The following is a 144,179-nucleotide window of genomic DNA, read 5'->3' as shown; positions in this document are numbered from 1 at the left end:
TTGAGAGCAATGTACAAAGATGTAGCAGAACTAGTTGAGTTCGGTTGCCTACAGAATAAAGTCGCCAGATCCAGTTTAGCGCGTAACAACTCACACAAAAAGTATTTACGAGTAATTTCAGGGAGCTGTATTGGTGAATACATGTTACTGCATTTTATCCATCTCGCAATTTAAACCTTTCTGTATCAGTATTGGAGTATTCGTTGTTGTTACCATATTTCGTTAACTTTCGCGATATTTGCTACCTGTACTGGTATTACTTTTTCGCTTTTTTGTTTTCTGTATTGGTGTCTGGCTTTTAAGTTAGTTTATATTTATAGAGTGATATCTTCGATACCAGTTGAATTTATCTAATGTGATGCTTTACTTTTGCATTTTCGATGCAGACCTCTGCATGCTATTCTTCATTGTATTCTTCCGGTTGTTTTGTTTTGTATACGCCAGTATTTTTGGGGCTCTGTGGCTTTTACTTGAGAATATAACTCCCCAGATTCCCCTTCAGGCCCAATATTTATTATTTAGAATTTTTAACTTTCTGAATTGATTTTTATATTTTGGTTTTATAGGAACTGTTGAATATGACGTCCTAATCGCCATTTTTAATTCAAAGTTGTGTTGCATCTTGAGGCTAGTGATGATGTTATTTATCAAAGTGGACGGGTGTTATCGAAGGCTCTCGTCTTCCCCAATAATTCACCATACTTGAGACACAGTGCCATACCCCCGGCCGCGAGAGTTCGCCCCTGTTTGGTATTAGGAGGGGAGGGGCGCACACAGCGCCGGCTGTCACCTCCACATGAAATCACGCCGGCCACAGCTGTTATTCAGTTTAATAAAGACCTAATGCGTTTTTACGTCGCAGGCTGACAGTTATTGGACGGGTGAAGTAATTGCATCGGTTAAACGCTCGAGCGATGTGATGTGCTGCTGTAACTTTATAACAACACAAGTTTTCGCCCCAGATGTAAGCATTACCGTTATACAGTAGTAGGCAAGCATAAGTTCTCTACATTCTGTAATTTCCTGCAGGCGATCTTACCGAGCGCGTGACTACCACGGCACCCCTGTTGATTAGTTTGATTCTGTTTAGAGCGAAGATAACAGAATATCTTGTAGTAGTGAATCCTGTCGTAGGTGTTCTACAGATGAGCAAGATGAGGCCAGAGCATTGTCGACTTGGACTTCTCTTACCTGGGCTGAGTTACTTACGAGAGTGTATACTGTGGAAAGTCATTTAGACTTCTTATGGGAATTTTGTGGATTGTCATCGGTTGACTTGTGTGGAACTCTTTTAAAAACGACCACCGTTGATTTCCCGTTTTAATTATACTGTACGAAATGTACGAAACCAGTACGATCAGGAAATACACGTAGTTCGTTAGATGTCAGCTGACGATACAACAGAGTATTATTTTGGTCCCTTGCTGGATTAAAGAATATACGTTAGTAGCCACTGCTACAGAAAGTTATTTAAGTACAGTTACTGTTGGCGATTATTTTGATTTTTGCCGTGAGACCCGTTATGGGATTGTTATGAATTTTACAAAATGCAGTAGCTGTATATTCGCCGTTTGGCTTAGGAGGGCAAAATTTTCCTTGTGAGATGCTCGCAGTTTTTTGAGAGGTACCGACAGGGTATCCGACTGTCGCAGAGGAGTGCTCAAAGCCGCAACTGATTTGGAAATTATTGTATAGTTCGAAGTACTTTGACTCTCGACAGCAAGACGCCTCAACAGTCCATTTATTGTGAAGGAAAAAGGAACTTTTTGCTGGAAAAGGAGTTACATATGACAGAGTTAACAAAGTACAACTTACTATGCGTGCAATGTGTTGTTAAGTAACAGTGCAATACTGCTGTTTGCAGGGGACCTTTTCAGATTCTAGTAAAAGTATACAAATAAATGTAGCCATCTTGAAACTAAATCCAACGAAGAAAGGTTCTGAAGCAGCACTGGAGTGTTGTCATAAATCGTATAACAAGTTCTGTCAGCTGCCCTCTAACAACCTTGTGTCGAATTCACCTGAAACATCGCAAAAAGGGTAAAGAATCGTTATATGAATAACTACACCAGCAACAGAGATGTTCAAAAAACTTTCACGAATTAGTAATTACATTCAGAAGATTTATCGATTTTCCCCGTGCCGTGTTCCCCACTTATGTGTGAACCATGACTTTGGTTTGATTTCAGATACTTCACTGCACATTCAAATGGCCATAGTAACACTCTCATAGAATTTAAACTTTCGCTTAAGTTATCTTCAGATTACATTTTTATTTCGTTTCATTATCCTTCAGTTAAAGTAAATCACCCGTTCACAATTTTAAAGAACTTTTAAATCTTCGGAATATGAGATACCTATGTTTGTCCATCCACTGAACAAATGGGGCGTCCAGTACCTTTAAATTCTACGTCTTCGTGTGCTGTGTTATATTAACGTCACCACTTCCCACTTTTGATGTAACAGATCAGAGTCCTCCCGATATGTTAGTATACTCCCATGTAATGTTAGCAAACAGGGGGTATCGGTGAAGTTTTATTCCTACCAGACCTGAATATCATGTGGCCCAGGTATGTTTCTTGTGGGGCTTATTAAATTTCAAGAGTATCGAATTAAGAATAAGCTAAAATGCATCAGCTTATTTGTTGTGGCGGTAATATATTAAGAAAATACGTTAAAATGGTACATACCTAGCAATCTACTGAACGAATTCATAGAATAAATAAATTTAGGAGCTGTGTACCTAACTTTTTCGTAACTATGTGGGAGAGACTTATTGAAATGTACAAGTCACGCTGCTGTTCAAGGTAAAATAAAAGTGTGTGGAGTAGGAGGCGAATTTTGTTTGTATTCAGCTGTAGAAGGTTTTCCTATCGCAATATTCTGAAAAAAGATATTCTGGCGTGGCCGACCTTAAGAACAGTGTAACTAACAACATTCTGAAAGTTATTTAGACAACTGTGACGAATACAATTCACTTTGTGTCGTAAGTCGGGAGTTATTACCTGCCATTTCGATTTTTTGTGTATCCCTTCTATTGTTAACAGCTACCATGAACTAAATTGTCTACGTCTACGTGATTACTCTGTTATTCACAGTATAGTGCCTGGCAGAGGGTTCAACGAATCGCCTTCAAGCTCTCTACCGTTCCACACTCGAACGGCACGCGGGAAAAACGATACTTAAATTTTTCTGTGCGAGCCCTGATTTCTCTTATTTTATCATGATGATCATTTCTCCCTATGTAGATGGGTGGCAACACAATGTTTTCGCAATCGAGGGAGAGAACTACTGATTGAAATTTCATGAGAAGATCTCGTCGCAAAGAAAAACACTTTTGTTTTAATTATTGACACTCCAATTCACGTATCATGTCTGTGGCACTATCTCCCCTATTTCGAGATAGTACAAAACGAGCCGCCATTCTTTGAACTTTTTCGATGCCATCCGTCAGTCCCACCTGATGCGGATCCCACACCGCACAGCAATACTCCAGAATACGGCGGACAAGCGTGGTGTAAGCAGTTTCTTTAGTAAACCTGTTGCTCCTACTAAGTGTTCTGCCAGTGAATCACAGTCTTTGGTTTGCTCTACCCACAGCATTATCTATGTGATCGTTTCAGTTTAGGTTATTTGTAATTGTAATCCCTAAGTATTTAGTTGAATTTACAGCCTTCAGATTTGTGTGACTTATTGTGTAATCGAAATTAAGCGGATTTCTTTTAATACTCATGTGAATAACTTCACTCTTTTCTTTATTCATGGTCAGTTGCAACTCTTCGCACCAGAGATATATCTTATCTAAATCATTTTGCAATTCATTTTGGTCATTTGCTGACTTTACAAGTCGGTAAATGACGTCATCATCTGTCAAAAATCAAAGTGTGTCTTATCATAGAGATAAGAGGATATTCCGTCCTTTACTACTGAATTTACGTGTGTTTACCAAAGTTTTTCGCCTAATCGTGCTAGCACCTTCAGAGGTCTATAATATACAGTATATTTGTAATCAGATTTTATCTATATAATAAAGGAAAACCTAAGCTGCAACTGACGAAAAATGGTGCAAATATTAACATTTTGCGTTTGCGTTATTATTTCACACAAAAGTCCTTAGAGAGGTGTAAAAGTAGTTACTTATCATTGTCATCTAACGAAATATCTTTAAATTACCCAAATATTCTTAAACATTTTCATTACTTTATTTTTGGGACATAACAGCTGAGTCATTTTCTTCAGGTTGAAGTTGCCTGTACAGCCATGAACATTGCAGAATGCTCCAGTCTGTGACAAAATCCTTACGCCTAGGTGATCCAGATGTATAAGCTGCACATATAGCTCATGTCGTACCCCCATAAATGTTCCAAACGACTCTTCTTTGCTTTTGGTGAAGTAAATAAAAAATTATACAAAAACTTGCCTTCTGCAACAGCATTTTCCTCTGTGACATTATTCCTGAAAGTAAAATTTAACGTCATAACAAATCAAGGGGATAGGTGCCACAGTATAAGTAGCAGCGTTCATGAACTCTGAATTCTCAGTCGCCCTTAAGGCTGAGCATTATCGTCGCACAACTCATTCTTTTGTTTACTCGTTCGAGGTTACATCCACATGCTAGACAATTGTTATTTTGCCAGTGCAGTTCAGTGAATTGCAGCATCAGTTTGATTGCACTAAGTGTGCTTTGATTTATGGGTCCCACTTGCAAAGACACTCATCACGCTTCTGTTATGACCAGCTGCTGAGTGTGTTTACATACCTACTACTTCATACCCACAGACACTGATCAGCCAGAATGTTATGGCCACCGACCGACTATCGATATAAACCCGTCCAGGCGATAGCAGCGTCACATGTCGAGGAATGACTGCTAGACAGACAAACTCACGGTGCATCTAGTATCGGTGAGCGTGCCGTCCGCGTGTAGAATGGGGGAGACCCGCGATATGTCTCAATTTGACCGAGGGCTGATTGTGTAGGCCCGGATGCTTCACACGTCCATTTCGGAAACTGTATGACTTGTCGGGGCCACCCCTCATTAAAGATGTTGGAAGTCGTAAGCTGGGCAGACTGGTAAAACAGGACGGGCGACCAAGTATGGCAGAACTAACATTAGAGTTTAATGCTGGACAGAGTGCAATTTACGGGAATTAAGCGACTTGTGAGTGCAGATGTGGTACCAAGTGCCTACAGAGACCTACCAACGCCTCATTGCATTCGTGCCACGACACGTCGCCCTTGATACCAGTGTCAGAGGTGGACATACCGGCTATTAGGTAGATGGTCGTAATGTTCTGGCTGATCAGTCTAGTTTTCTATGTACAAGAAGAAACAGTAGTTAATGACTGAACAATATATGCTGAGGGCGTCAAATGTTGATTACGTTTTAGTTCCTGCGTGTGTAGGGCCATATTACATGTGGCTCATTGAGTTGAATAGCAAATATCGGGATTATAGGAACTACTTTGTTATCCGTAGGAGCAGACATTTTATAGTCACTCTAGTCTTTCGAGTGTTATCATTAGTGTCAATGATTTACCTGTTAAGCTTCATACGCAAATTTTGAAACAGACGTCCTGTGGATTCCAAACTTTTCCATTCCAGTGCCGTTGTCACAACAGTTTTTATTACTATTATTGCTTATATTCATTTTGTAACTCTAATAAAAATAAGAAGTGGGAATTATGCACGTATAACTTCCACTTTCATCGACGGAGAGGTAACGGCAGACAGGACTCGCATTGGAGAGAAAATCGAATGAGTTTTATTCCTAAGGAATCATTATTGCGTTTGCCTTAATCTACTAAGAGAAGCCATCGACCCCTAGACCTTGCTGGTCGAAAGAGAACTGCAACCACTCTCATGCGAGTCCCCTGCATTATCTCAACGTCGCCTGTTGCAAACAAAAGAAATAACGAGACGTGTTATATCATTAATCCAAAGATTTATTGGATTTGTAACTGTCGTTTCAGGTGGTATTGGCCGCGATATCGCAAACGCACATTTTAGCAGCCAGACGGTCTTCTCCAGACGTCGCGTTGGTGGCCACGCATCAACACATTCAGCGTCTGGCATGGCGGCTCTCAAGAGCTGCGCGGTGTGATGTACAGACCTCCTAGGTGGGCGCGGAGGACACCGGAGTGATCGGCCGACAAATATAAATTTCAAAATTATAAACGTCGGCCTATTATGGTGAGTTGATATGACATCTGTAAAGGAAAGTGCTAAATTATCGTAGGACCACATGCTAATAAATGGTCAATTTCTGTATCCATAGAAGGGATGTTTCTATCGCGAAAACTCGTGAACCCTAGAATAATAATTATCGCAAATATGAAAATTACCGACAGTGAATGTTTGCCTATTTACTCCTCCCGGAGTGTGATCTATTGTGGTGAAATGATCTACTAAATTATTGCATCAGATGGTAGATAGTTGTTACAAGGATCAGAATATTTGTGAGTTAGTCGATATCTCACGCAGACGCATGTATTATCCTCACCAGAACTATGTTCATTAAAGAACGGAGGGAATTGTGACTGTTGCTAAATCCATCAATACCAAAATAGTAGAGTTTCTTAAAACAAGTTGTGTAAATGTTCAGTTCAAATTCGGAGAGCTTCATGGATAACTATGTGACAGAAAAATAAACGATCATGCAGCATAAGAACTGGGATTAAAATACCAAGTATAATCGTGGGACGCTGAAGGTGAAACTGCGCTGAGAACTTGATAACTGTTATGGGCGGGAGGGGACATAGGAGAATGTTTTCTGAAAGCCTCTCCCTCATCTGAAAGTGTAGGCAACGGTATTGTATGTACCATTGATTCTTGAGTTTAAGTATATCCTACCAATACTAGAGCTAAAAGATACGTATGCCGCGAAAGGATTTTGTATCTGATCAGAGTTTACAGAGTTTACTGCAGCGCTAGAACCGCACGGCCACCGCGGCCGGCATCGGAAGGGGTGAAGACTGTCTCTTCAAAAGGTGTTACTGCATTTTTATCAGCTTTTTTAAACAGATATGCTGTGCGTTTCTTTTTCTCCGCAAAATAGAGGAAGAAAGGAACATAAGGAAAACGCTGACAAAAAGAGGGCACGCAATGGTAGGACACGTTTCGAGACATAAGGAAACAATTTCCATGGTGCTAATACAACAAATAATTGAGAATATGTGCCGAATATGTTTCTCTGAGATGAAGAGATTGGTACAAGAGAAGAAATCGCGGTGAGCCGCAACAAACCAGTCAGTAGAATGATGGAAAATAGAAAAAGAAGATAACTGGTACGAGCTGAGGACTCCACAAGTATTTTCAATTTCAGTAAAAACTGCTGCATAAATTAAATTACTGAAATCAATACGATGTAAAAGGTTTAATCGTTTAAGTGGGCATGACGGATATATCCAGCCCTTGGCACGTTCGCTTTCAGTTCAACGAATATACCGGACCACAGCAACCTGTCGCTTGTAGCTAATGGTAATGATGAATTCAAAGCTGAGACGTACTATGACGTTATTACTAAAGTTTCATCCTACATCAGTTAAAATAATACATTCTCAAAGTTTTAACGATTTTCAATGTTTTTACTGCCATGGACACAAATTATGGCAGCTCCTGAAGAAAAAATTGCTTTTCGAGTTGTTTTGGATTGCGCTAACGATTTTCATGGAAAGAATTATTGAATTTACCTCTACACCTGGTATATTAGTTCAGATTACGGTGACCAACAGACGAGAAAGCAAGCGGTGTTTTCGACACAATGTAGGAAAACAAAAACGAGTTCCTTTACGTCACTGAATATGAAAAATTGAAGGAGGGTAACTATTTAACAGCGTACGTCAGCTAGCAGATATTAGTAAAACAGAACCGCAAAAGAGATGTCGTGATGGTCAGCACGTTTCGTGACAATGCATTGCGTGAAGTAAACTCAAAATTTTTTTGCATTTGTGGTAAATATATGAGACGCGTGGCTAGAAGTAGATCACAGTTGCAAAACTATCAAGTGGCCAGGAGCAGCCTGAAAAAAGTTATCAGACCATCACAGACGTTAAGTGCGGGGTTGTTTTCCATTTATCTTGTATTAGGTTCAGGATAGGGTCTGGGGTACCTGCAACATGCACACACACTCACAACAGTGTAATTGGGCTAGGGGTTTGCAATGGGATAAAACAGTTCCTCAAACATTATTGCTATATGGGACATACATCTTGAATCTTTTAAGTATATAAGAAGTAGTGACAGCCGCAGTTTATCAGTATTCTATGTTATCAACACATCTGACTGGTAAAAATGCATATCGCCTTTGCTCTGTGGTTATGAAGCCAAATTTTGCAATAATCAGTAAGCATAAAGCTGTATTTAAGACAGCTGAAGTCAATACCCTCTCCTGTGATTTACTGTACTGTAATTGTAACACACCCCACGTCTACCATAATCCATGTGTTTCAGTGCATATAAGAGATGACCTTGACTGATAGTATTTTACTGACAGAAGTCTCTCTGGGTATATTTGGAAGACGAGGAAGAAGTGATCCTGCAAATACTTTGTAGATACTTTTGGCAGTGAGAGTGAATCTAAATCATCGTTGGACACCAAAGAAACCAAGTCGTGTGGTAGGACAAGAAAAGAAATATTCTTCTACAAAATCTTTATTAATTATTGCATAGACAACATTAGAAATGTGAAAATAACTGAACACGAAAGGGCAATACGGGATGTCTGCATTAACTGTAAATTCTGATGGAAAGTGGCCAACAATGGTGTACATGCAGCTAATGATAGAATCGAGGGTGTCTCTACATTAGTGGATATACGAGAGATTTTTTCTAAACTTTCCTTCCCACATGAATTAGCTTAAAGGAAGGTTCGTTATATTGTATCAACATGCTGTGGACTGGACATTTTGCATTTTATTATTCCACAAGTGTTAAGACGAAAGAACCATAAACTGCTGTTGTTTCCAAAAATAATTTTATTTTGCAGGTCTTACTAAAAAGAAGAAAGATAGCAAATAGACTTAATCCTTTCCCTATTAAAGAAACTAATACTTCAAGTCTAGTTAACGAGAAAAGTGAAAATGGAATAGATCGACATAAGAAAAACAAAAGCGAAAAGTTGAAGATTTGGCGGAAACATTTCCCATGAAGGAAAACTATAAACTGCTACTCGAAAAAGCAAGGCTTACAAATTACTTTAATTTTTTGAATCTCTGCATATTAGTCTAATTTATTAGACACAGTTCCTGAGTTTTCGTCAGTCAGTCAGTCGGCAGTTGATGGTTGAAGTGCTGACTCATTATCTGAGTATCCAGTTATGCTGGCAACTGATGTGATATATATAAGGATCATATCAACCTATACCACATCAACAACAACCTGAAGATGGCGCATTGAAGCGCTGAAACTGGTTGTAACAAAATAAAATAAAATCATAAGGACGGCTGTAGGTGGTTTATTTTGTCGCAATAGTAAACGGCCATCTTCCCAGAGACCTCCTGCCAATAGCATGGACATACAAAAACAATATTCCGCATGTCGTTAGCCATGTGTCTACGTCCTGTCCTCGGACTTCCATTATGTATAATGGCGTTCGTTGGACACATTTTACTTTAAACTCGCTTGCCCGGTGTCGGCGGATAAACACGATACTACAGTGGCTATGTTATTCCGAATTACAGTGAAAAATTCCCACGGACATGCATGCATGTCCTAAGGAACAGGCACTTCGACGACTACAGCCGTTATAAAATGCAAGAAATTTATTCCCAGTTGCGGATATGGACAACCATCAGCTGTATAATAGAATGACGACAGTGAAAGCCTCTACCTGACCGGAACTCAAAACCGGATTTCCGGCTTATCGCGAGCGGTCACCTTATCGTTTGACTATCCGAGCAGAACTCATGGCCAGGCCCGAACTACGATAGATCGTGAGCCACACGTCTAAATCCTATACCCGTACGTCCACTATGTACGAGGGTCAGTCAAGAATTAAAGAAACAAAATGGTCTGGGGAAAAACTGTTAGTAGGGCAAGTTTGATACTTTCGTGGCTATGTGTTGGTATCACTAGGATGAGTCCTGATCAGCTGATGTATAAAAATTGTTTTGTTTATAACGTCAAAAATACATCTCAAGATGGCGAGTCCGCTTCAAACGTCCACATAAGTTGAACAACGTGCTCTTATTCGTTTTCCTTCTTGCTGTAGGCGAGAAACAAGAGAATATATTCTGTAGACTGTCTTAAGTTAAGACGAGCGTTGTATAAATTGATAAAATTTTTACAAGTGTGTAGAGCATTTCAAAAATTTTCTCGACTCAGTGACAGACCAACCCGTTCTGGCCGACCTGTTGCAGTTTCCACTCCCTCACTTGAAAGTCGAATTGATGACATTATTCGTGCCGACCGCCCTTGTGACCGGGAAATGATAGTTGATAAGGTTCAAGTTAGTGCTGACACAGTTCATAACATTATCTGTAACAAGCCGAAGTACCGCAAAACATGTGCAAAATGGGTCCCAAAGGAGTAGACGCGGCTACACTAGGAAACTAGGTTGAGAGTGTGCACAGAGCTAATGGAACGTTATGAAAGAAAAGGTGAGCACTTCTTCAGCAAACTTTTAACTTTTGATGAAACTTGAGTTCACTATTATGAGCCACAATCAAAAAGACAAAGCATCGAGTGGAAGCACACCAACTCACGAGTTAAGAAAAAATTCAAAGCCAAGCATCTGCAGGAGAAGTCATGTTGACATTGTTTTGGAATGCTGAAGGTCACGTTTCTTGTGATTATCACGAAGAGCAGCGTAGAATGAACAGCCAATATTACTCCTATTTGCTTTTAAACAAGATGAAGCCAGCCATGAGAGAGAGACGTCGTGGATCTGAGAGGAGAGGTGTGATTCTCCAGCAAGACAACGCAAGTCCTCATATTGCTCATCTAGCCCCTTGAAACCATCGACAAAATGGGCTGGGAAGCACTGCCTTACAGTCCTCATTTAGCACCTAGTGATTCCCATTTGTTTAGTGCACTGAAGGAGCCATTACGTGGGAAGAGGTTGCAGGACAACGAAGACGTGAAAAAGTTTGTCGGAAATTGGTTCAACATCAAGATAAAGAGTTCTTTGCAGCCGGAATAAAAAACCTTGTAGCCCGTTGGAATAAGTGCATAAATGTTCAAGGGTATTATGTTGAAATGTAGGAAAAGTATTGTTTTGTAAAAATAAACGTTTTTTTTTCTCCAGACCAATTTGTCTCTTTTATCATTGAATGACCCTCGAATATTCCCATACAGCCTTGAAAGTCAGCTGCTCGGTGCCGGCGGATAAATGCGATACTGCAGTGCTTGGGTAATCCCCAATTACGATGCAAAGTTCCTTCGAACAAGGACGCATCCATATCCGAAGATACTCGAACTGCAGCGACTACAGCCGTTATACACTACACGAAATACATTTGCAGTATATTCTCGGCAACAAATAGGTTCAATGGCTGTCTGGACGTCAAGATGTACTCACATCAAATACTCGTTTCCTTATTGAAGCATTACAATGTATTACAACCATGTAACCATGATCCCTTAATCGGAACAGCATTACGACCTAATATAGGAATAACGTAACGGACTGCTGGTAATAAGCTCCTGATTCGGCTACATACATAGCTGTAACAGAAATAATCAAAGTAGATCCATGGCACGACTGACAGAAGATATATACTTGCATAGCTCTGAACCCAGGTGATCCCATCGTTTGACAGAACTTTACAAACCACGAAATTGTCAGCGGAATTTGAGGGAAACTTTAACGTCAAAATCTGCACTGAAGCTACATTATATTGTGTGGCAGAGGGTAGTTATGGTATATACACAACTTTCTAATAATCCTACCTGATAATGGTCCGACTGATGAACAATACTCAAGAAATGCCGAACGAGTTTTTTGAAAACCACTTCTCTTGTGGATGAGGTAATTCCCTTCAGATTGTTCCAGGATATCTTAGATACTCCTCTGCTTCTCTGTGACAATTTTTTAATTGGTCTTGCCTCTTTAGTCCATATATGACAGCTATTCTGAGGTATTTTCCGGTTGTTATTGTATCCAATGTTTTATTGCCAAACTCATAACCTATGCACGTGCAGGACATTACATTTATTTACTTGCAGTGTCAACTAGACCAATCGTGAACTACAATGAGATTTTCACTCTGCAGCAGAATGTGCGCTGATATGAAACTTACTGGCAGATTAAAACTGTGTGACCGACCGAGACTCGAACTCGGGACCTTTGCCTTTTGCGGGCAAGTGCTCTACCATCTTTTTTTTTTTGTATGGGTTCATGAAGTATTTATTGTTGATCGGAAGTGATAGTTTAGGTCATCAGATTTAAACCAGAAAAATTTGTCGTTTTGAAGGTTTCAGAGAACGGAAAGGAATTGCTAACGCCGGTGTTAGAAAACGTCTACAGTTAAATGCTACTGCAAAAATTTAGAAGAAGGGAACTACATTAATGAACATGTGCGCTTCATAAACAACCTTCTGACATGTTAGACCTATATGACGAACAAAGCTCAAATTTATATCGTTGACAGTCGGTTTGAATCTTTTCAGGGTCTATTTTACAGTGAAGCACCTTGGAATTTGCAAACCAGAAATCCATGATATTAACATAATTTACTAAGTCGAAATCGGACGAAGATTGATGTTTAAAGGCATTCTTCAGATTTTGCATAAGAAATTTTTACTAGCAGTTTGCAACTCCATTAATTAAAATGGAAAATAAAAGGTTGTAGTCAGCGGCTTCTACCGTGATTGGAACTGCTATGTCTTATAGTACAAGCACTGCAACGCACAAGGGAACCTCTTTTTTTTTTTTTTTTTATTATTATTTTGTAGTGTACCGGTGGGGGCTTGGGGGGCAAAGTGGGCAGGGGTCGAAACCTGAGGCCTGGCCACAGTGTCCCCCTCACCACCACTGAGCCTGTGGTGCTTAGGGAAGTGGGAGACACAGGAAGGAACAGCAGTGGAAGGCATTGTTATTTATTTATTTGCATGTGTTTTTGTAATATTCACTAATATCATGAAATTATGGGAACACAGATGCGAAAGAGAAAAGAAATATAAATTCTGGGTAAAGAAAAAGAAAGGAAAAAGAAAAAGCAAAAAGAAATAAAATCCGCGCAATCTGCGACGCGCTCTCCCATCCGCGGAGGTTAGAAGTAGAATAGATCGTAGGCGGTTGAATCTCAGACACCGCCGGGGGAGGAGGGGTGGGTGCCATCTGTGCCAGGCACCCCCCAACTCAGTGGAGGTCTAACAAAGACCGCTCGAAGATAGTTAGCAAATAATGTTCGGTAACGTGGCGTGTTTTCACGAGCTGCATGGGCTGTTTGTAAATAGGTCCAGAAGTCGTGGCGGGATTTAGGTCCCTCATTAAAGAGATAAGCGACCGCCCACCCTTTGACCCACGTAATAGCATGACATTTGGCGGCGGGAAAATGTCAGTCCTCCGGGTATAGAAACATTCGAGGCTCGACTGTGTCTGGTGGCACCCGGAGATAGCAGGCAATGATTTGCTGCACGAAGCGCCATACATCTTGCGATGAGGCGCATGTCAGACGGTGTTCATCAGTGTCCAGTTGCTGGCAAAGGAGACAAAGAGGGGATTCTGACAAGCCAATGTTGTGCAGGCGCTGCTTCGTGGCAAATTTTCTGTTGACTATGTGATACCACAGTGCCCGGACGTTCGTAGGGAGGAAGGGCTGGTGGACGGTAGTCCACACTATGGGCCACTGGATGGAGGGGTGTTTGGTCTCCATCACATTCCGGGGAACACAGCGCAGCAACAGGCTGTAAAAATCCTTAGTCCTAGGTGGGCGTGTATCTGGGAGACTGGTATGTATGTAACTGTAGTCGACGAAAAAGGTCGAAATATGGGACAAATGAGGCACGATACGGCCGACAGACACAGGTGGAGAGGTGGAAACAGGTAGGAGGACCTCAAGCAAGCTGCGTGTTAGAGATGTACCCTGGCCCATCCACTGTTTTCTCATGGTACTCATGTACAAGGCTGCAGCTCGCATACGGACATTGACGAGCCCGACACCACCATACCGTGAGGGCAGGGTAAGTGTCTCATAACGGACTTTAAACATTGAACCAGCCGTGAGATAATAGCCAAAAGCCGCCTGAAGGTTGCGCCCAATTGCAGTTGGCAGAGGGAGAACTTGCGCGATGTGAACCAATTTTGATGCCACATAAAGATTAATAAACGCAACCCGTTGAAGTGTGTCCTGGCGGCGCAAGAGGTTCTGGCGGACGTCGTTGCGGATGACGTGTAACAGGCGACGGAAATTCGTTGCCGCCGTGCGTGTGACCGTGGGGGTAAAGGTAATGCCCAGGTACCGGAAAGTCCGCACAAGCGGCAGTGGTGCCACTTCACCCTCCTGGAGGCCCGTCCAATGTGCATTGCCGAAGATTTGGGGACATTCATGGCACTGCCAGCGGCAGCCCCATAACGAGTAATCAATTCGAGGACATCCCGAATCTCAGAGCCGGAACGAATGAGGAGGAGGCGGTCATCAGCATATGCCCGACAGCGAAAAGTGTGTTGGCGTAGGGTGAGGCCAGAGAGCTTGGTCGTCAAGCCCCCAATAAGGGGCTCAAGGGCAATAGCATACAGGAGGGTAGAGAGGGGGCACCCCTGCCGTATCGAACGGCAGATAGGTACCGGCCCGGCTATACGTCCATTGACTTGGACACGTGAACTGGCACTGTCGTAAAGACGCCGGATGACGTCGAGAAACGGAGGGGGGATGCCCATTCGGGCTGCCACCGAAAACAGGAAACGATGACGCACCTTATCGAAGGCGCTGTCGAAGTCTATAGCGACGACCGCTGCCCGGAGCCTGCAGGCCACCGCTATCGCAATTAAGTCGCGGCATTCCCCTGTGGCAGTCTGTATGTTAATCTGTCCGCCAGGCGTCGTTTGCTCTGGCGAGAGGATATGAGGGAGTGTAGTTCGGAGCTGCATTGCCAGTAAGCGCGCGAAAATCTTGTAATCGGCATTGAGGAGGGTGAGCGGTCTGTAACTCGTGACCATCGAACCACGGGCTGGTTTGTGGACTGGTATAATGATGCCCTCAGCAAAGGCGGGTGGGATTGCTTGGTCAGATGTTATCAGTTCTTGATACATAGTCGTCCACCGTGGGGCCATGAGGTCCTGAAAGGTACGGTAAATCTCAACCGGTAAGCCGTCAATGCCGGGCGATCTGTTGACTGCACCCTTGGCGATTGCGTTGTTGACTTCGTCTAGCGTGACCGCCACTGTCAAAGCATCCGCCTCCGTGTGGGGGAGGGTGCGCGTGACGTAATTCAAAATGGAGTCGTCTGCTGCAGTTTCAGCGTCGTCATCACTATAAGTACGACGGTAGTGCTCGACGAATGCGCGGACGATGTCATTCTGAGTGGTCACCTGCGTTCCATGACGCGTGGTCAGAGTGCTGATGATCTGCCGACGACGCCTTCGTTTATCGGACACTGTATCATGCATGGATGGAATTTCTAAATCCACGTGATCGTGGCGCCGCGTCCGTATCACGACCTCTTGCAATTTCCGGCGTGCCAGCGCAATTATCTTCGCCTTAGTTCTTTGCCGTTCCAACTGGTTGTCTGGGGTTGGCGGTTGAGCATCCAGATCTCGGAGAATCGCGTAATAGAAGTCAACAGTGGTGCGATGCCAGTCGGACATGTCCTTCCCGTATCTCATCAGTGTCCTCCGGATCGCCGGCTTGGCGCAGTCCAACCACCATGTCAATGTCGAGTGGTAGCGGGGAAGGCGTCGTTCGCAGGCTGTCCACGTTTCAGTGACTTGTTGGCGACACGCCAGGTCATGCAAGTGTGAGGTATTGAGTTTCCATGGCGCACGGCTGCGCCATACTGATTGCGGCGGAAGGAGGACCATACAGATGTAAGCGCAATGGTCAGAAAAGGCCAGCGGCCAGCGTTCGGCGCCCCGTATCGCTGATCTAAGAGTTTGTGAGACATATATCCTGTCTATTCGGCTTGCGGAATGACTTGTAAGAAAGGTATGGCCAGAAAGGTCGCCGTGTTGTACTTCCCAGGTATCGTGAAGCAGGAGGTCTCGCACCACTATACGTAGCTCCTGGCATGTAGTATAGTGGGGAATCTGATCTTTAGGATGCAGAACGCTGTTAAAGTCACCTCCTAGTAGGCAATGGTCATAACGCCCTAAAAACAGGGGAGCGATTTCCTCGGAATAAAACTGGGCTCTTTCATGCCGTCGTTCGGTGCCTGAGGGAGCGTAGACATTAACGATGCGTGTCCCCATGGCAGTGAGTGCCATGCCCCGAGCTGATGGAAGGAAGGCGACATCGGTCACAGAAATCCCGTGGCGGACGTAGATGGCCACCCCGCGGCCCATAGGATCACTCGCGGAGGCGTGGGCGGTATAGCCATTAATATCCGGGAGACTAGCCAAGTGAACTTCCTGCAGAAGGGCGAAATCAATATCCGAAGCCCAGAACATCTCCTGCATAAGGCGGATTTTCACCCTGGAACGGATGTTGTTGGTGTTGATGGTTGCTATCCGGTAGGCCTGGTGTCGTATTGCTGGAGGCTGGTCCACTCCGCCGTCCGCGCAAGGGTGTGGGCGTCGCAGCGGAACGTTATCCCGCTGGGCCGCAGGGGAGTCTGGGGAGAGTATGATTAGTGGTGCGGCCGTGACGGCGCAGGGTCCCGTAACGGCTCCTGCTCCGTGACCTCCTCCTCGTGCCACGCCGTGGAAGTGGAAGCTGGTGTATCGTCCATTTTGTCTGCAGAAGATGTTGTAATTGTGCGTGGTGTAGTGTCGCCTGTGAGACGTTCATGTTTTAGTTCAGCGGCAGCACGGGGCGCAGGCACACTGATAGAAGCCTCCACGCTCATTACGTCTTCGTCAGCAGTAGCGGGTTCTGAGACCTCGTGCTGGTCGACGGGTACGTCCTCCTCGACTTGTAACGTCCCCTCTTGGCCGGAAACGGTGCGACGTCTTCGCTTGCGACGTTTCGGGGAACGTTGTTTCCTTGTGCGACCCTCCGTGTCCGACGACGGAACGGAGTCGCGTCGTTCTGGCAGAAAGGCCGCTGTAGGAACGATGAGCGAGTCGATCTCCATCGTGTTTCCGAGATCAGGGTCAGCGTCTGGTTGCGTCGGCATCTTCGGAGCGGCGTCAATGGCCGGCCGAGGCGGCGGGTCGTCCGAGGCGCTCTCCGTCGGTGTCTGATCGGGCTCGTTGGTGGCGTCGTTTGTGGTGACCGGGCGACGTGGCAAAGTGGTAGGAGAAGCCAGAGCAGCGGCATAGGTCACCGGTAGCACTGTAGGTTGCGACGTGGGTGGTTTTCGGCAGCTGGAAGTTGCGTAATACGCCGTTGTAGGCATTCGGATCTAAGGTGGCCTTCTTTGCCGCACCCGGAACAGGTCCGAGGCTGGCCATCGTATACAATTATGGCACGGCAGCCGCCGATCTGTAAGTAGGATGGGACGTGGCTTCGGAGATCTATGGTGATCTGACGGACCCCGTTTAGGACAGGATACGTCCGAAACTGTGTCCACTTCTCCGCAGTGTGGCCGTGGACTGTGCCGTATGGGCGTAGTGCCGCGACGACTTCCTCAGCTGGAAGTTCGAATGGCAATTCGAAAATGCGTATCGTTCGCATACCTAAGCCTGCGTGGTCGACGGTTACCTCCCCCACATTAGCGTGACAGAAGCGGAGCCCCTGTTTGGTCTCACGTAGTATGCGTTCGCACGCCGTGTCGTTAATGATTTTCACATAGACCGTGGTGCTCACGATGGACAAATGTATGCCGATAATATCGGTCGCCGGGATCTTCACTTCCTCTCGCAGAAAACGCTCCACCTCAAGTGCTTTGGGTCGGGCATAATCGTTGCAGAAAGTAAATCGGAGTGTTGACTTACGATAACGGTTCGCCATGGATCGTACAAGGTAAGCCGGCACTTACGCAACGGCCGTCAGAAAGTAAACAAGGCGAGCTCGCGCGCCGCACGAAGTCAACACGTACGCGTCCGCTCTGTTGACCTGCCGAAGGCAGACTGTCTGAGCTACCGAAGCACGACTCACGCCCGGTACTCACAGCTTTACTTCTGCCAGTACCTCGTCTCCTACCTTCCAAACTTTACAGAACCTCTCCGGCGAACCTTGCAGAACTAACACTCCTGAAAGAAAGGATATTGCGGGGACATCGCTTAGCCACAGCCTGGGGGATGTTTCCAGAATGAAATTTTCACTCTGCAGCGGAGTGTGCGCTGATATGAAACTTCCTGGCAGATTATAACTGTGTGCTCGACCGAGACTCGCACTCGGGACCTTTGCCTTTCGCGGTCAAGTGCTCTACCATCTGAGCTACCGAAGCACGACTCACGCCCAGTACTCACAGCTTTACTTCTGCCAGTACCTCGTCTCCTACCTTCCAAACTTTACAGAAACTCTCCTGCGAACCTTGCAGTTCTGCAGGGTTCGCAGGAGAGCTTCTGTAAAGTTTTTGAAGGTAGGAGACTTTGGAAAGTAGGAGACTTTACACAAGCTCTCCTGCGAACCTTACAGTTCTGCAAGCTTCGCAGGAGAGCTTCTGTAAACTTTTGAAGGTAGGAGACGAGGTACTGGCAGAAGTAAAGCTGTGAGTACCGGGCGTGAGTCGTGCTTTGGTAGCTCAGATGGTAGACCAGTTGCCCGCGAAAGGCAAAGGTCCCGAGTTCGAGTCTCGGTCGAGCACACAGTTTTAATCTGCCAGGAAGTTTCAATCGTGAACTGTTGGCATGTCTTCCCGCGTTTCGATACGGTTGTCTGTTGTTGCAACCTTCCTGTACACAACAGCTTCGTCTGACAACCGCCCCGGACAGCTTACGACGTTATCCTCTACGTCATTTAATACAGAGTATTGCAAACATTAATAGCCCTGTAGAGCTCCCCTGTGCCACATCTATCGATTTCTTCCCTTTAAGTTACAACTCTTATTACTGTTTGCTAGAACGTCCTGAAACCAGTCATTTGATCTGCTACTCGATAAGCTTTTATCAATGGCGTTTCGCGCAGATTTTTCTAGGGGTTCACTGGAAGGTTGTCTACAAAGTTTCAAATGACTAACACACATGATTTAATAACAGTAAAAAAGAACTACTCTACGGAAATACATTTACTTTACAATTGACTTTGTCTCGAATAATCCATTCTCCGCTCATTAAGATCAGAGATTCTGTCAGTGAAGCATTCATTCAATTCATTGAATTCTACAATGCTGTTGACAATGTCCTTCTCGATTGAGAGCTCTGCTACTGCTCTTAGCAGCTGCTGACTCACAGCACGAAGCAGAAAACCTTCAGGTCCGCGTCAGACGATGTCGCCGGTATGGTAACAGTCACTTTCAGGAGTTTCGTTGTCTGACTACAATATTTCTGCAAATCATTTAAGAATAAGGATTCCAGAAATTTCTAAACTCATTCCTCGTGTTTGATATCAGAACTTTTGTTCTCAGTTAATTGCCTTCAAGGATGGGATTTATTTGGCAAGACGCCTGTAGCAATGTTTGCAGTAAGTGACCTGCATACAACACACACTTTTCGGAATTAAATAAATTTGCAGCTACGACATAACTGGTAAATTAAAAGCTTTCAGCAACTTGAGCGACAATGTTATCTCACACATCTTTCGAGAAAGCCGTTACTTAACTCATTTTCCTGTCCACATCTCTGTGCAAGCTGCAGCAGCTCTCTGCATGTGGAAATCATGTCAGATACGTTAGCTCGATAATATTTTTGCAGTCTTCTGCCCCTTGTTGTACACACAGTGGCTCAACTATTCATTTTTGTAATTGGCTGTACAATGCTGCAATGTTGGCACAGTGTGATTGTAAATACAGACAACCAAAATTGAAATGCTGGTGCCTTCTTTTCAGACGTTGCACTGTTGCTGAAATAATTATGGTGGTTTGTCGAGATGGAATCTCAGTTTTCTCCAGGCATTCTACAAGTCACTATTTTCATACACAGCTTGCACAGTCCTTGATTTAAAATTCCACCTTGAGTAGGAAACATGGCAGACTTTCTTACTCAGTATGTCAATTACACACTGTGAAGAATGTAGGAAAAACTAAGAATCTCACTAAAGTCAACGAAATATCTTCTAACGTCCGTATTTGCCTCTCTGCATAGGTTAAAATCAGATCCTGCGTTTCGGCATAAAAGTGAACTACACAAGCATGTTCAAAATATTTATTCAGAAGAGTCTGTGCACCTGAAAGACGACCACTCATGACACCTGTGCAATTGTAGCTCTGAGAAATAACTATACTCTGATTTCTCTAAGCGATTATCCTAAAGTTTTTGAACTCTGTTCGCGAGCTGTCTTGAATGTCAAAGACCTTGCTACAGATATCACGTTAGAGGAAACATATCTGACTATTATGATAAAAAGTGAAATTGTTGAAATCTCACTGTCGTACCTGCGCTACCTGGTTCAGAATCAGTAACAGCAATTTTCTTATTTGCTCTGACAGAGTAAACATCCATCATACAAGAAAGAATAAAATTTTGAATACGTTTACATGTGCCTTTGAAAACAGCAGCCTTCTAAAGATGATCGTTACTTACAGTATCAGGTCCAGCAGTGAAACCTAAATGAAATCTAGAAGACGTTGGGAAATTCCTGGATTTGATGAGTTGCTGCATCCATAATTTCCAAGAAGTGCAAGCTCAGAAACACAATAAACTACAACAGATCACAGAGTGTGTAACGATATTGGCGCATCAGATCATTGCGCCTAGAACCTGTGTATCGGGAGGATGACTGATGCATGCACAGTGACAGATGGTCTGCAAGCGGGTTCATTCGGGTACGTAGTTCCAATTTACATCCACCAGAGAACAGTAGTGCACAGACACATTCAAGAAAGAGGTCAAGAGCACGTTTTTGCGAATTATTCTGTTTATTTCCTGAAGCCCTTTTGTTTATTTATCTCTGTACAGTTTTGTATATGCTTTTAGTAGTGTCAGTGATGCGTGAATGTGGTCTAAAGTAAACATGTAGATCACTGCTCTACTGAAGGACGTTGTACGATGGGGAATTTTTTAACATAATATGTCAAGTAAGTTTATGGTAAAAGGAAAGCTAATTCGAGTGCAAATGAAAATAGTTAATAACTTAAAGTATAAACAAAATATCAGAATGCTAAATATTTATTTCGGGAAAAAGTACATTTCGGAAGCATGTTATTTGTTGATTGGTTGGTCATGAAAAGCGCAGACTAACAAGAGAGATTAATGTTTTTCTATTGGCCTTAAAGAAAACTGACCAATCAGAACAGAGTATTCTTCGTTCCTCATTTCTCTTGGAGATACAGAAAGCTTTCAGCAGTCTAGAGTACTCGTAGCACAACCTTTCAATGATACGGTCGTGTGTAGTAAGAGCTCCGAAGGAAGTTATAATTTGCCGGTTATAGTTGTGCTACACACCTCAAAAGTGCTTTAAGGTGAAGGCAATGTGCTTTTTAGAATGTATGGATTTTTAAGAAATTTACTGTATGAGAAAAGACAGTAATTCCTCGTGGCATATTGAGCAGATTGGTGACTAAATCTTGCGTGCATTAGACACCGAAAACTTAATAGCATGGCGAGCATTTTCATTTAAGAACAATCCGTGCTTAGTGCTTAGTAGATTTCATGAAACACGTTTAGATAAACTTGCTAACGTGAATGAAAGTATTTTACGCATACTGTGTTAAGACTAGCACTGTATTAGAAGTGTACGTGTACAATATCAATGTTAAGAAGATAGCAAAGTTTTTCCAGTACTTCCACATTTCACTCGAAATTAAGACCTTTTCCCGATTCTTGGAATAGTTACGTTGTATGCTGCCCGGTGCGAACTGAAATACCGTAGGATTCCGCTCGGCTTTCATACCGCCGATCTGCTGCATCGAGTTCACTGGTAGCTGCAGATAAAGGACGGAAGGAGCCGCGCCGCCGCAGTGTCTTCCCACTGGCTGCCTACAAGCTCTATCTAGTTGTTGTGTTAAACCGCTTTCCCTAAAATATTGTGATCTGGACAAATCCGTCTGTTTTTCTTTTTGTCTTCTGTGACAAATGTCTGAAATCATCAACGCCTCATAACTAAGTACTTTTCTGTCATAGAGGCAGAAGAATGGATGATTTTAAATTTATAATTCTTATGTCAGATGAATATTTCTGTGAGATCCACTGCTCCGCTTGCCACAAGACGAACCGACGCTTGCTCGTACTTTGTTCACTAAACGAGAGTGCGACAGGGCGAAGTGAAGGAAAACAGCATTAACCTGGGTCTCGTTCTCCTCTGCTCTATCTCTTATTGACGATGATATTGAACTGAATGTCTCTGGATGTCTGTTTGTGCAATCCGTAACGATTTTTGTAGAAAATCTTCCTCGATCTCGAAGAAGGTCGTAATGCGTGATCATAAAACATGTACCACATTTCCAGAACCGAACGGAGTCAGTGATATAGGCCAATAAGTATGTGTGTGTGTTGAAAACGCGGTTGACCTGCCCTTTTTTCCAGCCGCTTAGGGCCTTTCGTTGGGCAACTAACTACGAGAAGTTGCTGTTCAAAGAGGAGCTATGACCAGTACTCCATTCTTCGGCTGCGAATATTCCTGTGTGTGATTTCTGTTCTAAAGGTACTAGAAATTTGCGTACAGTAAACGTATCCCATGGCTCACCACATGTAAGTTCTCATAGCTCTGCGTGGTAGTAAGGAACTGGTGCGATTGAAAGTGGGCGTTAATGTTACATTGGAAAAGTTAATTTGAGCTATTGCTTCTTGGATTATTCACTTGTTCGTAAGTTGGCAACACCAGGGATCGTTTCAAAAACAGCAGCATTTTGCAACAAAAAATGCTCTGAGCACTATGGGACTTAACTTCTGCGGTCATCAGTCCCCTAGAACACACATCCATGCCCGAGGCAGGATTAGAACCTGCGACCATAGCGGTAGCGCTGTTCCAGACTGTAGCTAATAGAACCGCTCGGCCACCCCAGCCGGCAGAATTTTGCACAAAAGCAACAAAATTCAGAGCTTAGCGCTGTGCGGTGAATAGAGGAACGAGTTTATTGGTATAGAGCCTTCCGACAACATACACCCAATGCGAAAACTATGGGAACGGCAAAACTGCATGCGTCTCGGAGGGACATATATTCCTCATCAGATGCCTCCCGTATTACAAGCATGGATATGTCTACCGCCAACAGGATGAAACGGAAAAGTGTATCAACTGCAGAGGATGATGGTTGTTTCAGTAGACAACATTCTGTCGGCACTATACAATCATCGTCAGTCACTGCAGTGCAGAACTGCAGTACTATGGCGTTAATTTAACGAGTAAAATAAGCTGACTTGGGAAAGACAGAATGCAAGTGATGTGACAAAACAGTAATTGTCTCGACCTGAAACTGCGATATCACCTGTCGAGCTTGAACTGTGACATATTGGTGTTGTGGCGGGTGACGTCACACGTGTGCGGAGCGTTGGTTTGTTTTCGTTAGGGACGTTTGTATTGTCACCTTATACTGTGTTTGTAGTCTATATTGGATATATACGTAGTGGCGCAAATTTTGATGGAATGAACATGTTACTGGATCAACCAGTTTAGTTACTTAAGAGAAAGATGAGTTTACGGTGTTCTCCGCTTACGCTCCTAATCAACTAGAGTTTAAACGTTATCTTTGGTTGTCTTGGTAACGTGAGTACACAGTGATTACAACTTATGTGAACTTCGGCACATATTTTTTTCAAAGGTGAGCCAACCTGTAATGTAATGAAATTAATAACTTAGCGAATACTAATAGTAACATTACTGAAATAAGGAACGCTGATAGATCGACAATAAAGAAAAACGAATGTCTTCAGAAGGTTATGGTAAATGAAGACTGATTATTCTAACGTAAAGTGTGATGAACGTGATGTTAGTAATTGAAAGCAATCTACAAAGATATAGCAGAATTAGTTGAGTTGGGTTGGCTACAGAATGAAGTCGCCAGATCCAGTTTAGCGCGTAACAACTCACACAAAAAGTATTTACGATAATTTCAGGGATTTTGCAATTTTCTGTTGAGCTGTATTGGTGAACACATGTTACTGCATTTTGTCTATCTCGCAATTTATACCTTTCTGTATCGGTATTGGAGTATTCGTTGTTGTTACCATATTTCGTTAACTTTCGCTATATTTGCTACCTGTACTGGTATTACTTTTTCGCTTTCTATAATGATATTTCTTTTTGTTTTCTGTATTGGCGTCTGGCTTTTAAGTTAGTTTATATTTATAGAGTGATATCTTCGATACCAGTTAAATTTATCTAATTTGATGCTTTACTTTTGCATTTTCGATGCAGACCTCTGCATGCTATTCTTCATCGTATTCATCCGCTTGTTTTGTTTTGTATACGCCAGTATTTTTGGGGCTCTGAGGCTTTTACTTGAGAATATAACTCCTCAGATTCCCCTTAATGCCCAATATTTATTATTTCGAATTTTTAAGTTTCTGAATTGATTTTTATATTTTGGTTTTATAGAAACTGTTGAATATGACGTCCTAATCGCCATTTTTAAATCAAAGTTGTGTTGCATCTTGAGGCAGTTTAGAGCGAAGATAACAGAATATCTTGTAGTAGTGAATCCCGTCGTAGGTGTTCTACAGATGAGCAGGATGAAGCCAGAGCATTGTCGACTTGGACTACTCTTACATGGGCTGAGTTACTTACGAGAGTGTGTACTGTGGAAAGTCATTTAGACTTCTTGTGGGAATTTTGTGGATTGTCATCGGGAGACGTGTGTGGAACTCTTTTAAAAACGACCACCGTTGATTTCCCGTTTTAATTATACTGTACGAAATGTACGAAACCAGTACGATCAGGAAAAACACGTAGTTCGTTAGATGCCAACTGACGATACATCAGGGTATTATTTTGGTTCCTTCCTGGGTTAAAGAACACATGCTACGAGTCACTGTTACAGAAAGTTATTTAAGTACAATTACTGTTGGCGATTACTTTGATTTTTGCAGTGTTATGTGTTATGTGATTGTTGTGAATTTTACAAAATGCAGTAGCTTGGTTTTCACAGTTTGGTTTAGGAGGCCAAAAGTTTCCTTGTGAGACGCTCACAGTTTCTCTGAGAGATAGCTACAGAGTATCCGACAATCGCAGAGGAGGAGTGCTCCAAGCTGCAACTGATTTGGAAATTATTGTATAGTTCGACATACTCTGACACTCGACAGCAAGGCCAGCCGGGCTGGTCGAGCGGTTCTACGCGCTACAGTTGGAACCGCGCGACCGCTACGGTCGCAGGTTCAAATCCTGCCCCGGGCATGGATGTGTGTGATGTCCTTAGGTTAGATAGGTTTAAGTAGTTCTAAGTTCCAGGGGACTGATGACCTTGCAATTAAGTCCCATAGTGCTCAGAGCCATTTGATCCATTTTTTTCGACATCAAGACGTCTCAACATTCCATTTGTTGTGATGGAAACAGGAACTATTTGCAGGAAAAGTAATTATATATGACCCAGTTAACGAATAAAAGCTTACTACGCGTACATAGTGTTGTTAAGTAAAAATGCAACAGTATTCGTTACATGGGACCTTTTCAGATGCTAGTAAAATAATACAAATAAGTGTAGCCATTCTGAAACTAAGACCGAATTTGAGCTCATAAATCCAACAAAGAAAGGTTCTCAAGCAGCACTGGAGCGTTCTCATATAACGAGTTCTGACAGCTGCCATCTAACAACTTTGTGTCGAATTCACCTGAAACACCGCAAAAAGGGTAAAGTATCGTTATATGAATAACTACACCAGCAACAGAGATGTTCAAAAACTTTCACGAATTAGTAATTACAACCAGGAGATTTATCGATTTGCCTTGTGTTTATCCCCACTGACGAGTGAACCATGACTTTGGTTTTATTTCAGATACTTCACTGCACATTCAAATGGCCGTAGTAACACTCTCATAGAATTTAAACTTTCGCTTAAGTTTTCTTCAGATTTCATTATTATTTCGTTTCATTATCCTTCAGTTAATGTAAATCAACCGATCACAAATTTAGCTAACTTTTACATTTTCGGAATATGAGATACCTATTTTCGTCCATCCATTTAACAAATGGGTCGTCCAGTACCTTTAAATTCTACGGCTTCGTGAGCAGTGTTATATTAACGTCACCAGTTTCCACTTTTGATGTAAAAGATGAGAGTCCTCCGGATAGGTTCGTCTACTCCCATGTAATGTTAGCAAACAGGGGGGATCGGTGAAGTTTTGTTCCTACCGGACCTGAATATCATGTAGCCCACACATATTTCTAGTGGGGCTTATTAAATTTAAATTGTATCGAATGAAGAATAAGCTAAAATGTAACAGCTTATTTGTTGTGGTGGCAATATACACTCCTGGAAATTGAAATAAGAACTCCATGAATTCATTGTCCCAGGAAGGGGAAACTTTATTGGCACATTCCTGGGGCAGATACATCACATGATCACACTGACAGAACCACAGGCACATAGACACAGGCAACAGAGCATGCACAATGTCGGCACTAGTACAGTGTATATCCACCTTTCGCAGCAATGCAGGCTGCTATTCTCCCATGGAGACGATCGTAGAGATGCTGGATGTAGTCCTGTGGAACGGCTTGCCATGCCATTTCCACCTGGCGCCTCAGTTGGACCAGCGTTCGTGCTGGACGTGCAGACCGCGTGAGACGACGCTTCATCCAGTCCCAAACATGCTCAATGGGGGACAGATCCGGAGATCTTGCTGGCCAGGGTAGTTGACTTACACCTTCTAGAGCACGTTGGGTGGCACGGGATACATGCGGACGTGCATTGTCCTGTTGGAACAGCAAGTTCCCTTGCCGGTCTAGGAATGGTAGAACGATGGGTTCGATGACGGTTTGGATGTACCGTGCACTATTCAGTGTCCCCTCGACGATCACCAGTGGTGTACGGCCAGTGTAGGAGATCGCTCCCCACACCATGATGCCGGGTGTTGGCCCTGTGTGCCTCGGTCGCATGCAGTCCTGATTGTGGCGCTCACCTGCACGGCGCCAAACACGCATACGACCATCATTGGCACCAAGGCAGAAGCGACTCTCATCGCTGAAGACGACACGTCTCCATTCGTCCCTCCATTCACGCCTGTCGCGACACCACTGGAGGCGGGCTGCACGATGTTGGGGCGTGAGCGGAAGACGGCCTAACGGTGTGCGGGACCGTAGCCCAGCTTCATGGAGACGGTTGCGAATGGTCCTCGCCGATACCCCAGGAGCAACAGTGTCCCTAATTTGCTGGGAAGTGGCGGTGCGGTCCACTACGGCACTGCGTAGGATCCTACGTTCTTGGCGTGCATCCGTGCGTCGCTGCGGTCCGGTCCCAGGTCGACGGGCACGTGCACCTTCCGCCGACCACTGGCGACAACATCGATGTACTGTGGAGACCTCACGCCCCACGTGTTGAGCAATTCGGCGGTACGTCCACCCGGCCTCCCGCATGCCCACTATACGACCTCGCTCAAAGTCCGTCTACTGCACATACGGTTCACGTCCACGCTGTCGCGGCATGCTACCAGTGTTAAAGACTGCGATGGAGCTCCGTATGCCACGGCAAACTGGCTGACACTGACGGCGGCGGTGCACAAATGCTGCGCAGTTAGCGCCATTCGACGGCCAACACCGAGGTTCCTGGTGTGTCCGCTGTGCCATGCGTGTGATCATTGCTTGTACAGCCCTCTTGCAGTGTCCGGAGCAAGTATGGTGGGTCTGACACACCGGTGTCAATGTGTTCTTTTTTCCATTTCCAGTAGTGTATTTAGAAAATACGTTAAAATGGTACATACCAGCAATCTACTGAACGAAATCACAAGAATAAACAAATTCAGGATGTGTGTACCTAACTTTTTCGTAACTATTTGGAAGAGAGTTATTGAAATGTACAATTCACAGTGCTGTTCAAGGTAGAATAACAGTGTGTGGAGTTGGAGACGATGTATGCTTGTATTTAGCAGTAGAAGGTTTTGCTACCACGTTATTCTGGAGAAAAAGATATTCCGGTCTGGCAGACCTTAAGCATAATGTAACCAAGTACATTCTGAAAGTTATTTAGAAAACTGTGACGAATACAATTCACATTACTATTCCGTTATCGTACTGCATAACACCGAGACATCTTAAAAAGAAAAATTATTTCTTTCACCGTATTTTGCTTCCATATCTGAAAACTATCACGTGCAGTACCAAACTACCTATTAATTTTATTTTATGTCACCTTATCCTAGTCTTTTGTGCTGTAGGTCGTGAGTTGTTACCTGCCATTTCCATTTTTTAAGTATTCCTTCTACTGTTAGCAGCTACTATGAACTACATTGTGCTTTATCATAGAGACTAGAAAATACTCCTTCTTTTACTACTGAATTTACATGTGTGTACCAAACTTTTTCGCCTAAAGGTACTAGGCATTTCAGAAGTCTATAATATACAATATATTTCTAATCAGTTTTTATCTACGCATAATGTAAACTGCAACTGACTAAAAATGGTCCAAATATTAACAATGTTATCATGAAATCATTACTGGGTTTAAGTCACACTTCCTGATTTCGTCATATTTACTATGCAACAAACATTCTCTGTATCACTTTTGCTTCTTTCGTGACTGCGTTATTATTTCACACAAAAGTCCTTAGAAACATGTAAAGTAAGTAACTTATCATTGTAATCTAGCGAAGTACGTTAAACTTCTCCCAATATTATTAAACTATTTCATTATTTTTGAGACAGCATCACTGTGTCATTTTCTTCGGGTTCAAGTTAACTGTACAGCCATGAATATTGGGTAACACTTTAGACTGTGACGAAATCCTAGCGTCAAGGTGATCCAGACTTATGTGCTGCGCATCTGGCTCATGTCGTAGCCCCATAAATCTCCCAAACGACTCTTCTTTAGTTTTGGTGAAATAAATAAAAAATGAAATAAAAACGTGCCTTCTGCAACAGCATTTTCCTCTGCAACATTAGCCCCGAAAGTAAATTTTAACGTCATAACAAATCATAGTGCATAAGGGCCAAAGTATAAATAGCAACGGTGATGAACTCTCTCTGAATTCTCAGTCGATCTTAAGGCACCATTAATTTCTTTGTTTACTCGTTTGAGGTTACATCCACATGCTGATCAATTGTTGTTTGCCAATGCAGTTCAGTGAATTGCAACATCAGTTGGATTACACTAAGCGTGCTTAGATTTATGTGTCCCACGCAAAGACACTCGCTATGCTTCTGTTATAAGCAGCATCTGAGTTTGTTTACATACCTACTACTTCATAAACAGATACACAGATAAACCAGAATGTTATGGCCGCGGATCTACTGTCGATATAAATCCGTTCAGGCGATAGCAGCGACACGTGGCGAGGAATGACTGCTAGTCAGACAAACGCACGGTGCATGTTGTATATCACAAGGGCAAGAGCGTGATGGAATGGAGTGTGCTGAGCGGTTCGATGAACACAGTCCCGATTTCCAGTTGATGTGTTGGCTCTCCTATCTCGACACATCTAAACCCGATCGAAGGCATCTGGGCATGTGGCGTCAGAGCTCATGGCACCCCTCCCCGGAATTTACGGATTTAGGTGACTTGTGTGTGCAGATGTGATGCCAGCTCCGTCCACTGACCTACCAAGGCTTCACTGCAACCCTGCCACGACACGTCCACGTTGATACCCGTGCCAGAGGTGGACATACCGGCTGTTAGGTAGATGGTCATAATGTTGTAGCTGATCAGTGTAGTTTCTACGTTAAAGTATAGACAGTCGTTAATGAGTGAAAAATGTATGCTGAGGGCTTCAAATGTTGATTACCTTTTAGTTCCTGCGTGTGTAGGGCCATATTACTTGTGGCTCACTAGTCACTCTAGTCTTTTGAGTGTTATCATTAATGTCATTGATTTTCCTACTCTTTTTAGAATTATACTTAGTGTCAATGATATTTCTGTTAAACGTAGTTGGCAAATGTTAATGTTGGACAAAACGGTTTCTTCCATTTTCATCGATGGGGAGGTAATGACAGATGCAGCTCGCATCGGGGACAGACTCGAACGAGTTTTATTCCGAAGAACCTTCCATTTGTTTCCATTAATCTACTAAGAGGAACCACCGAAATGTAGATCTTGTTGGTCGGAAGAGAATATGAACCACAGTCAACCCCAATGCGAGTCATCTACATTACCACAACGCTGCCTGTTGCAAATAAAACAAATAACGAGACTTGTTATATCATCAATCCAAAGGTTTATTCGATTGGTAACTGTGGTTTCAGGTGGTATTGGCCGCGGTATCGCGGTCGCACATTTTAGCAGCCAGACGGTCTTCTCCAGACGTCGCGTTGGTGGCCACGCGTCAACACATTCAGCGTCTGGCATGGCGGCTCTCAAGTGCTGCGCGGTGTGATGTACAGACCTCCTAGGTGGGCGCAGAGGACATCGGAGTGATCTGCCGACAAATATAAATTTCAAAATTATAAACGTCGCCCTATTATGGTGAGTTGATATAACATCTGCAAAGGAAAGTGCTAAATTATCGTAGGTCCACATGTTAATAAATGGTCATTTTCTGTATCCATAGAAGGGATGTTTCTAACGCGCCAACTCATGAACCCTATAATACTAATTGTCGCAAATATGAAAATTACCGACAGTGAATGTTTGCCTATTTACTCCTCCCGGAGTGTGATCTATTGTGGTGAAATGATCTACTAAATTATTGCATCAGATGGTAGATAGTTGTTACAAGGAACAGAATATTTGTGAGTTAGTCGATATCTCACGCAGACGCATGTATTATCCTCACCTGAACTATATTCATTAAGGAACGGAGAGAATTGTGACAGTTGCTAAATCCATCCATACCAAAATAGTAGAGTTTCTTAAAACAAGTTGTGTAAATGTTCAGTTCAAATTCGGAGAGCTTCAAGGATAAATGCGGGACAGAAAAATAAACAATCATGCAACATAAGAAATGGGATTAAAATACCAAGTATAATCGTGGGAGGCTGAAGGTGAAACTTCGCTGAGAACTTGATAACTGTTATGGGCGGGAGGGGACATAGGAGAACGTTTTCTGAAAGGCTCTCCCTCATCTGAAAGTGTAGGCAGCAGTATTGTATGTACCATTGATTCTTGAGTTGAAGTATATCCTACCAATACTAGAGCTAAACGATACGTATGTCGCGAAAGGATTTTGTATCTGATCAGAGTTCACAATTGGTATAAAAGAACAGCAGACTATGGGTACCGAGAAAGTTTATGGGTCGACCAAAGAATTTTGTAGCCATGGTGATATCTCTAAACTGACACCTTTCAGATACACTCCTGCAAAATGGAAAAAAAGAACACATTGACACCGGTGTGTCAGACCCACCATACTTGCTCCGGACACTGCGAGAGGGCTGTACAAGCAATGATCACACGCACGGCACAGCGGTCACACCAGCAACCGCGGTGTTGGCCGTCGAATGGCGCTAGCTGCGCAGCATTTGTGCACCGCCGCCGTCAGTGTCAGCCAGTTTGCCATGGCATACGGAGCTCCATCGCAGTCTTTAACACTGGTAGCATGCCGCGACAGCGTGGACGTGAACCGTATGTGCAGTTGACGGACTTTGAGCGAGGGCATATAGTGGGCATGCGGGAGGCCGGGTGGACGTACCGCCGAATTGCTCAACACGTGGGGCGTGAGGTCTCCACGTACATCGATGTTGTCGCCAGTGGTCGGCGGAAGGTGCACGTGCCCGTCGACCTGGGACCGGACCGCAGCGACGCACGGATGCACGCCAAGACCGTAGGATCCTACGCAGTGCCGTAGTGGACCGCACCGCCACTTCCCAGCAAATTAGGGACACTGTTGCTCCTGGGGTATCGGCGAGGACCATTCGCAACCGTCTCCATGAAGCTGGGCTACGGTCCCGCACACCGTTAGGCCGTCTTCCGCTCACGCCCCAACATCGTGCAGCCCGCCTCCAGTGGTGTCGCGACAGGCGTGAATGGAGGGACGAATGGAGACGTGTCGTCTTCAGCGATGAGAGTCGCTTCTGCCTTGGTGCCAGTGATGGTCGTATGCGTGTTTGGCGCCGTGCAGGTGAGCGCCACAATCAGGACTGCATACGACCGAGGCACACAGGGCCAACACCCGGCATCATGGTGTGGGGAGCGATCTCCTACACTGGCCGTACACCACTGGTGATCGTCGAGGGGACACTGAATAGTGCACGGTACATCCAAACCGTCATCGAACCCATCGTTCTACCATTCCTAGACCGGCAAGGGAACTTGCTGTTCCAACAGGACAATGCACGTCCGCATGTATCCCGTGCCACCCAACGTACTCTAGAAGGTGTAAGTCAACTACCCTGGCCAGCAAGATCTCCGGATCTGTCCCCCATTGAGCATGTTTGGGACTGGATGAAGCGTCGTCTCACGCGGTCTGCACGTCCAGCACGAACGCTGGTCCAACTGAGGCGCCAGGTGGAAATGGCATGGCAAGCCGTTCCACAGGACTACATCCAGCATCTCTACGATCGTCTCCATGGGAGAATAGCAGCCTGCATTGCTGCGAAAGGTGGATATACACTGTACTAGTGCCGACATTGTGCATGCTCTGTTGCCTGTGTCTATGTGCCTGTGGTTCCGCCAGTGTGATCATGTGATGTATCTGACCCCAGGAATGTGTCAATAAAGTTTTCCCTTCCTGGGACAATGAATTCATGGTGTTCTTATTTCAATTTCCAGGAGTGTATATTAAAAATCGAAAAACTCTATACTCGAATAATATCTTGAAGATTCCCCTTCTGAAGGGAGCTACCATGTGATCATGAAACGAGAAATACACTTAGAAACCAAAATCTGTTGTCCTTTACAGAGATCGAAGTACCACTCACCGTAACAGCACCACCTTAATCCTCCTCCTGCAGCAGTCTCTGCAGCAACTCCACGAAAAAGGCGTCCAGTGTGAACTGGCGCTCCTGTTGGAATAGATCTTATTACTTTCATGTTATCTAACATGTGAAGTGATTCACAATTTGTGCTAGTTCCTGTCATATACAAGTATAACGAATTGTAACATTTATCACAAATTAGCACGGTTCAGGTATCGAAATTAAGAATATAGTAATTCAATTTAGTATCCAACTAACACAATTCGTTTCACATCTCAGATACAATTAATACTAACAAGTAACTAATATCCTATTATCTTTAACATTTTCTGTGTACGACTGGTTAATGATGTGCTTCTCAGGTTATGCCGTGTTGTTGTTTCTGCTTTACGGTCAACATTTCAACAAGTGACCGAGCCATTTTCTTCAGATCGTGAGACGTTTCCTGACTGATATGAGTCAAGCAGAGAGTACATTACCGCAAAGTTCGCAGCACATGAAGTTAATGGCTGGGACGTCCGTTGAAGTATTGTGCACAAAATGAACACAACAATTCGGCCTAACACCCGGAAGCAGACCAGTATCTAGTACTATCTACGAGTGTAAGTTATCACGTAATGAGAAAACGAAAATTTCATTTTGAAACCAAATGCTACTATTCCTACTACTGTTGTAATTTACACTCACCGAAACAGAAAAGGCTTCTTTCTCTTCCTGCAGCCGCTTCTGCAGTATCTCCTCAAAAAACGAGTCCAGGGTGAACTGACACTCCTGTAAGGAAAAGAACTTATTAGTTTGATTAGTCGTAGAGCGTGCTTGGTAATTCAGAGGTAGCGCTAGTTCTTTACATATACATGTGTTACAAATTCTTACATTTATTTCGAATTTTTGGCCTATAGGCAGTGATAGTGAGTATTCACTGACTTTCTGTAGTATCAGCTAGAAATCTGTTCTTCCGACATTCACTACCATTATCCTACGTATTATGAGTTGAACTGGAATAACAGAGGCCTACAATGTAACTTCTTGAGCCACGGTCTTTTTATTACGAGCTCCTCCTAGTTCTTTGTCTGTAAAGAAAAGTAAATGTGACTGTAACAAGTTTTGCTAACAGTTCCTGTTTCTCTGTTCTCTGACTACACTGTACATTTCCTTCGGTCAGTCTCATATTAATCACGGTCAGCAGGTAACTGGTTGGGCAACCAGATGGTCTGCAATGTCGTCTTCAACCGGTCGATCGCGTTGGCAGCATATTTAGTGCGCCTCTGCCTCTAGAATATTTTTCACCATAATTCTTTTCAAATGGAGAGGGATGTTACCTTTCTCGAGCATCTCATATAGTTCTTCACAATTGTGCAGCCATGTTTAAAATCTTGTCTCATATAGTTATTTGCTCAGTGTTAACAAAGACCACACCCAATTTATCGGAATGATAAATGGTTAGTGTTATATCCTAGCCAGTAATGCCACCCGAACCCGCTGCCAAAAGGTTGGCAGCATCAAAGTCCGGACGCCGTCCGCATAAGCAGCGCCAGCGAGACAGCAAATCGCCGCAAGTCTGCGCGCGCCACCGCTGGCTTCTGGGTTCTTAAGCGCTGGAGTCGCGAGCGCTAGGACAGTTCTGTATTCGCCGCTCAGTTGTATACTCGCCACCGAATTGTGTACTTGCTAGTCAGTCGTGTGTTCATCGCAGCAGAGTTGTTGTTTGTCGTCAGCCGACGCTGACCTAGCCGCTCCGACTCGAACTAGACAGATTTCTGTAGACACGGAGTTCACTACTATGTTTCTGTATCTTCGTTAATAAAGATAAGTACCGACTTTTATTTAATTAGAGTGTTTGGGTTTTCATCTTTCTGTTCACTGTTCCAGCGGACCGGTCGGCCCGCTATTAAAAGTGTGGCGGTGACTTCGTAAGCCGTTTCTACAGCGAATTGCTTGTCGCTACGAACGCCGTCACAAAAGTTAGAATCAACTGTCCATGTCTGGGGTCAGTGTTAAGTTTAATGGGCTTCAATACAATTGTCAGAATTGTTTTAACAGCATTCAGGTTCGATTATCAACATTAGCTTACCCAATGCGACAAGTCTGGATCTATTGTGGTAATATCACGGAGGAGAGGATCTAGGGCCAGTGGGATCCAGCGGAAAGAGCCAGCATAGTGCAGCAAAGGAGCCCTGCAGGGAACACAGCGAGAGACACAGTGTGAGGCTACCCTGCAGGTCAAAGAATATACGACTCTGACATGCTAAAGGCTTTTTCTAAGGGCATCATACTCAAGTTTTAGAATGACGACTATTGTGAACTGTTGAGTGACTAGCACATCCCACTTCACTCCAGTGATCAACAAATCCATCCATCCATCAGTGACATTCATTGCCGCCGGTATTTTGCATCTGATCACGATCCAGAAGAATAGTACGCTAACCACATGCTCCTCCATACAGTGACGTCTATTGTCTGACGATGACGAGGCGTTCGATCGGTACCTTTGGAACTTCAGAGGAATGATTGGACGGAGTTAGGTAGTTAGGTGGTATTTTATATAATCGTCACAATCATCACTCATGCAGAGATGCCTATCTAAGACGTGTTATTTACAATGACGTGTCACATTGGATGTTAATAGCAAAAAAATATTCATTTACAGTAAATCGTGACACTCTGACCACGTTATGTACAATCAGTTAGCTTTCAGACTTTACTGCTTTGCGTGCTATGTCACTGCAATATAACGTGGCTCACCTTTACAGTACCCCGAACAGCGACCAAGTTGATCTCCAGTCGCAGACCCTCGTCTTTCTCGCCTCCCAAACACCGGGAGAAAAACTTCTTCATGCGGCGGAACATTGCTGTAACGATAACAAACAGCACATTAGACATGACCAGACCGTGTCTACGAGTAAGTTTTGCAGCAATGTCTCACAACTCGATCGCAAGAAAAACCTTGAACCGTGACGACATATCTGTAACCTTAGCTTTTGTAAAAATGCAGCTGCTTGCATCAAAAACGACATGTACAGCCTATATAATTGATTGAGCTTATACATTTTTTACTAGTCGAGAATTAGTTACTTTAATTTTGTGTCAGTAATTCGTAGAGCATGAATCAAAACAATAACAGTTATTCGAAGTTTAGCAATCGCGTTTTCATTAAGTGGTACTTTTACTCTAAAGAGAATAAATTTGTTTTGATAGCAACTAGCTGAAGGCTTATCTATTAGACTAAATTTAATTAGCAAGTCATTAAAATACTACAATAGTTTCGGATATACAGCTGCTTCGCCGGCCGGTGTGGCCGTGCGGTTCTAGGCGCTTCAGTCTGGAACCGCGTGACCACTACGATCGCAGGTTCGAATCCTGCCTCGGACATAGATGTGTGTGATGTCCTTAGGTAAGTTAGGTTTAAGTAGTTCTAGGTTCTAGGGGACTGATGACCACCGATGTTAAGTCCCATAGTGCTCAGAGCCATTTGAACCATTTTTTATACAGCTACTTCAGATTTTACAACTTCAGATTTTGTCATCTATTACAGCATGTTATGCGGAATATCTTCCCCTGGGGTAGGAACAAGAATTTGTTTTTTATGTGTCTTGGTGGTGGGATGAAGTTACTAATTAATAAACTACGCTACAATCTGATGGCTGCACCTTCCGCGGTACATGACGAGAATACGATTTTTATGGCTATCCTTATTACCGAGTCAGTATATTCTCTCAGGGCTGCACTGTCCCTTCTTTGTGTCAGTAATCGAGAACCCTACATCTAAATTACACTTCATTGCCATGTGAGCTAAACAGTAACGTGTACGACGTAATAACTATATCTGTGGTTGAAATTTACCCACCGGTTTCTACATGAAGAAAACTTAAAAATAGCTTATAAACAGCTAATAGGTGTAACATTTGACAGTGCTCCAAGATATTAACTGCACTTCCTTAAGTGACAGGAAAAGATAATATTTTTGCTACAAATCCATGTCGACTCAGTATGACACTACACAGCCGGAACCTGTTTACGACTTTTCTTTTTCACCGACGGCAGAAGATAAAAGCATGAACCAAGGATAGGACGTACCATATGTATGTGTAATCGAAAAGGAGAGTGATAGGTGACACCATTCTATTTGTGAAACTAAGCTATAAATTTGAGAATACATGATTCCAGCAGTTGAACATTGGCAAAAACTCAGTGAGGATATCTCTCTCTACAAGTCAAGCATTCTCGCAACTTTCTGAAGTTGCATTACATATAAAAAAAGTACTGGAATGTAAATCGAGGACTGTTTACCTTTTCCAAATCAGTCCCATTACTAGTAACATTTTGCGAAGTCACATCACACAATTTCACAATGCTACAGTATGCTGATACTTCTCCACTACATACATAGTCATCTAAAAGCTTATTCGATGTTATAATTGCAGATGTATACTGAAAATAAATACGTGACAAATCAATGGCTCTTGCCTCTTGGTGAGTAAAGTCTATATACCTCGCTTCTGAAACAGAGCGTTCGCTTCATTCAATGCTTCTAAAGCTCCCCAAGAACTTGTTCTCGAAACACAAAATCCAACACCATAACGCCTGAATCAAAATTATAGAATCTTTTACTCAAGAACTCAAGAAACTAATTCGTTTCGATACTTCAACTACTCCAGAGAATACGGAAGTCATTATTATGCAACGGTCCACCACAGTTATGCTGATTTTTGTTAGCAAACCCTGCGATCAACATTAGGCAGCAACCTCGATAACTGCAGAGAACAACGTTGTACTGGAACGTCGATATCAATGGTTAAACAAGAACTGCAATGAAAATTTTCAGTAATTTGAATCTATGTAAGACGAAATAATCATGTTTTAGCACTGACAAATATGCAGCGGAGTCTTGAATGTTGAAATCGTCCGTACAGTTAATAAACTTCCAAGTGATCTAACAGTTAACAATACTCAGAGATAGTGCTTTAATTTCCTTAAGCAACAGGGAAGTAAGAATCTCATATTATGGTGCCAAGTGAACTCTGTATAACTCTACACTGTTGTAACCAGTTTCCTACGTGATTTCCTCTTCGCAGACGGAAGATAATTCTAGCAGTAGAAATCCTTGGGTAACAGAAGAAATATTGAATTTAATTGATGAAAGGAGCAAATATAAAAATGCAGTAAGTGAAACAGGCAAAAAGGAATACAAACGTCTCTAAAATGAGATCGACAGGAAGTGCAAAATGGCTAAGCAGGGATGGCTAGAGGACAAATGTAAGGATGTAGAGGCCTATCTCACTAGGGGTAAGATAGATACCGCCTACAGGAAAATTAAAGAGACCTTTGGAGATAAGAGAACGACCTGTATGAATATCAAGGGCTCAGATGGAAACCCAGTTCTAAGCAAAGAAGGGAAAGCAGAAAGGTGGAAGGAGTATATAGAGGGTCTATACAAGGGCGATGTACTTGAGGACAATATTATGGAAATGGAAGAGGATGTAGATGAAGATGAAATGGGAGATATGATACTGCGTGAAGAGTTTGACAGAGCACTGAAAGACCTGAGTCGAAACAAGCCCTCCGGAGTAGACAATATTCCATTGGAACTACTGACGGCCGTGGGAGAGCCAGTCCTGACAAAACTCTACCATCTGGTGAGCAAGATGTATGAAACAGGCGAAATTCCCTCAGACTTCAAGAAGAATATAATAATTCCAATCCCAAAGAAAGCAGGTGTTGCAGATGTGAAAATTACCGAACTATCAGCTTAATAAGTCACAGCTGCAAAATACTAACACGAATTCTTTACAGACGAATGGAAAAACTAGTAGAAGCCAACATCGGGGAACATCAGTTTGGATTCTGTAGAAACACTGGAACACGTGAGGCAATACTGACCTTACGACTTATCTTAGAAGAAAGATTAAGGAAAGGCAAACCTACATTTCTAGCATTTGTAGACTTAGAGAAAGCTTTTGACAATGTTGACTGGAATACTCTCTTTCAAATTCTAAAGGTGGCAGGGGTAAAATACAGGGAGCGAAAGGCTATTTACCATTTGTACAGAAACCAGATGGCAGTTATAAGAGTCGAGGGACATGAAAGGGAAGCAGTGGTTGGGAAGGGAGTAAGACAGGGTTGTAGCCTCTCCCCGATGTTGTTCAATCTGTATATTGAGCAAGCAGTAAAGGAAACAAAAGAAAAATTCGGAGTAGGTATTAAAATTCAGGGAGAAGAAATAAAAACTTTGAGGTTCGCCGATGACATTGTAATTCTGTCAGAGACAGCAAAGGACTTGGAAGAGCAGTTGAACAGAATTGATAGTGTCTTGAAAGGAGGGTGTAAGACGAATATCAACAAAAGCCAAACGAGGATAATGGAATGTGGCCGAATTAAGTCGGGTGATGCTGAGGGAATTAGATTAGGAAATGAGGCACTTAAGGTAGTAAAGGAGTTTTGCTATTTGGGGAGCAAAATAACTGATGATGGTCGAAGTAGAGAGGATATAATATGTAGGCTGGCAATGGCAAGGAAAGCGTTTCTGAAGAAGAGAAATTTGTTAACATCCAGTATTGATTTAAGTGTCAGGAAATCATTTCTGAAAGTATTCGTATAGAGTGTAGCCATGTATGGAAGTGAAACATGGACGATAAATAGTTTGGACAAGAAGAGAATAGAAGCTTTCGAAATGTGGTGCTACAGAAGAATGCAGAAGATTAGATGGGTAGATCACATAACTAATGAGGAAGTATTGAATAGGATTGGGGAGAAGAGAAGTTTGTGGCACAACTTGACCAGAAGAATGGATCGGTTGGTAGGACATGTTCTGAGGCATCAAGGGATCACCAATTTAGTATTGGAGGGCAGTGTGGAGTGTAAAAATCGTAGAGGGAGACCAAGAGATGAATACACTAAGCAGATTCAGAAGGATGTAGGTTGCAGTAGGTACTGGGAGATGAAAAAGCTTGCGCAGGATAGAGTAGCATGGAGAGCTGCATCAAACCAGTCTCAGGACTGAAGACCACAACAACAACAACAACCCTGCAACGATCATGGGCAATTTGTAAGTGTAATCGACGAAGCAGAAAGATCGGTTACACTGTTTTCATTGTGAAAGTAAAAGTTAATGTAAATAGAGACCGCTCCGACTGTACCACAACAACCACAGAAAACTTTTACTAACAGTCCGATTATATTATTGGAGAAGGCGATAACAATATAGACTATTACGGTCGAAAACAAAAATAGAAAATATTTTGTAGCGGAGGCGTTGTGCAGCTTTAATGAATGTTAACAACTGTATTGTGTAGTAGACAGCTAGGACGGTACGTTTCATTAGGGACCATCGAATTTGGTCTAAAATCAGACCATCATCGGTCCCGAAAGCCGTCTCAGCTATGCTTTCGCGTATATTGCAATGGCAGTTATCAAACGTAGATAGCTCGACCATTGGTATTATCTGTATAGATATTACATTGGTAAAAATGTCTATGAAGTTAAATGGACATAATGGACATGACAAGTTAATGTCAATGACAGAACACGGTACATCCGGAATTGCTATTCCTATTACGCAAGTTCATAGCTGAGATCATTTTTAGGCTTGATGACAGTCTGATCCTCGACCGAAACATACATTCTCTCATAAAATGTACCGTTATAGCTGTGATTGCATAATGCAGTTCTTTCGAAGAGCATATAAAATGGAAGTAACGTGACTGCTGCAGAAACTGACTGGGCAGAAACAAAAAGTAAAAGTTTATAAAGCTAAGATCAATATAAAGAAAAAATCGAATATGTTACACAAATTCCTCTAGAATAAACTCAACGGAAATATAACGAAAACACAAAATTTGATTCCATAAGTTAAAAAATTGTGACTAACATTACTACTCGTTCCTCTGAGGACTACTTCTGCAATGTACTTAGGTTCACGGCTAACACCACCGTAAACAGTTCTCCCATATTACAAAAATAGCTAAAGAATTGCATGAATCAACATGATAAAAATTATCATTAATCACTCCCAAAAATTTATCTTCTGCTCTTAAGGTACTGGTTAACCTCACCATCGTATATCGTTCGAAATACAGAAAGAAACAGTTAAATATATGTCAGAAAAAAAAGAAACAATAATCGCTAATAGTTTCTCCATTGATAATATAACCTGTGGCCTCAAGTTACCTCCTCCCCCCAATAAACAACACCATCGTATATCACGACATATTTGGAATAAACAGCATATTTTACAAACTTTGTAAATTACAATAGCAACTAACACAAACACAGATAGCATTTAATAACAGACCGCTTACACGCTCTGCAACGTAAAGTCATGACGTCTAGAGGACGTCATCGGTGAAACCACACGCATAGAATCTGAAAGAGCACTTGTCAAAGTTGTCACTGTTGAACTAAGCTGTTAATTTGAGAATACATGATGAAAGCACATGAACTTAAAAAAATTAAGTGTAGAGGTCTAACTCTACAAGTAACCACCTGACGTTTGAAACCCCATAATAAATTTAAACGAAATGCTATTTCACGTTATTACTCCTAAGAACTTCATATTCCGTAATCACACCACACTCCTCTACATGCTTCAATTTTCCAGTACTTCTCCACCAATACACATTCATTTATTAGCTTTTAAGATATTCTCACTCGAGATGATTGTGTATACTCAATAAATATACAAAGTTAAATGAATAGCTCATACTTACTGAGGGTCCGATGCAGCTGGCCTCCGAAGCTGGGCGTTCGCTTTGCTGTGAGCTTCTAAAGCTCCTCAAGAACTTTAAAATGTTTCGCTAGATGTGCTCGAAACACAAAATGCAAGACTGCAATAATTAATTCACAACTGAAGCTCCTTACACTCAATAACTCGCAGAACGAATTCGTATAGATACTTCGAGTACTCCAAAGAATACGGAAGTAATTGCTACACAACGGTCCACATCGGTTTACGTGAGGTGGCATTGTTGTTTACATACGCAATATCCTCCCCTGGTAGCTGAGTGGTCAGCGCGACGAGAGTCATACCTAAAGACCCGAGTTCGATTCACGAATGTGTCGGGAGATTTTTCTCCGCTCAGGGACTGGGTGTTGCGTTGCCCTTATCATCGTTATTTCATCCCCATGGACACGCAAGTCGCCGAAGTGGCTTCAACTGAAAAGACTTGCACCAGTCGAATGGGAGGCCCTAGCCACACGGCGTTTCCATTTTATCAGTTAACCGAAATCCCAGTAAAGCAATAACGTGTAGCAACGTGGATATAAATGTTAGACAACCACTGAAACAAAATATTATATAAGTCAATTGAACATTTCAACTTTACATAAAATAGCATCGAAGCATAACGACGTCGAATGCTGATGCCCTCGATCCCGCATTTAGTCATGTATTGAAATGTTATGTCACGCGTAAAAATTGATTCCTTCAGCGCATGTGACTTTCACCAGATTCGACGTCTGTTTGTGTGATTCCACTCATTGTTTCCTAGTGTAGTGATTTTCTATATTGAAACCTGGTTGTCAAGGGAAGGCCGTAGTCATTTATTATTGGTTGCCTTTAACAGTTACACACATTTATTATTAAAGAAGTAGTTCCAGACTCAACAATAAATTAAAAAATACCACGCTTTATTAATGAAAGCATAAACGACAGTGTAAATAATAGTGTTTTCAGTGCGTTACAATTTAGCAAATCACCATAAAATCCTGATACTGATAACGTTTAAAAAGAAAAAAACAAGGCACTGTGATGATGACTGAAGGCCTTACACTCCAAGAAAGACAGCAAATTAAGAATATTTAAGAACTCGCTGCAATTACAACTTACAGGTATTGAAATATTAAAAGTAAGAGCCCACAAACACAGTAGAAGATATCAGACGCCACGAATGGCAGAAAATAAGGTTTTAAGGCTTACTGCTGAAACAGAAATATCGAATTAATTTTTCAGAGCAAATGACCACAATCATGACTGAAGGCCTTACACGCCAGGAACGGCAATTATATAAAAAATTTAGAAACCTACTGTATAACAGCAAATAAAAACAAAGGTTAATTAAAAGAAACAAGCAATTGACCACGAAACAGGTGAAATAATATGATGGTAATCTTGTAACACAACCCTTACACTGATACAGTCTGGCCTGCAACGGAGGGTGGAAACCTACAAACAGCACCAACGCGAGCACCAGCACGGCTCATATACCCTTCGATTAATCTCCTCATCGCGAAAATGGAAGACTTGCCAATGGGACGGATCACATGCCTCATACGTAATTTTATTGGCCTCGTCCATGTTTCTTACTATTTTGTTAATACAATCAAATTATAAATTGAACGAGTGTCCTTTTTACACAGGGTGGTCCATTGATAGTGACTAGGCCAAATATCTCAAAAAATAAGCATCAAAGGAAAAAAAACTACAAAGAACCAAACTCGTTTAGCTTGATGGGGGAAACCAGAGGGCGCTATGGTTGGCCCGCTAGATGGCGCTGCCATAGGTCAAACGGATATCAACTGCGTTTTTAAAATAGGAACCCCCATTTTTATTACATATTCGTGGAGTACGTAAGGAAATATGAATGTTTTGGTTGGACCACTTTTTCGCTTTGTGATAGATGGCGCTGTAATAGTCACAAACGAATAAATACGTGGTATCACGTAACATTCCGCCAGTGCGGACGGTATTTGCTTCATGATACATTACCCGTGTTAAAATGGACCAGTTCTTTCAAGTTCAACAATGATTTCTGTTAATGTGATAAATGCGAGGTTAGTCTATTGCTTGTATTCCATGTTAAACTGCAGAGCCACCTGTAACAGACTCGCTAAATCAATTACAAGAATGGAGGAAGCAACACTACCAAACTACTACGGTGTTTGAACCAGCTTTCGTATTGATGATTCGAGTTTTACTATTACATTTATACATTACATCGATTATCCTTGTATACTTCAGTAATATTTTTAAATACATTTGAGTGATTAGCTGAGTATACACTCCTTTCCCCTCAGAGCGAAGGTATAAAATTACGCTAAACAAAATTCCCTTCTTTTTAGATTAAATAACACAATGGGATTATGTGTTAGATAATACTCTGGAAAGTATAAATAAAAATTTTATTCCTTATCTTCTTTTTCCTAAAAACATTAAATCTGTCGTACAAGACATACTGTTGTTGTTGCTATGGTTTTCAGTCCGAAGATTAATTTGAAGCTGCGCTCCCCCCCCCCCCCCCTACTCTCACATAGCTGCAAAACTACTGTAAATTGCATCCAGAAAAACCGGTTGTTGTCTCAGGAAGGGTCCTCTCAACCAATCCCAGATATATCCTGGTGTAAAACATGTGGAAACAAAATACATTATCTGTCGCCTAAAGGGACACTATTTTTTTTTCTCAGATGTCGATGTCCGAAATTTCATGTCATAGCTGCCAAAAGGCGGCAGTGTCTGACGACGCAATAAATGCATCAGTTTCTCTTTAAGGGGACCTGGAAGTGCACGGGCTGCATTTTCATAGCTCGCTCTCAGTGCACATTACTCTTCATCTACAATGAATAACATTAACTCAAGCTGTATAAGGATATTTATTAAAATATCTCCTACAGTTTAAGAATTACAGTATTTTGCCTAATAGGTGTTTTTATAATTCATTTCCAATTCAGGTACCATTTTCGGTCCATCATCAGTCTAATAGCATTCAGACTGTGACAGACCGCTGTCAACATTCACAGGAACACATTATGCCTCTCGTTTTGTAGTTTGGAGTGTATCTGGGGAAATAGAAAAACCCTTATTTTACCACATTATTATTTTGTCTAAAAAATACCGCTAAAATTATATACAGAATGGCACACATAGATCATTTCTGCGAAGTATTACGCACAATACAAAGATGCTATACCATTCTTCACTTGCGGGAAAATGGTGAACATGGATGAAACAATTGAGAAGTTATATGTACCTAATTTTCTGAAAACGTAGTTTCGAGAAAATGAGAAAAGAATTTTCACAGTGTTTTTGACGCATCGTAAGCCTCTTTCAGAACATTCCAGCAGCATAATCTTCCTGGCCAGCTGCTTCTTTATCATCTGTAGACTTCTTCAGGGGCCTTTTCCTTACACTGGCTTCCACAGCTTCAACTACTCGCTGACGATCTATGGCATTCAGAGCAGCTATCCTATTATTTGCTGGCTGGATGCCTAATTTGTCCATTACTTTTATCCTGATGGTTACACCATCATTGAAACACATGACAGCATCCATCGCACCCATTTTGAGTACTGTCCATCCAACAAACACTGTTTTTGGCACTCGTTGCCACACGCAGATGTTGAAACTCTCATTAGGGTTTTGCGTGCGGCCATGTAGACATTTGCAGAGTAATTTTGTATCTGGAAGGTCCCTGCATATTGGCTTTATTGTTTCCAGGACTGTGGCAGGCAAGACATGTATATGGTGCTATTCCTTGCCTGTCGCATGAGCGTGGCTGGTTTGCAGACATTTGTTCAAAGAGCGTTTAAGACCAAATCAACAACTGAAAAGTAGATAAAAAAAATTTTGTGAAACGGGATAAAATTCTCTTTCAGATGGTGACAAGAATTGTTTTCAAAAATTTCAGACATTTCAAGTCCATGTCCACTTAACAATTAGACATATCAAGAACACTTTTTAAAAAATTAAAGAAAATACGACGCAACACGAAGGAATAATACCAATGGCGCGGAAATCAGTAGATGTGATATTCATGTACAGACAAATGAAGGAGTCCGATTTCAAAAACTGAATGGTTCATTCACGAGAAAGAGCTACACAAATTGAGCAAGTCTGTAAGAAAATTATCTATGTCTGGCGCTTATGGAAGTAGCTGTTCGGCTGGCATTGATTGATAGACTTGTTGCATGTCGTCCAGAGGGATATAGTGCCAAATTCGGTCCAATTGGTGCTATAGATGAGCAAAATTCAGAGTTGTTTGTAGGGCCCTGCCCATGTTGTTGTTGTTATGGTCTTCAGTCCTGAGACTGGATTGATGCAGCTCTCCATGCTACTCTATCGTGTGCAAGATTCATCGTCTCCCAGTACCTACTGCAGCCTACATCCTTCTGAATCTGCTTAGTGTATTCATCTCTTGGTCTCCCTCTACGATTTTTACCCTCCACGCTGCCCTCCAGTACTAAACTGGTGATCCCTTCATGTCTCAGAACATGTCCTATCAACCGATCCCTTCTTCTAGTCAAGTTGTGCCACAAACTCCTCTTCTCCCCAATTCTATTCAATACCTCCTCATTAGTTATGTGATCTAAACATCTAATCTTCAGCATCCTTCTGTAGCACCACATTTCGGAAGCTTCTATTCTCTTCTTGTCTAAAATATGTTTCACTTCCATACATGGCTACACTCCATACAAATACTTTTAGAAACGACTTCCTGATACTTAAATCTATACTCGATGTTAACAAATTTCTCTTATTCAGAAACGCTTTCCATGCCATTGTCAGTCTACATTTTATATCCTCTCTACTTCGACCATTATCAGTTATTTGGCTCTCCAACTACCAAAACTCCTTTACTACTTTAAGTGTCTCATTTCCTAATCTAATTTCCTCAGCATCACCTGACTTAACTCAACTACATTCCATTATCCTCGTTTTGCTTTTGTTGATGTTCGTCTTACACCCTCCTTTCAAGACACCATCCATTCCGTTCAACTGCTCTTCCAAGTCCTTTGCTGCCTCTGACAGAATTACAATGTCATCGGCGAACATCGAAGTATTTATTTCTTCTCAATGGATTTTAATTCCTACTCCGCATTTTTCTTTTGTTTCCTATACTGCTCGTTCAATATACAGATTGAATAGCATCGGGGGAGAGGCTACAACTCTGTCTCACTCCCTTCCCAACCACTGCTTCCCTTTCATGCCCCTCGACTCTTATAACTGCCATCTGGTTTCTGTACAAATTGTAAATAGCATTTCGCTCCCTGTATTTTACCTCTGCCACCCTCAGAATTTGAAAGAGAGTATTCCAATCAACATTGTCAGAAGCTTTCTCTAAATATACAAACGCTAGAAACGTCGGTATGCCTTTCCTTCATCTTTCTTCTAAGATAAGTTGTAAGTTCAGTATTGCCTCACGTGTTCCAGTATTTCTACGGAATCCAAACTGAACTTCCCCGTCGGTGGCTTCTACCAGTTTTCCATTCCTCTGTGAAGAATTCACGTTAGTATGTTTCAGCTGTGACTTATTAAACTGTTAGTTCGGTAATTTTCACATCTGACAACACCTGCTTTCTTTGGGATTGGAATTATTATATTCTTCTTGAAGTCTGAGGGAATTTCGCCTGTCTCATACATCTTCTTCACCAGATGGTAGAGTTATGTCAGGACTGGCTCTTCCAAGGCTATCAGTAGTTCTAATGGAATGTTGTCTACTCCAGTGGCCTTGTTTCGACTGAGGTCTTTCAGTGCTCTGTCAAACTCTTCACGTAGTATCGTATCTCAAATTTCATCTTCACCTGGATCCTCTTCCATTTCCATAATATTGTCCTCAAGAACATCGGCCCTGTATAGACCCTGTATATACTCCGTCCACCTTTCCGCTTTCCCTTATTTGCTTATAACTGGGTTTCCATCTGAGCTCTTGATATTCATGCAAGTGGTTCCCTTTTCTTCAAAAGTTTCTCTAATTTTCCTGTAGGCAATATCTATCTTACCCCTAGGTAGATAAGCCTCTACATCCTTACATTCGCCCTCTAGCCATCCCTGCTTAGCCATTTCGCACTTCCTGTCGATCTCATTTTTGAGAGGTTTCTATTCCTTTTTGCCTGCTTCATTTACTGCATTTTTATATTTTCTCCTTTCATCGATTAAATTCAGTATCTCTTCTGTTACCCAAGGATTTCTACTAGCCTTCGTCTTTTTACCTACTTGATAGTCTGCTGCCTTCACTATTTCATCGCTCAAAGCTACCCATTCTGCTCCTACTGTATTTCTTTCCCCCATTCCTGTCAATTGTTCCCTTATGCTCTCCCTGAAACTCTGTACAACCTCTGGTTCTTTCAGTTTATCCACATCCCATCTCCTTAAATTCCCACCTTTTTGCAGTTTCTTCAGTTTTAATCTACAGTTCATAACCAATAGATTGTGGTCAGAGTCCACATCTGCCCCTGGAAATGTCATACAATTTAAAACCTGGTTCCTAAATCTCTCTCTTACCATTATGTAATCTATCTGAAACCTTCCAGTATCTTTAGGGTTCTTCCATGTATACAGCCTTCTTTCATCATTCTTGAACCAAGTGTTAGCTATGATTAAGTTATGCTCTGTGCAAAACACTACCAGACGGCTTCCTCTTTCATTTCTTAGCCCTAATGCCTATTCACCTACTACGTTTCCTTCTCTTCCTTTTCCTGCTCTCGAATTCAAGTCACCCATGACTCTTAAATTTTCGTCTCCCTTCACTAATTCAATAATTTCATTTACCTCATCATATATTTTATCACTTTCTTCATCATCTGCAGAGCTAGTTGGCATATAAACTTGTACTACTATAGTAGGCGTGAGCTTCTTGGCCACAATAATGCGTTCACTATGCTGGTTGTAGTTGCTTACCCGCACTCCTATTTTTTTATTCATTATTGATCCTACTCCTGCATTATCCCTGTTTGATTTTGTATTTATAACCCTGTATTGACATGACCAAAAGTTTTGTTCCTCCTGCCACCGAACTTCACTAATTCCCACTATATCTAACATTAACCTATCAATTTCACTTTCTAAATTTTATAACCTACCTGACCGATTAAGGGATCTGACATTCCACACTCCAATCCGTAGAACACCAGTTTTCTTTCTCCCGCCCATAGAGCACCAAATGTTCTCAATAGCGGAGAGATCTGAAGACCATTCTGACCAAGGTAGAGTATGGCAATCACGAAGACAATTAGTATATATCCTTCCAGTGTGTGGGTGGACATTATCTTGCTGAAATGCAAGTCCAAGATGCCTTGCCATGAAGGGCAAAAATATAGCCAACGTACCGCTCTGCTGTAAGGGTGCAGCGGATTACAACGGAAGTGGCCTTGCTGTGAAGTGAAATCCCACCTCAAGATATCATATCTGGTAGTCAGACTGTATGGTGGCCAACAGTCACATTGGTAGCCCACTTTTATCTGGGGCGTCTTGAGATACATCGTGGGTGGTCATCGGGGCTCAGCTAGAAGCCACAATCATCACTGAAGACAATTCTGCTCCAGCCAACGCTCTCTCAGGCCGAATGTACCCAGCACACTGCGAACCATCTTCTGGTTGTACATACGTCGATGGTAGTCGGCTTAAGGGGCGCCATGAAGTCAGACTCTCGTCTCTCTAGGTCACCCGTACTTATAAACTCTGTGTTCAGCAATGGTCCGCTCATTTTGCCAGCATCGTTGAATAGTTGCGTGGTTTCCTATTCATATGTCGATCGATTGGCCAATTACTCCAACCAGCTTCTTTGAACTCAACTACATTTCTTCTTTCAAATACTGTCATCTGCTGACATTGTCCACGGGCCTGTTTGCAAGGCATAGTTACTGTCAAACTGAGTACACGGAATGAAATCCTCAAATACTTTAAGCGCTGGTATCATCATGACCCCTGTTAACTATTCTTGCCAGGTGTGCGGTGACATTGTGCTCCAGCAGTCACACATTCATTCATCGGTCGCCGAAGCTTGCAGTTCTTCATTTTCCGTCGATAACTCTGTGAATAACCATTTGTGACCAATTTGAGTCGTTTTAGTGTCTTAGACTGTATATTAGATGTTAAGAACGAAAGAGAAGCGGAATTCTTATAATAAACGTTTAGAATCAGAAATGTGTGCTAGTTACCGTCTACGACTCTCTGAAAATGGTTATTTTAAAGCATTCAATTAGGCTCGTTTTCAGTCGTATTACAATGATCATGTCATCGTTGTGTACATGAAATACCTTTATGACGACCTGAACTCTGATGAGGACACTTATAATAATGTGTCTGAATTTTAGTGTAGGAACAGCTGCCGTTCTCCGTCAAATAATGAAACCAGATACGTTAGTGGTATTGGACGTTGAAGTTTGGATCAAAGTAGACTTTCTAACTCATATCAACAGTAGTCCATTCGGTGCTGGTTGGACGTTGGGCAGGCCAAACAGCTAAAAACATAAGACATTGTAGATAACATTGGATATCAAAGGAGATATTGGACATATTTGATTAAACAAAAAAATATAAAAATGCAGATAATGAAGTAAGCAAAAGGGAATAAAGACGTCTAAGGAATGAGACGGACAGAAAGTGTAAAATGGATAGGTTGGAATGACTAGAGAACAAATGCAAGCCCATAGAAACATGTGTAACTAGGGGAAAGGTAGATACCGCCTATAAGAATATCAAAGAGAGCTTTGAATATAAGAAAACCAGCTGCATGAAATCGAGAGCTCAAATGGGAAGGCAAGGAAGGGAAACCTGAAAGGTGGAAGGAGTATATAGACATCTAAATGCACATGCATACTCTGCCAATCACATTTAAGTGCCTGGCAGAGGGTTCAACGAACCACATTCACAATTCTCTATAATTCCAATCTCGTATAGCGCACGGAAAGAATAAACACCTATATCTTTCCGTACGAGCTCTGACTTCCCTTATTTTATTGTGGTGGTCGTTCCTCCCGATGTAGGTCTGTGTCAACAAAATATTATTGCATTCAGAGGAGAAAGTTGGTGATTGTAATTTCGTGAGAAGGTTCAGTCGGAACGAAAAACGCTTTTCGTTTAATGATTTCCAGCCTAAACCCTGTATCATTTCTGTGACACTCTCTCCCACATTTTGCGTTAGTACAAAACGTGCTGCCTTCCTTTGAACATTTTCGATGTACTCCGTCAGTCCTATCTGGTAAGGATTCCACACCGTGTAGCAGTATTCTGAAAGAGGACGGACTAGTGTAGTGTAGGCAGTCCCCTTAGTAGGGCTGTGTCTTTCCAATGAAACGCAGTCTTTGGTTAGCCCTCCCCACATTTTCTATGTGTTCTTTCCAATTTAAGATGTTCGTAATTGTAATTCCTAGGCTTTTAGATTATACCGATTTATAGTGTAACCGAAGTTTAACGAGTTCCTTTTAGCATTCATGTGGATGACCTCACACTATTCGTTATTTAGGGTCAACTGCCACTTTTCGTACCATTGAGATGTTTTTTCTTCTAAATCGTTTTGCAGTTTGCTATTGTCTTCTGATGACTTTATTAGTCGATAAACGACAGCGTCATCTGCAAACAACCAAAGACATCTTCTCAGATGGTCTCCCATATCGTTTTGTATAGATAAGGAGCAGCAAAGGGCCTATAATACTAGCATGGGGAACGCCAGAAATCACTTCTGTTTTACTCGATGACTTTCCGTCAGTTACTACGAACTGTGACCTCTCTGACAGGAAATCACAAATCCAGTCACATAACTGACACGATATTCCATAATCACGCAATTTCACTATGAGTCGCTTGTGTCGTACAGTGTCAAAAGCCTTAAGGAAATCCAGAAATACGGAATCGATCTGAAATCCCTTGTCAATAGCTCTCAGCACTTCATGTGAATAAAGAGCTAGTAGTGTTTCACAGGAACGATGTTTCCTAAGCACATGTTGACTGTGTGTCACTAAATCGTTTCCTTCGAAGTAATTCATAATGTTCGAACACAATATAAGTTCTAAAATCCTGCTGCATATCGACGTTAACCTAATGAGCCTGTAATTTAGTGGATCACTCCTACTACCTTTCTTTATTATTGATGTGACCTGTGCAACATTCCGGTCTTTGGGTACGGATCTTTCGTCGAGCTAACCGTTGTATATGATTGTTAAGTATGGAGCTAATAGATCAGCATACTCCGAAAGGAACATAACTGGTATACAGGCTGGGCCGGAAGACTTGCTTTTATTAAGTGATTTAAGTTGCTCCACTACTCCGAGGATATTTACTTCTAAGTTCCTCATGTTGGCAGCTGTTCTCGATTCGAATTCTGGAATATTTACTTCGTATTCTTTTGTGAAGGTATTTCGGAAGGCTGTGTTTAGTAACTCTGTTTGGCAGCACTGTCTTCGACAGTATCTCCATTTGCTATCGCGCAGAGAAGGCATTGATTGTTTCTTGCCGCTAACATACTTCACATCTGACCTGAATCTCTTTGGATTTTCTGCCAGGTTTCGAGACAAAGTTTCGTTGTGGAAACTGTTATTGGCATCTGGCAGGAAGGCGTCAAGTGAATTTTTACCTGCTTTCTTGAATAGGTATATTTTTCGCTTATATTTCGAGAATTTGGGGATTACAATATTCAGTTTCGCTACGACAACCCTGTGTTCAGTAATCCCTGAATCGATTTTGATGCTCGATATTAACTCAGGATTATTTGTTGCTAAGAGGTCAAGTGTGTTTTCACAACTATTCACGTGGTCTCATGAACTAACTGCTCGAAATAATTTTCAGAAAATGAGTTAATACAATTTCGGATGATATTTTATGCGTAACTCTGGAATAAAACTGGTATTTTCCACAAACATATTGAGGGTAAATAGAAGTCATCACCAACTATTATCGTATGAGTCGGGTAAGTGTTTGACATAAAATTCAAGTTTTCTTTGAACCTTTTAGCAACTGTATAATCTGAATTGGGAGGTCGCTAAAAGGATCCAGTTATTATTTTATTCCGGTTGCCAACGATGACCTCTTCCCAAACTAACTCACATGAAGTATCTACTTCAATTTCGCGACAAAATAACATACTTCAGACAGCAACAAACACGCCACCGGAACCGTGTTTAGCCTATTTTTTCGGAACACCACTAGGTTCTTCGCAAAAATTTCGTGGAGCTTGTTTTCCCGAGACCCTCTAACCTAAAAAACCGCCCAGTCCATGCCACATAGCCCCTGCTACCTGTGTGTCCGACTCCTGCTTATAGAGCACACCTGACCTCCTTAGCAGAACCCGAAACCCAACCACCCTTTGGCGCAAGTCGTGGAATCTGCAGCCTACACGGTCGCAGAACCGTCGGAGCCTCTGATTCAGACCCTCCACTCGGCTCTGTACCTGAAGTCCGCAATCGCTTCTGTCGACTATGCTGCAAACGGCCACCTCTGCTTTCATCTTGCAAGCAAGACTGTCAGCCTTTACGACTTCTGTTAGCCGCTCGAAACCAGAGAGACTCTCTTGTGATCCAAAGTGACACACATCATTGGTACCTACGTGAGCAACCACCTGCAGTTGGCTGCACCCTGTGCTCATCATGGCATCTGCGAGGACCCTTTCCACATCTGGAATGACTCCACCCGGTATGCACACGGAGTGCACATTGGTTTTCTTATCCTCTTTGTCAACCAAGTCCCTGAGCGGCCCCATAAGGCGCCTAACGTTCGAGCTAGCAACTACCAATAACCCCACCCTCTGCAATTGCCCGGATCCTGCAGGCTGAGTGGTTTCCTGTGATACAGGACAGGCGGCAGCATCTGGCTCAACGACAGTGTAAGCCACAGACAGTACCTGGAGCCTGTTTGTCAGACAGACTGGGGAGGCCTTACGTGCGGCCGCCTGGGAAGTCTTTCTCCGCCTGCTACGTCCTGGGGCGACCTCCCACTCGACCACAGGTGAGGGGTCAGCCTCAGTGCGAGCTGTAAGTGGGTTAGTCACCGGTGAGGACCGTGCTGGACGTCCGTTGGATCCCCACGGCCGGCCCACAACAGAGCTGGCCATCCACTGCAGCCTCAAGCTGTCTAAACGAAGCCATCACAGCCTTAAGCTGAGAGCGAAGTATCACCAACTCGGCTCGCAGCCCTACGCAACAATCGCAGTCCCTGTCCATACCAAAAACTCTGGAAAAGTAAACGATGCAGATAAACGGACTATCGGCAGGTGCTCCGCAAATCTACTGTAGACCCTGACGAAAATGCACGAACTGTGTCTAGTAATACTCAGATATTCAGAAACCTAACTACCGAAGCACTCAGGTGAAACTAAATAATTTGTCCCTGATGAGGAACTTTTAATACATCACAAAATCGGTTTACTTTGTGACGCAAACGAAAACGCGAGAACTGTGACTATTAGATATTAAAATTTAACGCAGAAGCCCAAACTAAACTATTAATCAGTTACTTCCCCGTTGCTGCGTCTGTCGGATATGGCGAGAAGAATTTGACACAGCACTGGAAGATCGAAGTCGACACACGGACCATGGAGTTGACGACATTCTGTGTGTGCTTCTAACATCCTCCGGAGAGTCAGCCATGACTTAACTACTCCATCTCCTATGCAAGAAGTATGAGACAGAGAAAATAACTTCACACTTCAAGAAACAATTTAATATTTCCAATCCCAAAGGCTGCAGGTGCTGAAAGGTGTGAATGTTACCGTATAATCGGCTTAATAACACACGCTTGCAAAATATTGACACAAATTATTTAGAGAAGAATGGAGAAACTAGTAGATGTCGACCTCGGGAAATATTCAGATTGGTTGCCGCAGAAGTCTAGGCACACGCGAGGTAGTACTAACATTATGACTTACCTTAGAACACATGTTAAGGGAAGGCCAACTTTTGTTTATAGCTCCTGTGTACTTAAAAAATGCTTTTGTCAGTGTTGGCTGTCATATACTCTTTGAAATTCTGAAGGTAATGGATGTAAAGTAGAGGGACCCAGGGCATATTTACAGCTTGCACAGAAACCAAATGAGCGCAGATGGGTATGAAAGGGAACAGTGGCAGAGAAAGGGAGGAGACAGCTTTGTAGCATATCCCTGGTGTTATTCAATCCGTACGTTAAGGAGACTGTGAATGCAATCAAGGAGAAATTTGTTGAAGGACTTACAGTTCAGGCAGAAAAAGTTTGAGGTTTGCTGCTAACAGTGAAATTTTCTCGGAGACGGGAAGGGTCTGGGAAAAGCAATTGAATGGATGGGCAATGTGTTAGAAGTTGGATGTAAGATGAACATCAAGAAAAGCAACACAAGTGTAATGGAATGCAGGAGAATTAATTCAGGGCATGCTGTGGGAAGTAGGAACTGAGTTACTTAAAGTAGTAGATGATTTTTACTATTATGGCTGTGATATAACAGATTATGACCAAAGAAGGAAGGATATGAAATATATACCGGCAATGTTAATAAAAGGGTGTCTGAAGAAGAGAAATTTCTTAATACCGATTGTAGATTTATATGTTGAAAGTCTCTTCTGATAGTTTTTGTCTGGAATGTAGCCATGTACAAAAATGAACCGTGGACATAAACAGTTCACACAAGAAGGGAATAGCGCCTTTGAAATGTGTCACTGTAGCATAACGCTGAAAATTAAATGGGTAGATCACGTAACTAATGAGGAAGTACTGAACATAAATTAGGAGAAAAGAAATATGTGTCATAACTTGACTAAAAGGAGGAAGAACTTGACAGGACATATTCTGAAATGTCGGGTAAAATATAGTGAAGGAAACCAAGAGATGAATACTGTAACCAAGTATGTAAGTTGCAGTGGTTGTTCGAACATGCAGGCGCTTGCCCAAGATAGAGTACCGTGGAAACCCACATCAAACGAGTTTTCGGACTGTAGACTGCAACAGCAACAGTTTTACGTTCATACAGAACACCACAAGCCACCTTATGGTGGGCCGTACCATGCACCATTACCAGATATTTCATGTAATATTCCATTCGCAAACTGAGCTGGGGAAAAAAGACTATCAATGTGCCTCTGTACGAGCCCTAATTTATCTTGTCTTCGCGGTCCGTACGCGTAATGCACATTTGTGGCAGTAGAATCGTTCTCAGTCAGTTGTAAATGTCTGTTCTCTAAATTGTCTCGTATGTGTTTGGTGAAAAGAACGTCGTCTTCCCTTAGGAATTCCCATTGCGTTTACAAAACATCTCTGTAATACTTGCCAGTTGATCGAATCTACCGACAACAAATCTAGCAGCAAGGCTCTGGACTTCTTCGATGATTTCGTTTAATGCGACCAGCTGAGTTTCCCAAACACTCTAGCAATACTCAAGAACTGGTCACTCTTCTGTTCTACTCGCAGTCTCCTTTCTAGAAGAGCTACGCTTTCCTAATACTGTCTCAGTAAACAAAAGCCTTCCCTACTGCAGTCCTTAAATGCTTGTTATATTTCATTTCGCTTTGCAACAATTCGCCTACATATTTAATCCACGTGATTGTGTCAAGTAGGTCAACATAAAGTCCAGTTTAATTTAATTGAATTTATTGCAAAGATTTATAGACCTGTTATCTGGAAACTCTAACAGGTCGTACATATTCGTTAATCATGGTGACATACAACGTTTAAAGTTATGTAGGTAGTAGCAGATCGTGTTGACAGCAATCTTCGGTGATACTAATGTAGAAATAAAGCCGGATATTTGAAAGATAATATAAAGTTTAAATAATCAACATTAAATAAAGTGTATTAACTGAGGATCCAAGTGAATGACTTCCATCTTATATTACAAGATACGTTACTAGCAGCCTCGGAAGAGCTTGAGGTTTTTCGATTGACTCCAACTTTACTTACTTCTAAACCTATTCTTGCTACACTATTCTATATCGCTAACAGTGGTATGCGTGTGTCTCGGCAGTCCTCGATTCTACGCATACCCGTGTGGGTGGACTTTGCATTCTCTTCTTTCCTTGTTACTTTTCTGTTATTGTTTGCATATCGCAGTCTAACTGTCTGCAGTCTCTCTCTACCTGAAAAAAAGAGACTCTCAGAACGACATGACCAGCCGAACCTTCCTCTCCACATTCACAGACTGATGTGTTGCTACGCCCCAGTCGAGGCACATGGTTTAGGTATGGATCGCGACCTGTTAACAGCTGCATCATACCTCGAGTAGGCGCAGCGTCGCACAGTTTGAGCCTGTTCCTAGTGCTTGGTAATACGCTATAAACACGCCTTGCCGTACTGCTAGTGTCCCAGTCAGACTACCAATCATCTAAATTCTGGGCTCTTAAATGTCGTTTATTAATAACGTGTGTTCCGGTTCCAAATGGTTCAAATGGCTCTGTCCACTATGGGACTTAACATCTCAAGTCATCAGTCCCCTTGAACTTAGAAACTACTTAACACTAACCTTTTGTATTATTGTCATTTCCCTCTTCGACGATAATTCTATTATGGCCACTGTATGTTAGGTACTGGAGCACTTGTCAACTATTAATTTTAGCTGCTGACATGCGGTTTGCTAAAGTGACATCTATGTTAGTAACTACACCATCTTATTGTTAGAATGTACTCGGCTGGTCTTCCAGATTTAAAATAATGAGCTGTAGTTCCTATATTGCTTCCATTAGTACATGTCCTCGTTCGTCAGTTTGCCTACTGTACCACAGAAATGATTATGCATCTGTTGTCACAAGGAGTCACGCAACTTGTCTATATAGAGAAACTGCTCTGACTCTACCTGTATAAGGTACGATAGGGTGAGAGTAATGCATGCATACTACAACCCACTTTGTCTGCAGTCCTTCACTTCTATTGTGACCCTGTGCTTGTCCAACAGCGTTGCCACCTTGGGTCACACTGTACATCCATTTGTAACGACCGTGGCAGTCATTCCCTCATTGTGGCCAGTACCTGTTACTATATCTGCACGAAAATGTGGGAGCTCATTCTTTCTACAGTATGGTTCTTGCAATCAAAACATATTAACACTCAGCTGGTCAGTTAGTTTTCGTATTTCAGTCATTGACAATTTACATCGAGCAGCATTTATCTGTACTAAGTTTATCCTTTTACGTGTTTCGATTGCCAACAAAGCCCTTCGGAGAAGGAAGGCCTGGTTCAAAGATAAAGCGTCCAAACCCTTATATAAAATCCACGTATTAATGCTCAGTGTCGAATGGTACTTTTACTCTCTTGAACGCCTGTCGAAGGAGGCCACATAATTATTTAAACTCAATGCATATGTTACTTACTCTCAAAAGAATTCTGGTGTAGGATACGTAATAGTTTTTCCTTTCTGATGCCCACCTCTGAAAATATGTCTTAGAGCAACCTGTAACACACTGGGAGCCTCCAAACTACTTAATAAGACATTCATTTCTAAATTATTATCAGGTTTGTATGTGTGTAATTGAAAATCATTTAAGTAGGACTCGAAATATTAGAAATACTTTTTTGTATTTCATAGGAGTACCTGATTTTCACTGCACTTTAGTGTTTTCGATTGTTGTACTCGTTAGTGTTACTGCTAGAGACTCCTAGTGGAACAACTGCAGAACTGTTTTCTTGTTTTCTGGTGCAGAGCGGTTGCGTGGGTTGTAGGCAGACCAGGACTTTTTGCGCCGGATAGGGTGTGACCCATACAGGCGGAACGCCGTGACATGCCAGAGGTGCGTGAACTTCTGTGTATGACTAACTGCCCATTCTTCAGCAGGAACCGAAACCAGAAACGATAGTGATAGTGCACTTTGAGGTCTGGATTTACTTTGAGGTCTGGATTTTAGTCGACTTTCAATCGCATCCCAATGAGTTATTGGTTATAAGTGTAACATGGCGTTTCCAATCAATTTCTAGGACGCTATATAAAATGCCTAAAAAGACAAGTCATTGTAGAAAGACAGGAGATACTGGATTCATTTGATGAAAGAAGGAAATGTGAAAAAGCAGCAGACGAAGCAGCAAACAGGAAACACATACTGTCTGCTAACCTCTATTTTTCTTTACTCCGCCGTAGTGGGGATCCAAAACACTCGGGCAGTATTCAGGAATTTGAGGCACTACTGTTCTATATAGAGTCCTCTTTGTAGATGAACTACACTTTCCTAAGACTCTCCCAGTAAGCCGAAGTCACTCCTGCTACTGTTCTCATGTGCTTGTTTCACTTCATATCGCTTTACAGCTTTACGCCTAGAAATTAATCCCCTTGACTGTGTATACGAAAATTACAGTATTGTTTTTTTTCCCCTTTCATCTGCATTAAGATATATCTCTTTACATTTAGAGCAAGTTACCCTACATCACACTAAAAGGAAATTCTAAGCCATCGTATACCCATGTACAGTCACAAAACGACGATACAGTCCTCTTACCTCTTATACTAAAAGGTCACCTCAAGCCTTAGCAGATTTCTCCCCACCCTATCCCTTGTTGTCCACAAATCATTGCCTCACAGACGCTGCTTTATGACATGGTTTTTTGTCATCCTTACATAAACAATCATGGTCTCCATATGTTTCCCTACTGTAGACAGTACATCATGCTGTAAAATGTGTTATTCTTCAGCGTTTAAAGCTTAATAATTGCAACAATTGGAGCACACCATAACCAAGGAAAACACCCCAATTCAGTGACACCACATCCTTAGTTCTTCATTTTTGGCGATTTACAGGGTACGTCACTAATTATTGCAACCTAGAATGACTCTGGAAGTATGATGGTAGCTGAGATGACTGTGGGACAAAAGATGTATAGGACAACGGGGGCCATATTATGACGTTGATTTTTTGAAGCTAGACGGGTTCGCGGCAGGGATAAAAAGGTCAACTTTGTTTCTTTACATGGGATGCTATAGTTTCGTACTTATTATCTGATAGTGGCTATCGAGACTAATCCAATGACATGTAACAGCGATGGCCGGCCAATGTGGCATCGCGGTTCTAGGCGCTTCAGTCTGGAACCGCGCGACCGCTTATGTCGCAGGTTCGAATCCTGCCTCGCGCATGGGTGTGTGTGATGTCCTTAGGTTAGTTAGGTTTAAGTAGTTCTATGGTAAGAATGGAGGAGACATAACGAAATGCTTCAGTTAAAAGTGGTGTAACGGAGGTGATGCTGTCTTTCTCCCATACTACTCACTGTCTACATCGTAGAACCCATGACGGAAACGGAAGAAAGTTTCCAAAGTGTGCTCAAAATTCACAGTAAGAAATTACCACTGATACGATTCGCTGGTGCCATTGCTATTGTTGGTTGAAATGAATTACAGGATCTATTGAATGAAATGAATAGTGTTATGAGTACAGAATAAGTACTGAGAGTAAACCGAAGAGAGACGAAAATAATTAGAAGTAGAAGACAAACAGAAGAGCGATAAAACATCACAACTTGGGATCAAGAAGTACACGCAGTTAAGAAACTTTGTTATCTTGGAAGCAAAACGACCCATCAACCCATCTTGGACGAGGCAAGAAGAACATATAAAGCAGAGTAGCACAGGAAAAGGAGGCGTTCCTGGACAAAAGAAATCAACTGGTAACAAACGTATGTCGTAAGTTGAGTACGAAATTAATGAGGATGTACGTTTGTAGCACCGCATGGTACAGAAGTGAATTATTTCCTGTGAGGAAACCGAAAACGAAGAGAATCCAAGTGTTCGCGACGTGTGCGATAGACGAATGTAGGAAAGTAGGTGGACTGAGAAGGAATGACGAATTTCACATCTACATCTACGGGATTACTCTGCTATTCACAATAAAGTGCTTGGCAGAGGGTTCAGTGAACCACCTTCAGGCTGTCTCTACACTGTTCCACTCCCGAGCGGCACTCGGGAAAAACGAGCACTTAAATTTTTCTGTGCGAGCCCTGATTTCTCTTGTTTTATCGTCATGATCATTTGTCCCTATGTAAGTTAGTGCCAACAGGATGTTTTCGCAATCGGTGCAGAAAACTGGTGATTGAAATTTCATGAGGAGATCCCGTCGCAACGATGAACGCCTTTGTTTTAGTGATTTTCATCTCAATTCAAGTATCATGTCTGAGACACTATCTCCCTATTTCGCGATAATACAAAACGAGCTACTCTTCTTTGTACTTTTCCGATGTCATCCGTCAGTCCCACTTGATGCGGATGCCACACCGCACAGCAATACTCCAGAATATCACGGACAAGCGTGATGTAAGCAATCTCTTCAGTACACCTTTTGCACCTTCCACGTGTTCTGCCAATGAATCGCAGTCTTTGGTTTGCTCTACCCACAATATTATCTATGTGATCGTTCCAATTTAGGTTATTTGTAATTGAAGGCCCTAAGTATTTAGTTGAATTTACAACCTTCAGATTCGTGTGACTTACAGCGTAATCGAAATGTAGCTGATTTCTTTCGGTACTCATGTGAATAACTTTACACTTTTCTTTATTCAGGGTCACTTTTCGCACCAGACAGATATCTTTTCTAAATCATTTTGCAAGTCGCATTGATCACCTGATAACTTTACAAGAGGTAAGTGACAGCATCAACTGCAAACAGTCTAAGTAGGCTACTCAAATTGTCTCCTATGCGGTTAATATAGATCAGGAACAATAGAGGGCCTATAACACTTCCTTGTGGGACGCCGGATATTACTTCTGTTTTACTCGATGACTTTCCGTCTATTACTACGAACAGTGACCTTTCTGACAGGAAATTACGAATTCAGGCGCACAACTGAAGCGATACTCCGTAGGCAAGCAGTTTGGTTAGAAGACGCTTGTGAGGAACGGTGTCGAAAGCCTTCTGGAAATCTAAAAGTATCGAACCTATTGACATCCCCTATCGATAGCACTTATTACTTCATGAGTGTAAAGAGCTAGTAGTGTTTCACAGGAAAGATATTTTCTGAATCCGTGCTGACTATGTGTCAATAAATCGTTTTCTTCGAGGTACTTCATAATGTTCGAATACAGTATTTGTTCCAAAACCCTACTCCAAATCGACGTTAGTGATATATGCCTGTAATTCAGCGGATTACTCCTACTTCCCTTTTTGGGTATTGGTGTGACTTGAGGAATTTTCCAGTTTTTAGGTACGGATTTTTCTGTGAGCGAGTGGTTGTATATAATTGCTACATATGGTGCTATTTTATCAGCATACTCTGAGAGGAACCTGACTGGTATACAATCTGGACCGAAGGGCTTGCCTTTATTAAGTGATTTAAGCTGCTTTGTTTCAGCGAGGATATCTACTTCTGTGTTTCTCATCTTGTCAGTTGCTCTTGATTGGAAGTCAGGAAAATTTACTTCATCTTCTTTGGTGAAGGAGTTTCGGAAAACCGTATTTATTAACTCTGCTTTAGTGGCACTATCATCACTGACTTCACCGTTGTTATCGCGCAGTGAAGGTATTGATTGCGTCTTGCCACTGGTGTTCTTTATGTATGACGAGAAACTCTTTGCGTTTTCTGCCAGATGTCGAGACATAGTTTCGTTGTGGAAATTATTAAAAGCATCTCGCATTGAAGTTGGCGCCATATTTCGAACTTCTGTAAAACTTTGCCAATCTTGGGGATTTTGCGTTCTTTTAAATTTGGCATGCTTTTTTCGTTGCTTCTGCAATAACGATCTGATCCATTTTGTGTACCATGGGGGATCAATACCATCACTTTTTATTTTATGTGATATATATCTCTCAATTGCTGTCGACACTATCTCTTTGAAAGCATTCGTCACATTTTCTATACTTACATGATCAGATCGGAAGGGGTGAAGACTGTCTCTTCAAAAGGTGTTAGTGCATTTTTATCAGCTTTTTTAAACAGATGTACTGTGCGTTTCTTTTTCTCCGCAAAATAGAGGAAGAGAGGAACGTAAGGAAAACGCTGACAAAAAGAGGGGACAGAATGGTAGGACACGTTTCGAGACATAAGGAAACAAATTCCATGGTGCTAATACAACAAATAATTGAGAATATGTGCCGAATATGTTTCTCTGAGATGAAGAGATTGGTACAAGAGAAGAAATCGCGGTGAGCCGCCACAAACCAGTCAGTAGAATGATGGAAAATGGAAAAAGATGATAACTGGTACGAGCTTAGGACTCCACGAGTATTTTCAGTTTCAGTAAAAACTGCTGCATAAATTAAATTACTGAAATCAATACGATGTAAAAGGTTTAGTCTTTTAAGTGGGCATGACGGATATATCCGGCCCTTGGCACGTTCGCTCTCAGTTCAACGAATATATCGGACCACAGCAACCTGTCGCTTGTAGCTAATGGGAATGATGAATACAAAGCCGAGACGTACTATGACGTTATTACTAAAGTTTCATCCTACATCAGTTAAAATAATGCATTCTCAAAGTTTTAACGATTTTCAGTGTTTTTACTGCCATGGACACAAATTATGGCAGCTCCTGAAGAAAAAACTGCTTTTCGAGTTGTTTTGGAGTTCGCTAACGACTTTCATGGAAAGAATTATTGAATTTACCTCTACACCTGGTATATTAGTTCACATTACGGTGACCAACAGACGAGAAAGCAAGCGGTGTTTTCGACACAAAGTAGGAAATCAAAAACGAGTTCCTTTACGTCACTGAATATGAAAAATTGAAGGAGGGTAACTATTTGACAGCGTACGTCAGCTAGCAGATATTAGTAAAACAGAACCGCAAAAGAGATGTCGTGATGGTCAGCACGTTTCGTGACAATGCATTGCATGAAGTAAACTCAAAATTTTTTTGCATTTGTGGTAAATATATAAGACGCGTGGCTAGAAGTAGATCACAGTTGCAAAACTATCAAGTGGCCAGGAGCAGCCTGAAAAAAGTTATCAGACCATCACAGACGTTAAGTGCAGGGTTGTTTTCCAGTTATCTTGTATTAGGTTCAGGATAGGGTTTGGGGTACCTGCAACGTGCACACACACTCACAACAGTGTAATTGGGCTAGGGGTTTGCAATGGGATAAAACAGTTCCTCAAACATTATTCCTATATGGGACATACATCTTGAATCTTTTAAGTATATAAGAAGTAGTGACAGCCGCAGTTAATCAGTATTCTATGTTATCAACACATCTGACTGGTAAAAATGCATATCGCCTTTGCTCTGTGGTTATGAAGCCAAATTTTGCAATAATCAGTAAGCATAAAGCTGTATTTAAGATAGCTGAAGTCAATACCCTCTCCTGTGATTTACTGTACTGTAATTGTAACACACCCCACGTCTACCATAATCCATGTGTTTCAGTGCATATAAGAGGTGACCTTGACTGATAGTATTTTACTGACATAAGTCTCTCTGGGTATATTTGGAAGACGAGGAAGAAATGATCCTGCAAATACTTTGTAGATACTTTTGGCAGTGAGAGTGAATCTAAATCATCGTTGGACACCAAAGAAACCAAGTCGTGTGGTAGGACAAGAAAAGAAATATTCTTGTACAAAATCTTTATCAATTATTGCATAGACATACATAAGAAATGTGAAAATAACCGAACACGAAAGGGCAATACGGGATGTCTGCATTAACTGTAAATTCTGATGGAAAGTGGCCAAACACTGGTGTACATGCAGCTAATGATAGAATCGAGGGTGTCTCTACATTAGTGGATATACGAGAGATTTGTTTATAAACTTTCCTTCCCAGATGAATTAGCTGAAAGGAAGGTTCGGTATATTGTATCAACATGCTGTGGTCTGGACATTGTGCATTTTATTATTCCACAAGTATTAAGACAAAAGTACCATAAACTGCTATTGTTTCGAAAAATAATTTTATTTTGCAGGTCTTAATAAAAAGAAGAATGGTAGCAAATAGACTTAAACCTTTCCCTGTTAAAGAAACTAATTCTTCAGGTCTAGTTAACGAGAAAACTGAAAATTGAATAGATCGACATAAGAAAAACAAAAGAGAAAAGTGGAAGATTTGGCGGAAACATTTCCCATGAAGGAAAACTATAAACTGCTACTCGAAAAAGCAAGGCTTACAAATTACTTTAATTTTTTGAATCTCTGCCTATTAGTCTAATTTATTAGATACAGTTCCTGAGTTTTCGTCAGTGAGTCAGTCGGCAGTTGATGGTTGGAGTGCTGACTCATTATCAGAGTATCCGGTTATGCTGGCAACTGATGTGATATATATAAGGATCATATCAACCTATACCACATCAACAACAGCCTGAAGATGGCGCATTGAAGCGCTGAAACTGGTTGTAACAAAATAAAATAAAATCACAAGGACGTCTGTAGGTGCTTTATTTTGTCGCAATAGTAAACGGCCGTCTTCCCAGAGACCTCCTGCCAATAGCATGGACATACAAAAACAATATTCCGCAAGTCGTTAGCCATGTGTCTACATCCTGTCCTCGGACATCCATTATGTATAATGGCGTTCGTTGGACACATTTTACTTTAAACTCGCTTGCCCGGTGTCGGCGGATAAACACGATACTACAGTGGCTATGTTATTCCGAATTACAGTGAAAAATTCCCTCGGACATGCATGCATGTCATAAGGAACAGGCACTTCGACGACTACAGCCGTTATTAAATGCAAGAAATTTATTCACAGTTGCGAATATGGACAACCATCAGCTGTATAATAGAATGACGACAGTGAAAGCCTCTGCCTGACTGGAACTCAAAACCGGATTTCCGGCTTATCGCGAGCGGTCACCTTATCGTTTGACTATCCGAGCAGAACTCATGGCCAGGCCCGAACTACGATAGAACGTGAGCCACATGTCTAAATCCTGTACCCGTACGTCCACTATGTACGAGGGTCAGTCAATAATTAAAGAGACAAAATGGTCTGGGGAAAAACTGTTAGTAGGGCAAGTTTGATACTTTCGTGGCTATGAGTTGGTATCACTAGGATGAGTCCTGATCAGCTGATGTATAAAAATTGTTTTGTTTTTAACGTCAAAAATACATCTCAAGATGGTGAGTCCGCTTCAAACGTCCACATAAGTTGAACAACGTTCTGTTATTCGTTTTCTTTCTTGCTGAAGGCGAGAATCAAGAGAATATATACTACAGACTGTCTTAAGTTTATGATGAGCGTTGTATAAATCGATAAAATTTTTACAACTGTGTAAAGCAGTTCAAAAATTTTTCTCGAGTCAGTGACAGACCAACACCGTTCTGGCCGACCTGTTGCAGTTTCCACTCCCTCACTTGAAAGTCGAATTGATGACATTATTCGTGCCGACCGCCCTTGTGACCGGGAAATGATAGTTGATAAGGTTCAAGTTAGTGCTGACACAGTTCATAACATTATCTGTAACAAGCCGAAGTACCGCAAAACATGTGCAAAATGGGTCCCAAAGGAGTAGACGCGGCTACACTAGGAAACTAGGTTGAGAGTGTGCACAGAGCTAATGGAACGTTATGAAAGAAAAGGTGAGCACTTCTTCAGCAAACTTTTAACTTTTGATGAAACTTGAGTTCACTATTATGAGCCACAATCAAAAAGACAAAGCATCGAGTGGAAGCACACCAACTCACGAGTTAAGAAAAAATTCAAAGCCAAGCATCTGCAGGAGAAGTCATGTTGACATTGTTTTGGAATGCTGAAGGTCACGTTTCTTGTGATTATCACGAAGAGCAGCGTAGAATGAACAGCCAATATTACTCCTATTTGCTTTTAAACAAGATGAAGCCAGCCATGAGAGAGAGACGTCGTGGATCTGAGAGGAGAGGTGTGATTCTCCAGCAAGACAACGCAAGTCCTCATATTGCTCATCTAGCCCGTGAAACCATCGACAAAATGGGCTGGGAAGTACTGCCTTACAGTCCTCATTTAGCACCTAGTGATTCCCATTTGTTTAGTGCACTGAAGGAGGCATTACGTGGGAAGAGGCTGCAGGACAACGAGGACGTGAAAAATTTTGTCGGAAATTGGTTCAAACATCAAGATAAAGAGTTCTTTGCAGCCAAATAGAAAACCTTGTAGCCCGTTGGAATAAGTGCATAAATGTTCAAGGGTATTATGTTGAAATGTAGGAAAAGTATTGTTTTGTAAAAATAACGCTTTTTTTTTCTCCAGACCAATTTGTCTCTTTTATCATTGAATGACCCTCGAATATTCCCATACAGAGGAGGCATTTTCCTTGAAAGTCAGCTGCTCGGTGCCGGCGGATAAATGCGATACTGCAGTGCTTGTGTAATCCCCAATTACGATGGAAAGTTTCTTCGGACAAGGACGCATCCATGTCCGAAGATACTCGAACTGCAGCGACTACAGCCGTTATACAATACACTAAATACATTTGCAGTATATTCACGGCAACAAAAAGGTTCAATGGCTGTCTGGGCGTCAAGATATACTCACATCAAATACTCGTTTCCTTATTGAAGCATTACAATGTATTACAACCATGTAACCATGATTCCTTAATCGGAACAGCATTACGACCTAATATAGGAAGAACGTAATGGACTGCTGGTAATAAGCTCCTGATTCGGCTATATACATAGCTGTAATAGAAATAATCAAAGTAGATCCATGGAACGACAGACAGAAGATAGCTACTTGCATAGCTCTGAGCACAGGTGATCCCATCGTTTGACAGAACTTTACAAACCACGAAATTGTCAGCGGAATTTGAGGGAAACTTTAACGTCTACATCTGCACTTAAGCTACATTATATTGTGTGGCAGAGGGTAGTTATGGTATATATATAACTTTGTAATAATCCTACCTGTTAATGGTCCGACTGATGAACAATACTCAAGAAATGTCGAACGAGTTTTTTAAAAACCACTTCTCTTGTGGATGAGGTAATTCCCTTCAGATTGTTCCAGGATATCTTAGATACTCCTCTGCTTCTCTGTGACAATTTTTGAATTGGTCTTGCCTCTTTAGTCCATATAGGACAGCTATTCTGAGGTGTTTTCCGGTTGTTATTGTATCCAATGTTTTATTGCCAAACTCGTAACCTATGCACGTGCAGGACATTACATTTATTTACTTGCTGTGTCAACTAGACCAATCGTGAACTACAAAGAGATTTTCACTCTGCAGCGGAGTGTGCGCTGATATGAAACTTCCTGGCAGATTATAACTGTGTGCTCGACCGAGACTCGCACTCGGGACCTTTGCCTCTCGCGGTCAAGTGCTCTACCATCTGAGCTACCGAAGCACGACTCACGCCCAGTACTCACAGCTTTACTTCTGCCAGTACCTCGTCTCCTACCTTCCAAACTTTACAGAAACTATCCTGCGAACCTTGCAGTTCTGCAGGGTTCGCAGGAGAGCTTCTGTAAAGTTTTTGAAGGTAGGAGACTTTGGAAGGTAGGAGACTTTACACAAGCTCTCCTGCGAACCTTACAGTTCTGCAAGCTTCGCAGGAGAGCTTCTGTAAACTTTTGAAGGTAGGAGACGAGGTACTGGCAGAAGTAAGGCTGTGAGTACCGGGCGTGAGTCGTGCTTTGGTAGCTCAGATGGTAGACCAGTTGCCCGCGAAAGGCAAAGGTCCCGAGTTCGAGTCTCGGTCGGGCACACAGTTTTAATCTGCCAGGAAGTTTCAATCGTGAACTGTTGGCATGTCTTCCCGCATTTCGATACGGTTGTCTGTTGTTGCAACCTTCCTGTAGACAACAGCTTCGTCTGACAACCGCCCAGGACAGCTTACGACGTTATCCTCTACGTCATTTACATACAGAGTATTGCAAACATTAATAGCCCTGTAGAGCTCCCCTGGACTACATCTATCGATTTTTTCCGTTTAAGTTACAACTCTTATTACTGTTTGCTAGAACGTCCTGAAACCAGCCATTTGATCTGCTACTCGTTAAGCTTTTATCAATTTTTCTAGGGGTTCACTGGAAGGTTGTCTACAAAGTTTCAAATGACTAACACACATGATTTAATAACAGTAAAAAAGAACTACTCTACGGAAATACATTTACTTTACAATTGACTTTGTCTCGAATAATCCATTCTCCGCTCATTAAGATCAGAGATTCTGTCAGTGAAGCATTCATTCAATTCATTGAATTCTACAATGCTGTTGACAATGTCCTTCTCGATTGAGAGCTCTGCTACTGCTCTTAGCAGCTGCTGACTCACAGCACGAAGCAGAAAACCTTCAGGTCCGCGCCAGACGATGTCGCCGGTATGGTAACAGTCACTTTCAGGAGTTTCGTTGTCTGACTACAATATTTCTGCAAATCATTTAAGAATAAGGATTCCAGAAATTTCTAAACTCATTCCTCGTGTTTGATATCAGAACTTTTGTTCTCAGTTAATTGCCTTCAAGGATGGGATTTATTTGGCAAGACGCCTGTAGCAATGTTTGCAGTAAGTGACCTGCATACAACACACACTTTTCGGAATTAAATAAATTTGCAGCTACGACATAACTGGTAAATTAAAAGCTTTCAGCAACTTGAGCGACAATGTTATCTCACACATCTTTCGAGAAAGCCGTTACTTAACTCATTTTCCTGTCCACATCTCTGTGCAAGCTGCAGCAGCTCTCTGCATGTGGAAATCATGTCAGATACGTTAGCTCGATAATATTTTTGCAGTCTTCTACCCCTTGTTGTACACACAGTGGCTCAACTATTCATTTTTGTAATTGGCTGTACAATGCTGCAATGTTGGCACAGTGTGATTGTAAATACAGACAACCAAAATTGAAATGCTGGTGCCTTCTTTTCAGACGTTGCACTGTTGCTGAAATAATTATAGTGGTTTGTCGAGATGGAATCTCAGTTTTCTCCAGGCATTGTACAAGTCACTATTTTCATACACAACTTGTATAGTTCTTGATTTAAAATTCCACCTTGAGTAGGAAACATGGGAGACTTTCTTACTCAGTATGTCAATTACACACTGTGAAGAATGTAGGAAAAACTAAGAATCTCACTAAAGTCAACGAAATATCTTCTAACGTCCCTATTTGGCTCTCTGCATAGGTTAAAATCAGATCCTGCGTTTCGGCATAAAAGTGAACTACATAGGCATGTTTAAAATGTTTATTCAGAAGAGACTGTGCCCCTGAAAGACGACCACTCATGACACCTGTGCAATTGTAGCTCTGAGAAATAACTATACTCTGATTTCTCCAAGCGATTATCCTAAAGTTTTTGAACTCTGTTCGCGAGGTGTCTTGAATGTCAAAGACCTTGCTACAGATATCACGTTAGAGGAAACATATCTGACTATTATGATAAAAAGTGAAATTGTTGAAATCTCACGGTCGTACCTGCGCTAACTGGTACAGAATCAGTGACAGCAATTTTCCTTTTTGCTCTGACATAGTAAAAATCCATCATACAAGAAAGAATAAAATTTTGAATATGTTTACGTGTGCCTTTGAAAACAGCAGCCTTCTAAAGATGATCGTTACTTACAGTATCAGGTCCAGCAGTGAAACCTAAATGAAATCTAGAAGACGTTGGGAAATTCCTGGATTTGATGAGTTGCTGCATCCATAATTTCCAAGAAGTGCCAGCTCAGAAAGACAATAAACTACAACAGATCACAGAGTGTGTAACGATATTGGCGAATCTGATCATTGTGCCTAGAACCTGTGTATCGGCAGAATGACTCATGCATGCACAGTGACAGATGGTCTGGAAGCGGAATCATTCGGGCACGTAGTTCCAATTTACATCCACCAGAGAACAGTAGTGCACAGACACATTCAAGAAACAGGTCAAGAGCACGTTTTTGCGAATTATTCTGTTTATTTCATGAAGCCCTTTTGTTTATTTATCTCTTTACAGTTTTGTATATGCTTTTTGTAGTGTCAGCGATGCGCGAATGTGGTCTAAAATAAACATGTAGATCACTGCACTACTAAAGGACGTTGTATGATGGGGAATTTTTTGACATAATATGTCAAGTAAGTTTATGGTAAAAGGAAAGCTAATTCGAGTGCAAATGAAAATAGTTAATAACTTAAAGTATAAACAAAATATCAGAGAGCTAAATATTTATTTCGGGAAAAAGTACAGTTCGAAAGCATGTTATTTGTTTATTGGTTGGTCACGAAAAGCGCGTACTAACAAGAGAGAATAATGTTTTTCTATTGGCCTTAAAGAAAACTGACCAATCAGAGCAGAGTATTCTTCGTTCCTCATTTCTCTTGGAGATGCAGAAAGCTTTCAGCAGTCTAGAGTACTCGGAGCACAAACTTTCAATGATACGGTCGTGTGTAGTAAGAGCTCCGAAGGAAGTTATAACTTGCCGGTTATCGTTGTGCTACACACCTCAAAAGTGCTTTAAGGTGAAGGCAATGTGCTTTTTAGAATGTACTGATTGTTAAGCAATTTACTGTATGAGAAAAGAGAGTAATTCCCCCTGGCATATTGAGCAGATTGGTGACTAAAAACTTGCGTGCATTAGACACCGAAAACTTAATAACATGGCGAGCATTTTCATTTAAGAACAATCCGTGCTTAGTGCTTAGTAGATTTCATGAAACACGTTAAGATAAAGTTACTGACGTGAATGAAAGTATTTTAGGCATACTGTGTTAAGATTAGCACGGTCTTAGAAGTGTACGTGTACAATATCAATGTTAAGAATAGAGCAAAGTTTTGCCAGTACTTCCACCTTTCACTCGAAATTAAGACCTTTTCTCTTTCTTGATATAGTTACGTAGTATGCTGCCCGGTGCGAATCGAAATACCGTAATATTCTGCTCGGCTTTCACACCGCCGATCTGCTGCAGCGAGTTCACTGGTAGCTGCAGATAAAGAACGGAAGGAGCCGCGCCGCCGCAGTGTCTTCCCACTGGCTGCCTACAAGCTCTATCTAGTTGTTGTGTAAAACCGCTTTCCCTAAAATATTGTGATCTGGACAAATCCGTCTTTTTTTCTTTTTGTGTTCTGTGACAAATGTCTGAAATCATCAACGCATCATAACTAAGTACTTTTCTGTCATAGAGGCAGAAGAATGGATGATTTTAAATTTAAAATTTTTATGTACTGTAGTATTCTGTCAGATGTATATTTCTGTGGGATCCACTGCTCCGCTTGCCACAAGACGAACCGACGCTTGCTCGTACTTTGTTCACTAAACGAGAGTGCGACAGGGCGAAGTGAAGGAAAACAGCATTAAGCTGGGTCTCGTTCTATTCTGCTGTATCTCTTATTGACGATGATATTGAACTGAATGTCTCTGGATGTCTGTTTGTGCAATCCGTAATGATTTTTGTAGAAAATCTTCCTCGATCTCGAAGAAGGTTGTAATGCATGATCATAAAACATGTTCCACATTTCCAGATACGAACGGATTCAGTGATATAGGCCAATAACTATGTGTGTTTGTTGAAAACGCGGTGGACCTGCCCATTTTTCCAGTCGCTTAGGGCCTTTCGTTGGGCAACTAACTACGAGAAGTTGCTGTTCAAAGAGGAGCTATGACCGGTACTCCATTCTTCGACTGCGAATATTCCTGTGTGTGATTTCTGTTCTAAAGGTACTAGAAATTTGCGTACAGTAAACGTATCCCATGGCTCACCACATGTAAGTTCTCATAGCTCTGCGTGGTAGTAAGGAACTGGAGCGATTGAAAGTGGGCGTTAATGTTACACTGGAAAAGTTAATTTGAGCTATTGCTTCTTGGATTATTCACTTGTTAGTATGTTGGCAACACCAGGGATCGTATCAAATACAGCAGCATTTTGCAAAAAAAATGCTCTGAGCACTATGGGACTTAACTTCTGCGGTCATCAGTCCCCTAGAACACACATCCATGCCCGAGGCAGGATTCGAACCTGCGACCATAGCGGTAGCGCGGTTCCAGACTGTAGCTAATAGAACCGCTCGGCCACCCCAGCCGGCAGAATTTTGCACAAAAGCAACACAATTCAGAGCTTAGTGCTGTGCGGTGAATAAAGGAACGAGTTTATTGGTATAGAGCGTTCCGACAACTTACACCCAAAGCGAAAACTATGGGAACGGCAAAACTGCATGCGTCTCGGAGTGACATATATTCCTCATCAGATGCCCCCCGTATTACAAGCATGGAGATGTCTACCGCCAACAGGATGAAACGGAAAAGTGTATCACCTGCAGAGGCTGATGGTTGTTTCAGTAGACAACATTCTGTCGGCACGATACAATCATCGTCAGTCACTGCTGTGCAGAACTGCAGTACTATGGCGTTAATTTAACGAGTAAAATAAACTGACTTGGGAAAGACAGAAAGCAAATGATGTGACAAAACAGTAATTGTCTCGACCTGAAACTACGATATCACCTGTCGGGCTTGAACTGTGACGTATTGGTGTTGTGGCGGGTGACGTCACACGTGTGCGGAGCGTTGGTTTGTTTTCGTTAGGGACGTTTGTATTGTCACCTTATGCTGTGTTTGTAGTCTATATTGGATATATACATAGTGGTGCAAATTTTGATGGAATGAGCATGTTACTGGATCAACCAGTTTAGTTACTTAAGAGAAAGATGAGTTTACGGTGTTCTTAGCTTACGCTCCTAATCAACTAGAGTTTAACCCTTATCTTTGGTTGTCTTGGTAACACGAGTACGAAGTGATTACAACTTATGTGAACTTCAAATGGTTCAAATGGCTCTGAGCACTATGGGACTCAACTGCTGAGGTTATTAGTCCCCTAGAACTTAGAACTAGTTAAACCTAACTAACCTAAGGACATCACAAACATCCATTCCCGAGGCAGGATTCGAACCTGCGACCGTAGCGGTCTTGCGGTTCCAGACTGCAGCGCCTTTAACCGCACGGCCACTTCGGCCGGCTGTGTGAACTTCGGCACATATTTTTTTTCAAAGGTGAGCCAACCTGTAATATAATGAAATTAATAACTTAGCGAATACTAATAGTAATATTACTGAAATAAGGAACGCTGATAGGTCAACAATAAAGAAAAACGAATGTCTTCAGAAGGTTATGGTAAATGAAGACTGGTTATTCTAACGTAAAGTGTGAAGAACGTGATGTTAGTAATTGAAAGCAATGTACAAAGATGTAGCAGAATTAGTTGAGTTTGGTTGCCTACAGATTGAAGGCGCCAGATCCAGTTTAGCACGTAACAACTCACACAAATAGTATTTACGAGTAATTTCAGGGAGCTGTATTGGTGAATACATGTTACTGCATTTTATCCATCTCGCAATTTAAACCTTTCTGTATCAGTATTGGAGTATTCGTTGTTGTTACCATATTTCGTTACTTTCGCGATATTTGCTACCTGTACTGGTATTACTTTTTCGCTTTCTATACTGATATTTGTTTTTGTTTTCTGTATTGGTGTCTGGCTTTTAAGTTAGTTTATATTTATAGAGTGATATCTTCGATACCAGTTGAATTTATCTAATGTGATGCTTTACTTTTGCATTTTCGATGCAGACCTCTGCATGCTATTCTTCATTGTATTCTTCCGGTTGTTTTGTTTTGTATACGCCAGTATTTTTGGGGCTCTGTGGCTTTTACTTGAGAATATAACTCCCCAGATTCCCCTTCAGTCCCAATATTTATTATTTCGAATTTTTAAGTTTCTGAATTGATTTTTATATTTTGGTTTTATAGGAACTGTTGAATATGACGTCCTAATCGCCATTTTTAAATCAAAGTTGTGTTGCATCTTGAGGGTAGTGATGATGTTATTTATCAAAGTGGACAGGTGTTATCGAAGGCTTTCGTCTTCCCCAATAATTCACCATACTTGAGACACAGTGCCGTACCCCCGGCCGCGAGAGTTCGCCCCTGTTTGGTCTTAGGAGGGGAGGGGCGCCCACAGCGCCGGCTGTCACATCCACATGAAATCACGCAGGCCACAGCTGTTATTCAGTTTAATAAAGACGTAATGCGTTTTTACGTCGCAGGCTGACAGTTATTGGACGGGTGAAGTAATTGCATCGGTTAAACGCTCGAGCGATGTGATGTGGTGCTGTAACGACATAACAACACAAGTTTGCACCCCAGATGTAAGCATTCCCGTTATACAGTAGTAGGCAAGCATAAGTTCTCTACATTCTGTAATTTCCTGCAGGCGACATTATCGAGTGCGCTGCTGCCAAGGCACCCATGTTGATTAGTTTGATTCTGTTTAGAGCGAAGATAAATGAATATCTTGTAGTAGTGAATCCTGTGGTAGGTGTTCTACAGATGAGCAGGATGAAGCCAGAGCATTGTCAACTTGGACTACTCTTACATGGGCTGAGTTACTTACGAGAGTGTATACTGTGGAAAGTCATTTAGACTTCTTATGGGAATCTTGTGGATTGTCACCGGGAGACGTGTGTGGAACTCTTTTAAAAACGACCAACATTTATTTCCCGTTTTAATTATGGGACTATTCTACGAAATGTACGAAACTAGTACGATCAGGAAAAACACGTAGTTCGTTAGATGCCAACTGACGATACACCAGGGTATTATTTTGGTCCCGTCCTGGGTTAAAGAACACACGCTACTAGTCACTGTTATAGAAAGTTATTTAAGTACAATTACTGTTGGCGATTACTTTGATTTTTGCAGTGTTATGTGCTATTTGATTGTTGTGAATTTTACAAAATGCAGTAGCTTTGTTTTCACAGTTTGGCTTAGGAGGCCAAAAGTTTCCTTGTGAGACGCTCACGGTTTCTCTGAGAGATAGCTACAGAGTATCCGACAATCGCAGAGGAGGAGTGCTCCAAGCTGCAACTGATTTGGAAATTATTGTATAGTGCGAAATACTTTCACACTCGACAGCAAGGCCGGTCGGGGTGGCCGAGCGGTTCTAGGCGCTACAGTTGGAACCGCGCGACCGCTACGGTCGCAGGTTCAAATCCTGCTTCGGGCATGGATGTGTGTGATGTCCTTAGATTAGATAGGTTTAAGTAGTTCTAAGTTCCAGGGGACTGATGACCTTAGCAGTAAAGTCCCATAGTGCTCAGAGCCATTTGAACCATTTTTTTCGACATCAAGACGTCTCAACATTCCATTTATTGTGATGGAAACAGGAACTATTTGCAGGAAAAGTAATTATATATGACCTAGTTTACGAATAATAACTTACTACGCGTACATAGTGTTGTTAAGTAAAAGTGCAACAGTATTCGTTACATGGGACCATTTCAGATTCTAGTAAAATAATACAAATAAGTGTAGCCATTCTGAAACTAAGACCGTATTTGAGCTCATAAATCCAACAAAGAAAGGTTCTTAAGCAGCACTGGAGCGTTCTCATATAACGAGTTCTGACAGCTGCCATCTAACAACTTTGTGTCGAATTCACCTGAAACACCGCAAAAAGGGTAAAGTATCGTTATATGAATAGCTACACCAGCAACACAGATGTTCAAATACTTTCACTAATTAGTAATTACATTCAGGAGATTTATCGATTTGCCTTGTGTTATTCCCCACTTATGAGTGAACCATAACTTTGGTTTTATTTCAGATACTTCACTGCACATTCAAATGGCCGTAGTAACACTCTCATAGAATTTAAACTTTCGCTTAAGTTTTCTTCAGATTTCATTTTTATTTCGTTTCATTATCCTTCAGTTAATGTAAATCAACCGTTCACAAATTTAGCTAACTCTTACATCTTCGGAATATGAGATACCTATTTTCGTCCATCCATTTAACAAATGGGTCGTCCAGTACCTTTAAATTGTATGGCTTCGTGCGCTGTGTTATATTAACGTCACCAGTTTCCACTTTTGATGTAAAAGATGAGAGTCCTCCCGATAGGTTCGTCTACTCCCATGTAATGTTAGCAAACAGGGGAGATCGGTGAAGTTTTATTCCTAGCGGACCCGAATAAGCTAAATTGCTTTAGCTTATTTGTTGTGGTGGCAATATATTTAGAACATGCGTTAAAATGGTACATACCAACAATCTACTGAGCGAAATCACAAGAATAAACAAATTCAGGAGGTGTGTACCTAACTTTTTCGTAACTATTAGGAAGAGAGTTATTGAAATGTACAAGTCACAGTGCTGTTCAAGGTAGAATAAGAGTGTGTGGAGTTGGAGACGATGTATGCTTGTATTCAGCAGTAGACGGTTTTGCTATCACATTATTCTGGAAAAAAAGAAATTCCGGTCTGGCAGACGTTAAGCACAATGTAACCAAGAACATTCTGAAAGTTATTTAGAAAACTGTGACGAATACAATTCACATTACTATTCCATTATCGTACTGCATAACACCGAGACATCTTAAAAAGAAAAATTATTTGTTTCGCCTTATTTTGTTTCCATATCTGTAAACTATCAAGTGCAGTACCGAACTACCTATTAATTTTATTTTATGTCACCTTATCCTAGTCTTTTGTTCTGTAGGCCGCGAGTTGTTACCTGCCATTTCCATTTTTTATGTATTCCATCTACTGTTAGCAGGTAACATGAACTACATTGTGTTTTATCATAGAGACTAGAAAATACTCCTTGTTTTTATTACTGAATTTACATGTGTGTACCAAACTTTTTCGCCTAAAGGTACTAGGCATTTCAGAAGTCTATAATATACAATATATTTCTAATCAGTTATTATCTACGCATAATGTAAGCTGCAACTGACTAAAAATGGTCCAAATATTAACAATGTTATCATGAAATCATTACTGGGTTTAAGTCACACATCCTGATTTCGTTGTATTTACCATGCAACAAACATTCTCTGTATCACTTTTGCTTCTTTTGTAACTGCGTTATTATTTCACACAGGTCCTTAGAAACATGTAAAGAAAGTAACTTATCATTGTTATCTAACGAAGTACGTTAAAATTCCCCAAATATTATTAAACTATTTCATTATTTTTGAGACAGCAATACTGTGTCATTTTCTTCGGGTAGAAGTTAACTGTACAGCCATGAATATTGGGTAATACTTTAGACTGTGACGAAATCCTAGCGTCAAGGTGATCCAGACTTATGTGCTGCGCATCTGGCTCATGTCGTACCCCTATAAATCTCCCAAACGACTCTTCTTTAGTTTTGGTGAAATAAATAAAAAATGAAATAAAAACGTGCCTTCTGCAACAGCATTTTCCTCAGTAACATTAGCCCCGAAAGTAAATTTCAACGACATAACAAATCATAGTGCATAAGGGCCAAAGTATAAATAGCAGCGGTGATGAACTCTCTCTGAATTTTCAGTCGAACATAAGGCACCATTAATTTCTTTGTTTACTCTTTTGAGGTTACATCCACATGCTAATCAAATGTTGTTTGCCAATGCAGTTCAGTGAATTGCGACATCAGTTTGATTACACTAAGCGTGCTTTGATTTATGTGTCCCACGCAAAGACACTCGCCATGCTTCTGTTATAAGCAGCATCTGAGTTTGTTTACATACCTACTACTTCATAAACAGATACACAGATAAACCAGAATGTTATGGCCGCCGATCTACTGTCGATATAAATCCTTTCTGGCGACATCAGCGACACATGGCGAGGAATGACTGCTAGTCAGACAAACGCACGGTGCATGTTGTATATCACAAGGGCTAGAGCGTGATGGTATGGAGTGTGTTGAGCGGTTCGATGAACACAGTCCCGATTTCCAGTTGATGTGTTGGCTCTCCTATCTCGACACATCTAAACCCAATTGAAGACATCTGGGCATGAGGCGTCAGAGCTCATGGCACCCCTCCCCGGAATTTACGGATTTAGGTGACTTGTGTGTGCAGATGTGATGCCAGCTCCGTCCACTGACCTACCAAGGCTTCACTGCAACCCTGCCACGACACGTCCACGTTGATATCCGTGCCAGCTCCGTCTAAGGGGTTCAAATGTTGATTACCTTTTAGTTCCTGCGTGTGTAGTGCCATATTACTTGTGGCTCACTGTGTTGAATAGTAGATGTCGGGATTATGGAGACTACTTTGTTGTCTTTAGGAGCAGCGATTTTGTAGTCACTCTAGTCTTTTGAGTGTTATCGTTAATGTCATTGATTTTCCTACTCTTTTTAGAATTATACTTAGTGTCAATGATATTTCTGTTAAACGTAGTTGGCAAATGTTAATGTTGCACAAAACAGTTTCTTCCATTTCCATCGACGGAGAGGTAATGACAGATGCAGCTCGCATCGGGGACAGACTCGAACGAGTTTTATTCCGAAGAACCTTCCATTTGTTTCCATTAATCTACTAAGAGGAACCACCGAAATGTAGATCTTGTTGGTCGGAAGAGAATATGAACCACAGTCAACCCCAATGCGAGCCATCTACATTACCACAACGCCGCCTGTTGCAAATAAAACAAATAACGAGACTTGTTATTTCATCAATCCAAAGGTTTATTCGATTGGTAACTGTGGTTTCAGGTGGTATTGGCCGCGGTATCGCGGTCGCACATTTTAGCAGCCAGACGGTCTTCTCCAGACGTCGCGTTGGTGGCCACGCGTCAACACATTCAGCGTCTGGCATGGCGACTCTCAAGATCTGCGCGGTGTGATGTACAGACCTCCAAGGTGGCGCGGAGGACACCGGAGTGATCTGCCGACAAATATAAATTTCAAAATTATAAACGTCGCCCTATTATGGTGAGTTGATATGACATCTGTAAAGGAAAGTGCTAAATTATCGTAGGACCACATGCTAATAAATGGTCAGTTTCTGTATCCATAGAAGGGATGTTTCTATCGCGCCAACTCATGAACCCTAGAATACTAATTATCGCAAATATGAAAATTACCAACAGCGAATATTTGCCTATTTACTCCTCCCGGAGTGTTATCTATTGCGGTGAAATGATCTACTAAATTATTGCATCAGATGGTAGATATCTCACGCAGACGCATGTATTATCCTCACCTGAAATATTTTCATTATGGAACGGAGAGAATTGTGACTGTTGCTAAATCCATCCTTACCAAAATAGTAGAGTTTCTTAAAACAAGTTGTGTAAATGTTCAGTTCAAATTCGGAGAGCTTCAAGGATAAATACGGGACAGAAAAATAAACGATCATGCAGCACAAGAAATGGGATTAAAATACCGAGTATAATCGTGGGAGGCTGAAGGTGAAACTTCGCTGAGAACTTGATAACTGTTATGGGCGGGAGGGGACATAGGAGAACGTTATCTGAAAGGCTCTCCCTCATCTGAAAGTGTAGGCAACGGTATTGTATGTACCATTGATTCTTGAGTTTAAGTATATCCTACCAATACTAGAGCTAAAAGATACGTATGCCGCGAAAGGATTTTGTATCTGATCAGAGTTTACAATCGGTATAAAAGAGCAGCAGACTATAGGTACCGAGAAAGTTTATGGGTCGACCATAGAATTTTGTAGCCATGGTGATATATCTAAACTGACACCATTTCAGTTATATTAAAAATCGTAAAACTCTATACTCGAATAATATCTTGAAGACTCCCCTTCTGAAGGGAGCTACCATGTGATCATGAAATGAGAAATACTCTTAGAAACCAAAATCTGTTGTCCTTTACACAGATCGAAGTACCACTCACCGTAACAGCACCGCCTTAATCCTCCTCCTGCAGCCGTCTCTGCAGCAACTCCACGAAAAAGGCGTCCAGTGTGAACTGACGCTCCTGTTGGAAAAGATCTTATTACTTTCATGTTATCTAACACGTGAAGTGATTCACAATTTGTGCTAGTTCCTGTCATATACAAGTATAACGAATTGTAACATTTACCACAAATTCGCACGGTTCAGTATCGAAATTAAGAATATAGTAATTCAATTTAGTATCCAACTAACACAATTCGTTTCACATCTCAGATACTATTAATATTAACAAGTAACTAATATCCCATTATCTTTAACATTTTCTGTGTACGACTGGTTAATGATGTGCTCCTTAGGTTATGCCGTGTTGTTGTTCCTGCTTTATGGTCAACATTTCAACAAGTGACCGAGCCATTTTCTTCAGATCGTGATACGTTTCCTGACTGATATGAGTCAAGCAGAGAGTACATTACCGCAAAGTTCGCAGCACATGAAGTTGATGGCTGGGACGTCCGTTGAAGTATTGTGCACAAAATGAACACAAAAATTCGGCCTAACACCCGGAAGCAGACCAATAACTAGTACCATCTTCGAGAGTAAGTTATCATGTAATGAGAAAACGAAAAATTCACTTTGAAACCAAATGCTACTATTCCTGATACTGTTCGCATTTATACTAACCGGAGCAGGACGGACTTCTTTCTCTTCCTGCAGCCGCTTCTGCAGAATCTCCTCAAAAAAGGCGTCCAAAGTGAACTGACGCTCCTGTTGGAAAAGAACTTATTAGTTTTATGTCACCCAACATGTGCAGTAATCCAAAATTAATACTAGTTTCTATCATATAAAGTGTTACGAAGTGTTACATTTGTCATAAATTGAGCAGTGTACAGGTATCGGTATTTAATAGCTAGTAACTCAATTTAATAGCCAAGAAACACCAGTCGTGTGATGTCTCAGCAACAATTAGTACTAACAAGTATCTAATATCCCATTATCTTTAACATTTTTCTGGGCACGACTGGTTAATGATGTGCTTCTGAGGTTATGCCGTGTCGTTGTTCCTGCTTTACGGTCAACATTTCAGTAACTGACCGACCCATCTTCCTCAGGTCGTGTGACGTTCCCTGACTGGTTTGAGTCCAAGCAGCGTGAACACATTAGTGTAAAGTTCGCAGCACATGAAGTTGATCGCTGGGACGTCCGTCGAAGTAATGTGCACAAAATGAAAAAAACAATTCGGCCTAATACCCGGAAGCAGACCTGTTTCTAGTATCATATTCGAGAGTAAGTTTTCATGTAGTGATAAAACGAGAAATTCACTTTGAAACCAAATGCTACTATTCCTACAACTTTGTAATTTACACTCACCGAAACAGAAACGACTTCTTTCTCTTCCTGCAGCCGCTTCTGCATTATCTCCTCAAAAAACGAGTCCAGGGTGAACTGACGCTCCTGTAAGGAAAAGAACTTATTAGTTTGATTAGTCATAGAGCATGCTTGGTAATTCAGAGATAGCGCTAGTTCTTTACATTTACATGTGTTACAAATTCAGCAATGTCGTCTTCAACCAGTCGATCGCGTTATCAGCATATTTAGTGCGCCTCTGCCCCAGAATATTTTTCACCATAATTCTTTACAACTGGAGAGGGATGTTACCTTTCTCAAGTCTCTCACATAGTTATTTGCTCAGTGTTAACAAATACCACACCCAATTTACCGGAATGATAAATGGTCAGAATCAACTGTCCATGTCTGAGGTCAGTGTTAAGTTTAATGGGCTTGAATACAATTGTCAGAATTGTTTAAACAGCATTCAGGTTCGATTATCAACATTAGCTTACCTAATGCGACAAGTCCGGATATATTGTGGTAATAACACGGAGGAGAGGATCTAGGGCCAGTGGGATCCAGGGGAAAGGGCCAACATAATGCAGCAAAGGAGTCCTGCAGGGAACACAGCGAGAGACACAGTGTGAGGCTACCCTGCGGGTCAGAGAATATACGACTCTGACATGCTAAAGGCTTTTTCTAAGGGCTTCATACTCATGTTAAACGACCACTATATCTGTGGCGCATGTAGTATTAGAATTCCTATAGTCCATATTTTACGGCGCTTTATCTTTTGATGCGATGGCAGAAGGAAGTTTGGAAGAGGTCTCAAGCTCTTTGTTTTACTTGAAGTCAAGACCACTACGGCAAATTTTAAAAATTTTATGTAGGTCTGGAGATAAGCTCAAGTTTTAGAATGACGACTATTGTGAACTGTTGAGTGACTAGCACATCCCACTTCGCTCCAGTGATCAACAAATCCATCCATCCATCAGTGACATTCATTGCCGCCGGAATTTTGTATCTGATCACGATCCAGAAGAGCAGTATGCTAACCACATGCTCCTCCATACAGTGACGTCTATCGTCAAACGATGACGAGGCGGTCGATCGGTACCTTTGGAACTTCAGAGGAATGATTGGACGGAGTTAGGTAGTTAGGTGGTATTTTATATAATCGTCACAATCATCACTCGTGCAGAGATGCCTATCTAAGACGTGTTATTTACAATGATGTGTCACATGGGATGTTTATAGCAAAATAATATTCATTTACAGTTAATGGTGACAGTCTGTAATATCAACTGACCACGTTACGTACAATCAGTTAGCTCTCAGACTTTACTGCTTTGCGTGCTATGTCACTGCAATATAACGTGGCTCACCTTTACAGTACCCCGAACTGCGACCAAGTAGTTCTCCAGTCGCAGACCCTCGTCTTTCTCCCCTCCCAAACACCGGGAGAAAAACTTCTGCATGCGGCGGAACATTGCTGTAACGATAACAAACAGCACATTAGACATGACCAGACCGTGTCTACGAGTACGTATTGCAGCAATGTCTCACAACTCGATCGCAAGAAAAACCTGTAACCGTGACGACATGTCTGTAACCTTGGCTTTTGTAAAAAAACAGCTGCTTGTATCAAAAACGACATGCACAGTCTATATAATTGATTGAGCTTATACATTTGTTACTAGTCGAGAATTAGTTACTTTAATTTTGTGTCAGTAATTCGTAGAGCATGAATCATAACAATAACAGTTATTCGAAGTTTAGCAATCGCGGGTTCATTACGTGGTACTTTTACTCTGAAGAGAATAAATTTGTTTTGATAGCAACTAGCTGAAGGCTTATCTATTAGACTAAATTTAATTAGCAAGTCATTATAATACTACAATAGTTTCAGATATACTGCTGCTTCGCCGGCCGGAGTGGCCGTGCGGTTCTAGGCGCTTCAGTCTGTAACCGCGTGACCGCTACGATCGCAGGTTCGAATTCTGCCTCGGACATGCATGTGTGTGATGTCCTTAGGTTAGTTAGGTTTAAGTAGTTCTAAGTTCTAGGGGACTGATGACCACCGATGTTAAGTCCCATAGTGCTCGGAGCCATTGAACCATTTTTTATACAGCTACTTCAGATATTACACCTTCAGATTTTGTCATCTATTACAGCATGATATGCGGAATATCTTCCCCTGGGGCAGGAACAAGAATTTGTTTTTTATGTATGTTGGTGGTAGGATGAAGTTACTAAATAATAAACTACGCTACGATCTGATGGCTATACCTTCCGCAGTATATTACGAGAATACGATTTTTACTGCTATCCATATTACCGAGTCAGTATATTCTCTCAGGGCTGCACTGTCCCTTCTTTGGGTCAGTCTTCGAGAACCATACATCTAAATTACACTTCATTGCCATGTGAGCTAAACAGTAACGTGTACGACGTATTAACTATATTTGTGGTTGAAATTTACCCACCGGTTTCTTAATGAAGAAAACTTAAAAATAGCTTATAAACAGCTAATAGGTTTAACATTCGACAGTGCTCCAAGATATTAACGGTACTTCCTTAAGTGACAGGAAAAGATAATATTTTTGCTACAAATCCATGTCGACTCAGTATGACACTACACAACCGGAACCTGTTTACGACTTTTCTTTTTCACCAACGGCAGAAGATAAAAGCATGAACCAACGATAGGACATACCGTATGTATGCGTAATCGAAATGGAGAGTGATAGGTGACACCATTCTATTTGTGAAACTAAGCTATAAATTTGAGAATACATCATTCCAGCAGTTGAACATTGGCAAAAACTCAGTGAGGATATCTCTCTCTACAAGTCAAGCATTTTCGGAACTTTCTGAAGTTGCATTACATATTGAAAAAATGTACTGGAATGGCTCTTGCCTCTTGGTGGGTATAGTCTATATACCTTGCTTCTGAAACAGAGCGTTCGCATCATTCAAAGCTTCTAATGCTCCCCAAGAACTTGTTCTCGAAACACAAAATCGAACACTATAACGCCTGAATCAAAATTATAGAATCTTTTACTCAAGAACTCAAGAAACTAATTCGTTTCGATACTGCAACTACTCCAGAGAATACGGAAGTCATTATTATGCAATGGTCCACCACAATTAAGCTGATTTTTGTTAGCAAACCCTGCGATCAACATTAGGCAGCAACCTCGATAACTGCAGAGAACAACGTTGTACTGGAACGTCGATATCAATGGTTAAACAAGAACTGCAATGAAAATTTTCAGTAATTTGAATCTATGTAAGACGAAATAATCATGTTATAGCACTGACAAATATGCAGCGGAGTCTTGATTATGGAAAACGTCCGTACAGTTAATAAACTCCCAAGTGATTTAACAGTTAACATAACTCAGAGATAGTGCTTTAATTTCCTTAAGCAACAGGGAAGTAAGAATCTCATATTGTGGTGCCAAGTCAACTCTGCATAACTCTACACAGTTGTAACCAGTTTCTAACGTGTTTTCTTCTTCGCAGACGGAAGATAAGTCTAGCAGTATAACCCTGCAGCGATCATAGGCAATATGTAAGTGTAATCGACGAAACAGGAAGGTCGGTTACACTGTTTTCATTGTGAAAGTAAGATTTAATGTAACTAGAGACCGCTCCGAGTCTACCACAACAACCACAGATAAATTTTACTAACAGTCCGATTATATTATTGGAGAAGGCGATAACAAGAGAGACTATTACGGTCGAAAACAAAAATAAATAAAAAATTGTAGCGGAGGCGTTGTGCATCTTTAATGAATGTTAACAACTGTATTGTGCAATAGACAGCTACGACGGTACGTTTCATTAGGGACCATCGAATTTGGTCTAAAATCGGCCCATCATCGGTCCCGAAAACCGTCTCAGCTATGCTTTCGCGTATATTGCAATAGCAGTTATCAAACGTAGATAGCTCGACCATTGGTATTATCTGTATAGACATTACATTGGTAAAAATGTCTATGAAGTTAAATGGACAATAATGGACATGACAAGTTAATGTCAATGACGGAACACTGTACATCCGGAATTGCTATTCCTATTACGCAAGTTCATAGTTGAGATCGTTTTTAGGCTTGATGATGGTCTGATCCTCAGACGAAACATACATTCTCTCATAAAATGTACCGTTATAGCTGTGATTGCATAATCCATTTCTTTCGAAGAGCATATAAAGTGAAAGTAACGTCACTGCTGCAGAAACTGACAGGGCAGAAGCAAAATGTAAAAGTTTATAAAGCTAAGATCAATATAACGAAAAAATCGAATAATATCTTACACAAATTCCTCTAGAATAAACTCAATGGAAATATAACGAAAACACAAAATTTGATTCCAATAATTCGCTTCATCTACACAGATTAAACGAAGGCAAGGATACCAATCACACATCCACAAAATAACAACATAATAGAAAAATAACATGCACAAATTCTTCCAGAATGAACCAAAAGAAAATGTACGCTGCACCTATATAGCCCTAACAAAGACAGCAATACCACACACATCCACATAAAACGACATAATCGATAAATAACACACTGGAACTATTCCATAATAAACCAAAAAATTGTAAACCCCCCCAAAAAAACAAAAAAAAGGAAAGACGCACAAGAAAACTCCATATAACTACGACTTTATCGAAAAATAACACACACAAATTCCTCAAGAATAAACAGAACGAAAATAAATTCAAAAATTTGGTATCACACTACAAACGAACTTTAACAGGTAAAAAGTACCATAGAACAAAACGAATCACACATCAAAAGCGCGAGCCACTGGCAACAACAATAAGAACCCTACAAAACAATCGATTTCATATACGCTCCCCTTCAGCGGCGTCACATTCGAAAAAAAGCAGCCAACTATTAATAAGTTAAAAAATTATGACTAACATTACTGCTCGTTCCTCTCAGGACAACTTCTACTATGTACTTAGGATCACGGCTAACAGCACCGTAGACAATTCTCCCTTTAATACAAAAATAGCTAAAGAATTGCAACAATCAACATGATAAAAATTTTCATTAGTCACTTAACTCACAAAAATTTATCTTCTGCTCTTAAGGTACTGCCTAACCTCACCATCGCATATCGTGCGAAATACAGAAAAAAACAGTTAAATATATGTCAGAAAAAAAAGAAACATTAGTCGCTAATAGTTTCTCCATTGATAATATAACCTGTGGCCTCAAGTTACCCCCTCCCCCCAATAAACAACACCATCGTATATCACGACACATTTGCAATAAAGAGCATATTTAACAAACTTTGTAAATTACAATAGTAACTAACACAAACACAGATAGCATTTAATAACAGACCGCTTACACGCTCTGCAACGTAAAGTCATGACGTCAAGAGGACGTCATGGGTGAAACCACATGGATAGAATCTGAAAGAGCACTTGACAAAGTTGTCACTGTTGAACTAAGCTGTTAATTTGAGACGACGTGATGAAAGCACATAAACTTAAAAAATTAAGTGTAGAGGTCTAACTCTACAAGTAACCACCTGACGTTTGAAACCCCATAAAAAATTAAAACGAAATGCTATTTCACGTTATTACTGTTAAGAACTTCATATTCCGTAATCACACCACACCCCTCCACATGCTTCAATTTTCCAGTACTTCTCCACTAATACACATTCATTTATTAGCTTTTAAGATATTCTCACTCGAGATGACTGTGTATACTCAATAAATATACAAAGGTAAATCAATAGCTCATACCTACTGCGGGTACGATGCAGCTGGCCTCTGAAGCCGGCGTTCGCTTCGCTGAGAGCTTCTAAAGCTCCTAAAGAACTTTAAAATGTTTCGCTAGATGTGCTCGAAACACAAAATACAACACTGCAAGACTTAATTCACAACAGAAGCTTCGTACACTCAATAACTCGCAGAACGAATTCGTATGAATACTTCGAGTACTCTAGAGAATACGGAAGTAATTGCTAGGCAACGGTCCACAATGGTTCAAGTGACATGGCATTGTTGTTAGCATACACCGTGATGAACATTAAGTAGCATCCCGGTAACTACAGAGCACATCACTATATAGAGACGTCGATATCCATGGTTAAATAAGAACAGCATTTAAATTTTAAACAATTTAAATCTATGTAAGACGAAATAACCATGTTTTGGGATCGAAAGATATCCAGAAGTATCTAAATAATGAAACCGCCCGAATAGCCTATAGATTCCCATTGGAGTTCTTATTTAGCAGTTCGAGGTGCGTGAGAAGAGTAATGAGACTGACAATACTCTGAGGGATCTGGCCGCGCCGTGTTGTTCTACTGCTATAAAGAACGGTTTGCAATCTCTTCTAGTTGCTGAGTACGCCGTCACATGGTTTTTGAAAGCGCCATCGGGGAAGTTGTGTTTTTGTTGCGTGTTGTAAAAGTGGAAAAGTGTAATTTAGAGCAATGTTATGGCATCAAGGCCGAGAACACGTTGAAGATGGACCTCTTTCAGGGTATACCTTGAGCTTACAAAATCGACGAAAACGTCGAACGTATGCGTTCTCTTGTGACATCAGACCGGTGTGTAAAAATAAAGGTGATGGATGACATGGTTAAACATTTTCAGCATGCATCAAATTTGCATCGGAGTTTTGCACGTGCGAAAGATTTATGCCAAACGGTGCCATAAAACCTCACAACTGAGCAGGAGGAGAATGGAAGAAACGTGTGCGTTGTCCTCTTGCGAGAATTGCCCATGGCCACGAATGGTTCAGTTGTGTAATCACAGGTTATGAATCCTGAATTTCAAAGTACGATCCTGAGTCCAAGTGGCAGAGTGAGGAGTGGAACACTGTGGAATCTCCTCGACTGAAATGAGCTCGAATCATGAAGTCAAAGGCGGAAGGAAAACTGATTTGCTGTTATGACAGATTTGCTTTTATCCATATAGATTTGTTCATCCAGGACGAACCGTCAAACAGCTGTGTTACAACGATGTCGTGGAAAAGCTCAGGAAAGAGGTGAATCGCCGGCCTGAGTGGCCGTGCGGTTCTAGGCGCTACAGTCTGGAACCGGGCGACCGCAACGGTCGCAGGTTCGAATCCTGCCTCGGTCATGGATGTGTGTGACGTCCTTAGGCTGGTCAGGTTTAATTAGTTCTAAGTTCTAGGCGACTGATGACCTCAGAAGTTAAGTCGCATAGTGCTCAGAGCCATTTTTGAAAGAGGTGAATCGAGTGAGATCAAACATTGCAGATTGGACGGCGCATCATGATAACGCCCCATGCCACATGGCCACTTCCATCACGGATTTTTTTATTTCAAACGGCATTCCTGTTGTTCCACAGACCCCCCCCCCCCCCCCCATTCACAGAAACGTGGTATCTGTGACTTGTTTTTTTTTCCAATTTCGGAAAATGTCTTAAAAGGATTTCATTTTGGGACTCTGGAGAATATTTAAGAGCATATGACCGACATGGGAAATGCCCTACCAGTTGAAGGCTTTCTACGCTTCTACCGACACCGAGGAACAACGACTTCGCCGGCCTATAGCTGCCGATGGGAACTAATTTGCAGGAGACATTATTGTCGTTTGAAAGAAATAAAACCTTGGTATTTTAGAAATCAGTCTCACTGCTTTTCTCACACGCCTCCTACTCCAAGATATTGATTCACATATCTTGCGTAACAGAAGAGAAAAACTCTTTTGTTAAGCTGCCAGCTTCCCTCGATACGATGCAGTGCACTTGCCAGGAGTTCCAAAATAAATTTTTCTTCACACACGGAAAAAAATTCCAGCAACACTAATCTCCAGCATCGCAGGGAGTACGTGTGCGTAATTCACAAGAGAGAAAGATTGCTTACACCGTCATCATTGTTGAACTAAGCATTTAATTTGTAATACATGATGCATGGGCACGGACTTCGCCAAAAACAAAGTACAGAAATCTGCCTCTACAAGTAAACATCCAACCTTTGAAACTGCATAAAAAAGTAAGACAATGTTCTATTTCACACTGCATACCGTTAATAACGGCATGTTCTGAGATGATACCACACTCCAGCACCCGCATCAATTTTCCAGTAATTCTCCGCTATATACTCAGCCATTAACAAGTTTATACGATATTCTAACCGCAAATGATTCTGTATGACAAATAAATAGGTGGCAGTTAAATCAACGGCTCATACCTCTTGCAGCACAACGCAGCTCGCCTCTGAAGCTGGGCGTTCGCTTTTCTGAAAGATTATAAAGCTCCTCAAGAACTTTAAAATGTTGCGCTAGATGTGCTCGAAACACAAAATGCAAGACTGCAATACTTAATTCAGAAATGAAGCTCCTTACACTCAATAACTCGCAGAACGAATTCGTATGGATACTTCGAGTACTCCAAAGAATACGGCAGTAATTGCTACGCAACGGTCCACAACGGTTTACGTGAGATGGCATTGTTGTTTACATACCCGAGATCCTCCCCTGGTAGCTGAGTGGTCAGCGCGACGAAAGTCATAGCTAAAGACCCGAGTTCGATTCACGGCTGTGTCGGGCGATTTTCTCCGCTCAGGGACTGGGTGTTGCGTTGCCCTTATCATCGTTATTTCACCCCCATGGACACGCAAGTCGCCGAAGTGGCGTCAACTCAAAAGACTTGCACCAGCTGAATGGGAGGCCCTAGCCACACGGCATTTCCATTTTATCAGTAAACCGAAATCCCAGTAAAGCAATAACGTGTAGCAACGTGGATATAAATGTTAGACAACCACTGAAACAAAATATTATATAAGTCAATTGTACATTTCAACTTTTCACAAAATAGCATCGAAGCATAACGACGTCGAATGCTGATGCCCTCGATCCCGCATTTAGTCATGTATTGAAATGTTACGTCACGCGTAAAAATTGATTCTTTCAGCGCATGTGACTTTCACCAGATTCGACGTCTGTTTGTGTGATTCCACTCATTGTTTCCTAGTGTAGTGATTTTCTATATTGAAACCTGGTTGTCAAGGGAAGGCCGTAGTCATTTATTATTGGTTGCCTTTAACAGTTACACACATTTATTATTAAAGAAGTAGTTCCAGACTCAACAATAAATTAAAAAATACCACGCTTTATTAATGAAAGCATAAACGACAGTGTAAATAATAGTGTTTTCAGTGCGTTACAATTTAGCAAATCACCATAAAATCCTGATACTGATAACGTTTAAAAAGAAAAAAACAAGGCACTGTGATGATGACTGAAGGCCTTACACTCCAAGAAAGACAGCAAATTAAGAATGTTTAAGAACTCGCTGCAATTACAACTTACAGGTATTGAAATATTAAAAGTAAGAGCCCACAAACACAGTAGAAGATATCAGACGCCACGAATGGCAGAAAATAAGGTTTTAAGGCTTACTGCTGAAACAGAAATATCGAATTAATTTTTCAGAGCAAATGACCACAATCATGACTGAAGGCCTTACACGCCAGGAACGGCAATTATATAAAAAATTTAGAAACGTACTGTAAAACAGCAAATAAAAGCAAAGGTTAATTAAAAGAAACAAGCAATTGACCACGAAACAGGTGAAATAATATGATGGTAATCTTGTAACACAACCCTTACACTGATACAGTCTGGCCTGCAACGGAGGGTGGAAACCTACAAACAGCACCAACGCGAGCACCAGCACGGCTCATATACCCTTCGATTAATCTCCTCATCGCGAAAATGGAAGACTTGCCAATGGGACGGATCACATGCCTCATACGTAATTTTATTGGCCTCGTCCATGTTTCTTACTATTTTGTTAATACAATCAAATTATAAATTGAACGAGTGTCCTTTTTACACAGGGTGGTCCATTGATAGTGACTAGGCCAAATATCTCAAAAAATAAGCATCAAAGGAAAAAAAACTACAAAGAACCAAACTCGTTTAGCTTGATGGGGGAAACCAGAGGGCGCTATGGTTGGCCCGCTAGATGGCGCTGCCATAGGTCAAACGGATATCAACTGCGTTTTTAAAATAGGAACCCCCATTTTTATTACATATTCGTGGAGTACGTAAGGAAATATGAATGTTTTGGTTGGACCACTTTTTCGCTTTGTGATAGATGGCGCTGTAATAGTCACAAACGAATAAATACGTGGTATCACGTAACATTCCGCCAGTGCGGACGGTATTTGCTTCATGATACATTACCCGTGTTAAAATGGACCAGTTCTTTCAAGTTCAACAATGATTTCTGTTAATGTGATAAATGCGAGGTTAGACTATTGCTTGTATTCCATGTTAAACTGCAGAGCCACCTGTAACAGACTCGCTAAATCAATTAAAAGAATGGAGGAAGCAACACTACCAAACTACTACGCTGTTGGAACCAGCTTTCGTATTGATGATTCGAGTTTTACTATTACATTTATACATTACATCGATTATCCTTGTATACTTCAGTAATATTTTTAAATACATTTGAGTGATTAGCTGAGTATACACTCCTTTCCCCTCAGAGCGAAGGAATAAAATTACGCTAAACAAAATTTCCTTCTTTTTAGATTAAATAACACAATGGGATTATGTGTTAGATAATACTCTGGAAAGCATAAATAATAATTTTATTCCTTATCTTCTTTTTCCTAAAACCATTAAATCCGTCGTACAAGACATACTATTGTTGTTGTTATGGTTTTCAGTCCGAAGATTAATTTGATACTGCTCTCCCCCCCTACTCTCACATAGCTGCAAAACTACTGTAAATTGCATCCAGAAAAACCGGTTGTTGTCTCAGGTAGGGTCCTATCAACCAATCCCTGATATATCTTGGTATAAAACATGTGGAAACAAAATACATTATCTGTCGCCTAAAGGGACACTATTTTTTTTTTCTCAGATGTCGATGTCCGAAACTTTATGTCATAGCTGCCAAAAGCCAGCAGTGTCTGACGACGCAATAAATGCATCAGTTTCTCTTTAAGGGGACCTGGACGTGCACGGGCTGCATTTTCATAGCTCGCTCTCAGTGCACATTACTCTTCATCTACAATGAATAACATTAACTCAAGCTGTATAAGGATATTTATTAAAATATCTCCTACAGTTTAAGAATTACAGTATTTTGCCTAATAGGTGTTTTTGTAATACACTTCCCATTCAGGTACCATTTTCTGGTCCATCGTCAGTCTAATAGCATTCAGACTGTGACAGACCGCTGTCAACATTCATAGGAACACATTATGCCTCTCGTTTTGTAGTTTGGAGTATATCTGAGGAAATAGGAAAACCCTTTTACACCACATTATTATTTTGTCTAAAAAATACCGCTAAAGTTGTATACAGAATGACAAACATAGATCATTTCTGCGATGTATTACGCACAATACAAAGATGCTATCCCATTCTTCACTTGAGGGAAATTTGGTGAACATGGATGAAATCATTGAGAAGTTATATGTACCTAATGTTCTGAAAAAGTAGTTTCGAGAAAATGAGAAAAGAATATTCACAGTGTTTTTGACGCACCGTATGCCTCTTTCAGAACATTCCAGCAGCATAATCTTCCTGGCCAGCTGCTTCTTTATCATCTGTAGACTTCTTCAGGGGCCTGTTCCTTACACTGGCTTCCACAGCTTCAACTACTCGCTGACGATCTATGGCAGTCAGAGCAGCTATCCTATTATTTCCTGGCTGGATGCCTAATTTGTCCATTACTTTTATCCTGATGGTTACACCATCATTGAAACACATGACAGCATCCATCGCACCCATTTTGAGTACTGTCCATCCAACAAACACTGTTTTTGGCACACGTTGCGACACGCAGATGATGAAACCCTGATTAGGGTTTTGCGTACGGCCATGTAGACATTTGCTGAGTAATTTTGTATCTGAAAAGTCCCTGCATATTGGCTTTATTGTTTCCATGACTGTGGCAGGCAAGAAATGTATATGGTGCTATTCCTTGCGAGTCGCATGAGCGTGGCTGGTTTGCAGACATTTGCTCAAAGAGCGTTTAAGACCAAATCAACAGCTGAAAAGTAGATAAAAAATACATTTTTTGAAACGGGATAAAATTGTCTTTCAGATGGTGACAAGAATTGTTTTCGAAAATTTCAGACATTTCAAGTCCATGTCCACTTAACAATTAGACATATCAAGTACACTTTTTAAAAAATTAAAGAAAATATGACGCAACAAGAAGGAATTATACCAATGGCGCGGAAATCAGTAGATGTGATGTTCATGTACAGACAAATGAAGGAGTCCCATTTCAAAAACTGAATGGTTTATTCACGAGAAAGAGCTACACAAATTGAGCAAGTCTGTAAGAAAATTATCTATGTCTGGCGCTTATGCAAGTAGCTGTTCGGCTGGCATTGATTGATAGACTTGTTGCATGTCGTCCAGAGAGATATAGTGCCAAATTCGGTCCAATTGGTGCTATAGATGAGCAAAATTCAGAGTTGTTTGTAGGGCCCTGCCCATGTTGTTGTTGTTGTGGTCTTCAGTCCTGAGACTGGTTTGATGCAGCTCTCCATGCTACTCTATCGTGTGCAAGCTTCTTCGTCTCCCAGTACCTACTGCAGCCTACATACTTCTGAATCTGCTTAGTGTATTCATCTCTTGGTCTCCCTCTACGATTTTTACCCTCCACGCTGCCCTCCAGTACTAAATTGGTGATCCCTTCATGCCTCAGAACATGTCCTACCAACCGATCCCTTCTCTTAGTCAAGTTGTGCCACAAACTCTTCTTCTCCCCAATTCTATTCAATACCTCCTCATTAGTTATGTGATCTACCCATCTAATCTTCAGCATTCTTCTGTAGCACCCAATTTTGGAAGCTTCTATTCTCTTCTTGTCTAAAATATGCTTCACTTCCATACATGGCTACACTCCATACAAACACTTTTAGAAACGACTTCCTGACACATAAATCATTACTCGATGTTAACAAATTTCTCTTTTTCAGAAACGCTTTCCATGCCATTGTCAGTCTACATTTTATATCCTCTCCACTTCGACCATCATCAGTTATTTTGCTCTCCAAATAGCAAAACTCCTTTACTACTTTAAGTGTCTCATTTCCTAATCTAATTTCGTCAGCATCATCCGACTTAATTCGACTACATTCCATTATCCTCGTTTTGCTTTTGTTGATGTTCGTCTTACACCCTCCTTTCAAGACACTGTCCATTCCGTTCAACTGCTCTTCCAAGTCCTTTGCTGCCTCTGACAGAATTACAATGTCATCGGCGAACATCGAAGTATTTATTTCTTCTCAATGGATTTTAATTCCTACTCCGCATTTTTCTTTTGTTTCCTATACTGCTCGTTCAATATACAGATTGAATAGCATCGGGGGAGAGGCTACAACTCTGTCTCACTCCCTTCCCAACCACTGCTTCCCTTTCATGTCCCTCGACTCTTATAACTGCCATCTGGTTTCTGTACAAATTGTAAATAGCCTTTCGCTCCCTGTATCTTACCTCTGCCACCCTCAGAATTTGAAAGAGAGTATTCCAATCAACATTGTCAAAAGCTTTCTCTAAATATACAAACGCTAGAAACGTAGATTTGCCTTTCCTTCATCTTTCTTCTAAGATAAGTCGTAAGGTCAGTATTGCCTCACGTGTTCCAGTATTTCTACGGAATCCAAACTGATCTTCCCCCAGGGGGGCTTCTACCAGTTTTCCATTCGTCTGTAAAGAATTCGCGTTAGTATTTTGCAGCTGTGACTTATTAAACTGATAGTTCGGTAACTTTCACATATGTCAACACCTGCTTTCTTTGGGATTGGAATTATTATATTCTTCTAGAAGTGTGAGGGAATTTCGCCTGTCTCATACATCTTCCTCACCAGATGGTAGAGTTTTGTCAGGACTGGCTCTTCCAAGGCCGTCAGTAGTTCTAATCGAATGTTGTCTACTCCAGGAGCCTTGTTTCGACTTAGATCTTTCAGTGCTCTGTCAAACTCTTCACGCAGTATCGTATCTCCCATTTCATCTTCACCTGCATCCTCTTCCATTTCCATTAAAATGTCCCCAAGGACAACGCCCCTGTATATACCCTCTATATACTCCGTCCACCTTTCCGCTTTCCCTTCTTTGCTTATAACTGGGTTTCCATCTGAACTCTTGATATTCATGCAAGTGGTTCCCTTTTCTTCAAAACTTTCTCTAATTTTCCTGTAGGCAGTATCTATCTTACCACTAGGGAGATAAGCCTCTACATCCTTACATTTGCCCTCTAGCCATCCCTGCTTAGCCATTTCGCACTTCCTGTCGATCTCATTTTTGAGAGGTTTCTATTCCTTTTTGCCAGCTACATTTACTGCATTTTTATATTTTCTCCTTTCATCGATTAAATTCAGTATCTCTTCTGTTACCCAAGGATTTCTACTAGCCTTTGTATTTTTACCTACTTGATAGTCTGCTGCCTTCACTATTTCATCGCTCAAAGCTACCCATTCTTCTCCTACTGTATTTCTCTCCCCCATTCCTGTCAATTGTTCCCTCATGCTCTACCTGAAACTCTGTACAACCTCTAGTTCCTTCAGTTTATCCACATCCCATCTCCTTAAATTCCCACCTTTTTGCAGTTTCTTCAGTTTTAATCTACAGTTCATAACCAATAGATTGTGGTCAGAGTCCACATCTGCCTCTGGAAATGTCATACAATTTAAAACCTGGTTCATAAATCTCTCTCTTACATTATATAATCTATCTGAAACCTTCCAGTATCTCCAGGGTTCTTCCATGTATACAGCCCTCTTTCATGATTCTTGAACCAAGTGTTAGCTATGATTAAGTTATGCTCTGTGCATAATTCTACCAGACGGCTTCCTCTTTCATTTCTTAGCCCTAATCCCTATTCACCTACTACGTTTCCTACTCTTCCGTTTCCTGATCTCGAATTCCAGTCGCCCATGACTATTAAATTTTCGTCTCCCTTCACTAATTCAATAATTTCTTTTACCTCATCATATATTTCATCACTTTCTTCATCATCTGCAGAGCTAGTTGGCATATAAACTTGTACTACTGTAGTAGACGTGAGCTTCGAGTCTATCTTGGCCACAATAATGCGTTCACTATGCTGTTTGTAGTAGCTTACCTGCACTCCTATTTTTATTCATTATTGAACCAACTCCTGCATTACCCCTATTTGAATTTGTATTTATAACCCTGTATTCACATGACCAAAAGTCTTGTTCCTCCTGCCACCGAACTTCACTAATTCCCACTATATCTAACTTTAACCTATCCATTTCACTTTCTAAATTTCATAACCTACCTGACCGATTAAGGGATCTGACATTCCACACTCCGATCCGTAGAACGCCAGTTTTCTTTCTCCCGCCCATAGAGCACCAAATGTTCTCAATAGCGGAGAGATCTGAAGACCTTTCTGACCAAGGTAGAGTATGGCAATCACGAAGACAGTTAGTAGGTAACCTTCCAGTGTGCGGGTGGTCATTATCTTGCTGAAATGCAAGTCCAAGATGCCTTGCCATGAAGGGCAAAAAATATCGCCAACGTACCGCTCTGATGTAAAGGTGCAGCGGATTACAACGGAAGCGGCCTTGCTATGAAATGAAATCCCACCCCAAGATATCATATCTGGTTGTCGGACTGTATGGTGGCCAACAGTCACATTGGTAGCCCACTTTTATCTGGGGCGTCTTGAGATACATCGTGGCTGGTCATCGGGGCTCAGCTAGAAGCCAGAATCATCACTGAAGACAATTCTGCTCCAGCCAACGCTCTCCCAGCCCGAATGTACCCAGCACACTGCGAACCATCTTCTGGTTGTACATACGTCGATAGTAGTCGGCTTAAGGGGCGCCATGAAGTCAGACTTTCGTCTCTCTAGGTCACCCGTAATTATAAACTCTGTGTTTGGCGATGGTCCGCTCATTTTTGGAAGCATCGTGGAATAGTTGCGTGGTTTCCTATTCATATGTCGATCGATTGGCCAATTACTCCAACCAGCTTCTTTGAACTCAACTACATTTCTTCTTTCAAATACTGTCATCTGCTGACATTGTCCACGAGCCTGTTTGCAAGGCATAGTTACTGTCAAACTGAGTACACGGAATGAAATCCTCAAATACTTTATGCGCTGGTATCATCATGACCCCTGTTTACTATTCTTGCCAGGTGTGCGGTGACATTGTGCTCCAGCAGTCACACATTCATTCATCGGTCGCCGAAGTTTGCAGTGCTTCATTTTCCGTCGATACCTCTGTGAATAACCATTTGTGACCAATTTGAGTCGTTTTCGTGTCTTAGACTGTATATTAGATGTTAAGAACGAAAGAGAAGCGGAATTCTTATAATAAACGTTTAGAATCAGAAATGTGTGCTAGTTACCGTCTACGACTCACTGATAATGGTTATTTTAAAGCATTCAATTAGGCTCGTTTTCAGTCGTATTACAATGATCATGTCATCGTTGTGTGCATGAAATACGTTTATGACGACCTGAACTCTGATGAGGACACTTATAATAATGTGTCTGAATTTTAGTGTAGGAACAGCTGCCGTTCTCCGTCAAATAATGAAACCAGATACGTTAGTGGTATTGGACGTTGAAGTTTGGATCAAAGTAGACTTTTTAACTCATATCAACAGTAGTCCATTGGGTGCAGGTTGGACGTTGGGCAGGCCAATAGATTTCTGCCATGGTACATAAAACAGCTAAAAACACAAGACATAGTAGAAAACATTGGATATCAAAGGAGATATTGGACATATTTGATTAAACAAAAAAATATAAAAATGCAGAAAATGAAGTAAGCAAAAGGGAATAAAGACGTCTAAGGAATGAGACGGACAGGAAGTGTAAAATGGATAGGTTGGAATGACTAGAGAACAAATGCAAGCCCATAGAAACATGTGTAACTAGGGTAAAGGTAGATACCGCCTATAAGAAAATCAAAGAGAGCTTTGAATATAAGAAAACCAGCTGCATGAAATCGAGAGCTCAGATGGGAAGGCAAGGAAGGGAAACCTGAAAGGTGGGAGGAGTATATAGACATCTACATGTACATGCATACTCTGCCAATCACATTTAAGTTCCTGGCAGAGGGTTCAACGAACCACATTCACAATTCTCTATTATTATAATCTCGTATAGCGCGCGGAAAGAATGAACACCTATATCTTTCCGTACGAGCTCTGATTTCCCTTATTTTATTGTGGTGATCGTTCCTCCCGATGTAGGTCTGTGTCAAAAAAATATTTTTGCATTCGGAGGAGAAAGTTGGTGATTGGAATTTCGTGAGAAGGTTCCGTGGGAACGAAAAACGCTTTTGTTTTAATGATTTCCAGCCTAAACCCTGTATCATTTCTGTGACACTCTCTCCCACATTTTGCGATAATACAAAACGTGCTGCCTTCCTTTGAACATTTTCGATGTACTCCGTCAGTCGTATCTGGTAAGGATCCCACACCGTGTAGCAGTATTCTGAAAGAGGACGGACAAGTGTAGTGTAGGCAGTCTCCTTAATAGGGCTGAGTCTTTCCAATGAAACGCAGTCTTTGGTTAGACTTCCCCACATTTTCTATGTGTTCTTTCCAATTTAAGATGTTCGTAATTGTAATTCCTAGGCTTTTAGATTATACTGATTTATAGTGTAACCGAAGTTTAACGAGTTCCTTTTAGCACTCATGTGGATGACCTCACACTTTTAGTTATTTAGGGTCAACGGCCACTTTTCGTACCATTGAGATATTTTTTCTTCTAAATCGCTTTGCAGTTTGCTTTAGTCTTCTGATGACTTTATTAGTCGATAAACGACAGCGTCATCTGCAAACAACCGAAGACATCTTCTCAGATGGTCTCCCAAATCGTTTGTATAGATAAGGAACAGCAAAGGGCCTATAATACTACCATGGGGAACGCCAGAAATCACTTCTGCTTTACTCGATGACTTTCCGTCAGTTACTACGAACTGTGACCTCTCTGACAGGAAATCACAAATCCAGTCACATAACTGACACGATATTCCATAAGGACGCAATTTCACTACGAGTCGCTTGTGTGGTACAGCGTCAAAAGCCTTGAGGAAATCCAGAAATACGGAATCGATCTGAAATCCCTTGTCAATAGCACTCAGCAACATGCGAATAAAGAGCTAGTAGTGTTTCACAGGAACGATGTTTCCTAAGCACATGTTCACTGTGTGTTACTAAATCGTTTCCTTCGAAGTAATTCATAATGTTCGAACACAATATATGTTCTAAAATCCTGCTGCATATCGACGTTAACCTAATGAGCCTGTAATTTAGTGGATTACTCCTATTACCTTTCTTGATTATTGATGTGACCTGTGCAACTTTCCGGTCTTTGGGTACGGATCTTTCGTCGGTCTAACGGTTGTATATGATTGTTGGGTATGGAGCTAATAGATCAGCATACTCCGAAAGGAACATAACTGGTATACAGGCTGGGTCAGAAGACTTGCTTTTATTAAGTGATTTAAGTTGCTCCCCTACTCCGAGGATATTTACTTCTACGTTACTCATGTTGGCAGCTGTTCTCGACTCGAATTCTGGAATATTTACTTCGTATTCTTTTGTGAAGGTATTTCGGAAGGCTGTGTTTAGTAACTCTGTTTGGCAGCACTGTCTTCGATAGTATCTCCATTTGCTATCGCGCAGAGAAGGCGTTGATTGTTTCTTGCCGCTAACATACTTCACATCTGACCAGAATCTCTTTGGATTTTCTGCCAGGTTTCGAGACAAAGTTTCGTTGTGGAAACTGTTATTGGCATCTCGCATTGAAGTCCACGCTAAATTTCGAGCTTCTGTAAAAGATCACCAATCTTGGAGATTTTGCGCCTTTTTAAATTTGCCATGTTTCTTTCGTTGTTTCTGCAATAGTGTTCTAACCCGTTTTGGGTACCAAGGAGGATCAGCTCCATCGTTTGTTAACTTATTTGGTATAAACCTCTCAATTGCTGCCGATGCTATTTTTTGAATTTAAGCCAGATCTGGTCTACACTTATATTATTAATTTGGAATGAGTGGAGATTGTCTCTCAGGAAGGCGTCAAGTGAATTTTTACCTGCTTTCTTGAATAGGTATATTTTTCGCTTATTTTTCGAGAATTTGGGGATTACAATATTCAGTTTCGCTACGACAACCCTGTGTTCAGTAATCCCTGAATCGGTTTTGATGCTCGTTATTAACACAGGATTATTTGTTGCTAAGAGGTCAAGTGTGTTTTCACAACTATTCACGTGGTCTCATGAACTAACTGCTCGAAATAATTTTCAGAAAATGAGTTTAGGACAATTTCGGATGATATTTTATGCGTAACTCTGGATTAAAACTCGTATTTTCCACAAACATATTGAGGGTAAGTTAAAGTCATCACCAACTATTATCGTATGAGTCGGGTAAGTGTTTGAAATCAAATTCAAGTTTTCTTTGAACCTTTCAGCAACTGTATAATCTGAATTGGGAGGTCGCTAAAAGGATCCAGGTATTATTTTATTCCGGTTGCCAACGATGACCTCTTCCCAAACTAGCTCACAGGAAGTATCTACTTCAATTTCGCGACAAAATAAAATACTTCTGACAGCAACAAAAACGCCACCGGAACCGTGTTCAGCCTATTTTTTCGGAACACCACTAGGTTCCTCGCAAAAATTTCGCGGAGCTTATATCCGGCCTTAGCCAGCTTTCAGTGCCTATAACGATTTGAGCACCAGTGCTATCTATTAGCGCTTGGAGCTCTGTTACTTCCCCAACACAGCCACAACAATTTACAACTGTTATACCAATGGTTCCTGCATCTATGTTCTTCCTGTGTTCAGCGTGCACCCTTTGTGCCTGATGACCTTCTTGTTTTCCCGAGACCCTCTAACCTAAAAAACCGCCCAGTCCATGCCACATAGCCCTTGCTACCTGTGTGGCTGCCTCCTGCTTATAGAGCACACCTGACCTCTTTAGCAGAACCCGAAACCCAACCACCCTTTGGCGCAAGTCGTGGAATCTGCAGCCTACACGGTCGCAGAACCGTCGGAGCCTCTGATTCAGACCCTCCACTCGGTTCTGTACCAGAAGTCCGCAATCGGTTCTGTCGACTATGCTGCAAACGGTCACCTCTGTTTTCATCTTGCAAGCAAGACTGTCAGCCTTCACCACTTCTGTTAGCCGCTCGAAACCAGAGGGACTCTCTTGTGATCCAAAGTGACACACATCATTGGTACCGACGTGAGCAACCACCTGCAGTTGGCTGCAGCCTGTGCTCATCATGGCATCTGTGAGGACCCTTTCCACATCTGGAATGACTCCACCCGGTATGCACACGGAGTGCACATTGGTTTTCTTATCCTCCTTGTCAGCCAAGTCCCTGAGCGGCACCATAAGGCGCCTAACGTTCGAGCTAACAACTACCAATAATCCCACCCTCTGCGATTGCCCGGATCTTGCAGGCTGAGTGGTTTCCTCTGATACAGGACAGGCGACAGCATCTGGCTCAACGACAGTGTAAGCCACAGACAGCACCTGGAGCCCGTTTATCAGACAGACTGGGGAGGCCTTACGTGCGGCCGCCTGGGAAGTCTTTCTCCGCCTGCTACGTCCTGGGGCGACCTCCCACTCGACCACAGGTGAGGGGTCAGCCTCAGTGCGAGCAGTAAGTGGGTTGGTCACTGGTGGCGACCGTGATGGACGCCCGTTGGATCCCCACGGCCGGCCCACAACAGAGGTGGCCATCCACTGCAGCCTCAAGCTGTGTAACCGAGGCCATCACAGCCTTAAGCTGAGTTCGAAGTATCACCAACTCGGCTCGCAGCCCCACTCAACAATCGCAGTCCCTGTCCATACCAAAATCCGTGGAATAGTAAACGATGCAGATAATCGGACTATCGGCAGGTGCTCCGCAAATCTACTGTAGACCCTGACTAAAACGCACGAACTGTGTCTAGTAATACTCACATATTCAGAAACCTAACTACCGAAGCACTCAGGTGATATTAAATAATTTGTCCCTGATTAGGAACTTTTAATACGTCACAAAATCGGTTTACTTTGTGACGCAAACGAAAACGCGAGAACTGTTACTATTGCATATTAAAATTTAACGCAGAAGCCCAAACTAAACTATTAATCAGTTACTTCCCTGTTGCTGCGTCTGTCGGATATGGCGAGAAGAATTTGACACAGCACTGGAAGATCTAAGTCGACACACGGACCATGGAGTTGACGACATTCCGTGTGTGCTTCTAACATCCTCCGGAGAGTCAGCCATGACTTAACTACTCCATCTCCTATGCAAGAAGTATGAGACAGAGAAAATAACTTCACACTTCAAGAACAATTTAATAATTCCAATCCCAAAGGCTGCAGATGCTGAAAGTTGTGAATGTTACCGTATAATCGGCTTAATAACACACGCTTGCAAAATATTGACACAAATTATTTAGAGAAGAATGGAGAAACTAGTAGATGTCGACCTCGGGAAATATTCAGATTGGTTTCCGCAGAAGTCTAGGAACACGCGAGGTAATACTTACGCTATGACTTACCTTAGAATACAGGTTAAGGGAAGGCCAACTTTTGTTTATAGCTCCTGTATACTTAAAAAATGCTTTTGTCAGTGTTGGCTGTCATATACTCTTTGAAATTCTGAAGGTAATGGAGATAAAGTAGAGGGACCCAGGGCTTATTAACAGCTTGCACAGAAACCAAATGGCAGCAGATGGGTATGAAAGGGAAACAGTGGCAGAGAAAGGGAGGAGACAGCGTTGTAGCATATCCCTGGTGTTATTCAATCCGTACGTTAAGGAGACTGTGAATGAAATCAAGGAGAAATTTGTTGAAGGACTTACAGTTCATGGAGAAAAAGTTCGAGGTTTGCTACTAACAGTGAAATTTTCTCGGAGACGGGAAAGGTCTTGGAAAAGCAATTGAATGGATGGGCAATGTGTTAGAAGTTGGATGTAAGATGAACATCAAGAAAAGCAACACAAGTGTAATGGAATGCAGGAGAATTAATTCAGGGCATGCTGAGGGAAGTAGGAACTGAGTTACTTAAAGTAGTAGATGACTTTTACTATTATGGCAGTGATATAACAGATTATGACCAAAGAAGGAAGGATATGAAATATATACCGGCAATGTTAATAAAAGGGTGTCTGAAGAAGAGAAATTTGTTAATACCGATTGTAGATTTAAATGCTGAAAGTCTCTTCTGATAGTTTTTGTCTGGAATGTAGCCATGTACGAAAATGAACCGTGGACATAAACAGTTCACACAAGAAGGGAATAGCGCCTTTGAAATGTGTCACTGTAGCATAACGCTGAAAATTAAATGGGTAGGTCACGTAACTAATGAGGAAGTACTGAACATAAATTGGGAGAAAAGAAATATGTGTCATAACTTGACTAAAAGGAGGAAGAGCTTGTCAGGACATATTCTGAAACGTCGAGTAAAAATTAGTGAAGGAAAACAACAGATGAATACGGTAACCAAGTATGTAAGTTGCAGTGTTTGTTCGAAGATGCAGACGCTTGCTCAAGATAGTGTACCGTGGAAAAACACATCAAACGAGTTTTCGGAATGTAGACCGCAACAGCAACAATTTTGCCTATGCATTTTCGTTCATACAGAACACCACAAGCCACCTTATGGTGGGCCATACCATGCACCATTACCAGATATTTCATGTAATATTCCATTCGCAAACCGAGCTGGGGAAAAAAAGACTATCAATGTGCCTCTGTACGAGCCCTAATTTATTTTGTCTTCGCGGTCCGTACGCGTAATGCACATTTGTGGCAGTAGAATCGTTCTCAGTCAGTTGTAAATGTCTGTTCTCTAAATTGTCTCGTAAGTGTTTGATGAAAAGAACGTCGTCTTCCCTTAGGAATTCCCATTTCGTTTACAAAACTTCTCTGTAACACTTGCCAGTTGATCGAATCTACCGACAACAACTCTAGCAGCAAGGCTCTGGACTTCTTCGATGATTTCGTTTAATGCGACCAGCTGAGTTTCCCAAACACTCGAGCAATACTCAAGAACTGGTCACTCTTCTGTTCTACTCGGAGTCTCCTTTCTAGAAGAGCTACGCTTTCCTAATACTGTCTCAGTTAACAAAAGCCTTCCCTACTGCAGTCCTTAAATGCTTGTTATATTTCATTTCGCTTTGCAACAATTCGCCTACATATTTAATCCACGTGATTGTGTCAAGTAGGTCAACATAAATTCCAGTTTAATTTAATTGAATTTATTGCAAAGATTTTTAGACCTGTTATCTGGAAACTCTAACAGGTCGTACATATTCGTTAATCATGGTGACATACAACGTTTTAAGCTACGTAGGTACTGGCAAATCAAGTTGACAGCAATCTTCGGCGATACTAATGTAGAAATAAAGCCAGATATTTGAAAGATAATAATAAGTTTAAATAATCAACATTAAATAAAGGCTATTAACTAAGGATCCAAGTGAATGACTTCCATCTCATATTACAAGATACGTTACTAGCAGCCTCGGAAGAGCTTGAGGTTTTTCGATTAACTCCAACTTTACTTACTTCTAAACCTATTCTTGCTACACTATTCTATATCGCTAACAGTGGTATGTGTGTGTCTCGGCAGTCCTCGATTGTACGCATACCCGTGTGGGTGGCCTTTGCATTCTTTCTCTTCTTTCCTTGTTACTTTTCTGTTATTGTTTGCATATCGCAGTCTAACTGTCTGCAGTCTCTCTCTACCTGAAAAAAAGAGACTCTCAGAACGACATGACCAGCCGAACCTTCCTCTCCACATTCACAGACTGATGTGTTGCTACGTCCCAGTCGAAGCACATGGTTTAGGCATGGATCGCGACCTGTTAACAGCTGCATCATCCCTCGAGTAGGCGCAGCGTCGCACAGTTTGAGCCTGTTCCTAGTGCTTGCTAATACGCTATAAACACGCCTTGCCGTACTGCTAGTGTCCCAGTCAGACTACCAATCATCTAAAGTCTGGGCTCTTAAATGTCGTTTATTAATAACGTGTGTTCCGGTTACAAATGGTTCAAATGGCTCTGTGCACCATGGGACTTAACATCTCAAATCATCAGTCCCCTAGAACTTAGAAACTACTTAAATCTAACTAACCTAAGGACATCACACACATCCATGCCCGATGCAGCATTCGAACCTGCGACCGTAACGGTCGCGTGTTTCCACACTGAAGCGCCTAGAACCGCTCGGCCACTATGTGTTCCTGTGATTTCATACACATGATCATATTTCTCACGGTCTGTCCAAAAGATTGCTGACCTGTAACGTAGTACGATATCCATCCGGCATATCCCGAGGATTACCAGTAAACCTTCGACCGGTACGAAAGCCCCCTGTGATCCTCAGAATACGCTCCGCTGAATCCGTCTCATATTGTTTTGTAGCTGCCTAATCTAAGACGAGGTGCCCAGCCGCTGGCAGCGAAGTTGACTATGGCGTTGAAGATAGCTTCGTAGTATCATCGCACCACACGCAACGGTAATTTATCGTCAGCACTGCCGGCACGGACAATCTTGTGTATAATTATGGCCACTTTCTGAGTAACAGATTTTACGTGTTCTACAATGTTTCTTTTCTCGTTTAGAAGAGTGCCTAAATATTTATAAACAGTACTGCCTTAAACAGATATTCCTTCAAATGTCAGGGAACGATTTCTGGCAAGAGAAAGCCTTCCTTTCTCAAACATGTATGTGGTTTTATAAACACCTACACTTAGTTTGTTGCTCTTGCAACAATGCTGCATCCGAATAAGCACATGTTTCATCTTTTCCTCCAGTCTTCCCCTGGAGGATAGAAACAACTACTAGAATGTCATCTGGTTATGCAACAACAGCTACAATAACATATAACCTGTATAGTAGATGTAATATGGGTTCAGTACCAAGATCCCAGAACAGTGGACCACTTATGGAGCCTTGAGGACAGCCTTGGTAACCTTTTTGATTACCTTTCTCTGCTCCGCAGCCATGGACGGTACAGTAATTTAAAAAGCCCTTGTACACACATTTTCGGACCCTGAGAGCTATAAGGCACACGAACGTCGCAGGCCACCAAAGACTGTCGAATTCTCCTGCAGTGTCAGTCATTGGCGTGACTGCAAACTTCTCTGTCGAATTTTCTACACTCTGAAGAAATCTATTAATCGCTTCATCTATAGACTTTTCTGAAGCCATATTGATACTGGTTGAGACGCAAGAGCTCTCTGCGCGCCTGCAACCGTTCACAGAGCAGACGTTGCTGAACTTTGGCCGAGACGTTTAATAAGCAAACAGGTCCATAGCTTTTCGGTGATGCCGCTTTTTTATCATTCCTTTTTCGTTCATTACTGGTTTAGCTGGTTTCCATATTTCCCGGATCCTACCTATTCGTAAAGCCTCGTATAGGAATGCTGTTAAATCTAGCACTATCTGTGGACCTACCATCGGCACGGCTTCAGAGTGTACGCCATCCAGACCAGGTGCGTTTGCAGTTTTGAGCTTCTTAATTGCGACAGCAATTTCTTCTTGGCCAGACCGTATCACCAACATCTGATTGTCATATTCGTTATTTACCGCATTTATAAATTGTGCGTGTATCTCAGCGTCTGTGTTATCGTCAGGAGGCAGGGCAGTTAGCAGATATTCTGGTGACTCTCTCCGTCCAGTCGTCATTGAGCTATCCACCTTACGAATTGCGGACATGATAGTAGTTCCCTTAACCTATTCAGTCAACAATTTATTCAGTCTTTGGCAGATGTCAAATTGCAGGTGTATTCCTTCAGTTTCCTGAAGCAAAGTTTTGAAGCGCGTCTTAATAGCCCTGTATTCATGGAGGCTATTACTACACTCCGATTGCCCTAGAGTATGTTCGTTCTTCTTCTCGATCGTACCCTTCACCTCGGAGTGGAAAGTTCAAGGTTCTAAGGGTCTGATTGTTTACCTTTTTCCTAGGAATATAAATGTCCTGTGCTCTTTGCAAGAGTTCAGTTAGTAATTGAGCACCCGATTCTACATGAACCGGAAGCGATTCCATTCTAAATACTCCGAGGTAGACAACTAAGCCATCTCAATCAGATTTAGTGATGCCTAATTCAATTCTGCTCTCCTCAGCTTGTCTTCTGTATTATTGTCATTTCCCTCTTCGACGATAATTGTATTATGGCCACTGTATGTTAGGTACTGGAGCACTTGTCAACTATTAATTTTAGCTGCGGACATGCGATTTGCTAAAGTGACATCTATGTTAGTAACTACACCAGCTTATTGTTCGAATGTACTCGGCTGGTCTTCCAGATTTAAAACAATGAGCTGTAGTTCCTGTATTGCTTCCTTTAGTACATCGAGCAGCATTTATCTGTACTATGTGTGTTTCGATTGCCAACAAAGCCCTTCGGAGAAGGAAGGACTGGTTCAAAGATAAAGCGTCCAAACCCTTATATAAAATCCACGTATTAATGCTCAGTGTCGAATGGTACTTTTACTCTCTTAAACGCCCGTCGAAGGGGGCCACATAATTATTTAAACTCAAAGCATATGTTATTTACTCTCAAAAGAAATCTGTGTAGTGCATCTGGTGTAGGATATGTAATAGATTTTCCTTTCTGATGCCCACCTCTGAAAATATGTCTTAGAGCAACCTGTAACACACTGGGAGCCTCCAAACTACTTAATAAGACATTCACTTCTAAATTATTATCAGCTTTGTATGTGTGTAATTGAAAATCATTTCAGCAGAACTCGAAATATTAGAAATACTTTTTGTATTTCATAGGAGTACCTGATTTTCACTGCACTTTACTGTTTTCGATTGTTGTACTCGTTAGTGTTACTGCTAGAGACGCCTAGTGGAACAACTGCAGAACTGTTTTCTTGTTTTCTGGTACAGAGCGGTTGCGTGGGTTGTAGGCAGACCAGAACTTTTTCTGGCGGATAGGGTGTGGCCCATACAGGCGGAACGCCGTGGCATGCCAGAGGTGCGTGAACTTCTGTGTATGACTAACTGCCCATTCTTCAGCAGGAACCGAAACCACAAACGATAGCGATGGTGCACTTTGAGGTATGGACTTATTTTGAGGTCTGGATTTAAGTCGACTTTCAATCGCATCACAATGAGTTATTGGTTATAAGTGGAACATGGCGCTGGCCAATCAATTTCTAGGACGTTATATAAAATGCCTAAAAAGACACGTCATTGTAGAAAGACAGGAGATACTGGACTCATTTGATGAAAGAAGGAAATGTGAAAATGCAGCAGTCGAAGCAGCAAACAGGAAACACATACTGTCTGCTAACCTCTATTTTTCTTTACTCCGACGTAGTGGGGATCCAAAACACTCGGGCAGTATTCAGGAATTTCTCGCACTACTGTTCTATATACAGTCCTCTTTGTAGATGAACTACACTTGCCTAAAACTCTCCCAGTAAGCCGAAGCCACTCCTGCTACTGTTCTCATGTGCTCGTTTCACTTCATATCGCTTTACAACTTTACGCCTAGAAATTAATCCCCTTGACTGAGTATACGAAAATTACAGTATTGTTTTTTTTTCCCTTTCATCTGCATTAAGATATATCTCATTACATTTAGAGCAAGTTACCCTACATCACACTAAAAGGAAATTCTAAGCCATCGTATACCCATGTACAGTCACAAAACGACGATACAGTCCTCTTACCTTTTATACTAAAAGGTCACTTCAAGCCTTAGCAGACTTCTCCACACTCTATCTGTTGTTGTCCACAAATCATTGCCTCACAGACGCTGCTTTATGACATGGTGTTTTGTCATCCTTACATAAGCAATCATGGTCTCCATATGTTTCCCTACTGTAGACAGTACATTATGCTGTAAAATGTGTTATTCTTCAGCGTTTAAAGCTTAATAATTGCAACAATTGGAGCACACCATAACCAAGGAAAACACCCCAATTCCGTGACACCACATCCTTAGTTCTTAATTTTTGGCGATATACAGGGTGAGTCACTAATTATTGCCACCTAGAAGAACTCCGAAAGTATGATGGTAGCTGAGTTGACTGTGGGACAAAAGATGTATAGGACAACGGGGGCCATAATATGACGTTGATTTTTTGATGCTAGATGGGGTCACGTCAGAGATAAGAAGGTCAACTTTGTTTCTTTACATGGGATGCCATAGTTTGGTACTTATTATCTGATAGTGGCTATCGAGACGAATCCAATGACGTGTAACAGCGATGACCGGCCGTTGTGGCCTCGCGGTTCTAGGCACATCAGTCTGGAACCGCGCGACCACTTATGTCGCAGGTTCGAATCCTCCCTCGCGCATAGGTGTGTGTGATGTCCTTAGGTTAGTTAGGTTTAAGTAGTTCTAAGGTAAGAATGGAGGAGACATAACGAAATGCTTCAATTAAAAGTGGTGTAAGGGAGGTGATGCTGTCTTTCGCCCATACTACTCACTGTCTACATCGTAGAACCCATGACGAAAACGGAAGAAAGTTTCCAAAGTGTGCTCAAAATTCACAGTAAGAAATTACCACTGATACGATTCGCTGGTGCCATTGCTATCGTTGGTTGAAATGAATTACAGGATCTATTGAATGAAATGAATAGTGTTATGAGTACAGAATAGGTACTGAGAGTAAACCGAAGAGAGACGAAAATAATTAGAAGTAGGAGACAAACAGAAGAGCGATAAAACATCACAACTTGGGATCAAGAAGTACACGCAGTTAAGGAACTTTGTTATCTTGGAAGCAAAACGACCCATCAACCCATCTTGGACGAGGCAGGAAGGACATATAAAGCAGAGTAGCACAGGAAAAGGAGGCGTCCCCGGACAAAAGAAATCAACTGGTAACAAACGTATGTCGTAAGTTGAGTACGAAATTAATGAGGATGTACGTTTGTAGCACCACATGGTACAGAAGTGAATTGTTTCCTGTGAGGAAACCGAAAACGAAGAGAATCCAAGTGTTCGCGACGTGTGCGATAGAAGAATGTTGGCAAGTAGGTGGACAGATAAGGAATGAGGAAATTCACATCTACATCTACATCTACGGCATTACTCTGCTATTCACAATAAAGTGCTTGGCAGAGGGTTCAGTGAACCACCTTCAGGCTGTCTCTACACCGTTCCACTCCCGAGCGGCACTCGGGAAAAAGAGCACTTAAATTTTTCTGTGCGAGCCCTGATTTCTCTTGCTTTATCGTCTTGATCATTTGTCCCTATGTAAGTTAGTGCCAACAGAATGTTTTCGCAATCGGTGCAGAAAACTGGTGATTGAAATTTCATGAGGAGATCCCGTCGCAACGATGAACGCCATTGTTTTAGTGATTTTCATCTCAATTCACGTATCATGTCTGAGACACTATCTCCCTATTTCGCGATAATACAAAACGAGCTGCCCTTCTTCGTGCTTTTCCGATGACATCCGTCAGTCCCACTTGATGCGGATGCGACACCGCATAGCAATACTCCAGAATATGGCGGACAAGCGTGATGTATGCAATCTCTTCAGTACACCTTTTGCACCTTCCACGTGTTCTGCCAATGAATCGCAGTCTTTGGTTTGCTCTACCCACAATATTATCTATGTGATCGTTCCGATTTAGGTTATTTGTAACTGCAGGCCCTAAGTATTTAGTTGAATTTACAACCTTCAGATTCGTGTGACTTACAGCGTAATCGAAAATTAGCTGATTTCTTTCAGTACTCATGTGAATAACTTCACACTTTTCTTTATTCAGGGTCACTTTTCGCACCATACAGATATCTTATCTAAATCATTTGGCAAGTCGCTTTGATCATCTGATAACTTTACAAGAGGTAAATGACAGCATCAACTGCAAACAGTCTAAGTAGGCTACTCAAATTGTCTCCTATGCGATTAATATAGATCAGGAACAATAGAGGGCCTATAACACTTCCTTGTGGGACGCCGGATATTACTTCTGTTTTACTCGATGACTTTCCGTCTATTACTACGAACAGTGACCTTTCTGACAGGAAATTACGAATTCAGGCGCACAACTGAGGCGATACTCCGTAGGCAAGTAGTTAGGTTAGAAGACGCTTGTGAGGAACGGTGTCGAAAGCCTTCTGGAAATCTAAAAGTATGGAACCAATTGACATCCCCTATCGATAGCACTTATTACTTCATGAGTGTAAATAGGTAGTAGTGTTTCACAAGAACGATATTTTCTGAATACGTGCTATGTGTCAATAAATCTTTTTCATCGACGTACTTCATAATGTTCGAATACAGTATATGTTCCAAAACCCTACTCCAAATCGACGTTAGTGATATATGCCTGTAATTCAGCGGATTACTCCTACTTCCCTTTTTGGGTATTAGTGTGACTTGAGGAATTCTACAGTCTTTAGGTACGGATCTTCCTGTGAGCGAGTGGTTGTATATAATAGCTACATATGGTGCTATTTTATCAGCATACTCTGAGAGGAACCTGACTGGCATACAATCTGGACCGAAGGGCTTGCCTTTATTAAGTGATTTAAGCTGCTTTGTTTCACCGAGGATATCTACTTCTATGTTTCTCATCTTGTCAGTTGCTCTTGATTGGAAGTCAGGAAAATTTACTTCGTCTTCTTTGGTGAAGGAGTTTCGGAAAACCGTGTTTATTAACTCTGCTGTAGTGGCACTATCATCAGTGACTTGACCGTTGTTATCACGCAGTGAAGGTATTGATTGCGTCTTGCCACTGGTGTTCTTTATGTATGACCAGAAACTCTTTGCGTTTTCTGCCAGATGTCGAGACATAGTTTCGTTGTGGAAATTATTAAAAGCATCTCGCATTGAAGTTGGCGCCATATTTCGAACTTCTGTAAAACTTTGCCAATCTTGGGGATTTTGCGTTCTTTTAAATTTGGCATGCTTTTTTCGTTGCTTCTGCAATAACGATCTGATCCATTTTGTGTACCATGGGGGATCAATACCATCACTTTTTATTTTATGTGATATATATCTCTCAATTGCTGTCGATACTATCTCTTTGAAAGCATTCGTCACATTTTCTATACTTACATGATCAGATCGGAAGGGGTGAAGACTGTCTCTTCAAAAGGTGTTAGTGCATTTTTATCAGCTTTTTTAAACTGATATACTGTGCGTTTCTTTTTCTCCGCAAAATAGAGGACGAAAGGAACGTAAGGAAAACGCTGACAATAAGAGGGGACAGAATGGTAGGACACGTTTCGAGACATAAGGAAACAAATTCCATGGTGCTAATACAACAAATAATTGAGAATATGTGCCGAATATGTTTCTCTGAGATGAAGAGATTGGTACAAGAGAAGAAATCGCGGTGAGCCGCCACAAACCAGTCAGTAGAATGATGGAACATGGAAAAAGAAGATAACTGGTACGAGCTTAGGACTCCACGAGTATTTTCAGTTTCAGTAAAAACTGCTGCATAAATTAAATTACTGAAATCAATACGATGTAAAAGGTTTAATCATTTAAGTGGGCATGACGGATATATCCGGCCCTTGGCACGTTCGCTCTCAGTTCAACGAATATATCGGACCACAGCAACCTGTCGCTTGTAGCTAATGGGAATGATGAATACAAAGCCGAGACGTACTATGACGTTATTACTAAAGTTTCATCCTACATCAGTTAAAATAATGCATTCTCAAAGTTTTAACGATTTTCAGTGTTTTTACTGCCATGGACACAAATTATGGCAGCTCCTGAAGAAAAAACTGCTTTTCGAGTTGCTTTGGAGTTCGCTAACGATTTTCATGGAAAGAATTATTGAAATTACCTCTACACCTGGTATATTAGTTCACATTACGGTGACCAACAGACGAGAAAGCAAGCGGTGTTTTCGACACAATGTAGGAAATCAAAAACGCGTTCCTTTACGTCACTGAATATGAAAAATTGAAGGAGGGTAACTATTTGACAGCGTACGTCAGCTAGCAGATATTAGTAAAACAGAACCGCAAAAGAGATGTCGTGATGGTCAGCACGTTTCGTGACAATGCATTGCATGAAGTAAACTCAAAATTTTTTTGCATTTGTGGTAAATATATGAGACGCGTGGCTAGAAGTAGATCACAGTTGCAAAACTATCAAGTGGCCAGGAGCAGCCTGAAAAAAGTTATCAGACCATCACAGACGTTAAGTGCAGGGTTGTTTTCCAGTTATCTTGTATTAGGTTCAGGATAGGGTTTGGGGTACCTGCAACGTGCACACACACTCACAACAGTGTAATTGGGCTAGGGGTTTGCAATGGGATAAAACAGTTCCTCAAACATTATTCCTATATGGGACATACATCTTGAATCTTTTAAGTATATAAGAAGTAGTGACAGCCGCAGTTAATCAGTATTCTATGTTATCAACACATCTGACTGGTAAAAATGCATATCGCCTTTGCTCTGTGGTTATGAAGCCAAATTTTGCAATAATCAGTAAGCATAAAGCTGTATTTAAGATAGCTGAAGTCAATACCCTCTCCTGTGATTTACTGTACTGTAATTGTAACACACCCCACGTCTACCATAATCCACGTGTTTCAGTGCATATAAGAGGTGACCTTGACTGATAGTATTTTACTGACATAAGTCTCTCTGGGTATATTTGGAAGACGAGGAAGAAATGATCCTGCAAATACTTTGTAGATACTTTTGGCAGTGAGAGTGAATCTAAATCATCGTTGGACACCAAAGAAACCAAGTCGTGTGGTAGGACAAGAAAAGAAATATTCTTGTACAAAATCTTTATCAATTATTGCATAGACATACATAAGAAATGTGAAAATAACCGAACACGAAAGGGCAATACGGGATGTCTGCATTAACTGTAAATTCTGATGGAAAGTGGCCAAAAACTGGTGTACATGCAGCTAATGATAGAATCGAGGGTGTCTCTACATTAGTGGATATACGAGAGATTTGTTTATAAACTTTCCTTCCCAGATGAATTAGCTGAAAGGAAGGTTCGGTATATTGTATCAACATGCTGTGGTCTGGACATTGTGCATTTTATTATTCCACAAGTATTAAGACAAAAGTACCATAAACTGCTATTGTTTCGAAAAATAATTTTATTTTGCAGGTCTTAATAAAAGGAAGAATGGTAGCAAATAGACTTAAACCTTTCCCTGTTAAAGAAACTAATTCTTCAGGTCTAGTTAACGAGAAAACTGAAAATTGAATAGATCGACATAAGAAAAACAAAAGCGAAAAGTGGAAGATTTGGCGGAAACATTTCCCATGAAGGAAAACTATAAACTGCTACTCGAAAAAGCAAGGCTTACAAATTACTTTAATTTTTTGAATCTCTGCCTATTAGTCTAATTTATTAGATACAGTTCCTGAGTTTTCGTCAGTGAGTCAGTCGGCAGTTGATGGTTGGAGTGCTGACTCATTATCTGAGTATCCGGTTATGCTGGCAACTGATGTGATATATATAAGGATCATATCAACCTATACCACATCAACAACAGCCTGAAGATGGCGCATTGAAGCGCTGAAACTGGTTGTAACAAAATAAAATAAAATCACAAGGACGTCTGTAGGTGTTTTATTTTGTCGCAATAGTAAACGGCCGTCTTCCCAGAGACCTCCTGCCAATAGCATGGACATACAAAAACAATATTCCGCAAGTCGTTAGCCATGTGTCTACATCCTGTCCTCGGACATCCATTATGTATAATGGCGTTCGTTGGACACATTTTACTTTAAACTCGCTTGCCCGGTGTCGGCGGATAAACACGATACTACAGTGGCTATGTTATTCCGAATTACAGTGAAAAATTCCCTCGGACATGCATGCATGTCATAAGGAACAGGCACTTCGACGACTACAGCCGTTATTAAATGCAAGAAATTTATTCACAGTTGCGAATATGGACAACCATCAGCTGTATAATAGATTGACGACAGTGAAAGCCTCTGCCTGACCGGAACTCAAAACCGGATTTCCGGCTTATCGCGAGCGGTCACCTTATCGTTTGACTATCCGAGCAGAACTCATGGCCAGGCCCGAACTACGATAGAACGTGAGCCACATGTCTAAATCCTGTACCCGTACGTCCACTATGTACGAGGGTCAGTCAATAATTAAAGAGACAAAATGGTCTGGGGAAAAACTGTTAGTAGGGCAAGTTTGATACTTTCGTGGCTATGAGTTGGTATCACTAGGATGAGTCCTGATCAGCTGATGTATAAAAATTGTTTTGTTTTTAACGTCAAAAATACATCTCAAGATGGTGAGTCCGCTTCAAACGTCCACATAAGTTGAACAACGTTCTGTTATTCGTTTTCTTTCTTGCTGAAGGCGAGAATCAAGAGAATATATACTACAGACTGTCTTAAGTTTATGATGAGCGTTGTATAAATCGATAAAATTTTTACAACTGTGTAAAGCAGTTCAAAAATTTTTCTCGAGTCAGTAACAGACCAACACCGTTCTGGCCGACCTGTTGCAGTTTCCACTCCCTCACTTGAAAGTCGAATTGATGACATTATTCGTGCCGACCGCCCTTGTGACCGGGAAATGATAGTTGATAAGGTTCAAGTTAGTGCTGACACAGTTCATAACATTATCTGTAACAAGCCGAAGTACCGCAAAACATGTGCAAAATGGGTCCCAAAGGAGTAGACGCGGCTACACTAGGAAACTAGGTTGAGAGTGTGCACAGAGCTAATGGAACGTTATGAAAGAAAAGGTGAGCACTTCTTCAGCAAACTTTTAACTTTTGATGAAACTTGAGTTCACTATTATGAGCCACAATCAAAAAGACAAAGCATCGAGTGGAAGCACACCAACTCACGAGTTAAGAAAAAATTCAAAGCCAAGCATCTGCAGGAGAAGTCATGTTGACATTGTATTGGAATGCTGAAGGTCACGTTTCTTGTGATTATCACGAAGAGCAGCGTAGAATGAACAGCCAATATTACTCCTATTTGCTTTTAAACAAGATGAAGCCAGCCATGAGAGAGAGACGTCGTGGATCTGAGAGGAGAGGTGTGATTCTCCAGCAAGACAACGCAAGTCCTCATATTGCTCATCTAGCCCGTGAAACCATCGACAAAATGTGCTGGGAAGTACTGCCTTACAGTCCTCATTTAGCACCTAGTGATTCCCATTTGTTTAGTGCACTGAAGGAGGCATTACGTGGGAAGAGGCTGCAGGACAACGAGGACGTGAAAAATTTTGTCGGAAATTGGTTCAAACATCAAGATAAAGAGTTCTTTGCAGCCAAATAGAAAACCTTGTAGCCCGTTGGAATAAGTGCATAAATGTTCAAGGGTATTATGTTGAAATGTAGGAAAAGTATTGTTTTGTAAAAATAACGCTTTTTTTTTTCTCCAGACCAATTTGTCTCTTTTATCATTGAATGACCCTCGAATATTCCCATACAGAGGAGGCATTTTCCTTGAAAGTCAGCTGCTCGGTGCCGGCGGATAAATGCGATACTGCAGTGCTTGTGTAATCCCCAATTACGATGCAAAGTTTCTTCGGACAAGGACGCATCCATGTCCGAAGATACTCGAACTGCAGCGACTACAGCCGTTATACAATACACGAAATACATTTGCAGTATATTCTCGGCAACAAAAAGGTTCAATGGCTGTCTGGACGTCAAGATATACTCACATCAAATACTCGTTTCCTTATTGAAGCATTACAATGTATTACAACCATGTAACCATGATTCCTTAATCGGAACAGCATTACGACCTAATATAGGAAGAACGTAATGGACTGCTGGTAATAAGCTCCTGATTCGGCTATATACATAGCTGTAATAGAAATAATCAAAGTAGATCCATGGAACGACAGACAGAAGATAGCTACTTGCATAGCTCTGAGCACAGGTGATCCCATCGTTTGACAGAACTTTACAAACCACGAAATTGTCAGCGGAATTTGAGGGAAACTTTAACGTCTACATCTGCACTTAAGCTACATTATATTGTGTGGCAGAGGGTAGTTATGGTATATATATAACTTTCTAATAATCCTACCTGTTAATGGTCCGACTGATGAACAATACTCAAGAAATGTCGAACGAGTTTTTTAAAAACCACTTCTCTTGTGGATGAGGTAATTCCCTTCAGATTGTTCCAGGATATCTTAGATACTCCTCTGCTTCTCTGTGACAATTTTTGAATTGGTCTTGCCTCTTTAGTCCATATATGACAGCTATTCTGAGGTGTTTTCCGGTTGTTATTGTATCCAATGTTTTATTGACAAACTCGTAACCTATGCACGTGCAGGACATTACATTTATTTACTTGCTGTGTCAACTAGACCAATCGTGAACTACAATGAGATTTTCACTCTGCAGCGGAGTGTGCGCTGAAATGAAACTTCCTGGCAGATTATGACTGTGTGTCCGACCGAGACTCGAACTCGGGACCTTTGCCTTTCACGGGCAAGTGCTCTACCATCTGAGCTACCGAAGCACGACTCACGCCCGGTACTCACAGCTTTACTTCTGCCAGTACCTCGTCTCCTACCTTCCAAACTTTACAGAAGCTCTCCTGCGAACCTTGCGGGCACACAGTTTTAATCTGCCAGGAAGTTTCAATCGTGAACTGTTGGCATGTCTTCCCGCGTTTCGATACGGTTGTCTGTTGTTGCAACCTTCCTGTAGACAAGAGCTTCGTCTGACAACCACCCCGGACAGCTTACGACGTTACCCTCTACATCATTTACATACAGAGTATTGCAAACATTAATAGCCCTGTAGAGCTCCCCTGGACTACATCTATCGATTTTTTCCCTTTAAGTTACAACTCTTATTACTGTTTGCTAGAACGTCCTGAAACCAGCCATTTGATCTGGTACTCGTTAAGCTTTTATCAATGGCGTTTCGCGCAGATTTTTCTAAGGGTTCACTGGAAGGTTGTCTACAAAGTTTCAAATGACTAACACACATGATTTAATAATAGTAAAAAAGAACTACTCTACGGAAATACATTTACTTTACGATTGACTTTGTCTCGAGTAATCCATTCTCCGCTCATTAAGATCAGAGATTCTGTCAGTGGAGCACTCATTCAATTCATTCAATTCTACAATGCTGCTGACAATGTCCTTCTCGATTGAGAGCGCTGCTACTGCTCTTAGCAGCTGCTGACTCACAGCACGAAGCAGAAAACCTTCAGGTCCGCGTCAGACGATGTCGCCGGTATGGTAACAGTCACTTTCAGGAGTTTCGTTGTCTGACCACAATATTTCTGCAAATAATTTAAGAATAGGGATTGCAGAAATTTCTAAACTCGTTCCTCGTGTTTGATATCAGAACTTTTGTTCTTAGTTAATTGCCTTCAAGGATGGGATTTATTTTGCAAGACGCATGTAGCAATGTTTGCAGAAAGTGACCTGCATACAACACACTCGTTTCGGAATTAAATAAATTTGCAGCTACGACATATCTGATAAATTAAAAGCTTTCAGCAACTTGAGCGACATTGTTATCTCACACATCTTTCGAAAAAGCCGGTGTTTAATTCATTTTCCTGTCCACATCTCTGTGCAAGCTGCAGCAGCTCTCTGCATGTGGAAATCAGATACGTTAGCTCGATTATATTTTTGCAGTCTTCTACCCCTTGTTGTACACACAGTGGCTCAACTATTCATTTTTGTAATTGGCTGTACAATGCTGCAATGTTGGCACAGTGTGATTGTAAATACAGACAACCAAAATTGAAATGCTGGTGCCTTCTTTTCAGACGTTGCACTGTTGCTGAAATAATTATAGTGGTTTGTCGAAATGGAATCTCAGTTTTCTCCAGGCATTGTACAAGTCACTATTTTCATACACAACTTGTATAGTTCTTGATTTAAAATTCCACCTTGAGTAGGAAACATGGGAGACTTTCTTACTCAGTATGTCAATTACACACTGTGAAGAATGTAGGAAAAACTAAGAATCTCACTAAAGTCAACGAAATATCTTCTAACGTCCCTATTTGGCTCTCTGCATAGGTTAAAATCAGATCCTGCGTTTCGGCATAAAAGTGATCTACATAGGCATGTTCAAAATGTTTATTCAGAAGAGTCTGCGCACCTGAAAGACGACCACTCATGACACCTGTGCAATTGTAGCTCTGAGAAATAACTATACTCTCATTTCTCTAAGCGATTATCCTAAAGTTTTTGAACTCTGTTCGCGAGGTGTCTTGAATGTCAAAGACCTTGCTACAGATATCACGTTAGAGGAAACATATCTGCTGCAGTGAGTTCACTGGTAGCTGCAGATAAAGGACGGAAGGAGCCGCGCCGCCGCAGTGTCTTCCCACTGGCTGCATACAAGCTCTATCTAGTTGTTGTGTAAAACCGCTTTCCCTAAAATATTGTGATCTGGATAAATCCGTCTTTTTTTCTTTTTGTCTTCTGTGACAAATGTCTGACATCATCAACGCCTCATAACTAAGACTTTTCTGTCATAGAGGCAGAAGAATGGATGATTTAAAATTTAAAATTTTTATGTACTGTGGTAATCTGTCAGATGAATATTTCTGTGAGATCCACTGCTCCGCTTGCCACAAGGCGAACCGACGCTTGCTCGTACTTTGTTCACTAAACGAGAGTGCGACAGGGCGAAGTGAAGGAAAACAGCATTAACCTGGGTCTCGTTCTCTTCTGCTCTATCTCTTACTGACGATGATATTGAACTGAATGTCTGTTTGTGCAATCCGTAATGATTTTTGTAGAAAATCTTCCTCGATCTCGAAGAAGGTCGTAATGCGTGATCATAAAACATGTTCCACATTTCCAGAACCGAACGGAGTCAGTGATATAGGCCAATAACTATGTGTGTTTGTTGAAAACGCGGTTGACCTGCCCTTTTTTCCAGCCACTTAGGGCCTTTCGTTGGCAAACCAACTACGAGGAGTTGCTGTTCAAAGAGGAGCTATGACCAGTACTCCATTCTTCGGCTGCGTATATTCCTGTGTGTGATTTCTGTTCTAAAGGTACTAGAAATTTGCGTACAGTAAACGTATCCCATGGCTCACCACATGTAAGTTCTCATACCTCTGCGTGGTAGTAAGGAACTGGTGCGATTGAAAGTGGGCAATAATGTTAGACTGGAAAAGTTAATTTGAGCTATTGCTTCTAGGATTATTCACTTGTTAGTAAGTTGGCAACACCAGGGATCGTTTCAAAAACAGCAGCATTTTGCAAAAAAAAAGAGGCTCTGAGCACTGTGGGACTTAACTTCTGAGGTCATCAGTCACCTAGAACACAAATCCAAGCCCGAGGCAGGATTCGAACTTGCGACCATAGCGGTAGCGCGGTTCCAGACTGTAGCTAATAGAACCGCTCGGCTGTGACGTATAGGTGTTGTGGCGGGTGACGTCACACGTGTGCGGAGCGTTGGTTTGTTTTCGTTAGGGACGTTTGTATTATCACCTTATGCTGTGTTTGTAGTCTATGTTAGATATATACATAGTGGTGCAAATTTTAATGGAATGAGCATGTTACTGGATCAACCAGTTTAGTTACTTAAGAGAAAGATGAGTTTACGGTGTTGTCCACTTACGCTCCTAATCAACTAGAGTTTAAACGTTATCTTTGGTTGTCTTGGTAACATGAGTACACAGTGATTACAACTTATGTGAACTTCGGCACATATTTTTTTCAAAGGTGAGCCAACCTGTAATGCAATGAAATTAATAACTTAGCGAATACTAATAGTAATATTACTGAAATGGGGAACGCTGATAGATCGACAATAAAGAAAAACGAATGTCTTCAGAAGATTATGGTAAATGAAGACTGGTTATTCTAACGTAAAGTGTGAAGAACGTGATGTTAGTAATTGAAAGCAATGTACAAAGATGTAGCAGAGTTAGTTGAGTTGGGTTGCCTTCAGAATGAAGTCGCCAGATCCAGTTTAGCGCGTAACAACTCACACAAAAAGTATTTACGAGTAATTTCAGGGATTTTGCAATTTTCTGTTGAGCTGTATTGGTGAACACATGTTACTGCATTTTGTCCATCTCGCAACTTAAACCTTTCTGTATCGGTATTGGAGTATTCGTTGTTGTTACCATACTTCGTTAACTTTCGCGATATTTGCTACCTGTACTGGTATTACTTTTTCGCTTTCTATACTGATATTTCTTTTTGTTGTCTGTATTGGTGTCTGGCTTTTAAGTTAGTTTATATTTATAGAGTGATATCTTCGATACCTGTTGAATTTATCTAATTTGATGCTTTACTTTTGCATTTTCGATGCAGACCTCTGCTTGCTATTCTTCATCGTATTCTTCCGGTTGTTCTGTTTTGTATACTTCAGTATCCTCATAATGCTCAATGTTTATTATTCAGAATTTTAATGTTTCTGAATTTGATTTTTATACTTTGGTTTTATGGTATCTGGTGATTATGACGTATTGATAGTCAAAGTTGTGTTGCATCTTGTGGCTAGTGATGATGTTATCTATCAAAGTGGACGGGTGTTATCGAAGGCTCTCGTCTTCCCCAATAATTCACCATACTTGAGACACAGTGCCGTACCCCCGGCCGCGAGAGTTCGCCCCTGTTTGGTATTAGGAGGGGAGGGGCGCACACAGCGCCGGCTGTCACCTCCACATGAAATCACGCCGGCCACAGCTGTTATTCAGTTTAATAAATACGTAATGCGTTTTTACGTCGCAGGTTGACAGTTATTGGACGGGTGAAGTAATTGCATCGGTTAAACGCTCGAGCGATGTGATGTGGTGCTGTAACTTTATAACAACACAAGTTTTCGCCCCAGATGTAAGCATTACCGTTATACAGTAGTAGGCAAGCATAAGTTCTCTACATTCTGTAATTTCCTGCAGGCGATATTACCGAGCGCGGGACTACCACGGCACTCATGTTGATTAGTTTGATTCTGTTTAGAGCGAAGATAACAGAATATCTTGTAGTAGTGAATCCTGTCGTAGGTGTTCTACAGATGAGCAAGATGAGGCCAGAGCATTGTCGACTTGGACTTCTCTTACCTGGGCTGAGTTACTTACGAGAGTGTATACTGTGGAAAGTCATTTAGACTTCTTATGGGAATTTTGTGGATTGTCGTCGGTTGACTTGTGTGGAACTCTTTTAAAAACGACCACCGTTGATTTCCCGTTTTAATTATACTGTACGAAACCAGTACGATCAGGAAATACACGTAGTTCGTTAGATGTCAGCTGACGATACAACAGAGTATTATTTGGGTCCCTTGCTGGATTAAAGAATATACGTTAGTAGCCACTGCTACAGAAAGTTATTTAAGTATGGTTACTGTTGGCGATTATTTTGATTTTTGCCGTGAGACCCGTTATGGGATTGCTATGAATTTTACAAAATGCAGTAGCTGTATATTCGCCGTTTGGCTTAGGAGGGCAAAATTTTCCTTGTGAGATGCTCGCAGTTTTTTGAGAGGTACCGACAGGGTATCCGACTGTCGCAGAGGAGTGCTCAAAGCCGCAACTGATTTGGAAATTATTGTATAGTTCGAAGTACTTTGACTCTCGACAGCAAGACGCCTCAACAGTCCATTTATTGTGAAGGAAAAAGGAACTTTTTGCTGGAAAAGGAGTTACATATGACAGAGTTAACAAAGTACAACTTACTATGCGTGCAATGTGTTGTTAAGTAACAGTGCAATACTGCTGTTTGCAGGGGACCTTTTCAGATTCTAGTAAAAGTATACAAATAAATGTAGCCATCTTGAAACTAAATCCAACGAAGAAAGGTTCTGAAGCAGCACTGGAGTGTTGTCATAAATCATATAACAAGTTCTGTCAGCTGCCCTCTAACAACCTTGTGTCGAATTCACCTGAAACATCGCAAAAAGGGTAAAGAATCGTTATATGAATAACTACACCAGCAACAGAGATGTTCAAAAAACTTTCACGGATTAGTAATTACATTCAGAAGATTTATCGATTTTCCCCGTGCCGTGTTCCCCACTTATGTGTGAACCATGACTTTGGTTTGATTTCAGATACTTCACTGCACATTCAAATGGCCATAGTAACACTCTCATAGAATTTAAACTTTCGCTTAAGTTATCTTCAGATTTCATTTTTATTTCGTTTCATTATCCTTCAGTTAAAGTAAATCAACCGTTCACAATTTTAAAGAACTTTTAAATCTTCGGAATATGAGATACCTATGTTAGTCCATCCATTGAACAAATGGGGCGTCCAGTACCTTTAAATTCTACATCTTCGTGTGATGTGTTATATTAACGTCACCACCTCCCACTTTTGGTGTAACAGATCAGAGTCCTCCCAATAGGTTAGTATACTCCCATGTAATGTTAGCAAACAGGGGGTATCGGTGAAGTTTTATTCCTACCAGACCTGAATATCATGCGGCCCAGGTATGTTTCTTGTGGGGCTTATTAAATTTCAAGAGTATCGAATGAAGAATAAGCTAAAATGCATCAGCTTATTTGTTGTGGCGGTAATATATTAAGAAAATACGTTAAAATGGTACATACCTAGCAATCTACTGAACGAATTCATAGAATAAATAATTTAGGAGCGGTGTACCTAACTTTTTCGTAACTATGTGGGAGAGACTTATTGAAATGTACAAGTCACGCTGCTGTTCAAGGTAAAATAAAAGTGTGTGGAGTAGGAGGCGAATTTTGTTTGTATTCAGCTGTAGAAGGTGTTCCTATCGCAATATTCTGAAAAAAGATATTCTGGCGTGGCCGACCTTAAGAACAGTGTAACTAACAACATTCTGAAAGTTATTTAGACAACTGTGACGAATACAATTCACTTTGTGTCGTAAGTCGGGAGTTATTACCTGCCATTTCGATTTTTTGTGTATCCCTTCTATTGTTAACAGCTACCATGAACTAAATTGTCTACGTCTACGTGATTACTCTGTTATTCACAGTATAGTGCCTGGCAGAGGGTTCAACGAATCGCCTTCAAGCTCTCTACCGTCCACACTCGAACGGCACGCGGGAAAAACGATACTTAAATTTTTCTGTGCGAGCCCTGATTTCTCTTATTTTATCATGATGATCATTATTCCTATGTAGATGGGTGGCAACACAATGTTTTCGCAATCGAGGGAAAGAACTAGTGATTGAAATTTCATGAGGAGATCTCGTCGCAAAGAAAAACGCTTTTGTTTTAATTATTGACACTCCAATTCACGTATCATGTCTGTGGCACTATCTCCCCTATTTCGAGATAGTACAAAACGAGCCCCCATTCTTTGAACTTTTTCGATGCCATCCGTCAGTCCCACCTGATGCGGATCCCACATCGCACAGCAATACTCCAGAATACGGCGGACAAGCGTGGTGTAAGCAGTTTCTTTAGTAAACCTGTTGCTCCTACCAAGTGTTCTGCCAGTGAATCACAGTCTTTGGTTTGCTCTACCCACAGCATTATCTATGTGATCGTTTCAGTTTAGGTTATTTGTAATTGTAATCCCTAAGTATTTAGTTGAATTTACAGCCTTCAGATTTGTGTGACTTATCGTGTAATCGAAATTAAGCGGATTTCTTTTAATACTCATGTGAATAACTTCACTCTTTTCTTTATTCATGGTCAGTTGCAACTTTTCGCACCAGAGAGATATCTTATCTAAATCATTTTGCAATTCATTTTGGTCATTTGCTGACTTTACAAGTCGGTAAATGACGTCATCATCTGTCAAAAATCAAAGTGTGTCTTATCATGGAGATAAGAGGATATTCCGTCCTTTACTACTGAATTTACGTGTGTTTACCAAACTTTTTCGCCTAATCGTGCTAGCACCTTCAGAGGTCTATAATATACAGTATATTTGTAATCAGATTTTATCTATAGAATAAAGGAAAACCTAAGCTGCAACTGACGAAAAATGGTGCAAATATTAACATTTTGCGTTTGCGTTATTATTTCACACAAAAGTCCTTAGAGAGGTGTAAAAGTAGTTACTTATCATTGTTATCTAACGAAATATCTTTAAATTACCCAAAAATTCTTAATCATTTTTATTACTTTATTTTTGGGACATAACAGCTGAGTCATTTTCTTCAGGTTGAAGTTGCCTGTACAGCCATGAACATTGCAGAATGCTCCAGTCTGTGACAAAATCCTTACGTCTAGGTGATCCAGATGTATAAGCTGTACATATAGCTCATGTCGTACCCCCATAAATGTTCCAAACGACTCTTCTTTGCTTTTGGTGAAGTAAATAAAAAATTATACAAAAACTTGCCTTCTGCAACAGCATTTTCCTCTGTGACATTATTCCTGAAAGTAAAATTTAACGTCATAACAAATCAAGGGGATGGGTGCCACAGTATAAGTAGCAGCGTTCATGAACTCTGAATTCTCAGTCGCCCTTAAGGCTGAGCATTATCGTGGCACAACTCATTCTTTTGTTTACTCGTTTGAGGTTACATCCACATGCTAGACAATTGTTATTTTGCCAGTGCAGTTCAGTGAATTGCAGCATCAGTTTGATTGCACTAAGTGTGCTTTGATTTATGGGTCCCACTTGCAAAGACACTCATCATGCTTCTGTTATGACCAGCTGCTGAGTGTGTTTACATACCTACTACTTCATACCCACAGACACTGATCAGCCAGAATGTTATGGCCACCGACCGACTATCGATATAAACCCGTCCAGGCGATAGCAGCGTCACATGTCGAGGAATGACTGCTAGACAGACAAACTCACGGTGCATCTAGTATCGGTGAGCGTGCCGTCCGCGTGTAGAATGGGGGAGACCCGCGATATGTCTCAATTTGACCGAGGGCTGATTGTGTAGGCCCGGATGCTTCGCACGTCCATTTCGGAAACTGTATGACTTGTCGGGGCCACCCCTCATTACAGATGCTGGAGGTCGTAAGCGGGGCAGACTGGTAAAACAGGATGGGCGACCAAGTATGGCAGAACTAACATTAGAGTTTAATGCTGGACAGAGTGCAATTTACGGGAATTTACGGGAATTAAGCGACTTGTGAGTGCAGATGTGGTTTTCTATGTACAAGAAGAAACAGTAGTTAATGACTGAACAATGTATGCTGAGGGCGTCAAATGTTGATTACGTTTTAGTTCCTGCGTGTGTAGGGCCATATTACATGTGGCTCATTGAGTTGAATAGCAAATATCGGGATTATAGGAACTACTTTGTTATCCTTAGGAGCAGACATTTTATAGTCACTCTAGTCTTTCGAGTGTTATCATTAGTGTCAATGATTTATCTGTTAAGCTTCATATGCAAATTTTGAAAGAGACGTCCTGTGGATTCCAAACTTTTCCATTCCAGTGCCATTGTCACAACAGTTTTTATTACTATTATTGCTTATATTCATTTTGTGACTCTAATAAAAATAATAAGTAGGAATTATGCACGTATAACTTCCACTTTCATCGACGGAGAGGTAACGGCAGACAGGACTCGCATTGGAGAGAAAATCGAATGAGTTTTATTCCTAAGGAACCATTATTGCGTTTGCCTTAATCTACTAAGAGAAGCCATCGACCCCTAGACCTTGCTGATCGAAAGAGAACTGCAACCACCCTCATGCGAGTCCCCTGGATTATCACAACGTCACCTGTTGCAAACAAAAGAAATAACGAGACGTGTTATATCATTAATCCAAAGATATATTGGATTTGTAACTGTGGTTTCAGGTGGTATTGGCCGCGATATCGCAAATGCACATTTTAGCAGCCAGACGGTCTTCTCCAGACGTCGCGTTGGTGGCCACGTATCAACACATTCAGCGTCTGGCATGGCGGCTCTCAAGAGCTGCGCGGTGTGATGTACAGACCTCCTAGGTGGGCGCGGAGGACACCGGAGTGATCTGCCGACAAATATAAATTTCAAAATTATAAACGTCGGCCTATTATGGAGAGTTGATATGACATCTGTGAAGCAAAGTGCTAAATTATCGTAGGACCACATGGTAATAAATGGTCAATTTCTGTATCCATAGAAGGGATGTTTCTATCGCGCCAACTCGTGAACCCTAGAATACTAATTATCGCAAATATGAAAATTACCGACAGTGAATGTTTGCCTATTTACTCCTCCCGGAGTGTGATCTATTGTGGTGAAATGATCTACTAAATTATTGCATCAGATGGTAGATAGTTGTTACAAGGAACAGAATATTTGTGAGTTAGTCGATATCTCACGCAGACGCATGTATTATCCTCACCTGAACTATATTCATTAAGGAACGGAGAGAATTGTGACTGTTGCTAAATCCATCCATACCAAAATAGTAGAGTTTCTTAAAACAAGTTGTGTAAATGTTCAGTGCAAATTCGGAGAGCTTCATGGATAACTATGTGACAGAAAAATAAACGATCATGCAGCATAAGAACTGGGATTAAAATACCAAGTATAATCGTGGGACGCTGAAGGTGAAGCTGCGCTGAGAACTTGATAACTGTTATGGGCGGAAGGGGACATAAGAGAATGTTTTCTGAAAGGCTCTCCCTCATCTGAAAGTGTAGGCAGCGGTATTGTATGTACCATTGATTCTTGAGTTTAAGTATATCCTACCAATACTAGAGCTAAAAGATACGTATGCCGCGAAAGGATTTTGTATCTGGACAGAGTTCACAATTGGTATAAAAGAACAGCAGACTATGGGTACCGAGAAAGTTTATGGGTCGACCAAAGAATTTTGTAGCCATGGTGATATATCTAAACTGACACCATTTCAGTTATATTAAAAATCGTAAAACTCTATACTCGAATAATATCTTGAAGATTCCACTTCTGAAGGGAGTTACCATGTGATCATGAAACGAGAATAACACTTAGAAACCAAAATCTGTTGTCCTTTACACAGATCGAAGTACCACTCACCGTAACAGCACCACCTTAATCCTCCTCCGGCAGCCGTCTCTGCAGCAACTCCACGAAAAAGGCGTCCAGTGTGAACTGGCGCTCCTGTTGGAATAGATCTTATTACTTTCATGTTATCTAACATGTGAAGTGATTCACAATTTGTGCTAGTTCCTGTCATATAAAAGTATAACGAATTGTAACATTTACCACAAATTAGCACGGTTCAGGTATCGAAATTAAGAATATAGTAATTCAATTTAGTATCCAACTAACACAATTCGTTTCACATCTCAGATACTATTAATACTAACAAATAACTAGTATCCCATTATCTTTAACATGTCTGTGTTCGACTGGGTAATGGTGTGCTTCTGAGGTTACTCCGTGTTGTTGTTCCTGCTTTATGGTCAAAATTCCAGCAACTGACCGACCCATCTTCTTCAGGTCGTGTGACGTTCAATGACTGGTTTGAGTTCAAGCAGCGAGTACACATTACTGCAAAATTCGCAGCACATGAAGTTGATCGTTGGGACATCCGTCGAAATAATGTCCACAAAATGAACACAACAATTCGGCCTAACACCCGGAAGCAGACCAGTAACTAGTATCATATTCGATAGTTTTCATGTAGTGAGAAAACGAAAAATTCAATTTGAAATCAAATGCTACTATTCCTTCTACTGTTGTAATTTACACTCACCGAAACAGAAAGGACTTCTTTCTCTTCCTGCAGCCGCTTCTGCAGTATCTCCTCAAAAAACGAGTCCAGGGTGAACTGACGCTCCTGTAAGGAAAAGAACTTATTAGTTTGATTAGTCGTAGAGCATGCTAGGTAATTCAGAGGTAGCGCTAGTTCTTTACATATACATGTGTTACAAATTCTTACATTTATTTCGAATTTTTGGCCTAGAGACAGTGATAGTGAGTATTCACTGACTATCGGTAGTATCAGCTAGAAATCTATTCTTCCGACATTCACTACCATTATCCTACGTATTATGAGTTGAACTGGAATGACAGAGGCCTACAGTGTAACTTCCTGAGCCACGGTCTTTTTATTACGAGCTCCTCCTTGTTCTTTGTCTGTAAAGGAAAGTAAATGGGACTGTAACAAGTTTTGCTAACAGTTCCTGTTTCTCTGTTCTCTGACTACACTGTACATTTCCTTTGGTCAGTCTCATATTAAACACGGTCAGCAGGTAACTGGCTGGGCAACCAGATGGTCTGCAATGTCGTCTTCAACCAGTCGATCGCGTTGGCAGCATATTAAGTGCGCCTCTGCCCCAGAATATTTTTCATCATAATTCTTTACAACTGGAGAGGGATGTTACCTCTCACATAGTTATTTGCTCAGTGTTAACAAAGACCACACCCAATTTCCCGGAATGATAAATGGTTAGAATCAACTGTCCATGTCTGGGGTCAGTGTTAAGTTTAATGGGCTTCAATACAATTGTCAGAATTGTTTAAACAGCATTCAGGTTCGATTATCAACATTAGCTTACCTAATGCGACAAGTCCGGATATATTGTGGTAATAACACGCAGGAGAGGATCTAGGACCAGTGGGATCCAGGGGAAAGAGCCAGCATAATGCAGCAAAGGAGGCCTGCAGAGAACACAGCGAGACACAGTGTGAGGCTACCCTGCAGGTCAGAGAATATACGACTCTGACATGCTTAAGGCTTTTTCTAAGGGCATCATACTCAAGTTTTAGAATGACGACTATTGTGAACTGTTGAGTGACTAGCACATCCCACTTCGCTCCAGTGATCAACAAATCCATCCATCCATCAGTGACATTCATTGCCGCCGGTATTTTGTATCTGATCACGATCCAGAAGAGCAGTATGCTAACCACATGCTCCTCCATACAGTGACGTCTATCGGCTGACGATGACGAGGCGGTAGATCGTTACCTTTGGAACTTCAGAGGAGTGATTGGACGGAGTTAGTTAGTTAGCTGGTATTTTATATAATCGTCACAGTCATCACTCTGGCAGAGATGCCTATCCAAGATGTGTTATTTACAATGACTTGTCACATGGGATGTTTATAGCGAACCAAATATTCATTTACAGTAAATCGTGACAGTTTGCAATATCTGCTGTTCATGTTATGTACAATCAGTTAGCTCACAGACTTTACTGCTTTGCGTGCTATGTCACTGCAATATAACGTGGCTCACCTTTACAGTACCCCGAACAGCGACCAAGTTGTTCTCCAGTCGCAGACCCTCGTCTTTCTCCCCTCCCAAACACCGGGAGAAAAACTTCTTCATGCGGCGGAACATTGCTGTAACGATAACAAACAGCACATTAGACATGACCAGACCGTGTCTACGAGTAAGTTTTGCAGCAATGTCTCTCAACTCGATCGCAAGAAAAACCTGGGGCCGTGACGACATGTCTGTAACCTTAGCTTTCGTAAAAAGGCAGCTGCTTGTATCAAAAACGACATGTACAGTCTATATAATTGATTGAGCTTATACATTTGTTGCTAGTCGAGAATTAGTTATTTTAATTCTGTGTTAGTAATTCGTAGTAGATGAATCAAAATAATAAGTTATTCAAAAGTCGAGCAATAGCGTGTCATAAGTGGTACATTTACTCTGAAGACAATAAATTTGTTTTGATAGTAACTATCTGAAGGCTTCACTACTAGACTGAACTTAATTCACAAGTGATTACTATACTACACTAGTTTCAGATATACACCTTGTTCGGTTATTAGAACTTGAGATTTTGTCAGCTATTACAGCATGATATGCGAAATATCTTCCCCTGGGGCAGGAACAAAAATTTGTTTTGTGTGTATGTTGGTGGTGGGTTGAAGTTACTAATTAATAAACTACGCTACGATCTAATGGCGTAAATCAAACATCCTTCCGTGGTATATGACGAGAATACGATTTTTACGGCTATCCATATTGTATTCTCTCAAGGATGCACTGTTCCTTCTTTGTCTCAGACATGAAAAACCCTAAATCTAAACTACACCTCATCGTCATATGAGCTAAACAGTAACATGCACGACGTAATAGCTGTGTTTGTGATTGAGATTTACCCAGCGGTTTCTACATGAAGAAAACACAAAAACAGCTCATAAACAGCTAATAGTTTTAACATTCGACAGTGCTCCAAGATATTAATTGTACTTCCTTAAGTGACAGGAAAACATAATGTTTTTCCTACACTGCCATGTCAACTCAGTATGACCCTACACACCTGGAGCCTGTTTACGAGTTTTCTTTTTCACCGACGGCAGAAAATAAAAGCACGAACCAACGATAAGCCATACAACCTGTATGTGTAACCGAAAAGGAGAGAGATCGATGACACCATTCTCATTGTGAAACTAAGCTATAAATTTGAGAATATATCATTCCAGCACTTGAACGTTGGCAAAAACTCAGTGAGGATATCTGTCTCTATAAGTCAAGCATCCTCGGAAGTTTCTGAAGTTGCCTTACATATTGAAACAATGTACCGGAATGTAAATCGAAGAGTGTTTTCACATGCAGTCCCATTGCTAGTAACATTTTTGCGAAGTCACATCACACTATTTCGTAATGCTACAGTATTCTGATACTTCTCCACTACATACATAGTCATCTAAAAGCTTATTCGATGTTCTAATTCTAGATGTATACTGAAAATAAGTAGGTGACAGATAAAGTAATGGCTCTTGCCTCTCGGCGACTACAATCTATATACCTCGCTTCTGAAGCAGGGCGTTCGCTTCATTCAAAGCATCTAAAGCTCCCCAAGAACTTGTTCTCGAAATACAAAATCCAACACAATAGCGACTGAAACAAAATTAAAAGTTCTTTTACTCAAGAACTCAAGGAACGAATTCGTTTCGATACTTCAGCTACTCCAGAGAATGCTGAAGTAATTACTATGCAATGCTCCACCACAGTTAAGCTAATTTTTGCTAGCAAGCCCTGTGGTCAACATTAGGCAGGAACCTCGATAACTGCAGAGCACAACGTTGTACTGGAACGACGATATCAATGATTAAACAAGCACTGCAATGAAAATTTTCAGTAATTTGAATCTATGTAAGACGAAATAATCATGTTTTACGATTGAAAAATATACAGCGGAGTCTAAATGTTGAAAACATCCGTACAGTTAATAAACTCCCAAGTGATCTAACAGTTAACAATACTTCGAGATAGTGCTTTAATGTCCATAAGCAACAGGAAAGTAATACTCTCATGTTAAGGTGCCAAGTACAACCCCACAATGATCAGACTATTACGGTCGAAAACAAAAATAAAAAATATTTTGTAGCGGAGTCGTTGTGCAGCTTTAATGAATGTTAACAACTGTATTGTGCAATGGACAGCTACGACGGTACGGTTCATTGGAGACCATAGGGTGGTGGGGTTTCGGGTTCCGCTGGATAGGTCAGGAGTCCACTACACACAGCAGGCGGCTACGCGTGTAACAGGGGTTGTGTGGCGTGGACTGGGCAGTTTTTTAGGTTAGATGGCCCCGGGCAAGTACAGAAAGGGCAACAGCCTCAATGGGTGCGGGGCAAAGTCAGGACATGCGGGGATCAAACAGCAATCAGTATTGCAATTGTAAACCGTCTAAATTGTCGAAGTTGCGGTGGTAAATTACCGGAACTTCAAGCGCTGATAGAGAGCACCGAAGATGGAATCGTTATAGATACGGAAAGCTGGCTGAAGCCAGAAATAAATTCTGCCGAAATTTTTACAAAGGCACAGACGGTGTTTAGAAAGGATAGATTGCATGCAACCGGTGGTGGCTTGTTTGTCGCTGTTAGTAGTAGTTTATCCTGTAATGAAGTGGAAGTGGATAGTTCCTGTGAATTATTATTGGTGGAGGTTACACTTAACAACCGAGATAAGTTAATAATTGGCTCCTTTTACCGACCTCCCGACTCAGCAGCATTAGTGGCAGAACAACTGAGAGAAAATCTGGAATACATTTCACATAAATTTTCTAAGCATGTTATAGTCTTAGGTGGAGATTTCAATTGATCAGATGTAGACTGGGACACTCAGATGTTTAGGATGGGTGGTTGGGACAGAGCATCGAGTAACATTATACTGAGTGCACTATCCGAAAATTACTTCGAGCAATTAAACAGAGAACCGACTGTTGGAGATAACATCTTGGACCTATTGATAACAAAAAGACCCGAACTTTTCGACTCTGTAAGCGCAGAACAGGGAATCAGTGATCATAAGGCCGTTACAGCATCCCTGAATATGGAAGTAAATAGGAATATAAAAAAGGGAGGAAGGTTTATCAGTATAGCAAGAGTAATAGAAGGCAGATTTCAGACTACCTAACAGATCAAAACGAAAATTTCTGTTCCGACACTGACAATGTTGAGTGTTTATGGAAAAAGTTCAAGGGAATCGTAAAATGCGTTTAAGACGGGTACATGCCGAGTAAAACTGTGAGGGACGGGAAAAACCCACCGTCGTTAAACAAAGATAGGAAGGAAACCATTGCGAAAGCAAAGAGAGCTTCACTGCAAGTTTAAACGCAGCCAAAACCTCTCAGACAAACAGAAGCTGAACGATGTCAAAGTTAGCATAAGGAGGGCTATGTGTAAAGGATTCAGTGAATTCGAAAGTAAAATTCTATGTACCGACTTGACAGAAAATCCTAGGAAGTTCTGGTCTTACGTGGCCCGAATCCAGACACTCTGGGAGAATGATGGCATTGAAACAGAGGATGAAACGCTTAAAGCTGAAATACTAAACACCTTTTTCCAAAGCTGTTTCACAGAGGAAGACCGCACTGCAGGTCCTTCACTAAAACCTCGCACAAACGAAAAAATGGCTGACATCGAAATAAGTGTCCAAGGAATAGAAAAGCAACTGGAATCACTCAATAGAGGAAAGTCCACTGGACCTGACGGGATACCAATTCGATTCTACACAGAGTACGCGAAAGAACTTGCCCCCCTTCTAACAGCCGTGTACCGCAAGTCTCTAGAGGAACGGAGGGTTCCAAATGATTGGAAAAGAGCACAGGTAGTCCCAGTCTTCAAGAAGGGTCGTCGAGCAGACCCGCAAAACTATAGACCTATACCTCTGACGTCGATCTGTTGTAGAATTTTAGAACATGTTTTTTGCTCGAGTATCATGTCGTTTTTGGAAACCCAGAATCTACTATGTAGGAATCAACATGGATTCCGGAAACAGCCATCGTGTGAGACCCAACTCGCTTTATTTGTTCATGAGACCCAGAAAATATTAGATACAGGCTCCCAGGTAGATTCTATTTTTCTTGACTTCCGGAAGGCGTTCGATACAGTTCCGCACTGTCGCCTGATAAACAAAGTAAGAGCCTACGGAATATCAGACCAGCTGTGTGGCTGGATTGAAGAGTTTTTAGCAAACAGAACACAGCATGTTGTTATCAATGGAGAGACCTCTACAGACGTTAAAGTAACCTCTGGCGTGCCACAGGGGAGTGTTATGGGACCATTACTTTTCACAATATATATCAATGACCTAGTAGATAGTGTCGGAAGTTCCATGCGGCTTTTCGCGGATGATGCTGTAGTATACAGAGAAGTTGCAGCATTAGAAAATTGTAGCGAAATGCAGGAAGATCTGCAGCGGATAGGCACTTGGTGCAGGGAGTGGCAACTGTCCCTTAATATAGACAAATGTAATGTATTGCGAATACATAGAAAGAAGGATCCTTTATTGTATGATTATATGATAGCGGAACAAACACTGGCAGCAGTTACTTCTGTAAAGTATCTGGGAGTATGCGTGCGGAGCGATTTGAAGTGGAATGATCATATAAAATTAATTGTTGGTAAGGCGGGTACCAGGTTGAGGTTCATTGGGAGAGTGCTTGGAAAATGTGGTCCATCAACAAAGGAGGTGGCTTACAAAACACTCGTTCGACCTATACTTGAGTATTGCTCATCAGTGTGGGACCCGTACCAGATCGGTTTGACGGAGGAGATAGAGAAGATCCAAAGAAGAGCGGCGCGTTTCGTCTCAGGGTTATTTGGTAACCGTGATAGCGTTACGGAGATGTTTAATAAACTCAAGTGGCAGACTCTGCACGAGAGACGCTCTGCATCGCGGTGTAGATTACTCGCCAGGTTTCGAGAGGGTGCGTTTCTGGATGAGGTATCGAATATGTTGCTTCCCCCTACTTATACCTCCCGAGGAGATCACGAATGTAAAATTAGAGAGATTAGAGCGCGCACGGAGGCTTTCAGACAGTCGTTCTTCCCGCGAACCATACGCGACTAGAACAGGAAAGGGAGGTAATGACACTTGCACGTAAAGTGCCCTCCGCGACACACCGTTGGGTGGCTTGCGGAGTATAAATGTAGATGTAGATGTAGATCGAATCTGGTCCAGAATCAAACCATAATCGCTTCCGAAAACCGGCTCAGCTATGCTTTCGCGTAAATGCAATAGCAGTTATCAACCGTAGATACCTCTACCATTGGTATTATCTGTAGATACATTACATTGGGAAGAAAGTCTATGTAGTTAAATGGACATAATGGACATGACAAGTTAATATCAATGACGGAACACTGTACATCCGAAACTGCTATTCCTATTACGCAAGTTAACAGCTGAGATCGTTTTTGGACTTTGTGGCGGTCTGATCCTCGACCGAAATCGATTTTCTCTAATAAAATAAACCGTTGTAGCTGTGATTGCATAATGCAGTTCGTTAAAAGAACATATAAAATGAAAGTAACGGGACTGCTGCAGGAATGAGAGAATACTGGGCAGAAACAAACAAAAAAGGAAAGGTTAATAAAGCTAAATCAATATAATAAAAAAATCGAATAATATCTTTCACAAATTTCTCTAGAATGAACTCAACGAAAATATAACGAAAACACAAAATTGAAATCCAATAATTCACTTCATCTACACATATGAAATGAAGACAGGGATACCAGTCAGACATCCACATAATAAGAACATAATAGAAAAATAACACACACAAATACTTCCAGAATGAACAAAAAGAAAATATACCCTAAACCTATATAGCCCTAACAAAGACAGCAAAACCAGACCCATCCCCACATAACGACATAGTAGATAGATAACGCACTGGAACTATTCCATAATAAACCTAAAAATTATAAACCCCAAAAAAAGAAAAAAACGCACACGAAAACTCCGCATAACAACGACTTAATCGAAAAATAACAAAAAAAAAAATTCCTCCAGAATAAACAGAACGAAAATAAATTCAAAAATTTGGTATCACAATTCAAATGAACATTAACAGGTCAAAAAGTACCATAGCACAAAAAGAATTATACACCAAAAGCGCGAGTCACTGGTAACAACAATACGAACCTTACAAAACAATCAATTTCATATACGCTACACCGCAGCGATGTTACATTCGAAAAAAAGCAGCCAACTATTAATAATTTAGAAAGTATAACTAACATTACTATTCGTTCCTCTCACGATCATTTCAGCAATGTACTTAGTTTCACGGCCAACGTCACCGTAGACAGTTCTCCCATATTACAAAAAGAGCTAAAGAATTGCAACAATCAACATGATAATAATTATCATTAATCACTTCACTCACAAAAATGTATCTTTTGCTCTTAAGGTACTACCTATCCTCACCCTCGGGAATCATGTGAAATACGGAAAGAAACGGTTAAATATTTGTGAGAAAAAAAGAAAAAAAATCGCTACAAGTTTCTCCATCGATAAAATAACCTGTGGCGTCAAGTTGCCCCCATCCCCCCTACATACAACACCGTCGTATATCACGAGATATTTTGAATAAACAGCATATTTTACAAACTTTGTAAATTACAGCAGTAACTAACACAAACATAGATGGTATTTAATAACAGACCAATAACACGCTCTGCAACGTAAAGTAATGACGTCAAGAGGACGTGATGGGTGAAACCAGAACGGATAGAATCTGAAAGAGCACTTGACATGGTTGTCATTGTTAAACTAAGCTGTTAATTTGAGAATACATAACGAGAGCACATGAACTTAAAAAAAATTAAGTATGGAGGTCTAACTCTGCAAGTAACCACCTGACGTTTGAAACGCCTTAAAAAATTAAAACGAAGTGCTATTTCACGTCATATACTGTTAAGAACTTCATAGTCTGTAATCACACTGCACTCCACCAAATGCTTCAATTTTCCAGTACCTCTCCATTAAATACACTGTCATTTATTAGCTTTTACGATATTCTAACTCGAGATGATTGTGTATACAAAATAAATATGTAACGTTAAATCAATGGCTCATACCTAATGCAGGTACGATGCACCTCGCCTATGAAGTTGAGCGTTCGCTTCGCTGAGAGCTTCTAAAGCTCCTCAAGAAATTAAAAATGTTTCGCTAGATGTGCTCGAAACACAAAATACAACACTGCAACACTTAATTCACAACAGAAGCTTCGTACACTCAATAACTCGCGGAATGAATTTGTATGAATACTTCGAGTACTCCAGAGAATACGGAAGTAATTGCCAGCCAACGGTCCACAACGGTTTAAGTGACATGGCATTGTTGTTAGCATACACTATGATCAACATTAAGTAGCAACCCCGGTAACTACAAAGCACATCATTATATAGGGACGTCGATATCGATAGTTAAATAAGAACAGCAATTAAATTTTAAACGATTTAAATCTATGTAAAATGAAATAACCAAGTTTTGGGATCGAAAGATATCCAGAAGTATCTAAATAGTGAAACCGCCCGAATAGCCTATTGATTCCCAATGGAATTCTTAGTTAGCAGTTGGAGGTGCGTGAGAAAAGTAATGAGACTGACAACACTCCGAGGGATCTGGCTGCGCTGTGTTGTTCTACTTGTGTAGAACGGTTTTTTATTTAGAGCAATGTTACGCCATCAAGTGTTAAACTTGGGCCACCAGCAAGAGTGATCTTTTCAGAATTGAAACAAGCCTATGGGGAACATTCCTTATCAGTAGTCCAAGTTTCTGTGTGGCACAAATCATTTCTGGAAGGCCGAGAACACGTTGAAGATGAACCTCGTTCAGGGTAGACTTTCACCTTATAAAATCGACGAAAATGTCGAACCTATGCGTTCTCTTGTGACATCAGCCCAGTGTGTAAAAATAAAGATGATGGATGACATGGTTAAACATTTTCAGCAGACATCAAATTTGCATCGAAGTTTAGCACGTGCGATAGATTTATGCCAAACGGTGCCAAAAAAACTCACAACTGAGCAGGAGGAGAATGGAAGAAACGTGTACGTTGTCCTCTTGAGACGACTGCCCATGGTCACGAATGGTTCAGTTGTATAATCACAGGTTATGAATCCTGAATTTCAAAGTACGATCCTGAGACCAAGTGGCAGAGTGAGGAGTGGAACACTGTGGAATCTCCTCGACTGAAATGAGCTCGAATCATCAAGTCAAAGGCCGAAGCAAAACTGATTTGCTGTTATGACAGATTTGATTTTTTCCATATAGATTTGTTCATCCAGGACAAACCATCAAACAGCTGTGTTACAACGATGTCCTGGAAAAGCTCAGGAAAGAGGTGAATCGAGTGAGATCAGACACTGCAGATTGGATGCTGCATCATGATAACGCACCATGCCAAGGATTTTTTGACTTCAAATAGCATTCCTGTTGTTCCACAGTCCCCGCCTCCCCTATTCAAAGAAACTTGGTAATTGTAACTTGTTTCTCTTTCCAAAATTGGAAAATGACTAAAAAGGATGTCATTCTGGGACTCTGGAGAACATTTAAGAGCATGTGACCGACATGGCAATGGCCCTACCAGTTGAAGGCTTTCTACGCCTCAACCGATACCGAGGAATAACGACTTCGCCGGCCTATAGCTGCCGAAGAGGACTACTTCGCAGGGCACATTATTGTTGTTTGAAGGAAATAAAACGTTGGTATATTAGAAATCAGTCTCATTGCTTTTCTCACACGACTCCTACTCCAAGATATTGATTCACATATCTTGAGTAACAGGGGAGAAAAACTCTTTTGTTATGCTACCAGCTTTGCTCGATACGACGCAGTGCACTTGACACGAGTTCCAAAAAAAGATTTTCCTTCACACACGGAAAAAAATTCCAGCAGCACTAATCTCCAACATCGCAGGCAGTATGTGTGAGTAATCCACAAGAGAGAAAGATTTCTTACACCTTCATCATTGTGGAACTAAGCAATTAATTTGATAATACATGATGCACGGGCACGAAATTCGCCAAAAACAAAGTACAGAAATCTGCCTCTACAAGTAAACATCCAACCTTTGAAACTGCATAAAAAAGTAAAACAATGTTCTATTTCACACTGCATACCGTTAATAACGGCATGTTCTGAGATGATACCACACTCCAGCACCCGCATCAATTTTCCAGTACTTCTCCGCTATATACTCAGCCATTTACAAGCTTATACGATATTCTAACTGCAAATGATGGTGTATAATACCTCTTGCAGCACAACGCACCTCGCCTCTGAAGCTTTGCGTTCGCTTTGCTGATAGTTTCTAAAGCTCCACAAGAACTTTAAAATGTTTCGCTAGATGTGCTCGAAACAGAAAATGCAACACAGCAATACTTAATTCACAACTGAAGCTCCTTACACTCAATAACTCTCAGAACGAATTCGTATGGATACTTCGAGTACTCCAAAGAATACGGATGTAATTGCTACGCAACGGTCCACAACGGTTTACGTGAGATGGCATTGTTGTTTACATACCCAATATCCTCCCCTGGTAGCTGAGTGGTCAGCGCGACGAAAGTCATACCTAAAGACCCGAGTTCGATTCACGAATGTGTCGGGAGATTTTTCTCCGCTCAAGGACTGGGTGTTGCGTTGCCCTTATCATCGTTATTTCATCCCCATGGACACGCAAGTCGCCGAACTGGCGTCAATTCAAAAGACTTGCGCCAGGCGAATGGGAGGCCCTAGCCACACGGCATTTCCATTTTATCAGTAAACAGGAATCCCAGTAAAGCAATATCGTTTAACAACGTGGATATAAATACCACTGAAATAAAATATTATATAAGTCAGTTGTACATTTCAGCTACCGAATTATTTTTCACCAGCAGCTAGGAAAGACATGTTTTAACTTTAAACGATTCTGTGGAGCCGGCCGGATTGGACGAGTGGTTATAGGCGCTACAGTCTGGAACCGCACGGCCGCTACGTTCGCAGGTTCGAATCCTGCCCCGTGCATGGATGTGTGTGATGTCCTTAGGTTAGTTATGTTTAATTAGTTCTAATTTCTAGGCGACTGATGACCTCATAAGTTAAGTCGCATAGCGCTCAGAGCCATTTTTACATTTCAGCTTTTCGTAGAATAACATCGAAGCATAACGACGTCGAATGCTGATGCCCTCGATCCCGCTTGTAGTCATGTGTTGAAATGTTTCTGTCAAGCGTAAAAATTGATTCCTTCAGCGCATGTGACTTCCACCTGACTTCGACGTCCGTTTGTGTGATTCCACTAACGTGTTTCCCAGTGTAGTGATTTCCTATATTGAAATCTGGTTGTCAAGGGAAGGCCGTAATCATTTACTATTGGTTGCCATTAACAGTTACATTTATTATTAAAGAAGTAGTTCCAGACTCAACAATAAATTAAAAAGTACCACGCTTTATTAATGAAGGAATAAACGACAGTGTAAATAATAGTGTTTTCAGTGCGTTGCAATTTAGCAAATCCTCATAAAGTACAGTTACTGATAATGTTTAAGAAGAAAAATAAAACAAGCCACTGTGATCACGACTGAAGGCCTTACACGCCAAGAATGACAGTAAATTAAGAATGTTTAAGAACTCACTGCAATTACAACTTACATGTATTGAAATATTAAAAGTAAGAGCCCACAAACACAGTAGAAGGTATCAGACGCCAGGAATGGCAGAAAATAAGGTTTTAAGGCTTACTGCTAAAACAGAAATATCGAATTAATTTTTCAGAGAAAAATGACCACAATCATGACTGAAGGCCTTACACGCCATGAACGGCAATTATATAAAAAATTTAGAAACCTACTGTTAAACAGCAAATAACAGCAAAGGTTAATTAAAAGAAACAAGCAATAGACCACGAAACAGGTGAAATAATATGATGGTAATCTTGTAACACAACCCTTACACTGCTAGATTTATTCCAGAGGCGGCCAGAATTATTAACTAGACATACGTAACGTTTTAATGTAGGCATTACAAGGTATGGTAATAAATAATACAGTAATAAAACACAAGGACCAGTCACAGACGATACTCCAGGAAATGACCTCTGAGAAGGTCCGTCAACAAACACTTTCGCGTGCGATGAGGTAGGCAGCCGAGAGTTGCATTCACTTCACAAGATGGTAACTCAGACTAGTGGCAGTCTAACGGATGACTAATGGTAATCTTGCTGAATCTACCTGACATCCAAGTAACCAAATGCAAGAATGGAACAACACGCCAAAGCCGGAACCAGCGGACTGCATTATGTCCCCAGAATACTGTGCTCAGAGCGCCCAGAACGAGAAAGGAAACACTGCCACCAGAGTAGAAACACAAACGGCCTACAATCAAGAAAGCTGTCAAAACTACACACCTTACCGGACAGCAGCGGCAGGGCGAGGCAACTTACACTGTTGTTACATGCACTAACCCCCAGTGGTCCAACTGAAACATTCATATTTCATTACGTACTACACGAATATGTAATAAAAATGGGGGTTCCTATATAAAAAAACGCAGTTGATATCCGTTTGACCTATGGCATCGATATCTAGCGGGTCATCCAGAGCGCCATCTGGTCTCCCCCTTCAAGCTAGACAAGTTTGGTTCTTTGGAGTTTTTTCGTTTGACGCTTACTTCGTAAGATATTTGGCCCGGTCACGATCAATGAACCACCGTGCATATTTTAATTGATGTTTTCCTGGAAAGAATCATTTTAAAAGGCGAACTTCAAAATAAGCTAGGCTGGGTTTGAGAACAGAGGCCCAACATGCTACTTTGAAAGGTACTCTTGCGTTCTGGAACTTTTCCTTGAATTCCCAGGCGGAAGGATACTAGCCGGAAGGTAAGATGCTCCGTAGACTCTCCGTAATGTCACCAATGCGATGTCGAGGCAGGTTTGGAGGCAGTGGAGGGAGGAAGTCTCCTTGTCACCGAGTCCTGCCTGCTGTTTCGACGTCCTAGGCCACCAATTTCAGGTCAAGCGAGATCAGATCACAGCTTTTCGCAGCAGCTGGCGTCATACTAAATTACCCACGCAGCTGATGCAAATCGTAACTATAGGTACCTGTCATTAGATAAGATTAGAAAAGTCTACATTTCAACAACATTGGTTTGTAGCATTATGTTACAGTCTGTTAAGCAGAAAATCTCCTGCTCACTCTCCATTGCCGCCATACGCCTACCGTCATATCACTCAGTTATCCTTTCAAAGCGGACGTTCTACAATACAGTACCGTTCAGTGGAGGGTTTCACTCTTATCACAATGCATGCATATTTCACGTTGGAAAGCAACAAGTAATTTTTAACGTTATCAGTGTTAGACGATCTGTTTCAGTAACTAATGAAAGTACAAATAATTTTATCATTTCAAATTTGTTCGGTGGTACAGAGGGTAAGTATCAATCTAGGCCACAGGGTTCCATCCGAGGTTTGTCCAAAGCTTTTTTTTTTTTTACACGTACCGCTTCTTTCAAGTTCGACAATGATTTGTTAATGTGATAAATGCGAGGTTAGTCTATGGCTTGTATTCCAAGTTAAACTGCAGAGCCACTTGTAACAGACTCGCTAAATCAATTACAAGAATGGAGGAAGCAACACGACCAAATTACTACGGTGTTCGAACCAGGTTTCGTATTGATGATTCGAGTTTTACTATTACATTTATACATTACATCGATTATCCTTGTATACTTCAGTAATATTTTTAAATACATTTGCGTGATTAGCTGAGTATACACTCCTTTCCCCTTAGAGCGAAGGAAAAAAATTACGCTAAACAAAATTTCCTTCTTTTTAGGTTAAATAGCACAATAGGATTATGTGTTAGATAATACTCTGGAAAGCATAAATAAAAATTTTATTTCGTATCTTCTTTTTCCTAAAAACATTAAATCTGTCGTACAAGACATACTGTTGTTGTAGTTATGGATTTCAGTCTGAAGATTAATTTGATGCTGCTCTCCCCCCCTACTCAAACATAGCTGCAAAACTACTGTAAATTGCATCCAGAAAAAGCGGTTGTTGTCTCAGGAAGGGTCCAATCAACCAATCCCAGATATATCCTGGTATAAAACATGTGGAAACAAAACACATTATCTGTCGCCTAAAGGGACACTATTTTTTTTTCTCAGATGTCGATGTCCGAAACTTCATGTCATAGCTGACAAAAGGCGGCAGTGTCTGACGACGCAATAAATGCAACAGTTTCTCTTTAAGGGGACCTGGACGTGCACGGGCTGCATTTTCATAGCTCGCTCTCAGTGCACATTACTCTTCATCTACAATGAATAACATTAACTCAAGCTGTATAAGGATATTTATTAAAATATCTCCTACAGTTTAAGAATTACAGTATTTTGCCTAATAGGTGTTTTTATAATACACTATCCATTCAGGTACCATTTTCGGTCCATCATCGGTCTAATAGCATTCAGACTGTGACAGACTGCTGTCAACATTCATAGGAACACATTATGCCTCTCGTTTTGTAGTTTGGAGTATATCTGAGGAAATAGGAAAACCCTTATTATACCACATTATTACTTTGTCTAAAAAATACCGCTAAAATTATATACAGGCACAATACAAAGATGCTATCCCATTCTTCACATGAGAGAAATTTGGTGAACATGGATGAAACCATTGAGATGTTGTATGTACCTAATGTTCTAAAAATGTAGTTTCGAGAAAATGAGAAAAGAATATTCACAGTGTTTTTGACTCACCGTATGCCTCTTTCAGAACATTCCAGCAGCA

The sequence above is a fragment of the Schistocerca americana genome, chromosome 6 (genome assembly GCF_021461395.2).
Source record: "Schistocerca americana isolate TAMUIC-IGC-003095 chromosome 6, iqSchAmer2.1, whole genome shotgun sequence".
Classification (NCBI taxonomy): Eukaryota; Metazoa; Arthropoda; class Insecta; order Orthoptera; family Acrididae; genus Schistocerca; species Schistocerca americana.
This window is presented reverse-complemented; position numbering follows the sequence as displayed.